At 34.2% G+C, this 139,970-nt stretch overlaps 17 protein-coding genes, 2 long non-coding RNA genes and 1 other non-coding gene across 30 annotated transcripts; 12 read left to right on the top strand and 8 right to left on the bottom strand.

Moving 5' to 3' along the window:
* Positions 1–5,047: 5,047 nt before the first annotated feature.
* On the top strand, positions 5,048–9,351 carry LOC108196797 (phosphate transporter PHO1 homolog 3). The gene is made up of 11 exons (XM_017364233.2): positions 5,048–5,805; positions 6,026–6,402; positions 6,494–6,565; positions 6,731–6,860; positions 6,955–7,075; positions 7,186–7,444; positions 7,517–7,621; positions 7,717–7,911; positions 8,015–8,293; positions 8,831–8,967; positions 9,065–9,351. The coding sequence occupies exons 1-11, from the start codon at positions 5,199–5,201 to the stop codon at positions 9,165–9,167; spliced, it is 2,385 nt and encodes a 794-aa protein (XP_017219722.1). The 5' UTR covers positions 5,048–5,198; the 3' UTR covers positions 9,168–9,351.
* A 6,817-nt stretch (positions 9,352–16,168) lies between these two features.
* LOC108193926 (phosphate transporter PHO1 homolog 3) lies at positions 16,169–20,704 on the top strand. The gene is made up of 12 exons (XM_017360779.2): positions 16,169–16,896; positions 17,717–17,981; positions 18,124–18,172; positions 18,317–18,388; positions 18,474–18,603; positions 18,689–18,809; positions 18,968–19,226; positions 19,318–19,422; positions 19,522–19,716; positions 19,819–20,097; positions 20,206–20,342; positions 20,428–20,704. The coding sequence occupies exons 1-12, from the start codon at positions 16,284–16,286 to the stop codon at positions 20,528–20,530; spliced, it is 2,328 nt and encodes a 775-aa protein (XP_017216268.1). The 5' UTR covers positions 16,169–16,283; the 3' UTR covers positions 20,531–20,704.
* A 608-nt stretch (positions 20,705–21,312) lies between these two features.
* LOC108196849 (U-box domain-containing protein 44) lies at positions 21,313–26,209 on the top strand. 2 transcript variants are annotated; one of them, XM_017364315.2, is made up of 4 exons: positions 21,313–21,476; positions 21,993–23,308; positions 23,389–23,707; positions 24,494–26,209. In XM_017364315.2, exons 2-4 carry the CDS (start codon positions 22,043–22,045, stop codon positions 26,002–26,004), a joined length of 3,096 nt encoding a protein of 1,031 aa, XP_017219804.1. In that variant the 5' UTR covers positions 21,313–21,476; positions 21,993–22,042; the 3' UTR covers positions 26,005–26,209. The 2 variants fall into 2 exon arrangements, with proteins under 2 accessions (XP_017219804.1, XP_017219806.1); XM_017364317.2 differs by having other exon boundaries at positions 21,357–21,476; positions 21,999–23,308.
* Positions 26,210–27,485: 1,276 nt separating this feature from the next.
* On the top strand, positions 27,486–31,992 carry LOC108193672 (GDP-mannose 3,5-epimerase 2). Its single transcript, XM_017360429.2, has 7 exons — positions 27,486–27,707; positions 28,395–28,805; positions 29,426–29,519; positions 29,616–29,745; positions 29,839–29,971; positions 31,286–31,493; positions 31,603–31,992. Exons 2-7 carry the CDS (start codon positions 28,396–28,398, stop codon positions 31,756–31,758), a joined length of 1,131 nt encoding a protein of 376 aa, XP_017215918.1. The 5' UTR covers positions 27,486–27,707; position 28,395; the 3' UTR covers positions 31,759–31,992.
* Positions 31,993–41,641: 9,649 nt separating this feature from the next.
* Positions 41,642–46,486, top strand: LOC108193445 (uncharacterized). The gene is made up of 3 exons (XM_017360101.2): positions 41,642–41,855; positions 41,990–42,197; positions 45,900–46,486. The coding sequence occupies exons 2-3, from the start codon at positions 42,006–42,008 to the stop codon at positions 46,257–46,259; spliced, it is 552 nt and encodes a 183-aa protein (XP_017215590.1). The 5' UTR covers positions 41,642–41,855; positions 41,990–42,005; the 3' UTR covers positions 46,260–46,486.
* On the bottom strand, positions 46,417–47,561 carry LOC108193446 (guanine nucleotide-binding protein subunit gamma 1). Its single transcript, XM_017360102.2, has 4 exons — positions 47,153–47,561; positions 46,906–46,958; positions 46,763–46,807; positions 46,417–46,682 (listed from the first exon to the last, which is right to left on the bottom strand). Exons 1-4 carry the CDS (start codon positions 47,267–47,269, stop codon positions 46,595–46,597), a joined length of 303 nt encoding a protein of 100 aa, XP_017215591.1. The 5' UTR covers positions 47,270–47,561; the 3' UTR covers positions 46,417–46,594.
* A 307-nt stretch (positions 47,562–47,868) lies between these two features.
* LOC108194619 (major strawberry allergen Fra a 1.07-like) lies at positions 47,869–48,672 on the bottom strand. The gene is made up of 2 exons (XM_017361574.2): positions 48,471–48,672; positions 47,869–48,364 (listed from the first exon to the last, which is right to left on the bottom strand). Exons 1-2 carry the CDS (start codon positions 48,652–48,654, stop codon positions 48,075–48,077), a joined length of 474 nt encoding a protein of 157 aa, XP_017217063.1. The 5' UTR covers positions 48,655–48,672; the 3' UTR covers positions 47,869–48,074.
* Positions 48,673–51,093: 2,421 nt separating this feature from the next.
* On the top strand, positions 51,094–54,030 carry LOC108195565 (uncharacterized). The gene is made up of 5 exons (XM_017362543.2): positions 51,094–51,290; positions 52,295–53,041; positions 53,139–53,306; positions 53,422–53,547; positions 53,704–54,030. The coding sequence occupies exons 1-5, from the start codon at positions 51,246–51,248 to the stop codon at positions 53,812–53,814; spliced, it is 1,197 nt and encodes a 398-aa protein (XP_017218032.1). The 5' UTR covers positions 51,094–51,245; the 3' UTR covers positions 53,815–54,030.
* A 9,789-nt stretch (positions 54,031–63,819) lies between these two features.
* On the top strand, positions 63,820–66,364 carry LOC108195172 (protein LIKE EARLY STARVATION, chloroplastic). The gene is made up of 4 exons (XM_017362125.2): positions 63,820–64,586; positions 64,743–65,395; positions 65,482–65,672; positions 65,855–66,364. Exons 1-4 carry the CDS (start codon positions 64,100–64,102, stop codon positions 66,222–66,224), a joined length of 1,701 nt encoding a protein of 566 aa, XP_017217614.1. The 5' UTR covers positions 63,820–64,099; the 3' UTR covers positions 66,225–66,364.
* Positions 66,365–66,717: 353 nt separating this feature from the next.
* On the top strand, positions 66,718–68,447 carry LOC108195174 (7-deoxyloganetic acid glucosyltransferase-like). Its single transcript, XM_017362127.2, has 2 exons — positions 66,718–67,332; positions 67,414–68,447. The coding sequence occupies exons 1-2, from the start codon at positions 66,801–66,803 to the stop codon at positions 68,361–68,363; spliced, it is 1,482 nt and encodes a 493-aa protein (XP_017217616.1). The 5' UTR covers positions 66,718–66,800; the 3' UTR covers positions 68,364–68,447.
* A 299-nt stretch (positions 68,448–68,746) lies between these two features.
* On the top strand, positions 68,747–70,667 carry LOC108195267 (calmodulin-like protein 8). Its single transcript, XM_017362226.2, has 5 exons — positions 68,747–68,812; positions 68,901–68,976; positions 69,187–69,344; positions 69,728–69,808; positions 70,283–70,667. Exons 2-5 carry the CDS (start codon positions 68,901–68,903, stop codon positions 70,415–70,417), a joined length of 450 nt encoding a protein of 149 aa, XP_017217715.1. The 5' UTR covers positions 68,747–68,812; the 3' UTR covers positions 70,418–70,667.
* Positions 70,668–74,443: 3,776 nt separating this feature from the next.
* Positions 74,444–77,859, top strand: LOC108193809 (calcium-transporting ATPase 12, plasma membrane-type). Its single transcript, XM_017360634.2, has one exon. It carries the CDS (start codon positions 74,633–74,635, stop codon positions 77,654–77,656), a length of 3,024 nt encoding a protein of 1,007 aa, XP_017216123.1. The 5' UTR covers positions 74,444–74,632; the 3' UTR covers positions 77,657–77,859.
* Positions 77,860–86,064: 8,205 nt separating this feature from the next.
* On the top strand, positions 86,065–95,558 carry LOC108196444 (protein argonaute 10). 3 transcript variants are annotated; one of them, XM_017363735.2, is made up of 22 exons: positions 86,065–86,220; positions 87,581–88,240; positions 88,712–88,920; positions 89,410–89,559; positions 89,651–89,784; positions 89,869–89,978; positions 90,052–90,158; positions 90,435–90,573; positions 90,674–90,790; positions 91,138–91,245; positions 91,330–91,401; positions 91,736–91,858; positions 91,995–92,154; positions 92,248–92,369; positions 92,537–92,674; positions 92,760–92,902; positions 93,028–93,090; positions 93,641–93,704; positions 93,797–93,932; positions 94,286–94,359; positions 94,555–94,681; positions 95,145–95,558. In XM_017363735.2, exons 2-22 carry the CDS (start codon positions 87,752–87,754, stop codon positions 95,315–95,317), a joined length of 2,958 nt encoding a protein of 985 aa, XP_017219224.1. In that variant the 5' UTR covers positions 86,065–86,220; positions 87,581–87,751; the 3' UTR covers positions 95,318–95,558. The 3 variants fall into 3 exon arrangements, with proteins under 3 accessions (XP_017219224.1, XP_017219222.1, XP_017219228.1); XM_017363733.2 differs by lacking the exon at positions 86,065–86,220 and adding an exon at positions 86,576–86,715; XM_017363739.2 differs by lacking the exon at positions 86,065–86,220 and having other exon boundaries at positions 87,603–88,240; positions 89,413–89,559.
* A 960-nt stretch (positions 95,559–96,518) lies between these two features.
* On the bottom strand, positions 96,519–107,192 carry LOC108196133 (uncharacterized). Its single transcript, XM_017363261.2, has 11 exons — positions 106,417–107,192; positions 103,421–103,685; positions 102,706–102,865; positions 101,854–102,595; positions 101,329–101,758; positions 101,039–101,220; positions 100,168–100,327; positions 99,211–99,438; positions 98,762–99,112; positions 97,957–98,058; positions 96,519–97,297 (listed from the first exon to the last, which is right to left on the bottom strand). The coding sequence occupies exons 1-11, from the start codon at positions 106,935–106,937 to the stop codon at positions 97,049–97,051; spliced, it is 3,390 nt and encodes a 1,129-aa protein (XP_017218750.1). The 5' UTR covers positions 106,938–107,192; the 3' UTR covers positions 96,519–97,048.
* A 1,664-nt stretch (positions 107,193–108,856) lies between these two features.
* On the bottom strand, positions 108,857–112,378 carry LOC108195467 (uncharacterized). Of its 2 annotated transcripts, XR_010285779.1 has the most exons (4): positions 112,083–112,374; positions 110,772–110,930; positions 109,731–109,792; positions 108,857–109,307 (listed from the first exon to the last, which is right to left on the bottom strand). It is a non-coding gene; the product is annotated as an uncharacterized LOC108195467 (long non-coding RNA). The 2 variants fall into 2 exon arrangements; XR_010285778.1 differs by having other exon boundaries at positions 109,731–110,930; positions 112,083–112,378.
* A 4,815-nt stretch (positions 112,379–117,193) lies between these two features.
* Positions 117,194–120,778, bottom strand: LOC108193992 (uncharacterized). 6 transcript variants are annotated; one of them, XM_017360866.2, is made up of 6 exons: positions 119,708–120,777; positions 118,932–119,039; positions 118,604–118,858; positions 118,380–118,499; positions 118,191–118,274; positions 117,194–117,624 (listed from the first exon to the last, which is right to left on the bottom strand). In XM_017360866.2, exons 3-6 carry the CDS (start codon positions 118,685–118,687, stop codon positions 117,526–117,528), a joined length of 387 nt encoding a protein of 128 aa, XP_017216355.2. In that variant the 5' UTR covers positions 118,688–118,858; positions 118,932–119,039; positions 119,708–120,777; the 3' UTR covers positions 117,194–117,525. The 6 variants fall into 6 exon arrangements, with proteins under 6 accessions (XP_017216355.2, XP_017216354.2, XP_017216352.2 ...); XM_017360865.2 differs by having other exon boundaries at positions 118,604–118,844; XM_017360863.2 differs by lacking the exons at positions 118,604–118,858; positions 118,932–119,039 and having other exon boundaries at positions 119,708–119,926; positions 120,495–120,778.
* Positions 120,779–125,581: 4,803 nt separating this feature from the next.
* Positions 125,582–128,472, bottom strand: LOC108193928 (transmembrane emp24 domain-containing protein p24beta3-like). The gene is made up of 4 exons (XM_017360781.2): positions 128,175–128,472; positions 127,060–127,246; positions 126,692–126,799; positions 125,582–125,943 (listed from the first exon to the last, which is right to left on the bottom strand). The coding sequence occupies exons 1-4, from the start codon at positions 128,388–128,390 to the stop codon at positions 125,810–125,812; spliced, it is 645 nt and encodes a 214-aa protein (XP_017216270.1). The 5' UTR covers positions 128,391–128,472; the 3' UTR covers positions 125,582–125,809.
* A 1,192-nt stretch (positions 128,473–129,664) lies between these two features.
* On the bottom strand, positions 129,665–132,725 carry LOC108193910 (perakine reductase-like). Its single transcript, XM_017360760.2, has 7 exons — positions 132,538–132,725; positions 131,934–132,104; positions 131,548–131,751; positions 131,251–131,423; positions 131,013–131,109; positions 130,689–130,842; positions 129,665–130,163 (listed from the first exon to the last, which is right to left on the bottom strand). Exons 1-7 carry the CDS (start codon positions 132,595–132,597, stop codon positions 129,982–129,984), a joined length of 1,041 nt encoding a protein of 346 aa, XP_017216249.1. The 5' UTR covers positions 132,598–132,725; the 3' UTR covers positions 129,665–129,981.
* A 2,066-nt stretch (positions 132,726–134,791) lies between these two features.
* Positions 134,792–136,699, bottom strand: LOC108194618 (uncharacterized). The gene is made up of 3 exons (XR_010285483.1): positions 136,549–136,699; positions 135,202–135,288; positions 134,792–135,109 (listed from the first exon to the last, which is right to left on the bottom strand). It is a non-coding gene; the product is annotated as an uncharacterized LOC108194618 (long non-coding RNA).
* A 2,158-nt stretch (positions 136,700–138,857) lies between these two features.
* On the top strand, positions 138,858–139,413 carry LOC108195589 (uncharacterized). 2 transcript variants are annotated; one of them, XR_010285927.1, is made up of 2 exons: positions 138,858–139,055; positions 139,142–139,413. It is a non-coding gene; the product is annotated as an uncharacterized LOC108195589 (transcript). The 2 variants fall into 2 exon arrangements; XR_010285926.1 differs by having other exon boundaries at positions 139,133–139,413.
* Positions 139,414–139,970: the final 557 nt, after the last annotated feature.

Genomic DNA, 139,970 nt, shown 5'->3' with positions numbered 1-139,970 from the left:
ACACTTATTGGGGAATTTGATAAGAGAATGAACTCAATTGGCATTCGATGTTGGGATATGGTGTGCCAAGGGCACACAATAGTCTCTAACTCCAACAAAAATAGCCTCTTTTGATTGATGGATGAACAATAAATGATAATGGGTTCCCTGCATTCACATCAACTTCACCAATTAAAATTGATTATTTTTATAGAATTTAGTGTTTATTGTGTACACTTGGGCACACATTAGAAAAACCGTTCAATATTTGTATCATCGTCTAAATACCAATCTTACAATTTCGCAGCACAATTTATTCATTCTCGACAGTAGAAGCATTATTATGCCACCTTGTACAGAAGCCACCAGAAAAGCGATACCAACAAATGAGATTAGGTGAAAGATGCATTCTTTGATGCTGAAAGAACGCAAGGCTCGCACGAAAGTCGGATATGGTGGATTGCATTTAAAGCTATTTTGAACTTTGGTAATATGGAATTATTCAATCGGAATGGCTAACCTGTGCCCTCAGGGCACAGGATAAGTCATATTAAATATCATGGACTATCATTAAACTTGCATGATTATCTGTGTATGTATATAAAACATTCAAATTTTATTAAAATATTAACACTATATCTACTATTGATTTATCTTTCAAGTTTATATTTATAATAAAATAATATTTAATTTCAAAAAAAAATGTGAGAATATAGAATAATATATTTGTCATATTTTATATGACAATTTTTAATTGATTTCATCCACAAATAATAATGAGGCCCCCCTGCATATACACTAATATTCTAACTAAAAACAGCCACTTTAATATTTAATAATAAATTTATAATTTTTTATTATTTAAATATTATTAAAAAAATATAAATGATTATAATTATAATACAACACATGAATAAACAAATATCAAATATACTTTTATAAATATGAGCATTTGAATTTACTGATAAGTAGTTAATGTGTGTCCAGCTGTAATGCATGATATACAAAAAACTAGAAGTAATAAATGCTCTTAACATGTGCCCTCAGGGCACACGTTAGCCAGGCCCTTATTCAATAACCGGAAAATAAGATTGTTCGGCATATAGGAGTAGTAGAATTTAATGTTGATATACCTCTACAAAACCATGTTTATAGCGGAATCAACCGGAAGGAAAAAAGATCTTGATGTTTGTCCAAAAATTCGTACCTAACATACTTGTGTATATATTCATCAGTCTCATGTAAAATCCATAATTTTTTGACATATTTTCTAAAAGTATAGTTTATAATATTTTTTCTGTTTCAGTATAAAATTTAATATTTAAATTTTTATTGAAAATATATTATAAAATTATATTCTATATAAGTCTCGAAATATGTGTAAAGTCAACGTATACATCCACATGTGACAAAGGGAGTAGCGAGGATCCAACGCGATCTTAAACATCTCTGAACCAAGAATCTAGAAAAATAAAATTTTTGTTTGAAAATAAAATAAAATATATATTATTTAATAATATAAAACTATATATTAATTCATATTTAAATCAATAATTATCGGTATCTTAAATTTTTAATGCTAATCAAGCCCGGCGTCCTGTACGTGAGTAATTTTGGAAACAATGGCCTGTGCATACCAGCACAAAGTTTTGTGCGTCAGATGACATGTTTATTTAACTCAGCCAACCTTTTTGAAATTCGCGCACGTACATTTGTGGTACTTGAACCGGGGACCGTGGTCTTCTTCAAACCGATCGTTCTAGAATAAATATCTTTGTCCGGAACAGTGTTCTAAAAATCCCCGATTAATCCCCTGCAAGGTCGGCTACCGATCCGATTTTTGAAATCCGATTAATCCTTATATATATTTCTTAATTGAAGTATATATGATAAATTATTAGAATTAAAATACTATATTACTTTAAATATGAGTAATTATAAAGTTTACAAATATAGTAAATATATTAGTTACTAAATAGCTAATATAATAATAACTAAATATTAAATAATATTTTAATATTAAAATAAATCCGATTTTCACATCGATTAATCCTTCCGATTAATCCCCGATTTCCGATTAATCCCTGAATCGGTAGTTCAACCGATTAGGTCCGATTTCCGATTTCTGTAACACTGGTCCGGAATGGTTAGATTTTTCTGTCTATTTGTCTAAAAATAAATAATGTATTTAATCAATTATTATTCTAAAGTATGTTCAGCTGAGTTTAAAATTATAATTTATAGCTTAAGATGAAAAATCGACAATTTAAAATGTCTGTTTTGACTTATTAATAATTAATACGCTATTATAAATAAAAGTAACTATATAAAAATTATGATTTAAAGATAACTTTAATAAAAAAAGTGTTTGAAAATTTAATCAATTAAAAAAATAATGCCATACTAACTTCGTCCACTGTAGATCACTTTCTATTTTACATGTAATTTTAAGTCAATTTTTGGTTTAATACACAAACAAATATTTTTTAATTTAAAAATTAAAAACAGAAAAACCTTTAATTTTAAATTTAGACAAACAAGCCCTGACATGTCTGAGAAAGGATAATTAGAGCATCTCCAACGATGTTGATTATATTCGTTGGCATCGTTGGTTATATTCGTTGGCTAAATTGAACCTGTAATACATTATGTAAAATTTGCTGAACACATTTTACTTCAATGGTATTGGCTATATTAATTGTCTATAATTTAAAAATAATATGTTATTAATATTTTAGATTGTTAAAATAGAAAATATTAGTTCAATATGGTAATAAATGATGTGCAATATTCCTACGAATTTCTTACAGACCTGTAGAGATTCGACAAATTTAGTCATCCACGGGAGGTTGGCTAAAATTATAAGACAACAAGTATGGTTGGAATATGAGTTTTTAGAGACATTGGTTAAATTTTTTATTTTTAGTATGTCAACTCATATTTTAGCTAGGGGTTTTTGATGATTGGAGATACTCTTGTATTCGAAAATTTATCTATTATTATTTAAAGAAATTCGAGATCCGGCCATCCCCCATCCTAAAAAAGAAATCAGGAATTATATTGTAATATAAGTTCAAAATAATCAAATTATCAGAAAATTTGTATATGGTAACATCTTGGCAGACTGCTTCAAATTAATCTATCACAAAATCAAGTTTGATTTAAATGGGGATTTAACAACTTGACTGATTGACTCTGATTCATCCCTCAGCCTAGGTAAAATATTACTCCCTCCGTCCCACCAGGTTCTTTACGCTACTTTTGGGCACGCATTTTGAGACTCCTATAAAGTATAGTTCCAGAATATATTTTTTTATAAAATAAATTCTGAAAAAAAATTTGACGTTTAAACTTTTATTCAGAAAAAAAATAAATTAAAAAAACGTTATTGAACTATACTTTATAAGAGCCTCAAAATGCGTGCAAACAGTGAACGTAAACATCCTGGCGGGACGGAGGGAGTACTAAGCTTTCAACATCTTATAGTTACATAAATCACAATCAGATAAGTTAATTTAGTTTAAAAACCGAAAACACAACACGTGCTGGAGGCCTGGAGCTCATAGATTTACATTCTTCCTCCTTCGAGGTTGCTTGAACTCGTAAAATGATTGAATAGGTTATGGGAGATGGACAGATAGTCCAGATAATCAAAAGCCCTATCACTATTTTATAAATATAATAATAATATAAATATTGTGACCACTGTCAAATTTGGCTACTTGAAGAATGGTAAAAAAGAAATAAAAAATAGTTGTATTAGGTTGCTGGTAATATTGACTCTCGTAGTAAATTAATAGTTGCCGTAGTCAGTTAAATTCCTGTGTTTCTAAACCATAATTTGAACTAAAGACTCGCTCAACGTCTCAACATTTACGGATTTGATAATTAGTTACGCAAACTTATTAATGTTTATAATTATTACAATTTGACAACCATAACATGTATAAAAATCAAAGGTTTTTTTTTTTTGGAAGACAAGTATAAAAATCAAAGTTATGAAAACCAGTTGACTCGCAAATTAAAATTTAATCAAATTAACTTAATACTGATCTGACGGGGGATTTTAAAATTGAATCGAACCAAATTTTAAATTTATAATAAACCATATTTTGGTACATATTTATGTGTTTTAATAGAATCTTCATGGTTTTAGGTATTACTTGTTGTCGATAATTTATACGGGACTGTTTTATCTTGAAAAAAGAAATCTTTTAAAATAGATATATAAATTACGGATGTGTTAAAAACCAATTTATCTAAAATTTTAATTTGTTAGAAAATTTGAGACCTCTGTCGAATTAAAACTCTCATACTATGTTGATAGCCGGTTTATCTAAAATAGATATTAGAGAAGGGTCTAAAATGAATCGGGATGAGTAAATATTATTTTATCTTTTATATATTTAGTGAATTAATTAATTATGATTTATATATACTAAAAAATTTAAAATATGTTTAGTATATTTTATACAATATTTATATGAAATGAAAATTACATTGAAATAGCTTTGAAATGTTATTATATTGAACACTTTTGAACTTATTTACTCAAATTAATGATGCTTCAAATATATAATAAAGATTATATTTGATAAAACTTGATTTCAAATACAATTTATAATTTTTTTTGTTATTTATTAAAAATTAATATATTATTACTAAATCAACTAAAAAACAAAATATTAATATATAAATTTGGACCAAAATTTAAGCGAAGCTGATAAAATAGAAAGGTCTCTCAGATTAAATTTAAACTGAAATTAGGACCAAAACAAGCTTTGGTCCAAAATATCCGACTCTTTATATATAATAATTGTGTTTTAAATACGACAATTTTAAATGAATGTTAGGATTCCGTCAAAAAAAAAAAAAAATGAATGTTAGGATTGTACGAACTAATATTTAAATTATAATCAGGATAAAAACAAATCGTGACTGCTCCCACCTAATCAAGTTTAAAAAAATAATTAAAAATCTAAGGTGCCCAACAATCATAAACAACGTTACGCGTTGAACTCTGCTCCCTGTCAGTTCTTCTCACTTTCCCTTTTTTCATCGAATCATGTCTGTACAACACTATAAATCTATCACAATATTTTCTTAACTAACATTGATCTCTTATCCCACACTCAATCACCATTGCCTTGAAAACCATAGAATTATACACTCAAAATAAATATCTGCAGCAGCAGTTTATGATAGTGAACAAGTGAAACATGAAGTTTGGAAAAGAATTGAAGTCACAAATGGTGCCAGAATGGGCAGAAGCTTACATGGATTATGAGTTTCTCAAGACCCTTTTGAAAGATATAAGCCATTTTCAAGAAAGAAACAGACCAGCTGCATCATTAGGCACTGATAATCCACATGGTTTAACAAGAAAGCTCACTCTTTACAGGGCTTTTAGTGGCTTAACTCAAAGGACTTTGTCTCCCAGAAGTCCAAGAAATCATGACATTGAGAGCCAGCCCATTTTGGTGAACTCTGTGAAGAGATCAAATGGTGAAGAAGGGTATGAAACTAGGTTCTTGATGGTGGCTGAAGCAGGGGGGGAGTATGAGCTTGTGTACTTTAAAAGGCTTGATGATGAGTTTAATAAAGTTGTTAAATTTTATAAGAGTAAAGTTGATGAGGTGATGAAGGAGGCTGATGTGTTGAACAAGCAGATGGATGCTTTGATTGCTTTTCGAATTAAAGTTGATAAGCCTAAACATGATTTTTTCGAAAGCCGTGTTGAGATGAGCAGACTTGCTTCTGCAGTTGAAGCTTCCTCTGAAGCAACTGTGTTAACTGCCTCAGCTTCTACTGCCATGAGGGCAAGCAGTAAGTATTTTGTTAAATTTATCGCATTTTCGCAGATTTAACAATGTAAATTGATTGCATTTGAGTTATTTATTTCTAGACAATTGTGTATTTATGTTAGATGAAGCATGTTATTAAGTTGATCAATATGTATTAAATGTAAGATGAGTATTTGTTGTGAGGGTTCATAATACTGTAAGCATTTGAAAAGAATTCTGAGGTTCTAAGTCTTGATTTACAGGAAAAGTTGCTCACATGGATGTAATAGATGAGGACAAATCAAATAGTGGAGTAAAATCAGATGATATATCAAGTGATGATAAAGATTCCGAAGGAAGCAGAAGGCCTAGAGGAATTAGTACTGTTAGGCCACCTCCGCTGGAGATCCTTGAGCGTGTTACAATTAATAAACCTATTGAGACGCCTCGCTCAACCATCAAAGGTGTGCTTAATGTCCCTGTTCAGACGGACTTGAAATTCACCAAGGAGAATCTGAATAAGGTTGAAGAACAACTTAAAAGGGCTTTTACTGAATTTTACCATAGGCTGCGACTTCTAAAGAGTTATAACTTTATGAACCTGCTGGCATTTTCAAAGATCATGAAGAAATACGATAAGGTGAGAATCAATATACAATTTTCTAGTGTGAAATTGTTTAGGTGTTCTGCTTGCTTAAAGTGTTAAGTTTGGTTTTGCTTGATTGCTGCAGATTACCTCAAGAAACGCTTCCAAGTCCTACTTGAAAATGGTTGACAACTCCTATCTAGGCAGCTCGGATGAGGTGAACCTGACACATGTTTTTACCTATCATTCACATTTTCTGTATGAGTGTCCATTGAATGTTAATAATATTGCTAATTTATTCACTTGATCAAAACATAATGCTTTTATCCGTCTTTAAAGTAGAAGTCCAATTCTGATGGGGCAAATTGTGACCTGTTTACAGGTTACGAAGCTTATGGAAAGGGTTGAAGTTGCATTTGTTAAGCATTTTGCCAACTCTAATCGGAAGAAAGGCCTGAGCACTCTAAGACCAACAGCCAAGAGACAAAGACACAGAATAACCGCCTCTTTAGGTACATGTTTCTAGTTTCCTTACATAAATAACTTACAATGTCTATGTTCTTACACTTCAGTTTCTTGCTCACCTTAGAAGTTTTTTTTCTTCAGGTTTCTTTGCTGGGTGCACAGTATCTCTCATTGTAGCCCTCATTTTAATCATCCGTGCACGTAAAATTTTAGACAAGAGTGGCAGACACCAATACATGAATACTATGTTTCCCTTGTATAGGTAACCTTTCAATTGATCTTAATTAAGATGGGAAACTTTCTACTTCCCTATCCTCGTGTTGGCATATAAAACCTAAAGTCCTTACATGACATGTTAAAACTTCCTTGCAGCCTGTTTGCGTTTATTGTCTTGCATATGGTCATGTATGCGGGAAACATATACTTCTGGAGGCGATATCGAGTGAATTATCCATTTATATTTGGATTTAATCAAAGAACTGCACTAGGATATCGAGAAGTTCTATTGCTTGCTTCTGGTCTTGCAGTTCTGGGAACAAGTTGTGTGCTAGCGAATCTTGATATGGAAATGGATCCCAAAACAGGCGACTACAAGGCAGTCACTGAGCTTCTGCCTCTTGGATTAGTAATTGTAAGTTCATTAAAGTTGTCTCAGTTCATCACAAACTGACTGTTCACTAACCTTAACCTTATTTCTCTGCAGCTTGTATTAGTCATAGTGATCCTCCCATTCAACATCATATATCGGTCAAGTCGGTACTTCTTGCTGACTTGCATCTTTCACTGTATATGTGCTCCTCTGTACAAGGTACACAAAAAAGAAAATTGATGGTGACTAATTACCCCAGTAGTTTCATTAGTTCAAAGTAACTCAGTTTTGCAAATTTAATTTTGTGAATGCAGGTTGTACTCTCAGACTTTTTCTTGGCTGATCAATTTACAAGCCAGGTTCAAGCTTTTAGAAGTCTTGAATTCTACATATGTTACTACAGTTCAGGTGACTACAAACGCAGAGAAAATGATTGCAATAAAAGTGACGTTTTCAATACTTTCAATTTCATTGTAGCCGCCATTCCATTTACATGGCGCCTTCTTCAGGTACTACTTTTTCATCCAACTCATGACCAACTCCTGCATCATCTTATTGTGTCTATTAGAAGTAAAACTTAAGTTCATTTTGTGTATTGTTGCCACTTGCCAGTGTCTCAGGCGATTCTTTGAAGAAAAGGACAACTGGCAAGGTCTGAATGGATTAAAATATTTTGCGACAATTGTTGCTGTTACTACCAGAACAGCTTACAGCCGCAGTCATAGTAATGGATGGAAAGCAGTCGCCTGGATTGCCTCAATCATCGCAGCAGTGTCCAGCACATATTGGGACCTTGTTCTGGACTGGGGACTACTTGATCGAAAATCCAAGAACCGCTGGTTGAGAGACAAACTAGTAATTCCACACAAAAGTGTCTACTTTATAGCAATGGTTAGCAGCCTATCCTTTTTAAAAGCACCTTAAAGCTGAATTCCAGTTCTAACAATCTTTATCACAAGAAATTTGAACTCATTTATATTTAGTCACTGTTATCTCAAACTTTCTTCTTTGTCCATAAAAATTCTACATAATTTTTATTCCATTCTCCCTTCATTTTATTCCATCCAAGTGAACACAGCCTAATAGTACTCCCTCCATCCCATTTTAAGTGTCCACTTTGCCGAAAAAAAAATTCCCAAAATATGTGTCATACTCTTTAATCCATGCAAATTTTTACTAGTTCCAATATAGTATTAAATACAACCAACTTTCTAATATGAAGAAAAGTCAAATACACAATAGGAGTGGTGCTATATGTAATTAATATTTATAAAAACCAAAGTGAATAGGTGTGTGAAGATAATGATAAAAACATTACATTAATTGTTTCTTAAGATGTGTGAAATTTGCAAAGTGGACACTTAAAATGGGATGGAGGGAGTAGTATAGTTAAAGAATCGCAATTCATTCTTTATGTGACAAATGCAGGTATTGAACGTTTTATTAAGACTAGCTTGGCTACAGACAGTATTGGATTTCAAAGTTTCTTTCCTGCATAGACAAACATTGATCACCATTGTGGCTAGTCTAGAAATCATTCGTCGTGGCATTTGGAACTTCTTCAGGTTATTAAATTGTTTTGACGACGCCTTCTTGCCTGCTAATAATATGTGATAGAATTGTTATGCTTAATAATGTAGAAGCTAATTTTTCTTTGTGAAGGTTGGAGAATGAACATTTGAACAATGTGGGAAAGTACCGTGCCTTCAAGTCTGTGCCCTTGCCATTCAACTACGATGAAAATGAAGATGCTGATGATGAGTAATTGATATCATAGGAAGAGTTGATAGATTACAGCCTGGTTTATATAGGAGATTTAGAAATCTACATATTTATATTAATTTTTGTTAGGAAATTTAAATTATAGCCAAATCTTGATCAGTTGTAAAATGTAGCTGTTTCTGTCTATGAATTCAAATTTGCTTCTTCGCAAAGAAAATTCGAGTGTGTAGTATTAAATGCCCGTGTGTACTGGCAGAAACAGCCAAGAGGAGTTGTCTGGAATCGAATATGAGACAGGACCCGTTTGTGGTCCATCCAAGTTTTAGAAATTGATCGTGCCCCGGTTAGCAAAAATTATGGTGACATTATTTAAAATTTAAATAAAAAGGGAAAATAGATTTTTTTTGCCACCCAACTTATTATTTGTTTAGAAACCTACCACTGAACTATAATTTTTTTCTTTTTTGTCACTAATGTTAGGTTCGGACTTTTTTTTGTCACTAACGTTAGGTTGGGATTTGATTATTAATACTATGTTATTTTTTTAGTATTATTAAAATATAGTGTTAGTCTGCAATATATTGTCGATCTGATATGTGTCTATATCTTTATGTTGTGTCCTAGGTAGTTTACCTTGGAGGACGAGAGTTGGACACCCATTTTGAGACTCCAAAAAATTTCAAAAATTATTTTATTTTATTTTTTCTGAATAAAATTTAATGTTGGTTTTTTTTTCCTTAAAAAAATGTTGGATTTTTTCTTGTCACTAACGTTATGTTTTAATTTGATTATTAACAATATGTTATTTTTTTAGCATTATAAAAATATAGTGGTAGTCTGCAATATTATGGTGATATGATATGTGTCTATAACATTATATACAGTCATCTATGTGTCCCTTAGCTAGTTTACCTTGAAGTATGAGAGTTTAACAGGTATTTTAAGAACCTAAAAATTTAGTTTTATGAATTATTTTAAGACTCCACAAATATATGGTATCACTTGACTTTATAGTTCTTTACCACTACTTGTCACGTATTTTAAGGTTCCCACTTTTTATAAATATAGTTCCATAAGTTAATTTTGAGATTTCCTTTATGAGTAAAAAAATCCGTACTCTCGTCCTCTAAGATAAACTACCTAGGACACATTTAGGGCATTTCCCAAAATGCCCCTTCAAAAGTTAATGGTAACGGCAGAAGATAACGGAAAGGGTGCAAAGTGTCTACGGGTTAAAAGTAAGGGGCTGCATAGTGTTTATTCCAAAACTATTAGGTGCAATGTGCAACATGCTGAAATTAAAGGGGTGTCAAATGCAATTAACTCTTAAAAGAATAACATAGTGTTAATAATCAAATCCGAACCTAACGTTAGTGACAAAAAAAAAATCCGAACCTAATATTAGTGGCAAAAAAGAAAAAAATTATAGTTCAGTGGTAGGTTTCTAAACAAATAATAAGTTGGGTGGCAAAAAAATCTATTTTCCCAAATAAAAAATGGTATCTAATGGACCTTTTCCTTTAGCAGAAAATAATAATCAATTGATATTTAATATATATATTTAGCCAATTTTTTGAGTTATATATCTACCAACATATTAAAATAATATATTTTATTTATAATAATTTATAGTAATAATAATATACTATTTTCAGAATATATCATCGAAATACAAGAGTTCGACAAATTTTATCTAACTAACACAGCTGGAACAATCAGAATAATTTTAGCGATTATAATACTCCATAAACCAAAAATCATAAATAATATTGTTAAACGTCAAAATATTCCTATTACTCTAATATTTTAAAATATATGCTGAACTAATTTTTAAACGAAATAATAAATTTAGCTATTATTAACAATTTTATCGTCTATAAACTATACTACATTATTTTATTTATTTTTAAAAAATATGACTATCTAAACGAGGACAAACTCTTGATCACTGGAACTACTCTCCATACTGCGTTATTAAATATAAACATGTACAAAATTCTAAACCCGATCGATGCTAAGCAATTAGGTTCACATATTTTATTCAGCATTACATCACCCATAGGCCATATCATGTGTACGTGTCAAGTCTGCTGTGAAATTTTATTTGTTTCAAAAATCAACATACTAGTAGTTTATAGTTTAATATATAGCGAGTGTTTGAAATAGGAGGGAGTCAGCGTTGAGATATTGGCACTGTTATGGTCATATAAGTAGGCATCACATGTTCTTTGGTTGGTCCCTCCGGACCTATGTTTTTCAACCAAAGCATTCGTTGTGTTTGAACCAGAGGTGTCTGTTTAGTTAGGTCTAGAGCTTGGATTCATGTGTTACATTTTCAACGATCTGAAAATCGATTATGAATTGTCAATGTCCTTTTCATTCTCAAACTATCGTTTTGGGTTTTGTCAACGGGTATAGGCCTGTCAATAGATCGGGTTCAGATCGGATCAGCCTAAATCCATATCCATATCCATTTATTTTATCGGATTCGGATTCGGATCGGATCGGGACCGGATTTTTTACAGGCCGATCCATATCCGAATCCATTAGGATCACGGATCGGATATCCGGATCCATTTAGTTTTTTTTACCTAGATTTAAAAATATTTTAAAAAAAATCATATCAGTGATTCTTAAAGAAAGGATAGGATGAAATGAGACGCCGTGATCGAAGTAGCTTGTTATATTTTTATTCTATTAAAAATCACAAATTAAGAGGCAAAATACACAAAATGATAGAATTTTCAAGATACCAATACTATTTGCTATAACTTTACAACTCATTCATACTAGTTAATTAAACGATTAATCAAACACAATCACAACCCACGGCTCACATAAATAATATCCAGGGACTGCTATAACTAAAAATAACTACTGCAACTAAAAAAATATAATATATTTATTTATTTATATTTATTATTTATATATATATATATATATTTATTTATTTATTTATATATATTCTACCGGATCGGGTCATTAACGGATCGGATCACCTTAAATCCATATCCGCTCCATTTATAATCGGATTTTTCTTATCGGATCAAATTTCGGATCGAATTTTTTTCCGATGAATCCATATCCGCTAAAAAGACCCCGGATCGGATCGGGTCGGGTCGGAGCTCCGCTCCATTGACAGGCCTAAACGGGTACACAAATATACACATGTACTGTAAGATGGACTTGTTTGTGTAAAATGTACAAATGATTTCCTTGGATTTTCCGGAGCCAAATTTGTGATTTTCGGTTTTTTGGTTTTTTTTTTACATCGTCTAACCGTAAATCGATTTGTTGACCGAATTTTTATATATTTATAAAATTTAAAATTTTAATTGATAATAAATATAATTGATCTGTGAGACATATTAGATTAAGCTCATATATACATCAAACAGGTGCGTAAAATGATGAACATAATTTTTCCAAAATATGGGCTTGGGAGCAGACGATTACAAAAAAATAAAAAATAATCTCTAGCAATATCAGGCACTATTTTGTTTCATGATTCACCAAAAAAGACTTTAGCTGTTAGAAAACTTTGCTCGGTTTGTGTAGAGAATTTGTTGTATTAATATCAGTCACAACTCATTTCCATCTTCCATGCTCATCTACTATTTACACATCGAAAATATTGACAAAGCTATGATGTGTATATGTATAAAGTGGTCTGAAAAATAGCCTTAAAAGTATGCAGATTTCAGACTTACGCACGGTATTTTCACATTTCCATTTTTTTTTCAATTTCGGTTTTTCGGTAATTATTGAAATAAAAATTTGGTTCGGTTCGAAATTAATTCGGCAAAGGATTTTGATAAATTTCGGTTTTGATTAATCCAAAAAGAAATTTGGTGTCGGTTTCGGTTGGATGCATAGCCTTAGATATCATGACATGTAACTAATTATTTATAAATTGAAATTTTTTTTGTATAGAAATTCAAAATTTGATTGCATAATAATAAATATTGATAACTTTAAGAGCTATTTTATACTAATTTTATATTTACTTAATTATAAAGTATTAATAGATTTAGAAATATTCCCCCTTTTTAATTTATATATAAAATTTATTTTTAATACGTCCCACTCAATTGTATGCATTCCTAAAATAGTGCTCCTTCCGTCCCACCCAATGTTCAATACTAGATAGTAGATATCCCAAATTATTTTTTTGAAAATGTTTTCTTTTAGGATGATTATATTGGTGAGACTGATGTAATTGCAGGGGGTCCATGTCTATTTAATGACTTGATATCTAATAAAAAAACGACACGTGGAATTTGGAAAACTTTTGGGAATTTTTTTTGGTGTATCTAGCATTTTCCCCACTCAATAGTATACATTAATGAGTTGTATTCTATTAGGATTTTAATGGATTGTTTTGGGTCTATGAATTTTAATAGATTGTATATGATTTTGATTTTGTGCATATTCTCGATAAGATGTCGTAAAATTGATATAAATTCTTTATGATTTAGGTACTTCAAAATCTCACGAATTTTGTTGGATTTCAAATAACTTAAAATATATTGGACAATCACAACATCCATCATTTTATAAAACTTCAAAAAAAAATTCGTTAGTATTTAAATACAATCAGATTTTAATGGATTTTAATTTTAAAAACTCAATTGAATACTATTCGATTTTAAAACATAATTTAAAATCTTGATTACACTCACTAGATTTTCTAACATAATTTAAAATCCTAATTAAATACCTCAGATTTCATGAATCTAAATTGAATACCCTCAGATTTCATGAATGAGAAAAAATACTTTAAAAACCCAATTGAATACGCTCTTATAGGTTTGAACACGGAGGTTCAGGAAAAATATAATTTAGCGGGAAAAAGTAGGAAGAACGGATAAAGTTGTGGAACCAATCAATATTAATATATAAAATGAGTGTAGTGGACGAAAATAGTGGATGTAAGCACATTTTTATAAATAAAACTTTACTATTTTTGATAACTTTTGGAATGTATAAAATTGAGTAGGACATTCATAAAAGGAAAGTGTATAAAAATGAATGGGACAGATTTTAACCACATTTACTACTTTCTTCAACTACACTCACTTTATACATTAATTCTTAAACGAAAGTGTATAAAAATGAATGACAGATTTTAACTACATTTACAACTTTCTTCAACTACACTCACTTTATACATTAAATATTAGTTGGTCCTATCACTTTACCTAATTTTTCTATATTTCTCGACTAAATTTTGTTAATCTCTATGCCCCATTTTTAGGATTGTTGAAAATTTTGATATCCGTCCAAAAAAATTCGTATTCATATCCTAGAAAAAGCGAATATTATGCGTATATGAAATAAAGTAGTTATTATCCATATCAGAATTTGTGATAGTAGAATCCTATAATATATAATTAGATATAGTTAAAAATTTATTCTTTGCTTGTGGTGTGTGTATATTCATCCCATAATATATTTATACAAATTTTATATAAATATACAAATATTATATGTGTGTATATATATATATATATATATATATATATATATATATATATATATGAAAATACCATTTGAACTTAGTTGTAAGAACATTGTTCTAATTTTCAAAATTTTCGTCAGTAGTCAACCCAACATCCGTCCGAAAATATCCACATTCATATAAAAAAATGGATATTATATGTATATAAAGTAAAGTGGATTTTATCTGTATCTAAATTCGATAATTACGAATATGAATACTGATATCAATTATCCATTTGACCGTCTTATTCATCTCATATGTATAGTATTTCATGAGACGGAGTGAGTCCTCCTATCATTATTATTTTTTAAGATTTTTTTGACGATGCAGGCTTATACGCCTTACAAATTAGTATCTGTTCTAATAAATCTCGGGGTGAGCCAGAGTCGAACCCGGGTGTCCCGGGACAACAGAGGATAAGCCCACCACTTGGGCTATCTAATATTTCACTTAAGATTTTAAGTGAAATATTAGATGTTATAATAAACCACAAAGTCCACACAAGTGCATGGCAGGTTTACAGGGTTAATGTCCCACATAATTGACCTAATTAACGTCCGGATCATCCGTTGAAGCAGTCACGAAACATGTAATTACATGCAGATTAGTCACAAATCTTCCCCATTATTCTCTCACTTTGTCTAGAAAAAAGACGAAATTACTTTTGACTCCACTCCAGACTCCGGTATTAAAAGAATAAGAAGAACCAGTAAAAATTTGGTTGAGAACTGTTAAATTCGGTCAAAAAATTCTCGTTCTCAGAATATTAGAAAGTGATTAGTTAAAGTTGAAAATGGCTTCGCCACTAAAGGAAATAAAATACTTCAAACAACAAATATGACAAATTCAGAATTATTGTTTTCCCATATAAATCCATATTTACATTATGTCCGTATCGGTCATCCACACACGCCATAAAACGGTTATTCTTATCTTCACTGTCGCTCGCCGTACACATCGTTTTATTTTGCAGAATCTCGCAAGTGCACATTATATAATGACATTTCATATTTACGGGGAAACTAGCCCGCGGTCTAATTAAAAAATTTAGAGTGAAATTAAAAATTTGAAAATCATTTTATTTCTATTATAATTAATTGAATATGGTTAAGGACTCCGAAATGAATATTAAATATCAAGTGACATGATTTAATTTGATACTTTTGCAGACTGAGAGTAAATTCAAGAACATTTTAGAATATTAGATAAGAAAAATGTTAAATAGACCAAAATTATTATTAAATTTTTCTTAAGAATCCACATTAATAATAATGAGATATATAAATCATGTAATTAAAATTAATTATTTATTTGCTACGTGACTTGAGAACAGATTTGTAATATATAACACTACCCATATAATAATTCGCTTATTAATTGTGAAAATTTTATAATGACGATCAAGTGAAATCATAATTTTCAAATTCGATATCTTGATGAACGTATATATAGAAATCATATCACAAAATATTAGAGTGCTGAATTTTCCGTGTCTGACCAAGTGCACTATCCCTCTCTATAAATTCGATTTTCGTATCGACATTCTATAACCACTCAACTTTACTCCTACTTTCCACCTTGCTACCTTTCCATACCATCTTTTCCTTCCATAATAGTAACACGTACATCTCGTAAGCCTAAAATTGATGCACCAAGATGAAGTTCGGCAAGGAATTAAGGTCCCAAATGGTCCCCGAATGGGAAGGAGCTTACGTTAATTACGAATATCTCAAGACATTACTCAAAGACATTCAACATTATCGACAGCTTCACGTTCCACCACCCCCTAATCCCCCGGGATTAACCCGTAGGCTCTCGCTATATCGAAACTTCAGTGGACTCACGGGACTCAAGGTCCCGAATAGCCCGACAACAAGCACTGACCGTACTGACCAGGATATCGAAAGACAGCCGATACTAGTGAATGCGGTGAAGAGGCCTAATGGCGAGGATGGGTTCGAGACCACGTTTTTGGCTGACAGAGAGGATGGTGGGGAGTATGAGCTTGTGTTTTTCAGGAGGCTTGATGATGAGTTTAATAAGGTTGTGAAATTTTATAAGGGTAAAGTTGAGGAGGTCTTGAAGGAGGCTGATGAGCTGAATAGACAAATGGATGCGTTGATTGCGTTCAGGATTAAAGTTGATGATCCGGAGCATTCGTGGTTTGAAACGAGTGCTGCTGTTGATATGAATCAGCTCGCTTCGGCTGCGGCGACTTCGGCTGCTGTGTTGTCCACTTCCCTCTCCTCTGGCAAGAAATCCGAAAGCAGTAAGTATCATAAACGAGTAATGCTAGGTATCTCAAATTTTGTTCTCAATTTTTTTTTTCAAATGGCTAATTTTAATTATTGGGGAACATTTTTTGGTATCTAGCATTTCACTTGGCGCACTTTTCTTGTCGTTTAATTACTACTCTCTACGTCTCATACTTTTCGACACTCCTGAATACGACTACATCAAAATATTTCTACTATCGAATCAACAAAATTTCAAGGTCTCGACATAAATGTTCATTTATCAAATTTTAACTAATTGCACACTGTAGTCTTAAATGTTATTAAATTCCACAAGTACCTAATTTTAAAGAAAAAAGATGTGATTTCAAAAGTAGGATGTACTGAATCACAACTCTCTGTCATGGTGTCATTATAGTGCAGAAAAAAGAAAACAATGCTTTGTCTCTACTTTCTGCCTCTCATTGTTAAAAGGTTCTTCACTAAAGATTCCGCGTTAAACAACAGAGATCTGTGCGGTGTGTGTTTGTGTATAAGATTCACATTTAGCTCTGCACTATTTCATGTCTGAAATTCTGAAAATCTTGCTTATAAATCAATGGTCAGCAGCTAGCTAGAATACACAAAATAACAGCTAATGGTGACTAATACCGACAGTACAAAAGATGTCGGTCTGTATTTGATTTGAGATCCTATCTACCATTAATAATAATAAAATTAATAAGCAGAGGTTGCTTTAATTTTTCGGTTAAATCAGAGCTAGCTTATTTATTTTTCTGTTCAGAAAATAGTTTGAAGCAGCGAAAATTAAAAGGCATTGATGTAGCATGTTTCTGATATTTTGAAAACGTGCAGAAAGGTCAGGTGATCACATGGAAATTATAGATGAGGACAGATCAAACGGAAGAAGCAATAATAGACCAGCACCGTTGGAGATACTGGACCGTGTCAAAATCAATAGTTCTGTTGATACTCCTCTTTCAACTATCAAAGTTGTTCTTCAAGTTCCTAGTCAGAATGAACTGAAATTCAGCAATGACAATCTCCAGAAAGTCGAAGGCCAACTTCGAACTGTTTTTATTGAATTTTACTACAAACTTAAACTTCTTAGAAGCTACAGGTAGATTAATCAGAACTCTGTCCCATCTCCCTCTCCTGTGGAACCTGCATGCATAACTAATTAATTATACGACGTCCTCTGCAAAGTATTCAAGTTCTTAAATTGATTGATGGAATTTTATGTTTGCTGCTACTTTTTGCAGCTTCTTGAATACTCTGGCAATTTCAAAGATCATGAAGAAGTATGATAAGGTACTTAACAAATCAATCATATATATAGGAAAAAAACAACCATGATAACTTATCAGTGTCACGAAACCTGTACTCTAAAATTTATCATGTATCGGCATTTGCATATTTAGGATTCTATGTTTAACACTGAAATAACTGTTACAGATCACTTCAAGAAGTGCTTCCAGGTCGTACATGAGAATGGTTGATAATTCATACCTAGGCAGCTCCGATGAGGTATGCCTTAACCATATTTTACGCAACCACATCCATGCTTTTGTTATAACTTTAATTAAGGCATTTGTGGATTTTACACATGCAGGTTAGGAGGATCATGGACAGGGTTGAAATTTCGTTCATTAAGCATTTTGCCAACTCCAACAGGAAGAAAGGGCTAAAAGCCCTCAAACCAAAAACTAAAAAACAGAAACATGGAGTCTCTGCCTCTTTAGGTACAAAATTTAGCTTCTTTCTTTCTACAGTATTGGCGATGTATTTTTTTAAAACCTTTTTCTCTCTGAATTTTTTTGAACTTAGGTTTCTTTGTTGGTTTCACGGCTGCTCTCATACTTGCGCTGATATTGATTATACGAAGCCGTCAAATTATAGAGAAGGAGGGCAGCAAAAAGTACATGGAAACAATGTTTCCCCTCTACAGGTAGGTCACAGATGCACCACAAATCGTTAGCTATGTAATGTACAAAAGCACCTGAATTGGCTTATAATGTTACATATAAGCTCTTAATTTTCCTATCTGATCACTAATTATTTTAAACTTTTATTCATAAATGTTAACTGTATATTATCTGCTTGCAGCTTGTTTGCGTTCATTGTCTTGCACATGCTCATGTATGCTGCAAATATATACTTTTGGAGAAGATATCGAATCAACTATTCATTCATATTTGGGTTCAAGGTAGGAACTGCACTAGGCTACCGCGAAGTTCTCTTGTTGAGCTTTGGTCTTGCGGTGCTGGCATTAGGCAGTGTCTTAGCAAATCTTGACATGGAAATGGATCCCAAAACAGGAGATTACAAAGCACTCACTGAGCTTCTTCCTGCAGGATTAGTAGTTGTAAGTGCATTATATCATTACCCCCTTTCCGTCTCCTAAATTTGATTAGCAACAGGTAAATATATTAATCAAAACTGGTATACCTCTGCAGCTTGTAATTGCCATAATGATCTGCCCATTCAACATCATATACCGGTCCAGCCGCTACTTCTTACTCACCTGCATATTTCACTGTGTTTGTGCTCCTCTATACAAGGTACTAATACGAGAAGAAAACTACCGAATAATAATTCAAATCATATTAGAATATTAGATATCAAATCAGCTGATGTAATTGTTATGTCTGTGCTTGCAGGTTTTACTTGCAGACTTTTTCTTGGCGGATCAATTTACTAGCCAGGTTCAAGCATTCCGAAGCATTGAGTTCTACATTTGTTATTACACTTCTGGTAATTACAGAGTCAGAGAAAACAATTGCAAGTCAAATGATGTTTACAATACATTCAACTTCATTGTAGCAGGGATTCCATACTGGTGGCGCCTTCTCCAGGTAAATTCGTGCTTATCCATGAAATATCACATTCAAAATTCGTATAAGATCTCTCTACAATATAAATAATGTGTTCTCTGTTTTTTTTTCTTGATGTTCCAGTGTCTTAGGCGTTTATTTGAGGAAAAAGATGCGATGCAAGGATGGAATGGAATGAAATATTTTGCGACAATAGTTGCTGTGACAACCAGAACAGCTTATACTCGCAACAACAGTACAGAATGGAAAGTCATAGCTTGGATCTCATCAGGAGTTGCAGCTGCATTTAGTACATACTGGGACCTTGTTCATGACTGGGGGCTTCTCAACCGTAAATCCAAGAACCGTTGGTTGCGAGACAAACTAATCATTCCACACCATTCTGTATACTTTGGGGTCATGGTTAGCAGCCAATATTACTAAACTTCCCTCTGGTTCAGACACAATTTGCATCTAATATGATTATTAATATTCAGTACCTAATAGACTCAACACATTATTGTAATGCAGGGCTTTAATGTGTTGTTGAGGCTTGCATGGCTTCAAACACTTTTAGACTTGAACTTTTCTTTCTTACATAAAGAAAGCTTAGTGACCATTATGGCTAGCCTCGAAATCATTCGCCGTGGTGTATGGAATTTCTTCAGGTAATTTTAGTGTTTAGTTTCTAAGACATGTAGTGTCTATGTTGATCACTCAAGTACTAAATCTTTGATATAATGTTGTTTGAAGGTTGGAGAACGAACACTTGAACAATGTTGGAAAGTTCCGTGCCTTTAAGTCTGTACCATTACCTTTCAACTATGATGAAGCCGAGGAGGAAGACGAAAATTAGAACTAATTTACAGGCTTGTGAAAATGCAAGAGAATCAACTGTAACATATAAAGTTTAGCTATAATGTAGAGAGGAATAAACTACACTATTGGAGTATTATACGATGTATATTCAAACTGCAAATATTCAATATTCAAGTTAATTCGATTATTGGAAGTGAAGTTTATTAGTCAATTTTTGGGTGCAAAAAGTGAAGTTAAGACTTATAAGTGATTAAAGTGTTTGAGAAAAAAGTAGAAGTCATTAAATTTATAAGTACATCTTGAATTTTTAGAGAAACAGTACAAATAAGTGCTTCAAACAAACCGAACTTTTATACCCGGCCAAACACCCCCATAATTAAAATTCGGAGCAGGCTAATTTATGACCGACCTGCTCAAATTATTTTGAGACTGTTTGAGTGAGTTTAAAATAAGTGCTTTTTGTTTAAAGTAAAAAAAGTGAAGTAGAAGTTAGAAATTAGTTAAGACTTATAACTGATTAAAGTATTTGGAAAAAAAATTGAAGCCATAAAACAAAAAATAGAAATCCTAACTTTTTACAAGTGCTTCTCGACTTTTTACACAAACGAAACGAATAAAGTGTCTCTAACTTAAAACTCCAGAAACGAGACTTGAAAGCCCCACCAAAACAAGTACTGTATAGACTCCGTCAAGACATAGCAGCTAAAAACAAAGAAGGGTGAAACTGAAATAACAAGTCCTAGATTCTTTATGTTGTAAATTGTCTGGGAATAGCACAGAAGTTTCACTGCACTTACATCTACCATTTATTTATTTAACTAAACAGACAGACAATGACACTTCTCATTTTTCTTTGGCCCCTCCAGCCATTGACTCTAAAGTCTAAAGTCTTGTCTTTCTCCTTCTTCTTAAATAAACTCCAACATGAACATGAAGCTCAACTTTCTATGCATTTCTCTGGAATCTGCTTTCACCCATTGGAGGTAACTTTTCATTTCACAACCCCATCTTTGTATTTGCTTTCAATCTTGGTTAACCAGCCCCATTCTTTCCCATATTTATTTTTCTAATCTTTTTTTTGCTGTTAATGAATTACAGTAGTTATGTTGAATTTGATGAATGCTTAGTTCCTTTTCAATTGTTTGTACTTTGTATGCATGTCTGTATGTATGAATTCTACTGCATATGTTGTGTTTGATTTATTCGAATATCCAGAGAAACACAAGTAGTATCTACTGAAATGAGCTTTGTTGTCCATTTATGTATCATAATTGAGCATTATTTGTTCAGGTACTTTTTATGTTTACATATGTCTGAAGCCCCTTTATGCAAGTGCTTTATAGGTGACATGTAAGAATAGTTATTTCTTCGGTTTTATGAGTGATTTGAAGCATTACTCTGAGATAGAGAGGAATTGATTTTATCGCTGAACAGTGTATAATTGTTTGTCAATGAAAGCATTTTACAAAATAGAAGTTGATGGTGACTGTTTTTTGCAGAAACAGAAAATGGTTGCTGGAGATTTTGTTGTTTGTGAGAGTTCACAAACATGAGCCACTGCCTTGGTACTATAGACAAGATTTCTCATTTTGTGACAATTATGGAGTTTGTGCCTATTGGTACGATACTGGCCGTGCTTACAGCTGAGGTCATTAAGACAGCTCAAGCAGCTCAGGATGTTGCTTTTGAGAAGGAGAGTTTCAAGGTCTTGTCGAAACACCTATATGACATTGAACCTGTATTGAAAGAGCTGCAGCTAAAAGAACTTAATGACTCATTAGCTGCAAGAAAAGCTTTGGAAGTCCTTGATGTCAATGTTAAAAGGGCTCGAAGCTTGGTTGACAAATACACTAATAGGGCCCGATTATACTTACTTCTCAAGTGTCGGTTTATTGTTAAAGAGGTACAAGATGTTACTAGAGACATTGGTAAGTCATTGGCTGACCTATCTCTTGCAAACACTGACATCTTATTGGGCATATCAAACCAAGTGAATAGGTTACACAATGAGATGCAAACAGCAGAATTTGAGAGTTCTCTCTCCCAACGCCAAATTGTTGATAAGCTAACACAAGGTCTCACGGACCAGAGGCTTGATCCAAATGAAATTTTAAAAGATATAGCGAAGGCGGTTGGGGTGCCAGTTGATCCTTCAGAGATAAGTAAAGAGCTTGAGAGCTTCAAGAAAGAAAAAGAAGAAGCTGAAATTAGGAAAGAAAGAGCTGAAGTTTTTTTCTTTGAGCAGGTTATTGCCCTACTCTCCCAAGCTGACGCTGCTAGAGATTATGAAGAAGTCAGGAAACAGTACTTTCAAAGGCTTCAGGTCGTAGAACGGTCATATGCAAACGTAAAATGTATTGAGCCGTATAGATCTTTTGAATGTTGTATTACTGGCTGTGTAATGGTTGATCCAGTTAGTCTCTGCACTGGTACTACATGTGAGAGAGAAGCCCTCGAAGCTTATTTTAGCTTAGGAAACAAAAGTGATCCTGAAACTGGTGAGCTTCTTGATGATTGCTCATATAGGTCCAACCTTCAACTTAGACAGTCAATACAAGAATGGAAAGAACAAATTTTTTGCCATAAAATCATGAATTGCAAATCAGACTTGCTAGCAACAGATGATTTAGTATTACAAGCCCTTGGCCATATGCAGGATCTTATCAGAGAGAACTCAATCAACAGATACTGGATTACTATTGGAGGGCTTACTGAAATTACAATCTCAGTCCTTGGAAAAACTGACAATGAAGATGTGAAAAGAAAAATACTAGTTACCTTAACAAATGCTATACAAGGGCACACAAAAAACAAGGTACTCCTTATGATTCTATAATCCGTTGTTCCCATAGTTACAAACTTCTTTCAAATCTAATCTTAATTTTAATTTAATAGGATTTCTTGATTGAAAATGAGGGTTTTGAACACGTCATTGCATGTCTAGAGTCTGATTCAAGTATATCAGAGACTGCTGTTCAGCTGCTGTACGAGTTATTGATGGAAGGGTCATGTTGGAATGTCTCTTATTGTAGGAAGCTCTCTCAGAAATATGGTGCAATCAATGGTCTTGTCAAACTTCGGCATCATATGGTGATAGAGTCGTCAGAGAAAGCGGCAGAAATTTTGATGAGTCTCTGTGAGGAAGATGAACTGAACATTATTAAGATTGCAGAGGCAGGCTGGTATGAACCACTTGCTAAAAGGGCTATCCAAGGTTAGAAAGTTTACTTAGTTTTGTAAATGTGAGAAAACATGTAAAGGTTTGAATTTATTATGTAAAGATAAATATCACTTGTTTATCTATATGACTTGTAGCTTATTATAACTTTCAGACCAGTTTGTGTTATATAGTCAATCTGAATTATACCCAGTTGTTAAAAACATGAAATAGGACAAAAATGCCTCCAGATTGTTCTGCGGTAGAGGCTTTTGCTTTCATATATCATTAAATCTGAATGCATTGAACGGTGGTAAAGCATCTTAAGTCTGCTACTTATACCTGAAGACAGAACTTGATACCTAGGATATCTTTAATACCCTTGATGAACGAGTATATATAAAAATCTTTGACTGATATTAAAAATTAAAAATTCAAGTAGGCCAATTTGTGCCAATAAAAAAAGTATGGCAGTGTACAAGTTCGCTTTGTTCTGCTTAGAGGAAAAAATAGCAACCTTAAGAGCCTGTGCAACAGTATTAACAGGTCAGACTTATCATATGCATGATTTACTTAAATTCTCAGTAAGTGCACCGTAGTTATATGTGACAGCCTTTTTAAAGTAGTCAGTTGTATGAACGCTGATAGATTATGTACAGAACTTCTTTAGAAAGGTATCCTTTTTAAGGTAGTCAGTTGTATGAACGCTGATAGATTATGTACAGAACTTCTTTAGAAAGGTATCATAAACATTAATAATTTAGCTGAAGCAGATTTCGTGCATTATTTTGTTGACTGGAAGTATAAATGGTAATACACTAAGGCCGTGTTAACATTCTTCAGGATCAGAATCTTCAAGGATGATGATGGTGAGAGCTCTTGTTAGTTTGAAAATGGATGAAGAGAATTCAAAGATTTTAGTTGAGGAAGGGCTAATACCGACTTTGCTTCAAATGGCATCGGGAAACCTCGAGTCTAAAGAACTATCATTGTCTCTGCTGGTTAAGCTGTCTTCATATCATGATAATAAAGGACATATTGCTGCGGCTGGTGGCATACCTATTGTGATATCACTTATATCTCCTGTAACACGGACAAGTATTATTGCTAAAAGCTCTGAAGTTCTTGAAAATCTTGCTTCTAATGGTGATGGAATCAAGTTCTTTGTTGATGAAAATGGAAATAACCTTGAGCTAGAGTCTGTTATCATTAACTTGTTGACTTTTCAGCAGAATCCGACTTTACCTCATACTACACGAAAACCTGCCTTGAGAGCTGTATTAGGATTGTGTCGGTTTGATGCTGGCCTTGTCAAAATGGCTGTTCTCAAAGCTAACGGTGTTTCTGCTGTTATTTCACTTCTTGATAATTCTGATTTGGAAGTACGAGAAACTGCAATATATCTTCTTTTCCTGTTCTCCCAGCATGAATCACAGGGAACTGTAGAATACCTTCTTAGACCAAGAAGGCTTGAGGCTTTTATTAAAATTTTGGAGAATCATGAAAAAGGTGAAGTACAAATGGCTTCAGCTGGTGTAATAGCCAACCTTCCCAAGTCAGAAATACTACTCACGGAGAAACTAATTGAATCAGATGGACTGAAAGCAATTATAGACATCTTGAGATCTGGAAGCATAGAAGCAAAAGAAAATGCTTTAAGTGCACTCTTCAGATTCACTGATCCCACAAATCTGGAGTCACAGAAGATTGTTGTTGAATTAGGGGCGTATCCATTGCTGGTAGATTTTCTCAAGGAAGGTTCAGTAACATCAAAGGCAAGAGCAGCTGCTCTCATTGGTGATCTTTCTATGCGCAGTGTAGAACTTACGGTTGTGTCCAAAGGAATTGGCTGCTGGTTTTTCTTTCCTGGAAGACGTAACCCTAGATGTCCGGCACATGGGGGTGTCTGCAGTGTGAACAAATCATTTTGTCTGTTGGCAGCAGATGCTTTGCCTCACCTGGTGAAACTATTACAAGAGGAAGTTCACGCAACTGCTTTTGAGGCAATTCAAACGCTCTCTACTCTTGTCAGCGAGGAAAGTCCCCAAAGAGGTGCCAGAGTCCTGCATGAGAGTGGTGCAATATCTTACATGCTTGCGGTTTTATCATGGGGGTCTCAGTCACTAAAGGAAGAGGTTTTGGGTCTGTTAGAAAAGGTTTTCATGTCAAAGGAAATGGTCGAAGCCTATGGATTGACAGCTCGAGCCAATATTGTTCGTCTGACAGGGCGTAGCATTCACGAAGATGGACATCTTCAGAGGAAAGCTGCTAGAGTATTGTTACTCATAGAACGTAACTCTAGTAACTCTAGGCCATTATCATCCTCAGCCGTCGTTAATGGAATAGGTGAGTGACTAAGGTTTTTCGTTACAAAATCAAACCATTCTAAGGACACTGAAATTCTTCCTGCATTGTGCACTCTCAGAATTCATAATACATGTAATAGTTAACCTCAGTAATATGTATATGTAATCCCACATTCTATTTACACTTAAGGGCATAATTTGTAGCTTGTTTGGTTTTTGATACAGTAATCATTAGCTTTTGCTGTGTTAATAAACTTTACTTTCAGTTACTGAACATCTCCAAGTGGCTACTTAAGCTCGTTATTTAAGATGATAGTGTAGACGAATTTTAAGGAGATCTATCTATGGATGAATGTGATATTAAATCAGTGAGCCGGAAAGCGTCATGCTTTTTTAATTCGTTCCTTGACTCTGGAAATATGACTGCGGGCAAGAGCCACGGTGAGTAAAAATGGGAACCGAGAAAATAATCGATAATATGAAAATGATAAATCAGTTTGAGAAAAATATCACAAAAAATTCGAAATAAGTTTAAAAAAAAAATAAATTTGAAATAGATGTGTTGATATATGATAAGTTAGGGAGTTTATAATATCTCATTGGAGATGCTCTTAGGATATTATGTAAAATTTATTAAATCAGTAAGATAGTATATTTCGATGATTTTGACTGTATTTTAAAAATAGTAAATTATTAATTTTTTAGGTTATGAATGATATATAAATCATTTCAATATATTAATAAATGACATGAATTTTTTTAATAAATTTTTATAGTTCAATAAAGGTTCGACAAATATAAGCGATAGTATGGGCATATGGGAGTTGGTTTTCTTCTGCATAATATCTATATTATTTTTTCGTCTGTAGCATGCATTAATGAGTATCTCCACTCATAGAATTTTTAGCTAAAAATCATTACTAATATAGTCAAGGCATAACTAGAATGTTTGCTTCCGGTCTTCAACCTCCCTCAGGCCTCAGTCACTACGAGCGCCTCTTCGATGCAATATGATGTGTCTATTTATCTATCATGCGAAGTGGTAATCAAATTGTTTAGAGTTGGCTCTTAACGCCTTTTTTCCCTTCTAATTGGAGGGTTAATTCTTCTAATCGGAGGGTTTCTTACGTCTTTTTTCTTATCATTAGAGTTCTTTCACAAGGAATTGTCATGATCAGAAAGAAAAGAGACCAAGCAAATTTAGAAAGTGCAGTATAACGGAGAGTTGTATGCTAGATTGGAAGGATGACTTGCTCCCGAAAAGGAATCTATTGATTCTTCGAATTGGTTGGGCCGTAAATGTGATAATTTACTTCATCAATGAGGTCTCTTATTTCTGATGCTAACTATATTTACTTGACCTTTAGAAACCTGTAATAAGATCATATTAAAATAATATATTTTATTTATCATAATTTAAAATAATAATAACATATTATTTTTAAACACAACTAATTAATATAATCAAAAATTTCAAAACTCTTCCCCAAATTTTACCTAAGTATCCAATTTAGCAAAACAATTTTAGAGAGCATGACATATGCTCTAAAATGATCTAATTTACGTTAGAGGGCCCTTGCTCTTTCGTTCTCTCAATATAAACACGAGTGGTGTTGCCTCGAACCTTACCAGAGATCTACAAAGATTATACATGTACACACACATTACACACCCATACATATAATCACACCACACCCCTTTTTATATTGCATCTCTCATTCTCAGACTCTCTGGATTACACTTTGTTAAAGGTAATTGATTTATTTACAGTATCTGCAATAAAAATCTAATCTTTACAATTTTTGTACTTGAAATCTGTGTATCCAGTACGTTTGTGAACACGGGCTCTGTTAATTTTCCTTTTTGATTATTGGGTTTCTTTATTTTGATGATTCTTTGCATGTTAAAGAGACACCTATCATTTGAATGTGGAGTTTAGTCACTTTATGTGTGTGTCTCTATTTAAAGCCTGTATGTGTAATCTTTAATGGGTTTTTGATATTTATAATTATGCATTACACACTGACAAAAAAAATTATGCATACCACTGTGACTATATAGCTTTGGGGTTTTGTTTATTGTTGTTTGTGGTTTAGCTAGGTGGAAGATTAAGATTCAGTTTTGTAATTGAAATTCCTGGACTTTATTTGAAAATTTTATATGGCAATGAAGGAGTATGAGGATATGAATATATAGAAAGTAAATGATGCAAGTTTTAGATATCAAATAATAGTAGAATGGAATGGTTTGGTTTTACATTTTTTAATCTTTTTGAATTCAGAATCGGTAGCTTGTTTGTATTGTTTTGTTAACATTTTTGTTTGATCCTGTTTCTATTTCTTCCATTTGTGTGTTTTTATGTTTTGTTAAACTTACTGCAAGTTAATATGTAACAAATGTTTGGATTAATATGCTCATTTCTTATCCTGGTTGTACAGTATGGGCAGCACTGAGCAAAACCTTTATATAGCGTACACCTATGAGAGCCTTGAGAGGGAACCTTACTGGCCATCTGAGAAACTCCGAATTTCTATTACCGGAGCAGGTGGGTTTATTGCCTCACACATTGCAAGGCGTTTGAAGAGCGAAGGGCATTACATCATTGCTTCTGACTGGAAGAGAAATGAGCACATGCCAGAAGAAATGTTTTGTCATGAATTTCATCTTGTTGACCTTAGAGTCATGGATAACTGTCTGAAAGTTTCTGAGAATGTTGATCATGTGTTCAATCTTGCTGCTGACATGGGTGGTATGGGCTTCATTCAGTCCAATCACTCAGTGATTATGTATAACAACACTATGATCAGTTTTAACATGCTTGAAGCTGCAAGGATCAATGGCATCAAGAGGTTGGTTGTCTCAACTCGGTGTTTTCTTGTTCAATAGTTGTTGTTTCCTAGTTGGTAATCTTGCACGCAACAGTGAGTATTGTCAGTGTTTGGCCTTTCGAGGCATGGTTTTTTTGTCTCGATTCAGAACGGAGGCATTAATTTTATTTGTCCTTTCAAAATAAAATCTTATAAAATCTGCGATTATTTAGATATTTTTCTCTGCACTTCATTTTTTAAGAGTATACTTTCTTTTGTGATCTCTTTCAATGATAAGGATATCCTGCCCGGTTTAGACAAAAATAAATGCAGAAAAGACTCTGGCATGCTGTGACTTAAAATTCTTTGTTATATCCAATTCAGGATTATTTGTTTCTTCTCCATGGGCCTCCCAATTTAATACTCCTATTCGAATGAGCAAAAACATGAATTTGGTGTGAACTAGAGCCTCTAATTTTTGAATTTGGTTATAGAGTTATTTGACGCTTAATTATTACTCTTCCGGGATATCCAAATTTTGCATCTGTAGAAGATTTTTGCCATAATTAGAAGCATTTTATTTTCTAATTTAATTGCTTTAATTCACAAACATGAAAGTTGTACTATAGATGCAGATCTCTGATATTTATTACGATGTGCAGGTTCTTTTATGCATCTAGCGCTTGTATCTACCCTGAATTTAAGCAATTGGAAACTAATGTCAGCTTAAAGGAGGCTGATGCTTGGCCTGCAGAGGTTTATTACCAGGAACCCGTCAAGATCAATTTTTATCTTTATATATTAAAATGCTCTTTCACATACTGAAGAGACTATATTATCCCTGCTTTGTAGCCTCAAGATGCATATGGCTTAGAAAAGCTGGCAACAGAAGAGTTATGCAAGCACTATACCAAGGATTTCGGAATTGAGTGCCGAATTGGTCGCTTCCACAACATCTACGGACCATTTGGAACTTGGAAAGGTATGGGAAGATACATATGCTCAGAATGTAGTGTTTTTTACTTTTGTATGCAAGTTGAATATAAATCATACAGTACTCATTTGATCTCTGCAGGTGGGAGAGAAAAGGCACCTGCTGCTTTCTGTAGGAAAGCCCTTACCTCTACTGATAAATTTGAGATGTGGGGAGATGGTCTGCAAACTAGATCATTCACATTCATTGACGAATGTGTCGAAGGTGTTCTTAGGTATGTGTCTTTCAATTTACTTGAGGTCTGATCTACTTATTTGCATTATAATGTCAATATGGCAACCATACTATTCATTTGGGTTAAATTTCAAGTAGGTGACTGACTGACTGTGTCCAAAAAACTCAAGCCACTCATTGCAAATATTAGGTCACTCATTGCAAATTTGACTCAAACTAATCATCAATTAACTTAATTTGATCATTCTGTTAAAGTCGAAATTGAAATTACCCAAAACTGAAAAATGATAACATAGGAGGGTAGAGCTCGTTCTGGGCTTCAATATGGTTACTAAAACTTGCTATTTGGCTCCCGGAATCATGATAAAATCTTGCTTTGATTCTTTCAAACCTTAAAAATAGGGAGAATCAAAGCCATATTTTTATCATGATTCCGTGAGCCAAATTACAAGTTTTAGTAACCATATTTAAGCCCAAAACGAGCTCTACCCTCCTATATTACCAATTTTCTATTTTAAGTAATTTCAATTTCTGACTTCAACAAAATAATCAAATTAAGTTAATTGATGATCTGTTTGATTCAAATTGCAATTAGTGTTTTTTGGACACAGTCAGTCACCTACTTGATATTTAACCCCCTATTCATTTTCATGAAAAATCTTGTGAATGAGTTAAACTGCGTGTTGCATATATATAGGCAAATTGCTCAAACACAAATTACTAAACTAAATACAAACCAAGATAAACCACTCCTATATGACATCATCCACCCTCTATATGTCATCACCACCCCATATATGATGTCACCCACCCGGGTCCACCTCCCAGCCCCACTGAATCTACCCCGGGACCAGGAGAGTCTCACCAAGGCTCCGAACAAGCTTTAGATAGCCCAAGAGCCCAAACTTGGCCCTATCGCAACCCTACTAGGCCTTACCAATGCCTATGTAAGCCCATATTTGGATTATTTTAGTGGTTTATATTGGAGTAGGACCGTACATACATACATATATATTAATGATTTGGTAATGCAAGATTAGTTTTCTTTGGAATATTTTAGATTGAATTACTTATGGAGGATATAAGAATTAGGGATGGAAACTTATTTTGAAGGATTTCATATGTGCTTGTAAATTATGTTAATGCTTGAGCTTGGTCTTAGGAAGAATTTTTTTGTTTGCCGGGTGCTTTCATACTACTGAGCTTATATATGTCTAAGAAATCCAATTATAGTTTTATTTAGTATAAACCCTGCAATTTAGACAAGATAAAGAAGGAAAATAGGTTTGTTAGGTAATGTTACTACATCATGCTTAATTACTCATACTGTCATACGTACATCTTGTGTCAACAGATTGACCAAGTCTGATTTCAGAGAGCCAGTAAATATTGGAAGTGATGAAATGGTAAGCATGAACGAAATGGCGGAGATCATCCTCAGCTTTGAGGACAAGAAACTTCCTATCCAACACATACCAGGTCCTGAGGGTGTTCGTGGACGGAATTCTGACAACACTTTAATCAAAGAGAAGCTTGATTGGGCCCCTACCATGAAGCTGAAGGTAGCTTTTGGTGTTATTTGGCCTTTTGTTACGCCTTTTTTTATGATGATGACCTTTTGATTAGGACATTTCTGATGCATCATTTTAATACACATCTTGATGTATACAGGATGGATTGAACATCACATACTTCTGGATAAAGGAGCAAATTGAGAAAGAGAAAGCCAAGGGTGGCGATCTGTCAGTTTATGGTTCATCAAAAGTTGTTGGCACACAGGCTCCTGTCCAGCTAGGTTCTCTTCGTGCAGCTGATGGCAAAGAATGAAGTAAATGATGCAAGCATGTGCATTAAACACCATATTTAAAACTGGGGATTCTTGGTATAAATTTATTTGAGATTGCAAGGGTTGGATTTGCTTTTGTCTTATCTGCCCTGCTACTATTCTATTTATAACTTAGCAGTTGTTCCATGTAATTCTTTCCGTCCAAGAAATTTGGATGTTCATGTATGATTTTATTACGCCATGAAGCATCAGTATCTGGTTCTATTTTGCCAATATTTTCTTCCATGTTCACATTTTCACTTGCTCCTGAAGTCATTTTCCCGGAAAATATCTGATTGTTTGATATCAATTTCTGGAGAAATGGACATATCTATTGTTAGGTTGAATTGGCACTCTAACCCGTGTGAGGCACGGATATGTTCTCGTACATGTGGATGAACATGTTCTTGTATGTGTGTATAGATTCTCGTACGCGTGGATAGATGTTGATATGATGGATCGTATGCGTGGACGGACATGTTCTCGTACGTGTGGATGAATTCTCGTACGTGTGTACGTGTGGATTGTTGTTTATTCTAATTATTGTTTGACAATGTAAATTCTCGTATGTGTTCGACAATGCAGAAATGATAGAAAATTTATTGTTGTGTTAGGTTGGGGTCTTTGGTGTTGTAATGTGGTGCAAATATTTCTTTTATTGTTTTAGCCTTGTACTAATTGTTAATTTGACTTAAAAATAGTTGTCCTCAAAATAATGCAAGTAATGTCATGTTTTATCTTGGTACTGAAACATATATATTTTGGTCAAATGTTATTGAAAATTGGGTATTTTGGCCCGATAGTCATTCAAGTACTAGGCTAGAGAACTAGCAAGTAGTCAGTCTCACTGTTACAAATCTGGCAAGTATTAGAAATGAGTCTTTTATGAGATATGAAATGTGGAGCAGTGTTCGTATGAGGAGGAGCCTTCCTTTCCCGTCCATCTTTAGCTCATTCAGATTGATATTTTCCATCTTTTTAACTATTTTTTTCAACTATCTTTATCATTATCTAGCTTCCTAATATGAGAAGGAAGGGGCTATGATTTCTCTTATATTCTATCCTATGCATTTCAAATTCTCATTTCTATCAAGATCGTTCTCCCCGTCAATGGAAAATATACTTTTATAATTATATTTTCTAGACGGGTTCATCTATACATATTGTCTCAAAGGAGTTTGGTTTTCCACAAGTTACCTAACTATGTTAGGGCTTTCAACAAGTCTATGATCTCAATCTATATTCAAATGAGACCTAGATTTAGATTCATAATTTTGCTAGCATTGAAAATTTTCACTTGAGAATATTAATAAACCAGATATTATTTTAAAATCAATGAGCAATTCTCATATTCCGTCATGAGCCTTGTTCACAGTATATGATACGCGATATGAGCTGGTTCTGCGATCGCCACCAGCTCAAGTTTTCCATGCAAGAGAATACAACCCCCACCTTCCATTTTGTAAATGAGATGTGAGCTGATGGGGAGTCTTGGTCCGCATCATATATTACTTTTTTTTTTTTTCACAAGATACTTTCTCTTATAATGAACTAGTTGAGAATCCGCGCGTTGCGGCGGCCTATAAAAATTATATTAATGATCCAATATTAATATTTATAGAATAAAATAATTTTATGACTGTCTATAAAAAGTATATTAATGTTTCAAGTTAATATTTGTACGATTAAATAAATTTATATTATAAAATTCTTGATGTAATACAAATACTAATATATAAAATTGCAAAATTGGACTATAATTCATGGTGAAAAAATGACAATAAATTTATACACGTAAACAACAATTTAAAGCGTGACGAATCTTAAAATTTTTTTTTTTTTGGAAAAGTAATCATGTTCTTACATTGTCACCTTCCTCTAATTTTTTTAGATTGATTGTGCACAAAAACATTTAACTTAAATATAACTACCCTCTTAAAAGTTGCTTGAACGGAGCAAACATATAATGCATAAATAATTTTTTCATGTATACAAAGTAAATAATATAAAAATTAACAACAACAAACATGCCCGATGAACAAAACAAATATTATAAAAAAATAACCAACAAACATACATCATTAATAGTTAATTAATTGACATCAACCATCGATATCCTATCAAGACTATATTCTTTCCCCGTGTTTGGATTTGTCGACTCCAATATAACGGTCTATAACTACATTTGCTTGCAACAACCTTCACTGTAACAGCCTTCACTTATCATTGCGGAATAACGACACCTCTGAGTTAAAAATCGAGCAAGAGAAAGGTATTTCTAATTTTTGATATTTTTCATCCAATAATTTCAGAAAATTAAAAAATAAAACGGAGCGATGTGAGAGGCACCACCTACACGCCCTTCGCTTCTCCTTTAAAAATCGAGTAAGAGAACTATCGGGTAGATTTGTGGTATTGAGAGAGGAGGTTGTGTTTTGATGATCCAAAATATTACGATCTATACGGGTATTTATAGGTGGAGAGAGACTTGTTTGCTACTCTTTCCCATAATTAAATAATCTGAACAAAATCAGATTAAAATTTTCAAGCTACTATATTCCATAAATAATCTGTCTTTCCCATAATTGAATAATCTGAAACAAAATCAGATTAAAACTTTCAAGATACTATATTCCATAAATAATCTGAAACAAAATTGAAACAAAATCAGATTCTGAAACTTGCTTCTAATATACCCGAAACTAAAAAAGGTAGTTCTAATTTTTAATATTTTTCATCCAAAAATTCCAGAAAATTAAAAAAATAAAACGGAGCGATGTGAGAGGCGCCAAGCTACTATATTCCATAAATAATCTGTCTTTCCCATAATTGAATAATCTGAAACAAAATCATATTAAAACTTTCAAGATACTATATTCCATAAATAATCTGAAACAAAATTGAAACAAAATCAGATTCTGAAACTTGCTTCTAATATACCCGAAACTAAAAAAGGTAGTTCTAATTTTTAATATTTTTCATCCAAAAATTTCAGAAAATTAGAAAAATAAAACGGAGCGATGTGAGAGGCGCCACCTACACGCCCCTCGTTTCTCCTTTATATAAGTATATTGATTTTTCATCCAAAAATTCCAGAAAATTAAAAAAATAAAACGGAGCGATGTGAGAGGCGCCAAGCTACTATATTCCATAAATAATATGTCTTTCCCATAATTGAATAATCTGAAACAAAATCATATTAAAACTTTCAAGATACTATATTCCATAAATAATCTGAAACAAAATTGAAACAAAATCAGATTCTGAAACTTGCTTCTAATATACCCGAAACTAAAAAAGGTAGTTCTAATTTTTAATATTTTTCATCCAAAAATTTCAGAAAATTAGAAAAATAAAACGGAGCGATGTGAGAGGCGCCACCTACACGCCCCCCGCTTCTCCTTTATATAAGTATATTGATGATTGTATCCGAATACAATAGCAGCTGCAAGGAGTTCCTTTCGTTCAAGAAAGTTTACCATCTAACCCTCAGACATGCAGAGATGACCAAGGACACTTAGATAATAAAATTTTAATGTTCGATAAGAAAACACTCATGAGAGGTCCCGCTATCAATATTTTTTCCACTCGCGTATCCTGAAAAAATACAATGCAAAAACAAATAATAAATTCATACAGAAAATAAAAATATCTAAAAAGAAAGAGGAAAAGAGTCACAGAGATCTTCTTGGTCTTACAACTGATGCAAGTAAGCCCGCATCATATTTAAAATATATTTTCCACATCATGCTATCGTATTTAAATTATTCTACCGGAACTGTTAAGTTGTGAATCTTAAATCTCTGGGACTAACGATGTACTACCTCCATATCAAATTAGATAAGCTAGTTGACTTTGGGCACGTAAATTTAAGGGCATTGATTGTCTACTTCCGAAATTTATTTTTTTATTTTTTCTTTTGTAAATGAAAATTTCATATTTTAATTTTTATTTGCAAAAATAAAATTTTAAAAATATGTCATGTAGCTATGCGGTCAATGAAACTTAAATTGTGTGCCCTAATACCATGTGTAAGGAGGGGTTGTGGGTGTTTGGGCCATCAACTTATGGACTTAAAAGCTTTAGAAGCTCAGTTCACTTAAAAGCCATGTGTTTGGCAACTTTGTACCAGCACTTAATTGAAGGCGAAGAAGCCAAAAAAAAAAGCTAGCAAACGGGACTCTTTAGGTGAACTTAAAATAAGTGTTTCTTGCTTAAAATAATAAAGTGGAGTAGAAGTTAGAACAAATGAAAACTTATAAGTGATTAAAGTGTTTGGGAAAATAGTAGAAATCCTGAAACAAAAGCTAGCATTCCTGCCTTTTTATAAGTGCTTCTCAACTTTTTATACAAACGGTACGATTAAGTGCTTCTGACTTATAAACCCAGAATCTCGGCTTTTAAGCCGTACACAAACACCCACGTAGTCTTTTTTTCTTGGGCTCCAGCATATTGCAACAGAAAACAAACCTTGCTTTTCCCCACCTCTCACGAAAAATTTATTGCTGGTATCTTTAAACGATATTAATTATGTTATTATGCCTGCACACTTTATCGTTAATATATTACCTTTCAGTACTGTGGTATCATTATTTAAATTCATAAGTTATTGTATTCGTTATCCAATTCATGTTACGAGAAAGGAATGAGATAACAAAGGTCTTGTATTGTTATAATTTATTTTTAAATATAACAAATTATAGGACAAAATTACGAGAATATACTAACTTATAATTTAAGTTATCCAAACACTCAATTAACTTAAAAGTCAGGATATCCAAACACTTGTAATAGTTTATAAGTCCAAACCAACTTATCACTTCTAATCCACTTCTTTACTTTAAGTAATAAGTCAATTCTTTTAAACTCAGCCAAACGGCCCAATATAATACACTGTACAGGGCCGTTAGATCTATATTTTAAGAGTTAAGATTCAATTTTTTTCTAATGGATCCAAACGAGAGTTCGCCTTTTAGCGGATAATATCCGCAGATCCATTAAAAAATAATATTGAATTTAAGCACTTAAAATATAAATCTAACTATAGTGTGTTAGATTAGCCCTCCTCGACAATTCCTCGATCTATTTAAGCAGCCTGGCACTAGGGGTGAGCATTCGGTTCGGGTATCCATATACCGAATGGATATGTCCAAAATATTTTGGTTCGGATATCGAACCGATAAAATATAATTCGGTATATGGAATGTTTTTAGATAATTTCGGAATTTCGGTTTTTTAAAACGGACTTTTGGATTTATCCGAATTAATCAAAAAATCCAAAATTTTGTAAAAAATATCTTTTATACTATTCTCATCTACTAATTTATATAGTTATGTTGTAACTTATCTTTTAGGTTTTTTTGAAACACGATAAACAATATCAAATTCCAAACATTATCTATGTGTATGTTTATCATTTGGTTGTCTCTAATAAGCTATGATTTATCAATTTATTTCTCTAAGATAAATTATGATTTGCACTTTGTTTTATTTAAATAAATGGTGCCTTATGTTCCTGTAGTTTGACTAGTTAATATGGTCTGAAATGAATATTATAATTTCAGTTTAAGAATTTCATTTTCTTTTTAATTTTGTTATACACATGCAGTTTGTGTTATATGCACAATTAAGGTTGTGTTATATGATACTTTTTGTTGTTTGGTTTTTTGGAAAGTTTGGAATCCGATCCGGATTAAGATTAATGGTTTGGTTTTCATCCGAAATTAATTCGGTTCGGTATTTGGAAATGAAATTTCACATTTTTGAAAATTTGGATATCCAAAATAATTCCGGTTCGGTAACCAAATTTCCGAATACTCACCCTTACCTGGCACCCGCAGAATGCTTTTTGAATCAGTACTTGAAAATAGGGGTGTAATCGAGCCGAGCCGAGTCAACACTGCCAGACTCGGCTCGAGCTCGATTGAAAAGTTAGGGGCTCGAGTTCGAGTTCGACCGAACCTTTAATTTTAAGTTCGAAATTCGGCTCGTAAATAGTTCGATAGGCTCGAGTTCGGCTCGAAAGCTCGAATCGAGTTATCAAATATTGACAAAAATTCGAAATATGATCGGTTCGACTCGAGTTCGATTCGATTTAATATATAAATTATAAATAAAATATTAAATATATTTGTAAAAATATATTTATAATAAAAATATTAAAAAATAATAGAGGCTCGATAAGGCTCGCGAACCTTACGGACCGAGTAATTTGAAGCTCGAGCTCGGCTCGGTAAAACATCTAAATAGCCGGAGTTCGAGCTCGGCTCGATTATTACCGAATCAAATTCGAATATTTTCCGAACCGAACTCGAGTAGCTCACGAACAGTTTGGTTTGTTTACGCCCGTACTTGAAAATATCTTGAGCCACTTAAGTCCTCCTGAAGCGTTATCATCACGGTGTTGTAATTTGTGAATGTATTTTTATTTTTGTATATAAGAATCCTATATACAATAAATGGTTGTATAATTCTAATAATTATAAATAAACAATAATATTTAAGAAATTTGAAATAAATAAATTAAAATAATACATAACTTATGAAATTTGAAAACTAAATAGTCATCCTCACGTTTAAAGTTAACAATATAATATGTACACGTATTGTAATATATTATGTTATGAGATTACTATAATTTTAGATTTTTAAAAGTAGTTTAAATATTAAAACAGAAATTACTTTTTAGATTATGAAAAATTTGTTTTGATTTGTCAATTATTTAGATTTAAACTTGAAATTGTTTCAATAATATAAATATTAAAATATAAATATTTTTTAAATTTTAATTTGCACAAAAGGCATCAATACCTCTTATTAATAAGCGAAACCACATTTCAGTGGAACATCGGTACCAAAAGTACCAAAGTTTGGTCATCGTATATCATATTTAATTATTATTATTATTATTATTATTATTATTATTATTATTATTATTATTATTATTATTATTATTATTATTATTATTATTATTATTATCCTATGAAAAGTATTATATTATCATTAGGAGACTTATATTCATCAGGAATTTATAATATTTTAAGATATTATAATTAAGGACGATTTCTATAGTTATTAGGATTTTATAATCAATATAAACTTTTTACTTAATAATGATAATCATTAAACTATTATGAAGAAAATATCGTATTGGTTAGGATTTTATAATTTTATTATATTATTATGAAAAGACTTTCATATTTATTATGATTTTATAAATAAAGACTTTAATATCGGTTAGGATTTTGTAATTATCAGACTTTGATATTGATTAGAATTTTCTAATTAAAGACAAATTCATTCCGTGCTCTTCAGAAGATTGCGATAATGATGAATAAGGCGGTGGTAACACTGACTTGACAAACAGAAACTCGAAGGGAATGAAGTCATTGTTCATTATATACTTATATATAATAAGCGTAAGGGAGATAATTTGGTCGCATGGTCCTCTGATACAAAAGCTTATCATCCGTTGGATCTTATATTGAACAAATAAGCACCGTTAGATTGGAAAATTAACTTTTGTTCTACAAGGCAACTGATATCACCTTGCATGTTTATAATTCCTTTTCTGAATCCAAAACAAATTCTGTGTTTCACGTGTATATGATTTTTTTAATACCAAATAAATATTTCCTACCAGTTTTATTCGTAGAATCATATAAATCGCACCGTCACAATTTTTTTATAATATATTCTAAAATTAATAAGCCGTATTTATGTGATTAGCAAATACAAAAACTTTTTCTTAATCCAAAATAGATTCTACCTTCTTATTGCATGTTTATGATTCTTTTTCTTAATTCAAAAACAAATTATGTTTATCAATTTTAATTTAGAACCATATAAATTTTTTGAAAAATATTTAAATCACATTATACTTTCTTATTTATTTTTTTAACCTAGGAACCCGCAGCCGCTACCCTTCGGGTGCGCAAGAGGATACATGTCCTCTCTTTAACCAGCTAAACCAACCCTTGCGGGCTATTTAAATCACACTATAATAATTCTAATATAAAATACATTTATAAATATAATCTAATAAGAGTTGGCAATAACGTATGCCACTCAAAATATATTAAAATTTGATAGAAAGAATTTAATACTTTGGGAGGGTACATACGAGAAAAGGAATGGCTTCATTACGATAGTTTATTTGAAGCCATTAATGGTTGTGATGATGTATTTACCACAGTTCTAACTTACAAACAAAGTATAATTTTGAATTTTATTTTATTGAAAATTTTAATTTATTATTTATAAATTAAATTTTTTCACACCATTTAAAATATATTTAAAAAATTTATATATAATTAAAAAGCTCCCGTGCCTTGCACGGGCTATAAGCTAGTATTACAAAATATAATTAAAGAATCGAAACAGAAGACATCCGTCAATTTGATATCAAATTAGTTTTGGAAAATTAATTAACTTTTTCAAACTACAATATTAGTTTGTCAAACAACTACAACACCACTGTAATATTTACGAGAACTCCAAATATGATTATAAATAACGTTTGCCTATTAGATTGAATATAACAATTAAGACTAAAAATTTTGAATTTTATTCGAGATTAAAGACGTTATAAACGAACTTAATTATATGTGTTGATCTTGAATATTATTTTCACAATTTAAAAATCATCAAACAATATAATGATTTTACTAAAATAAAACATATTTGTTAGAGTTAATTTCCATAAAATCCACATCTAAGCTGTAATAAGTGCCGGTCATAATCTTTTAGTTTAGTCGTAAATAATATTTTGTTTATTCAAATTTATATATAATTTATCATCTTTAAGTAGTTTTAAATATATAATTATCAATTAATCGTTAACATCTTTCAACTCCAACAATCATTATGATCATTATTCTCTAATGAGTTATATTTTAGAACATATATAGTGTTTAGTGATTTATAAAATTATTGTTTTATTTTTTGATGACAACGATATATCGTAGAATATAATATGCAGATTGTCGGATGTTTACAAATATTGTAGACTAAACATATTAAAATAAAAATGAATAGATTATTTTAAATAATTTTGGACTCCAATACTCCTTATTTCTGAACTCCATAGAACGGCGACCCATATTGTTATTAAATAGATTTAAAATAGGATCAAATTTTAATATATAGAAGGTCTTATTTTTAAATAACAATAATTTAAATATCATTTAAAAACAATAATTTAAATAATTATAATAAAAATATGATAATGTAATTAAAAAAACATTATCCTTCCAATAAATAATAAATTTTCAAAATTTATTTAAACCCGTGCTTGGTTTATTGTGAATTCTCTGGTTATAGTCATAAAAAGAGGTTTACAAGACTCTGTCAAAAAAAATTATAAATAAATTAATTTTAAATTTATTTAATTTATAATCTCTGTTATAGTTTTATATTAATTTGACAAATATCCATCAATATTAAATTTACAAGAATTTCAATTAACGTTACAGTTAATTATATTTATTAGACGTCTCAAAAACAATTATGAACTAAAAAAAATTAAGTTTTATTAAAAATTGAATACACTCTCAGTCAATTTATATATGCCGGTGTTGAATTTTTTTCCATCCATCTAGAATCAAAAACAACATAATGATTTTATTAAAATAAAACATACCATTTTAAAATAAATTCATATAATAACATGTATCTTGAGAATATTTATTTTGAAAAATAAAACTTAGACATAATTAAATATTAATATGTTAATGCATAATAAATTTTGTATCTTAACAATAATAATTTAAATAATTATATCAAAAATGTGATATTTTCAATAAATAACAAACTTAAAAAAATTCATATAATCTCGTGCTTGGCACGGGTTATAAACTAGTAAAGATATTAAATCGTATATAGCTTCAGCATTCCATCGTGGTCCAGACAGCAAAGAAGCCAATAACCTTCATCTTTTCTCCTTTAATCATTCATTTAATCCCCCTAACAAATCATCAAATCTTCCATCAACATCTTCATAAATTTCCCATCTCCGATCATTCATCAGATTTTGCTAAAATCCCAAAGTACAATTTCTCACCACGATCTAAACCCCAAAGAATCGATATTTGTCATAAAGGTCCGATTTTTTCACTGACCCATTCCAAGATATTGTCTTATTGATCAAACCCTTTTGTGTTTTGCAATATTATGTTGAATTTGTTTGGATCTTGCATCAGAAGTTTGATATATGTATGTGTGTTTTTTTAATAGGTGAAAGAGAAGGAAGATGGGGGCACTAATGTCAAGATTATGGTTCTTGATGTTCCCTGCAAAGGAATACAAGATTGTTGTGGTTGGACTTGATAATGCTGGCAAGACTACCACCCTTTATAAATTGCATCTTGGTGAAGTTGTCACTACTCATCCTACCATTGGTAGTAATGTTGAGGAGCTTGTTTATAAGAATATTCGATTCGAGGTCAGTCTCGAAACAACCAATCATCAAATGCTTATACTTCTATTATCAATAGCAGATTAATATACTTCTCTTATTTAGGGAACAAGAAATTTTGTGGATAAGTTTTCAGTTTTGTTTCATAGAGTGTTTTTTTTTTTTGGGTGGGGGGGATCCAAGTCCAACTGATTAATAAGAAAATGAAAAGTTGTTCGATTTTATATTCCAACAATATCTATTAATAGGAAAAAAGGGATTGAGATAGAGAAACAATTCACAAGTGTCATTTACTATGGAACAATCATTATGAATCAGTCTTGGGAGAAGATATAAGAATTTGATGGTTTTTGAGAGAGGGTTGTAGTCTTTGACACCATCTTAGTTGATTTTGATGTTATTACTTACTTTATGAACATAGTTCGAAATTGTGTTTAAGGAGCTTATTCATGTGCAATTGTTGAGCTACTATGTATCATATTATTGCCTACATTAATAAGAAACAGCTTCAGCTAACCTTTTCCGAGTGTTCTCAGATTGTTACATATAAAAGTAGCATATTATGAATATAGATATATGTAAATTTTGCAACCCCCACTTATAAAACCAAACCAAACCAAACATACTCAGTATATCCCGCTTAGAACAGGGTCTGAGGAGGGTAAGATGTACGCAGCCTTGCCCCTGCCCTTAAAGCAGAGAGGCTGTTTCCGTGAAGACCCCCGACTTAGTGCACAATAAATAATATAGTGTGTGATATAATATTAATATACCTTAGCTCATGGCCTTCTTCACATGGGACTTACCTACACAGTTCCCGTTTGTCGATGATGGGTGACAATGATCTGAAATGGAGATATTAAACTGGGACGTTTGGCAACAACCGTCAATACACTAACCGCCACCAATCCAACGGAGTCTCTTTCTTGCATTCCCCCACCCCCATGTAATACCATTGTAGACTATGACGACACGAATTCTGAACACCCCTACCATAAGAATACGGTTACCAGGCCAAAATCATTTAGAAACCGCGTGAAACCTTACCAAATCCTTCGACGAAACAACATCTGTGATGCCCCATTAGTATGCACTAAATCTTATCAAATCCTTCGACGAACCAACATCCGTGATGATCCATTAGTACGCACTAAACCTTATCAAATCCTTCAGCGACCAACATACTTAGCCCATAGCCTTATTCACACGGGACTTACCTAAATAGTGCCCGATTTTCGATGATGGTTGACGTAGTGAAGCCCGTGGATCTGAAGAGAGATATGAAACCGGATAACAACCGCCATTACACACTTTCTTTAATTTACTTAAGTTGTGCTTGTGTAATCCATCCATCGATTCTCCTTTATCTACACTTCCAAAGCAATAACCGCCAATACACTAACTGCTGTCTAAACTTTCATGCTGATTTTTTACCATCGATCCCGAGTACTGATGATTGAGAGTCACAGATTTTGGGTTTCGATGAAACAGAGAGATGGAAAAAGAAAAAGAAAGGGGAATGAAATGGGAAATAAAAACGAAGATTCGAGATCGAAACGAGAAGCAAAATGATAAAGCGAAAGGCAGATTTTCACCGGCAGGAGACCGATATATTTATGATACATGGTCGAAAACTCTGTATCAAACTGCATAACCAATAACCAGAAAAACTTGATCTCGCATTGCAGAAGGAATCCATGTGTAGTAACCCTTGCAACCCCCACTTATATGCAACTCAAAAAAGGTGAGTTTGGCTTTGTTGTGTCTCCTAAGCACAGTGCTTGAGTTGTCTGTAATTTCCTTTTGTAATTTTTTTAGATTCTCGAGTTCTATAAATTTGTCTATGATCATAATCAGATTGTAAGATTAGGACTTTATTGCTATATTGTATAGCATAATCCCCTCAACTAGACATTTAGATATAAAGGCATCATTTGAATTTATACTTTTATACTGGCATTTATAATATGCATGTGATATACTAATAAATATTCGGTAAAAGGCAGCTGAAACAAGAATGTGATATGAAACACTATTGTCCTTGTAATAGTAGTTTGCTTGTATTTGTTCATCCTGTTGAACGTGTATTTGTTTCTTAATACTAGTATCTAAGTAATCCCAGCATTTGAATTTGGAAATCAGTTGACCATCGATATACGATAAGCCATTAGATGTCTTTCTACCATGAGAACTTGCAAGACAGATATTTGTTTTGAGTTTCTTGGCTATTTGATTAAAATATTGTATACACGATTACACGAATGTATGGATTCTGGGTGTAAAGAAATACTGGTTATGCGATGTCAAAATTATCCTGCATAATTCTCATCTAACACGTTGTCAACCAGATGAAGATGTTTGGTCTTATTCTGCAGTAGGAGCAATGTTTTTATTATTTATATCTACCCATTAGCATTTAGCACTACCCTGTATATGTATCTGTATGTTAGTTTTGACTTGAGTTCCTCATTCTGTAAGGAATCATCTTAGATTGATGAATTAATTCATGAATCCTTTACTCAAGCATTACTTTGGCTTGTAAAGTTTTAAGAAAAAGTAAATAGAAAATATTATTCGGAATACTACAAGTGATTTGATATTTCTCAATGTTCGTGTAGTGTGGATAAATTTGTTAGTGAATTTGCTAGGATTTTTATCCAGTAATATGTATTGTCGTATTTGGTGTCAAATTTGAATACTTGTAAACACATCTATATCTTCTTTTCAAAATCCCTTTTTTGTGTGGGGGTATTATTGTATTGTATGGGACAAGAATGATAACGTCATGATTATTAGTTCCATACTTAAAAGAGAAGCGAAGCCACGTACTGGTGCTGGGTTTAAGTGTCACTTTTAACGACTAATATTAAAACACCTGCCATTTACGTTTATGGTGCGTGACATGCTTCTAAATGTCCCTTTTGGTGCCGTCCTGAATGTGTAATTACTCATGATGATCTCTATGTGTGAACATATCGGCATATTGCTTGATTGAAGTAGCTTGCTATTGTTAGACTTCACCATCGAAAACATGTACTTCCAGTATGAACTTGGTTTATGTTCCCTAAGATGGAAGTAGAATGGTGGGGAGACTGGAAAGAAATTTGATACTATTTCAACTTGATTGTGATGGATGTATTATGTATCATTGGCACACCAGTTGAGATTCACATAAGTGTAAGCTCTTTTATAAGATTTCTCAATCAGACAACTGTCATAAGGAGTTGCCAAGAATTTTTTTAGCAAGCCTTTCTTGTACCTATCAAATGTAGCAGTAAATTCTGGAGTGAGAGGGTAGTGTGCAATATACTATAATCTTTTCTGGCTTGTTTATAATTGAACGAGAACAATATAGTGAATGCATGAGGAGAATTCTTTTGAAAGCATATGTGAGATTTGCGGAAATTATGGGTTTTTTTAATGTATATCTGCGGAGAATATAGTTTTATAAAAAATACGAAGTATGATTAATCCTACAAGTCCATTAATCTCTTTTGTCATTTTAGTTAAGTTTCTTAGTAGTTAATTGACTTAAATTTGGGAACTTTCACTTCACTCTCAGTCTTGCAGTTCTGCATTGAGTGTCTTGCTGGCTTCTTTAATTTTATTATCTTTCTGTCATTTCCAAGCATTATATTTAGGTGGATGAGCTTTGTTCCTGTCATTTGATGTACAGGGTGGTAGGGCATTTAGTAACTTATATTTCTTCACTGCTATGGTCAATTTCAGGTATGGGATCTTGGTGGGCAAGATAGACTACGGACATCATGGGCAACATATTACCGTGGTACTCATGCTGTTATTGCCGTAATAGACAGTAGTGACAGAGCTAGGATCTCTATTATGAAAGATGAATTATTCAGGCTGCTGCCACATGATGATCTGCAGAGTGCAGTTATACTAGTCTATGCAAATAAGCAAGATCTTAAGGATGCTATGACCCCTGCAGAAATAACAGATGCCTTGTCTCTTCACAGTATTAAGAACCACGATTGGCACATTCAAGCCTGTTCAGCTCTCACTGGGGATGGGCTCTATGATGGTTTAGGGTGGATTGCCCAGAGAGTTGGTGGGAAAGCTACCAGCTAAGACTTAAACATCTTAAGAGGCCGTACACCGTCTTTTCCATGTTCTTTTTGTTGACCACTCATTTTATTTTTGTTAATTAAACTTGTAAGTTTGTATCAGGTTTCTGAAACAGTTGATCAATATACTTATTCTCCTAACAATGTATCAGTTTTGCTACTGGCAAAAATATACTTGATATTCACATATTAAAGAAAATGTCTTTTGGCACAAGCACATTGTGCATGATATATGATGTCGTGTGTAATAATATTACAGATTGCTCTATACTGATCACATGCAGAATTGATTAGCAAGGCCTTTTGACCTGTTGATGAAACTCTTGAAATCGAAGAGTGTCACCATATGCAGCAGCAATTGCAGCCGGATGGATCCTGTGACCTTTCAAACCATCTATCCCAGGTTTGAACTGCAGGGCCATTTGTTCTGCAAAACAAGTTAATGATGAGCAATGGTTATGTTGCAGAGACATTACACTGCAGTAGATACACACAAGTTGGTATTACATTGCGAGCAGCGGATCTGGTCTTGATTCAACATTTACAAGCAGTCTGATGGCCACAAGAACAGAGAATCAGCAAATCAGTATGATTTATGTTCATAATTCTTAGTAAGAGGAAATGCACTGCAGCAATGTTCTCATACTTACTCCTTGCATGCAGGGGAGGCCTTTTCCATTTTCTCAATCTGATCTAGCTCTTCCTGAGTACAGGATTAGCAGCAGTGCAAGTACAATTAAATTCAAAGGAAAAAACAAGATAATTGAAGTTGACAATCACATAATTAACATGAATATGGAGCTGATAACATTCACATTAAAGGAAAAAAATAACAATTATTAGTCAAACAGCAAAATTCAAGAATATCAAACAGCAAAATTCAAGAATATGAAATGCCTCAAGTATTCGAGCTTCCTGCTCAAGTCGCCTTAATTCAGCTATAATCCGATGCTTCCCTCTCGTATCAGCTGATGCAACCAACGACACGGTATGCCCTGAATCTTGTGATTCCATGTATATCTGTACCAACAGAAACTTTGCATATACAAACTACTGGAAAAAAATTCCCAACTAGATAAGATAGCCTAAAGACACGACAAGCCTGCGAATTTTTCAAGAATGATATGAAGTGTTGTCCATGTTATATCATATATGCTTGTGCTGTGATACTATGTAACTGGGCTGTGTGTATCTGTTCTGCTTGGCAGAAACTTTGGGAGCCAAAGAGAGAGTCTTTTGTTTTGTCTTGTGGAGTATACCTGGTTTTTGTTTGGATGTGTATAAAGAAAGATTGATAAAAAAGTGGTGGTTGCTTTCTAACCTTTTTCCTTTCTTCCCACTAGCATAGAATATCATAATTTGTAAGAGTTTGATTAGAATTTTATATTTGAAAAGATAGAATTAATATATAAGATATGAGGTGTGTCAAGTATATTAGTGGGGATAGATTTGTTGGTTAAGAGATGCATATTTGAAAAAAGGCGATTCTTTTACTTATAATCATAAAACGAATGCAAGCAGACATGCATGCTGTTTGAGAGCTGATCACTTAACATGGTAACATCAATATTCTCGTATTTTGAATTGTGACAGTACTATGATACAACAAGTATGATGACAACTGAATCATGTAAAATCATTTGGATGTCGAATATTATATCAGTGTAGCAACTATTTCATCCAACATTTTGAAACTGAACATGGATGAACAATGCAGCTATGCAGGTATCTTTATTACAATCTCAGACCGCATAAGGCCAGCAGATACAAGCAAGTTTCCTCAGAAAAACGTAGGTTGGAGAATTACAACACTAATTAACTAAGCATATGCATCTTTATTTTGAACGAGGTAGTTCTCCACAGCCTTGTACAACCCCAGGACCTTATCTTTCGCGGCTTTGCAGTTGTCTTCATTGAGCTCAGCGCCACCCTTGGGAAAACACTTGGTATTCATGGTACATTTTGATCCTCCATCTGATGAGGGCTCAAACTTAATCTCAAATTGCATCTTTTCAATCTTATCTGTTAAGGCCTCTCCCTCAAATATGCTATAGGTGTAGGTGAATGAACTCTCGTCTAGCGCCTCCACCTTAAGTTTCAGATAACCACCTGCAAATAATAATTTCATTCTATTCACATTTCGTGTTGCACAAAATAAACACGCATATTTTACTCTGACTTGTGATTTTGCTAGTATGCTTGGTGATTTTGCTACCTTGAACTAAGTTGATTTGCTTGACACTTCCAGCGCCTCCACTGCCTTCAATGGTGTCTATGCTCTTGACATGCTCTGGCACGATTTTAGGCATCGAGTTCTTAGAGTCAGTAATGGAAGCCTTGAATAATCTTGCTGGTGCAATTGGAGAATCATGATTGCCGCTGAAGGTGACCACACTCATGATTGTAGTTATGTTTATGTACTAATGATATGTTTGATCCATATATAGGAAACTTTACCCTTTAAATAGAAAGCTTAATTTAAAGAGTGTTTCTTTGAAAAATTCAAACTGCAAGAACATGATCTTCTGAATAGGAATGAGCTTTGATCCCCGAGTAACTCTCCCTGGATCACTTGATACTTGGACAAATGTCTTCAACAAGATTGTAATTTAATAATTTATCAAGTAAAGTTACAACTACTGAATGCAATCAACATATTCCTACAAGATTGTAGTCTAAATTTAGTTGTTTCCAGAATCCAGTATATATATTCATTACTACTGCTGTTATTTGGATTAATTTTGCAGCCATTTCCAATCATTTTTAGGTCTCGGCCAACAGGCCAACCATCTTCCTCCTGGGTTAAGACCGATCGTTCAGATAAACGGGGTGCCCTCGAAGTAATAGTGAGTTATCGCAGCATATGGATGAAGTTTTGTATAAAATCATCATTACCGGATATTTAGAACTGAGAGTGAACATAATTTTAACAAGTGTTGATCTCGATAGATTTGTCGTGAAAGTTTTCTTGATCAAGTAAGAACAAAACAAGACTGTCAGATTTACTCTGCTGATAAGTGGGATCAGAAACCCGATTCCATTGTAGTGATTTCCAGAATTGTCTGCCTTCCTGTTTTGTCACCGAATTTTAAACTAAGAGGTGTATGACGCGTATATAACTGGGATTTTAAAAAATGTACGCATAATTGGTATTCAAAATGCTGATAGAGTTTTTTAGATTTTACAAAATGATGAACTTTCTGGGATTTGTTCGGGGTATTCCATGCTTTTTGAAATCCTCGTCCTTAAATCCTAAAGACTCTACATCAACTCTAGGATATTTTATCTAGAACCCCGTAAAATCAAAATTGAATACAATTTATTAAAATCTATACATTATATATAATTTTTTTTTGAAAGCATACATTATACTCCCTCTGTTTTTTTATGTCACTTTTGACTTGGGCACGTACCTTTGGGTGTGTTGACCGACTAGTAAAAAAATGTTATTTTTAATTGAATTTTTTTGTGAATTAAAATTTTGATTACATATTTTTATTCAGAAAAAGAAAATTTTAAAAATAATATTTTTAACTACCCGGTCAAAGCACCTAAAAGTGTGTGCCAAAAAATCAAACGTCATATATTAAAAAACATTAAAATCCCAGTTGAATAACTATGTTTTAATCTGTGGTAATTTGCTTCCCATGTTTAGTCTACCAGAAACGAGCACATGAAAACAAGAATAACTATGTTTTAATCTGCGTTAATTTGCTTCCCATGGTAGAGTCTACCAGAAACGAGTACATGAAAACAAGCACATATCCAATACCTTATGGATGATAGTTACTGCAGCCAATTCATTTGGATATTATATTGATGAATGTTAGTGTATGATGTTAGGCCTCATGACCAGATTCTTGGTCATATGTACCACAATGTGATTTATCATATATGTATTCTCTTATCAGCACTCAAAGCTAAAACCACAGTATAGCATAACGCAATCTTTATTCGTTTTCAATCCATTTTTCACGGCCCCTCTGACAAAAGAATTTATCAGTCATCCCACAGTCTCGAAGCCTACGGATATTTTTTTCATAGATGTCAAATCTTTAAGCTTAAGGAGAGTCATGATCCCAAATATCATGAAAACGGTTGCAGCCAAACCATCTTTTCTACTGAAAAAGAAATAATCTGACACTGAGAAAGAACAGGTTCATGTTTATCGAATTTTGCCACAGTCCAGAAGAACCTTTCGGAGAAAATGAAGTGGATATGAGAAGCACGCAAGCATTTGGCAGAAAACTACTCCAGGCCTTTGGCAAGTATGTTAGGCCAAGGTTCTGTGTTTAATTATTTGACAAAGCCAAAGCTTGATGTCATTGTCAGAGTGAATAAAGAAAATGTAAAAGGAATACCTTAACATACTGCTATAGTCATTTCACATAATCTTGTTCTATCAGTACTGGGCCTGATCTGCAATTCTGATAATAATCAGATAAACTTGCGGTTATTCTTTTTATCTTGAAAGGTCGTAAAAATAATAAGGTGCTTTAGTGTGTGACCACGTGAGAACAATTCTAATTTCGGTCTGGGTGAGAACTGTTCTCACCTAAGCTCGAGCCTATGCATAAAGATACATGGCTCTGACCCTCTTAGAGAGAGAGGGAGAGGGTAAATGAGAGGCAATGCGGGAGAATAGGTGGCTGACCAGAACACAAGTAGCTCGAAATATGCCTCATATAACTAACTTTCTCTATTTAGCGCCAAATTACCGTCCTGCAACTCCTAAATATAGTCATTTTGTTTTCTCCTATCTCTCTCTGTTGAACTATCAATTTGGAAAAACTATCTATTTATACTTAATTCTTTATTAATTTTGTTTTCTTTTTATTAAATTCGCAAATAGCTTCTCTTCCTCCGGTGGTTCCACTCATATAATTACACTGAACCTCACTATCAGAACAAAGTGTAACAGCAACACCTAGAGATTGTAACATTTATATACTGGATTTATCTGTTTATATTTTTGAAGGGCAGGGGAAAAATGTTGCAGGAGGACCCAATGCATCCTCGCGGACAATCACAAAATGTAATGCTCTCAACTTTATTGATGGCGCGCCTGTGTGTCTGATTTCTGAACTTGATGTTCACTGGGGTGATAGGCCTTTTTTTAATTTTTTTTAATTTTTACATCATTGATTATACAGACAGAAAATTGGAAGAGATCATTATTATGCATGTTCAGTAATTCTTTCTGATCCACTTATTCCTAGCTTGTAGATAATCTGCTGAATGTTGATCCTTAATTGCTTAGAACTTCTCTGAAATTTTTTACAATTTCCTATCTTTTACAGGGGGTTAAACTCTTACAGGGGGTTAAACTCATACATTCCTCTTTGCTTGTGAATGGTTTTTTTTTTATCTGAGCTTAAATATTCCTGCAACTTTAATTTTCCAGATGGTCACTTTTGGAAAGTTCAGTAACCCTCTCAAAATATCTTCAAATTCTGTAATGTACCATGCGTAAACTGATATAAGATTCTTGAAGGACATACCTAAAGGCAATTTCCTTTTCGGAGTTATAATGCATCTCATAATTATCTTTTCACTTGACTTGTACATGGCTCATACAAGATTTAGCTTCAAGAAAATATATTACATTCATGTAAAAGTTCCCCACCAAGTGGTCCTTTTCTGGGTACAAATTCATCTCATGAATGTCACACTCTTCTATGGCAATCTATCTTCTGTACTTTACCGTCGTGATCAGTACAGAATTTTTTTATCTTTTGCTCATCACGCATACTGCTTACATTCTTCTAATCTTGATTCTTTTATTCAGTTAGAACTATCACAACAATAGACTCTTAATGCCTAATGCTTGTAAAGCTGGGCCACTTTTTTTAAGTCTTAAACTATTCCCTAGCCTATATAAAGACCAGTTGGAAACTAAACCAGTGGAAGCATAACTCTTTGTTATACTAAATCACTATCTTATAAAAAGTGTGCTGTGCATATTTCACCTTATCTTATAGTTTTGATATATCAAAGTTTAGAGAGCTTAACGCTTTAGTTCTTCTTCTCCTGATGCAGGAAGAGATTTCAAGTCCGCTAACTGCTCAAATCATGGAGTTCTGTGAATCTGGATTATTCCCAGAAACCTTACAAAACTCTGAAGTTGTTTCTACTTCAAACACCTACTATGAGGACCAGTCTTCTTATACCAGTAATCTTTCCTATAATACTCCTGAAGTAAACAAACTTTCTAGTGGCATAGTTACTAATGACAGCATAAAAACAACTGAACCTCTACCTTCAAACACTAGTAGCAACCTCTCTATGATCTTTTCTTCTGCAGAAGAGCTAGACAAAGATGTCTCAGGCTCAACAGACCTCTTTTCTACCCCGTTCTCTGTTCCTAATTTTGAAGATGGCCAACAGGAGCAGTATGATCTCTCGTTGCTGCAAAAGCACGTTGGAGTAACAGAATATGGTTTTGAAACAGCAACATATCAAAATGCACCTGATACTGCTGTCCCTCCTCCTCTGATGGGGCCTCCACTAGGACCACTACCCTCACTTCATGTAGAAAATTGCTTGTCCTCTCTTCCTTCTTACATGCCTTTGAATCCTTTGCCGGCCCCTACCTGTTCTGTCCTTGATCCCGAACTTCTCTCAAGCAATCTCAATGCTGCTTTACCTAATCGAAAGTCTGAAAATTTTAGGGGAAATTTTTTCATGAACAATAATCTGCAACTTCAAGAGCAAGATGACGAGGTAGATATTGGTGGAATCTTCGGTTCAGATCCTCTTCCACAGCTTTATAACACTGACCTTCAGGTACTACAATTTAGTATAGCATATTCCATGATTAAGGATTCAACATGGCATATTGGGACACTATCTACATTTCTTTCTTTTCTTTGTAAAAAAGCAGAATAATATGGTAGATGGGAGCGTGAACTTTACTCCTCTTCCAACTGAGATCACTAGCTTGGAGGATCCTACATACAAGGCCAGCAAACTCTCAGCTGAAGAAAAGAAAGAAAAAATTCATAGGTACTTGAAGAAAAGGAATGAAAGAAACTTCAGCAAGAAAATTAAGGTCTCTATAACATATTCTTGGCATAAACTTAATTTTCTCAGTCCTGGCTTCTTTATAAAAAATCAATGTTTACATTTTATAACTTGCAAACTAACAGTGAACTTTTAACTTGTAGTATGCATGTCGGAAAAGTCTAGCAGATAGCAGGCTCAGAGTTAGAGGAAGGTTTGTAAGAAATGGTAATTTTGGAGATGGCGCTAGAACAACTTGTAGCAGCCATGAAGAGGACACTTATAATGATGTAAGGCCTATTCGAGTATGCCCTGTACTGACGGACAATCAAGAATTACAATAAAACTAGTCTATTTTAAATAACATGCTGCATAAAAACGAAGCCACTTGAAGAGTTGAAAGATATATTTGTTCCAGATTATGATATTCACTTATTTCATTACAGGGTATGGTGAAGGATGAAGAAGACATTGTTGATTCTTCGGACATCTTTGCTCAAGTTAGCAGTGTCAACACTTATACATGCAACTACTCAACAATAGAATCTTGGATTTGATAATTGGAACCAGATGAAGAATTTTAATTATATTGCTCAGGGCCCCTTATATAGCAGGATAAGGATAAATAACAGGGGTGATACTATAGTTCTTTGTGATTCATAATCTGCGGAATTACTTCCATAACAGTCTATCATTGTAACTACTACTAGCAAATGAATAACAATGTAGTTCAGGTATATACAACTATCTATCATCTGTTTAATCTTTTGACTTCAATATCCTGTAAAGACCCTTTGAGGATCCAAAAAAACCATCTTAAGGCAAAGATTGTATTCTTAGCCAGTTCAAATCGAAACAAACATGCCAAGTGAAATTAAGGGAAAGATTGTAATCTTAGCCGGTTCAGATCGAACGCACATGCCATCTTAAGGCAAAGATTGTAATCTGAGCCACTTCAAATCAAAACACACATGCCAAGTGAAATTAGTTTCACAATCTGATGTCTTCGTAGTCCCATATTGTCTTTTGTCCTTTTTTGGTTTCTTGAGTGCATAGAAAATTTGCCTTTGGTCTGAGAATAAGATACCTTCACTGTGCTTCTTACTGTGGCATTGCTTCTTGATTATGCATTGGAGATTCTTCCTTTTCCTAATTTAATAAAATGAAAATATGTTCCAATTGTCTTTCTGAACCAAAATCGTAATCTTGTTCGTACAATGTTCCACAGGATGCACTGCATTTATTAATATAAATAGAAGGAAAAGGATACTTTAGTACTAGTTATTTACTGAAGTGAAATTCAAAGTCTTAACTCCCCCTTTTTAATGATGAACACTTTTTACTGTTCAACCAAATAATTATTTGTAATCTTTGCAACAAGTCAACAACTATGTAATATCAATGAGGATGAGGAAGTATTTAGCCTATCTGGAAAAATGAGCAGAACGGAGAGCAAGACGGAGGCGTTGGCGAAGTCGGAGAAGACGGAGAGGGGTGTCAGACATAAATCATCAAATCGAGCTCCCAATGGGGACCACCATCCTCGAACATCTGAGGTCAACTGTGGAGCGAAAGGTGGAGAGCAAACTAAGAGTGTTACTGGGACCTCTCCTTTGAAATCTGAAATGGAGAAAGTCCTCTCTCACTGGTTCTTGCTTGAATCGGATTGGATTGAAGCCATTCAAAAAGGTAATCACGAGCTCCTTCCGGCGGCTTCCGCGCGAGTGGATTTCTTGATAAAGCAGGTACATCCCGATCTACTAGTTGAAGGTTTAAAAGGGGACGAAGATGCCCTATGGAGCATCCTCCAGTCTCTCTATAATAATGGGAGCTGGGAACGAGCTCGAAATCTGGTAATCTCTGGTACGCACCGATCTTCTAATAAAGATTCGGATCTACTAGCTTTCATTGAAAACAATAAGCATCTGGTCCATCCCAACACCTATCCCAGAGCTAGGGAGGGAGATCTTGAGAGCACTAGGATGGCTCTTAATCAAATCCACTATGGATCCCTCAGTCTCATCAATAAGAAAGCCAACAAAGATCCTAAGATGCAAGATCAAGAGCGTATTATTGCCTCCTTCCTTAAAAATCAGTCGAAGCTTGTAGAACCCTCGGTGTTAAGAGATGCGCTAGCTGGAGATGACAAGGCTGTCTCCATGGCTTTGGGTCAAATTCACCATCATTCCCTTTCACTGAACTCGGATAGACCCAAATCTCCTTATAAGGAGGCGCTTCTTCAGAGCCCTAAGGCTCATTCAGGGAATCTTGAAACAGCTAGGAAGGAGTATGCTCCTGAAGGTTACAAGGATAGAGTTTCGAAAGTGAGTCCTCCCCCAAGGACTAGTCCCCCCAGGTCTGGTAATTCGGCGAACAGAGGGGTTGGTCATAAATACGCAAATTCAATATTCTTCACTGGGATGAGTTCTGAGACTCGGGTTGTTGATATATGGCAGCATTTCAAGAAGGCAGGTAGAATAAGAGACATTATTCTTCCCAGAAAGAGGGACAGGTTTGGGAACCGTATAGGTTTTGCTATCACCCACAGCGAGTCCGAGGCGGAAGGCATTATTCGTTCCCTGCAGGGCAGCAAAATTGGCTCCAACAAACTTTATCTAGCTTTGGCAAAAAATTCGAGATCTGTTAGTCCTACTAAAAAGGGTGGTTCTCGCCCTCCTAAGATTGAGGAAGTAGTGCGGCTAGAGTCCCCTGTTAAAGAGGAGCAGTTCCGTGGTGAGGCTAAGCCCAAATCAATCTCCTCAAACGGTCACACCCCGGTCAGGTCAACGGTACTCAGCCTTGAAATGAATGTGGACCTAAAGGACGAGCTTAAGGATTGTCTATGTCTTATAACAGCCAAGCCAGAGACGGTCAACACAGTGGAATTTATAGTAGCGGGGTTAGGCTTCAGAGATGCTATTATCAGAGGGGTGTCAACAACAAAGTTTCTTGCCTTTTTTGACTCATTGGCACTATTTGATAAGGAGGATATCGATTTCTTGAACATTGGATTCATGGAAGTCAGGAAAGTGCAAGATGCTGATCTTGTACCTCCAAGAAAGGTTTGGTTGGAACTACGGGGGCTGCCAATTACGGGATGGACTGAGGATAATCTAGTTAAATTGGTCAAGAAATGGGGTTCTGTTACGTCCTTCGGACAAGTTCTTGATAATGGGGATTGCTATTGTACTCCTAGGATTCAGATAGAATCCGATATCATTTCTTCCATAGAGGAAGATGTGGAGGTTGATATCATGGGGACAATCTGGTATGTAAAAGTTATAGAAACGTTGGCGCAAGAAGTTCATTATGATGTCAACTCCAACTTGCATCCGGATACTATAGAGGATGAGGTGGAAGGGGTTGTGTCAAAGGACCAAAATGATGATACTTTAAGTGGCAGATTTTCTCATCACTCAGAGTTGGTAAGCGATCGGGTAAGTGAGATAAATGATGTCTCTGATGTAGAAGTAGAAGACTCGCTACTAAATCCCCCCACCCCCAGGCCCATCGCCGCATCGCCTCAAAAACCTCAGGGCTGTGAGGTCATGGAGGAGGATATTGTTTTTCAGACAGCAAATTGGAAACCAAGAGAAAAGGATTCGTCCTTATCAGTAGATCACCAATCTATTGATCAGGGCAGGTCAGAATCGGATTACAATCCTCACGATGACTTATCAGAGCTTTGCAACTCAAACCCAAGTATTCTAAAGGATCTGAAAAACTTGAAAGTGCAGCCAAAGCGAGGACGTCCCAGGAAAAACAACCCAAAGCATCTTAACAAGCATTTTAAACTGCCCCGGAAAAAGAAAGCCAAAGGGGAAGGCCTTCAGCAATCGTCTCATTTCTTCCTCAATTCAGCTCTCGATGAATCCGAGGCGATATTTGATACAGGTGTTTTGATGGGTCTACTTCCACTACAGGATAGGGAGGAATCCATTAGGAAAATCAAAGCAAATCTGCTGTAAGTTCCATTCTCCCCCAGTACTCATTTAGTATTTTCTTTATGTTAGCACAAAAATATTTGTCTTGGAATATTAGGGGTGCCTCAAGTTCAACAAGTAGGTTCTTGATTAGGCAAACGACTACTAAGGTAAAACCATCAATGATTTTCATCCAAGAAACCAAATGTTCGGGGTGGAATATTCAGTCAGTTACTAGTCTGGGTTTGGGTCCAAATGTCAGTTGGTTGGAGGTTCCTCCAACGGGTCTTTCAGGTGGAATTCTAACTGTTTGGCAGGATGAGGTGTTTCGGTTAATTGCGTATCAAACCTCAAGGAATTGGATTATGATACGGGGTTCCTCACCTTTTATGTCTGGGGGGGTGGCAGTGATAAATGTGTATGCTCCACAAACAATTTTGGCTAAGAAGGAGTTATGGGAGGTTTTAACCGCCCTAATAAACAGTCTAGAGGAAAAGTACATTCTTTTGGTGGGTGACTTCAATGCGGTCAGGGTTAAGGAAGAAAGGCTTAATTGTATTTTTAAGCAAGCAGATGCGGATGCTTTCAATTCCTTCATTTCTTCATCTGGCTTGATAGAAGTGGAAATATCAAATTCAGAGTTTACGTGGTATGGTCCGGAGGCTAGATCCAGTAAATTAGATCGGTTCTTCCTTTCTTCTGAATGGTTCTTAGAGGGCGATTGGAGAGTTCAGACAGAACACAGGAGAACATCAGATCATAAACCTCTGATCTTGAAATGCTCTGGAGTTGATTGGGGCCCAAAACCTTTCAAATTCTTCAATTATGGCTTGAAGGAGGTGGAATTGGTTGATTCGTTGAAACACTCCTGGTCTCAGTCGAAGGCCTCTAATCTAATAGACAAATTTCGAGATTTAAGGGAAACGGCAAGGTCTTGGACCATCCGCAATTATGGGGATATAAATGGCATGATTGAGTTACTTGAGAGAGATCAAAGTTTTATGGATGAAGGGGGTGAGGTGTCTCGGGGGAGAAATGACATTAAGGAAAGGCTGGAAAAACTTTACACCATTAAATCTAGTATGCTCTGCCAAAAAGCTCGAGTTGATTGGCAACTTCATGGCGAAAGAAATTCCAGGTTTTTCCACAAAGTCATCGCCAGGAGGAGGAAATCAAACAATATCCTTAGTATTTGTGAAGGGGACACGGTCGTCACCTCAATCCAGGGGATTAAAAAGGTCTTCTTCCATCATTTCAGTTCTCTTCTAGCCCCTCCTCGTTCCCAGGCAATCTTTGCACTCCCTCAGGGCTTTCTCCCCTCTCTATCTCAGTCCAATCGAAGCTTGTTAGTGACTCCGTTCTCTGAAACGGAAATCTATGATGCATTGGAAGACACAAATCCTAACAAAGCTCCCGGCCCCGATGGAATGAATGCGGGGGTTTTAAAGGTTCTCTGGCATACTATTAAAAAGGATGTGATGAAGTTCTTTCATGACTTTTACATGCTCAAGCCGGTTCCTCAGGGTTACAACTCTTCATTCATTGTGTTGATTCCAAAAAAGATAAATGCAGCCGCGCCTGGGGATTATCGGCCTATAAGCCTCATGAATTCAGTAATGAAACTTCTAACAAAAGTGTTATCTAGGCGACTAAAATTGGTCATGGATTCGCTGGTGAGCCCAGTGCAGACTGCCTTCATAAAAGGTCGGCAAATCAGCGATAGCATAATGCTTGCAAATGAGGTGACCTCCGCTCTAAAGGATGGCAAGTCTAAAGGGGTAGTTCTAAAGATTGATTTTGAGAAGGCATTTGATAGAGTAAAGTGGGACTTCGTATATGAGGTGTTACGAATCATGCAGTTTGAGGAAAGATGGATAAATTGGGTCAAAGAAATATTCCATTCCTCAAAAATCTCGGTGTTAATAAATGGTTGTCCGGGAGAAGAATTTTCCCCAACAAGGGGCTTACGACAGGGGGATCCGCTGTCTCCCTTGTTATTTAATCTTGTGGGAGAGTCTTTATCTGCGCTACTAGAGAAGGCTTCTCAACATAACATATTCGAGGGAATTCTTCTTCCAAATTCCTCGAATCCCATCACCCTTTTACAATTCGCAGACGACGTAATTATCTTCTTAAAAGATGACTCCAGTTCAATCTCGGGCATTAAGCGAGTCTTGCAGTGCTTTCAGCTCTTATCGGGATTCAAAGTCAACTTTCAAAAAAGCTCCCTATATGCCTTCGGTCACTCGAAATTGCACCTGCAGGGTTGGGCCAATTTCTTGGGTTGTATGGTGGGTTCGGGACCAATCAACTACTTAGGGGCTGTCTTAGGTGCAAATCCTCGAGCAGTCCGGTTCTGGGATCCTCTGGTCAAAAAATTCGCTAATAAAATAAATTCTTACGAGGCAGACAAGATCTCATTAGCAGGGAAGTTGGTTCTGTTACGTGCCGCAATTGATAGTACGCCCCTCTATTGGTTCTCTCTGTTCAAAATTCCAGTGACGGTAGCGAACAAATTGGAGCAAATGCGTAGAGCTTTTCTGTGGGGCCTTAACAAGACTGGGGGACAAAAGCTACACCTAATTTGCTGGGACAAAATCTGCGCTCCGAAAGAGATGGGTGGACTGGGTCTGCCCTCTATTCGCCTAAAGAACTTGTCCATCTTAGCAAAATGGATTTGGAAAGCTTATGCAGATAGAGGTAGTTTACTAAACAAATTTTTCACAATGCGTTATGGTGAAGCCTGGAACTATGACTTGGCTCAGTTGGACGTGAAAAAATGTTCCTCAGTGGTACGACAGATTATCAGCCTGATCTCAGATCAAACACTAGGGAGATACCTCTCTAGAGATAATTTTAAATGGTATGTAAGTGACGGTTCCTCTGTTTTCTTCTGGGAGGATTGGTGGGTGGGTGGTGGAACGCTAAAATCTCTAATGCCTGCCCTTTACGCAAATGTCAAATGGAAGCATATGGTAGTGAAGAACTTTGTGAACACATGGAGAGAAAACAGGTATAATGAAAATTTATGGATTGATAGTCGAAACCTGCATTCCCAGGAAGAGTTCAAGGAGCTAAGCCAGCTATTGGATTCGGTTTCTTTGTCTGCGTCCCCAGACATCTTGATTTGGTTGCCCGGAAAAGCTGCGTATTCCTCAAAAGAATGCCAAAAGATATTTTTATCTTCTAACTCCCAATTTGGTATTCATAGTTTCATTTGGAGATCAATATGGAAAATCAAGGCTCCTCCGAAGATTTTGGCATTTCTATGGAAGGTCCAATGGCGCATTCTCCCCACTAGGCAGTTCATCAGCTCTCGGATTCCTGGAGTCCTTAATATCTGCCCTTGGTGTGAAAAGTCTCCAGAATCAATCTCCCATTTATTCTGGGAATGTACTCTGGCGGACTGGGGATGGAATTTTCTGGGAAAATGGTGGAATATTTCAGTCCTTACTCATCGTAGTGGGCTGTTCTCCCTTTCCTCCCTATTTAATATGTTCTCCCAGGCGAGTACGAAAGAAATCTGGAAAATCGTAGTGGCCGCAGTTCTATGGTCAATTTGGTTAGCTCGTAATGAACTAACGTTTGCTCATCAGAAAATTCGACAAAAGTGCTTTGTCAATATTATCGCTATCCGAATTAATAAATGGGGTTGTGCCTCGGGGCTTATGGATTTCGGAGCAGATCCACTCTGGAAAGTTAATCCTCAAGGTGCAATTGCTATAAGACACCATCAAATTCTCAATTCTTACTGGAAATTTAAGAGAGAAAATTTCGACTATGTGGCTGCAGTTGATGGTGCATGGGGCATGGTGGATGAATATAATTATAATGGTGGTATTGGGGGATATGTAAAGGATGCGTCGGGCAAACTTATCCTGATGTTTTCAGGACCGGTAAAATCGTCTAGTGCTCTCGAGTCAGAGGTTGAAGCCATCATTTTCGTCATAAATTGGATGCTTTCTTTGAAGATGTTATTCAGAAGATTGGTCATTTGTTCTGATTCTTCTGTAGCGGTCAATTCTCTTAATGAAGGAATTTCTATTAAATTCCCTGTAAGAGCATTGAATTTTTTTCATCAGGGACTTATCAACTCTTCAATTTTTGTCCAATTTGTCCCCAGATATCTTAATGAGCAGGCTGATGAATTAGCAAAAAAAGGTCTTCACAGATTTTCAATGTTTCAAAAGGTTATGGGGCCTATCAGACCTAATGGAGACCTCTCTGTTCCCTCTCCTGCAGCTTGTAGCACACTAGGAGATCTTTAAAAAATCTTTTCAGTGGACCGTTGCTTATCTTTTGCTTTGGAAATTTCATTTCCTCTGCACTATTTCAGTAAGCTTCTGGTTTTGGGTTTTATATGATGGATACAAGGCTTTTCTGTGGGGTTTTTCTCTTACCAGGATTGTTTTTGAATTCTCGATCTCTGTTGTTAATCATCACACCTAGGATCAGATTATGGAGATCCTGTGTAATATTTTCTCAAAATCTTTCAGTGGATTGTACATTATATTGCCTCTGGAAGTCCGGTTCCCTCTGTTTTTTAGTCTGGTTAAAGCTCTTATCTGGAGGACTATAAGCTTACATAGTTTTAGGGCTTATACCTGAGTGGAGGCTGTCACAGTTGATTGATTTTACTACCTATCATCCTCAGCTGTAATCTTTCTCAGCTACATTTCTATAGGGGCTGGGCTCCTTTTTATACCTCCCTTTATATTCTGTTCCCCTCAGCTCACTTCATTCATCCTCTATTTTCTCTCTAGTTTCTTCTTCGCTATGGAATACTTTTGGGAGGTGGCTGATAAGGATTACATCAAAATTAATGTTCACTGTGTAGTTTCAGAGGTGCCTTTGCCTAATGGCAACACCTTGGCTGTTGCAGCAATCATCAGAGATGATAACGGAGACATGCTGTGGGGAGTCCTGGGTGTCCTTCCAGGGCTTAATGAGGAGCAAGCCATTCTAGCGGCTGTCCAAGCTGCTTGCATTCATGCCAATGAAAAAGAGCTTCACAAGATTCACATTGAAACTGACAATGAACGTGTGTACGACACCCTTCGTTTGCAGGAACAAATCCTCCTAGAGGAAGAGCAGCTCGATGCCTACAGGGCTTTTAACACCCTCCATGCAAACAACTACAAGGTGGGTACTACAAAGAAGAGCATCTTACATGTTCCTCTTCACATGAACTCCTCAGCTGAGTACATGGCTCGTTATGCTCTTGAGAATCTTAAGGTGTTTGTCGAAACCTCGAAGCCGTTCGGAAATCTGGACTTCTTTCTCCAGAGGGATATGGGAAAGGTCCTTCCTCACCCTATCTATGAGTTCTTGGGAGATGGTGAGGTGATAGATGGTCCTCCTCCTCCTCCTGTCAAGAAACGGAGGCTCTCTCCTTTTCAGAATCTCCACTTTGGTCACTCTCTGGACTTCTCTGGCTCGTCTGTTTTTGACGGCTTCTCTCCCTTCCAGGGCCTGGAGAGATGTGTACGTCTCGCTAAGAAACAAGAGGGGTGGGAAAGGGAGAAGCAGCGTAAAGGAAAAGGAAAACTGCTCGAGGACTACAGTTTCAACAAAAATGGTCTTCTCTCCAAGGAGGCCATCAGTTTGCTAAATGACCAAAAACTGAGTGCGCTAGACAGCATCTTCAGGGGCTCCGAGGTAGACATGGAATCTGTTGTGTTCGGAGGGGTGGCTGTGAAAGAAATTCTGCACAAAGCACTCACTGGGTCTCTAGCTGACTTGCTCCCCTTGTGGAGCATCTCTAGGACAGAATTGGAACAAGCTTCAGGGATTGTAGACTTTATAGCCGTCTACAATGTGATGAAAGTAATGGGATTTGGAAATCAGGAGGCTGAGTTCCGCTACAATGCTTCCCAACCGTCCACCTCTTCTCAGCACTTTGATTAGCACTACTTAGCGATCTAGTTCAGTCATTCAAAGTCTCAGGCGCTCTTTCATAGTAGGGTTTTATGTAAGGTTTTAATGTTTCCAGTCTGGATCTCTCTTTTGCTTGTATGTCATGGTAGGTTGATGGATCATGGTTTCATTCCATGCCCATCCTTTTGGATCCCCTGTAAGAATCTCTGAGACTTTATTGAAATATAATTTGCTTTTCAAAAAAAATGAGGATGAGGAAGTAGTACTATGACAGTGAATATTGCTTAATGAGAGACAATGTAGAAGTTTATCTTCAAAAATCACTTCAAAAAACTATCAAGCTGGGAAAACTATCAAGCTCTAATTAGCCTTTGAAAAAGAGTAGAATATTTCATACAAATATAAATTTAAAGGGCTCAATATGATAAACATATGTTGCAGCATAAAATATCGAGTCCAACAATTTTGTTAAAGTTGAACCGTTATTATGATATATGAAAGTTACATATTCGTCTTGTATGCCGCCACATACGCATGTTATGAACTTGGCTGTAATCTGTGTTTCCAAACATATGTAAACGCATGTTATGAACTTGACCCGTCGTAATCTGTGTTTCCAAACATATGTAAAAATTTGTTCCAGTCTAGTATACATATACACCCATGCAGATGCAGTATATAAAACCAAGCCAAGCTTCTGGCTTCCTGACAAATTTCTCAAAGATATATTTGTGCAGCACAACTATTCAGCTTTGTAGTTAATTATGAGTGTGCTCAGTTGGCACAAATTTCAATATGTCTCTTCCTTAAAAATGGAACATCATAGTATATACTTGTACACTTCTCAACTGAAGTATTTGTAAACTTCTTAATATATATTGGAGGAATCACTACCTTGCTTCACTATCAAGAAAATCTTACTAGTTTCCTTTACCCCAAAAGCAAGAAAGTGAGACCATCCCACGTTCTTCACAAGAGCCCAAAAGGCCATTGTTTCCCTCCCTTCAAATCCCCACCAGACAGCAGCTCTTCAAACTCAAAAATGGCTACCCAGTTGAGCATTTTCACAGGCGCCACCCCACGAGCATTCTCCATGCAACCCAAATGCAGGTACCTACATGGTGCATTCAGCGTCGAGCCACAGTTAAAACCAATGAAAGCCTGGAGAATTAAGGTCTCGGATGGCAGGGACTCGTATCTTGATATGTGGAAGAAGGCTGTGGAAAGGGAGAAGCAGGAGACTGATTTTCAAAAGATTTCAGAGAATGTTGTTGAGAACAATGTGGAGACAGAGGAGGTGTTGGAGAAGAAGAGTGGTGAGTTTCAGAAGCTTTTGGAAGTTTCTTCTGAGGAGAGAGATAGAGTCCAGAGAATGCAGGTCATTGATCGGGCTGCAGCTGCCATCGCTGCAGCCCGAGCAATTCTCAAGGAGGAGAAGGTGGAGGAGAGTTCTTTAGAGGTTGGACTTAAGGGAGATGGTGATGACCAGGGATCTTTGGTTCCACTGGATTTCGAACAAGAACTAGAAGGTACAGTTACTAATTGGACTTGTTTTCTTTAACTTATAAGAGTGATTTTATTTCACTAAATCTTTATGATTAGTTTGATTATACTCAGAAGAGTGATAGAAATGTAGAGGTCCAATTTTAAATTTAAGAGCTTATGAATGCTTTATTTGTTGTCAGCTAAACAGAGGGAAGTATCTGTCCCTGTGTCTGGAAATGAAAGGAAATTTTCACCAGGTCCGAATTTCTGGTCCTGGACACCTCCTGAAAATAATGTTATGATCTCCGGTTATGAAGGCGAATTAGAGTCAAGTAGAGTAACTTCTCCATCCATCAGTCATACCAGCCCTGTAATGGAGTTGGAGAGAGATGAAAGTATTTTGTCAATCCCGTTTGAAAGCAAACTTGAAGATGTTCACAATCCTCCTCTACCACCTCTCCAGTCACTTACAAGACACGAAAAAGTAGAAATGTCTAGCTCAAGTCCAGAGACAAGTCCAGTGGAAGTGGAACAAGAAATTGATATTATGTTTTCGGATAATGCAGTAGAAGCAGCTAATGCTCTCACTGAAATTAAAATTGAATCACCTGAAGGAAATTATGCAGATGGATCAAGGTGGTGGAAGGAGACTGGAACCGAAGTAAGGCCAGATGGGGTGGTGTGCAGATGGACAATAAAAAGGGGGGTCAGTGCTGACAAGGCTGTTGAATGGGAAGAAAAGTATTGGGAGGCTGCTGATGAATTTGATTATAAGGAACTTGGTTCAGAGAAATCAGGACGTGATTCTGCTGGAAATGTTTGGCTTGAATTTTGGAAAGAGTCCATGTACCAGGTAAGTCACATTTCATGCATGTGCTTAACGGTTAAGCCGATGTAGGTTTCTTAAAGTCGATGCAATTATGTTCTGTTTTCCTACAGAAAGATGGATCTGTGCATTTTGAAAAAAGTGCAGACAAATGGGGAAAGAATGGTGAGGGGAGTGAATGGCAGGAGAAATGGTGGGAATCCTATGGTGCCTCTGGCCAAGCTGAGAAATGTGCGCATAAGTGGTGCAGCATCGACCCAAACACATCCCTTGAGGCTGGACATGCGCATGTCTGGCATGAAAGGTACCAAATTATGAGATATTAAATTCAGGTTGTCAGTTCTGTAGAGATGATCTTAGTGCTTGTAATTGTATTGTTATGTCGCGAAGAGCCTAAGGATGCACTTTTTACAATGTTGATTCAGACTACTCAATCTAATGCAGCGTCAATGATTTTAAAGTAAGTGTATCGACATGATTTGGCAGGTGGGGCGAGCAGTATGATGGGCAAGGCGGCAGCACAAAATACACTGATAAATGGGCTGAGCGTTGTGAGGGCGAGAGCTGGGCTAAATGGGGTGACAAATGGGACGAACATTTTGATACAAAGGGTCACGGGATAAAACAGGGAGAGACATGGTGGGAAGGCAAACACGGAGAACGTTGGAACAAGACATGGGGTGAAGGTCACAATGGCTCAGGATGGGTGCACAAGTACGGAAAGAGCAGCAGTGGGGAGCACTGGGATACTCACGAAGAGCAAGACACGTGGTACGAAAAATTCCCACATTATGGATTTTACCATTGCTTTGAGAATTCTGTCCAACTCCGCGATGTTAAGAAGCCATCTGAATAATTACCAAGGTTCAGATAACCATAGAGTCACCAACTCCTCCTGTACAATTTTTGCATCCAAATCCAAATTAGCACCAGCCTTTATGCTTTGGAATAAACTAATATACTCAGTTCTCTGTTCTCAACAACAATGGTTTAGCATATGCCATTTTTATACGACAGCAGGCAATAATATTCCCTGAATACATAGAAACCTTAAGTTAATCAAATCATGCAAACCTCTAAATGCTGAAGTTGAATAAGCTCAATTAAGGCTTTTTAAACTGCAATTTGCTATGCTAATATGGTAGATCATGTTACACCAGACAAACGAAGTACTTTTATAAACCTCAAGGGTCACAAACTGGGCTAGTTGATGATAAACAAGCCACCAAGAAAAATGTATTATGTTAGCTGAAGGTGACAAAATTATTATGTAAATCAACAAATTGCATTACCTACCTTTCAAAACTACACCAACTGGGTATTTTAGAATTATAGAGAATAAGATAGAAAAATTTGGCTTCATACATATTCCTTTGAAGGACCTTCTATAAAATGATCATGGTAAACTATGCATTCATAACAATCTGGATTAATGGGGCATCAAGCAGATGAATTCCTCTCGCCCCATGTTCTATTCATGCCGATACCATTACAAAGCCCCGTAAATTGTATGCTTAAGCTGGCTGAGCTTCTTTGCATGGCTGATATTCATGTCACATTTCTTAACATTGACCATTTCCACTCCCGTCTCCTCCAGTACACTGACGTCGAATCTCGGTTTTCCAAATATCCGGGCTTTTGTTTCCAGACTATCTCTGATGGCCTGCCTAAAGATCACCCTCGCTGCGCCGATAAATTTTACGAGATGATGGATGCTATGGAAAACGTAGTGCAGCCACTTTTAATGAAGAAGCTGAGAAGTGGAAGCTTGAGCAGCAAGTCCTCTGGCAATAAGGCTCTACCAATTACATGCATTATTTCAGAAGCCATTATAGGATGTGCTCTTGATATATCACAACAAATCAATGTTTCACTCTTATATTTCGATACAATTAGTCCTTGTGCTGTTTGGACTTATTTATGCCTTCCTAAACTCATCGAAGCAGGGGAGGTTCCTTTTAAAGGTTAGTCATACTTCTCCAATTATCAGCTTGCATCATATAATTTAGCTCTGTTCCAGTAAAAAAACATTTACCATTGTGCAGATAATGACATGGACGCTAGCATAGGATGTGTACCAGGCATGGAAAGTTTTCTCAGGCGTCGTGATCTCCCTCATTTTTGTCGAGTCCATGACATCTCAGATCAGAGCATTCAATTGGCATTGAAGGAGGCACGCCAATTGCCCAAAGCACAAGGCATCATACTGAACACGTTTGAACACCTTGACAAAGCCATACTCTCTCTAATTGGAAATCTTTGTCCGAACCTCTATGCTATAGGTCCACTACATTCACTCTACAATACAAAGGTTGCAGCATGCATTAAACCTCCAGAGCCTAATTCCACCAATAGTCTCTGGAAAGAAGACAGAAGCTGCTTAACTTGGCTCAATGCACAAGCACCAAAAAGTGTATTATATGTTAGCATTGGAAGTCAAGTGCCTATGACAATAAACCAAAAGATGGAGCTATGGCATGGCCTAGTGAATAGTGAATCAAGATTCTTGTGGATCATTAGGCCTGGATCCATAATCGGAGAAACAAGTGAGGACGTGGAAGTTTTGGAGAGGCATACCAAAGAGAGGGGGTGTATTGTGAGTTGGGCACCTCAAGAAGAGGTGCTAGCACATGAAGCCATTGGGGGATTTTTCACACATAGTGGATGGAATTCAACTCTGGAGAGTATCGTTGCGGGTGTGCCAATGATCTGTTGGCCATGCTATGTAGACCAACAAGTAGTTAGTAGGTACACTAGTATGGTCTGGAAAATTGGACTTGACATGAAAGATGTTTTGGATCGAGTCATGGTTGAGAAGATGGTAAGGGAACTTATGGTATCGAGGAGGAATGAGTTCCTGAAATCAGCTACTGAGACTGCAAAACTGGCAAAAGTGAGCGTAAGTGAAGGTGGGAGTTCAAGTTGCAGTTTAGACAGGCTGATTGAGGACATTAGATTCATGAGCTTACCAGCACCAAAGCTGTCTGGAACCTAAACGATTTTTCAATGAATGAAATTTCTAAGATATGTTTACAGTTGCAAGTACACAGCACAATCTAAATAAAAACTTGCTTTCTCACTTGAATTAGCAGCTCAAGTCCATCCATTATTGCAATGCACTAGATTGATAATATCAATTAGTGAAATTTAAAAAGAGAAACATGCTTAACATAATATCACATCAGTTGTTAAAGAAAATTCTGTCAAGAAAAAGATGTTAACAAAATTTAAATCTCTGATAACTCGCTATTAAAACACGCCAAATGTATCTGTAATGCAAATGCAGAACAGGTCATGACTTGATTTAAATTAACCTATCTTTTTCGGCCTTGAAGAGATCCTGATTTGACTCGACGTTGTTTTTATATACTAATTAATATAATAAATAATAACAATTGGAAGCACAAGGCCTCTCCAGAATACATAAAGCAACCGACGATCAAGGTTTAGTCCCCAGCAACTTGCTTTTTTATTTCCTCACCTATCCCTCTCTCACACTGAATTTTTATTTTTTTCGCTGTTCTGAAAACAGATGGCAGAAATATTGAATGATGAACAGATAGTTGAGTTTCAGGAAGCTTTTGGTCTCTTGGAAAAAAATGGAGATGGTTAGTACCTATCTTTACTTCATTTTCAGACTTTCACTTGCATCTTCTTCAATTCTATTTACTTACAGTACCTTCGCATGCACATAACAATTTGAGTTCTCCTCTTGGCATTTCAAAGATTTATTACTTCTAGTCATAATGAAATGTGTACTTCACTCAGTTTAGTCTGAATGTGTTACTAATCCTAATGTTCCGATGGAACGAAAACAGGTTGCATAACTGTGGAAGAACTAGCAACGGTGATAAGGTCACTAGATCAAAATCCATCTGAGGAAGAACTTCAAGACATCATTACTGAAGTTGATGCTGATGGTAATGGCACTATCGAATTCGTCGAGTTCTTTAACCTTATGTCCAACAAAATAAAGGTACATACTGAAATACTCCCTACATCCAAAATTAGATGAGCTAGTCCTTACATCCCAAATTCGATGAGCTAGTTGACTTTCGAAGGTGCATTGAACGTCTAGTTCCGAAATTTATTATTTCTTTTGTAAATGAAAATTTCATATTTCAAATTTTATTTGCAAAAATAAAATTTCAAAAATAAATAATGTAAGCTATGCGGTCAATAGACCTTAAATTGTGTGCTCAAAGTCAACGAGCTCATCTAATTCGGGACGGGGGAGTAAACAGTAACACATAAATTGTGTCAGTTTCAAATATACAAGCATAAATTTGTAGTAAAATTTAGCATAAACTGTATCTCTCTGATCTTATGACATATATTTCCACTGCTTATTTTGATCAGGAAATTGATGTAGAAGAGGAACTAAAAGAAGCTTTCAAAGTGTTTGACAAGGATCAAAATGGTTTCATATCAGCTTCTGAGGTAAAATTTAATTCTTCCTGTCCAAAGCTATAAAGATGTTCGTATGGAATACAGTTCAACTTTGATTAAGTAATAATCGATAAAGTAATAAGGGGAATAATTTTCCTCTAACATAACGTAGATAGTGTAATTTTACTCGATAAACTTAGTTACTTATCTTTTGTACAACAAAATACTTAAATTGTTTAGTCACATTGTATGCATGGCTGCTAATTAATTATATGGTGTTCTGTTTTAAAGGATTCAAACTGTAATGGATCTGTAGTGAGATTATGGCACCCTTTACATGTGTATTAACAGCTGTTTCACATAGTTTATTATGGTATAATTATACATAATTAATCCCTTTCGTTTCTCATGCACTGAACTTTAACTGAGATAACTTTAAATTATAAGTTGCTAAGATTTAAGAAATGTTAGAAAGATTCTGCAAAATCTTACACAGTTACTGAAAAAAAATCTTATCCTATGCAGCTGAGGCACGTGATGATTGATCTAGGTGAAAAATTAAGTGAGGAAGAAGTGGAGCAGATGATTAGTGAAGCTGATTTAGATGGAGATGGCCAAGTCAACTATGATGAATTTGTGAAGATGATGATGAGCGTTTGATAGAGTCTGAGTTTGCTGGACTATGATTTTTTGATTCAGATTTACAACCCTGTTAAAAGCTATAAATTATCCATTACATTAGTATCGGTCATTCTCCCATGAGTTTAAAATTTTATAAATTTTGCCCCCATCAATTCCAAATCCTAGATACGTCTCTGGTCAATTCTGTTTAGCCGTTTGGTCTGATTTTTTGCATTAGATCAAAAAAGATACTTCTATATATTAAATTTATAGAACAAAGTTTCATGTAGTTCACATATTTACTGTAGTACCGTAGACCACGTATGTTCTGTAACTATAGAATGGCATAAAAACATTGCAAAATGTGTTATTTTGCAAATCATGTTCTATAAACATCATTATTTTATTAAAAATTTTGACAATCCTAAACATTCTACAAATTAAATAGTGAAAAACGCATTATTCTGCAAAACATGTTAAGTTTGCAGAACATATTTACATATTACTGAACATATGTGTTCTACTTGTCGAACATAAATGATTTTCAATATTTTTCATGAAATAGTGATATTTATAGAATGTATTTCACAAAATAACAAGTTTCATACATTTTGCAATGTTTTTATGCCATTCTATAGTTGCAGAACATACGTGGTCTACGGTACTACAGTAAATATGTGGATTACATGGAACTTAACTCTAAATTTATAAATATATTTCAACTAAAATATGAATTATAATTTTTAATATAGAAATGAAAATTTTAAAAATAATAAATGAAAATATTTCTTAAATCACAATAAATTATGTGCAGAAAGTTTCCTGAATTTCAAATCAAAGCCAAGCTCAACTTTTTTTTATGTATAAATATACAGTTTGATGAAATTCAAGATTTTAAATGGACTCTAATTTTTGTTTCTAATTGTACTAGCCTTTAACCCGTGCGGGCGGGTATATAATTCGTAATTTATAATTTAAATTTTAACATCATTTTATTACTATATTAATATTAATAAATTGAATTTTAATTAAAAAATGATTATATTTTCTCACGAAAATTTTGTTTTTATAATTTATTATCTATATATAAATATTGTTTTGTTATTAATATGTGATAATTTATTATTCAATTAATTATAAATCATATTTTTCATATTTCGTATATCTTAACATATTAGAGTTAGAAAAAGTTATGTAATGGTTCACGTTTATATTGAAATAGAACACGTTAGAATTGAAAGAGTTAAATGAAGGTTCTTATTAAAAAAAATATTCAAAATTGAATATTTATAATTTTCATTTTAACATCATTATAATTTTTTTTTATAAAATATTATATTATAATATATTGTCATGAATGTTTTTAGTATTTCAAACTGTTTTTATAAAATATTATTTGATAATGCATTGTAATGAGTGTTTTTAGTATTTGAAACTGTTAAACAATGTAAGACTAATAGACTCAACAACATGTAGACTTTTAGTCCCAAAAGGTGAGTACCAAACCAAAAAATGTGAACAAAAAGTAGGACTACAAATTATACCCATGTTGGTCCATTCCAAATTAGATGAGCTAGTTGACTTTGGGCATGTAACTTAAGGTACATTGACCGTCTAGTTCTTAAATTTATTTTTTTAATTTTTCTTTTGCAAACGAAAATTTCATACTTAAATTTTTATTCACAAAAATAAAATTTTAAAAATAAGTAATATAATTATGCGATAAATGGATTTTAAATTACGTGCCTGAAGTCCACGAGCTCATCTAATTTGGGACGTCATCTAATTTGGGACCGAGGGAGTATAGATTTAGCTTCTTACAAGAGTCAAAGACTACAGCGGCTCCTGACTTGTCTGTTCTGTTCGATGGTTCGCCTTATCAGCATTATCGAAATTTTCCTCACTTTTACGGTGACATTCCAACTCATTTAAGAGAGTCTTTTCGCCTAAATTGCGAAAAGAAAAAAAGTCTTCTCCAAGTCAACTTCGTTCAGCGACCGGAAAAAAGAAAACAAAAGCCAATATATTTGGATAAATTAAACACCTGTAATAAATATGAAGTAAAATATTGGTTTCGGATTAAAAACCTTTTAAGAAATCATATACTCCCTCTTTCCCATTTAATTCTATACGTTTTTTTTCAATGCTCGACATTTTTCAATGCTCTTCTAAAACATAGTTTTATAATTTATTTTTAAAATTTTCTTTTCTGAATAAAATATAACATTCAAACTTTTATACAGAAAAGAAAAATCTTCAAAATAAATTATAGAACTATACTTTACGGAAGTATTAAAGTTCGTGGCGCGTCCACGTCCCTCAATGTATATAACTCAGCGGACGGAGAGATAGACCCGACTCAATCAAAAAGAGGCCCTGTGCTAAATTTATATTTGAGGTCTTTTTATTAAAAAAAAAGTACACTAAATAAAAATTTAACTACATTCTGCGTGTCTATTCTGTTTTTCTATTTTGTGTGCGTGTGTGTTTTTTTTTCTGCTAAATAAATTTATATTTTATCTGATACATATAACTAGGCCTGCTGAATTAATCTGGGACCTTAAAATTTTTTGGGTCTAAGTGCAGTTGTGTTGACTGGACCGGTTGATCACCGGCCCTGCGGAGAGAGTACATGTTATGTTAGATTATAGTTTACTTTTACCTAAAAAGTATCATATATGTACAATTTTCATATTTTTGTAAATTTAAATTTTTTTAGTTAATAAATGTGACTAGATTTTAAATTTCCGAAATTAATTATTTCATGTATCAGCCAATCTACAATTATGAGTGTATAACATCCTTGATGATCTTTGAGATCATTTAACAGCATCAGCTCTGAAACTCAGCATATAATTTACTCCCTTGTCCCAAAACAAGTGTTGCTTTGACTTTTTTCACGTGATTTGAGATGCAAAAAAACATACTTTTATATATGATTTTTAAAATTTTATTTTTTTTTGAATAAAAGTTTAACATCTATATTTTTATTTAAAAAAAAAAGAATTCTCAGAAAAATGTTTTTCGTGCACCTTAAATTACATGCAGACAAAGTGATATTTATTTTGGGAGGAATATGATTCCACACAATGTTTATCAAGAAAAGCTTGGAATAAGATAATATAATAACATGACTATATGAAAGGTAAATGCCAATCAACTCAAAGGAAACTACATGTACTATATTCTTGCCCGTAAACAAATTTTAGAATCCGACCAAAATTTTAGCTTTGTGAATTGTGCCTGCTTCCTTGAAATCTCAGTCCCTAACAAACTATCAAAATTATATTGAATTTTCTACGTTGTGCCTATCGGCACACAATAGTCACTAACTTCTATAAAAATACTAGTTTTTGATTGGTGGATGGATAATAAATGTTGATGACGCCCCTGCATTTACACCAATTCCACCAATCAAATAAAACTATTTTTCCGAGAGTTGGTGCTTATTGTGTGCCCTTGGACACACATTAGAAAGACCGAAATTATATATGCTAATAGCACATACATAAATTTCTAATTAATATGATTTTTAAAATTCATATATTAATCCATAGATATAATGAAATTTTATGCAAATCTCTCCGATTCAATCAAACAACCATTCTTTTCATATGAACACGAATCTATAAACTTCACTAGAATATTTAGATATATTTAATACTGTATCTTAAATAATTAAATAATTAATAATTCATATTTAAATAATTGTGTAGATTCCAATATGAAAAGGGAAACTTAGCAGCAATTACCACAAAGTTGCAGGTGAGAAACAAGTGCCCAGCCCAAACACACGTTAAATATGCGGCGGCACGTCGGTAAAGCCCATACACGGCAAGCCCATACCGCCAACGCAAGCATCCGTGTGTCATGAATTACAGTGAATCAGATCCTACAAGACAACGTGTCTGAAACTTTGACTTTCAACCTTAAATTCTGTTTCCTTAAGAACAACTCCTTTCCCGTATTTACTTGTAATTAACACTTCAGTATCTTATTACTAAAAAAAAAAATTTAACAACTTTACACGTTCAAAAATCCGGAGATTTCTAAGAAACCATCAGTACCTTCTCGCTATACTCTATATAAATGGATTTTCGATCGATCTGAAATATATATTCACTTGTCATTCTTTCCCTTGTTTTTCATTCCAGAAATCTTGCCTCTTGTTTTAATATAATATAGTTCTGCCAATAAGTGATTCTACTCTGTTGTTGAAATTGTTTAAGTTGTCACTAAACACAAATCAATTGCATGTCTGCTATACTTGATTTGAGTCTTGGTTGCATGGACTCTATTAGTAGAAAAAGATGGCACCTGGCTTTTGCAACCATCTATTCTTCCCGAGCATTCTCTCATTTCTACCCACCATCAAATACCTACAAGAAAGTTGTGCCTGAGAATTGCATTATTGATGTTGCTCTTGCTCCCCATCTGTTTCCAGATGTCGAAAATTCGAGCCTGACACGGCTCGTTAAGGACAAAAGTTTAGACCAGCTGGTGAAGCTCGGGGGTGTGGAAGGTCTGGTGTCTGCTCTCAAGACTAATGCTGAGCATGGCATACACGCAGATGCTGGTGATGTTTCGCGGCGCCAGGAGGCCTTTGGGATGAACACGTATCGTAGGCCGCCTACAAAGGGCTTCTTTAGCTTTGTGATGGAGGCATTCAAAGATCCCACCATTCTCATTCTGCTTGTTTGTGCTGGCCTTTCGCTTGGTTTTGGTATGAAAGAGGATGGGCCTAAAGAAGGATGGTATGATGGTGGAAGTATATTCGTCGCGGTCTTTCTTGTGATTTCTGTCTCAGCAATTAGTAATTTCAGGCAGGGCAGGCAATTTGATAAGTTATCTAAGGTGAGTAACAATATTCAGGTGGAGGTTGTGAGAAACAGAAAGCGTCAGCATATTTCTGTTTTCGAGATTGTTGTTGGAGATGTTGTTTGCTTGAAAATTGGTGATCAAGTGCCTGCTGATGGATTGTTCTTGGAGGGTCATTCATTACAGATTGATGAATCAAGTATGACTGGAGAAAGTGATTATGTAGAAGTTGATCATGAAAAGAATCCATTTTTGTTTTCTGGCACAAAAGTTGCAGATGGATATGCCAAGTTTCTGGTCATTTCTGTTGGTATGAACACGACATGGGGCGAGATGATGAGTTCAATCAGTCAAGATTCTGGTGAAGAAACGCCTCTTCAGGTTCGTCTCAACAAACTAACCTCATCAATAGGTAAGATTGGTCTGGCAGTCGCGTTTCTAGTACTTGTCGTCTTGTTGGTGAGGTTTTTCACAGGAAATACCAAGGATGAGGATGGAAAGACTGAGTACACTGGAAGCAAGACTAAAGTTGATGATATAATTAATGGTGTGGTAGGAATTATTGCGGCTGCAGTTACAATTGTGGTTGTCGCGATTCCTGAGGGATTGCCATTGGCAGTCACTCTTACACTTGCTTACTCAATGAAAAGAATGATGGCAGATCAGGCTATGGTGAGAAAGCTTTCTGCTTGTGAGACTATGGGCTCTGCCACAACCATCTGTACAGACAAAACGGGTACTCTCACAATGAACAAGATGAAGGTGACAAAGTTTTGTCTTGGACATGAAACAGTGGAAGAAAGAAATTTTGCTTCAATAGCTTCTAGTATTATTGAACTCTTCCACCAGGCAGTTGGTTTAAACACAACTGGCAGTGTTTACAAGCCTGATTCAGGGTCTGAACTGGAATTTTCAGGCAGTCCTACTGAAAAGGCCATTCTTTCTTGGGCTGTCTTGGAGTTAAATATGGACATGGATGAACTGAAGAGGAGTTCTAAACTTCTGAATGTAGAAGCATTCAATTCAGAGAAAAAGAGAAGTGGAATCCTGATGAAGAAAAATGGAGACAACAGTATGCATGTTCACTGGAAAGGAGCTGCAGAGATGATAATCGCGATGTGCTCTCACTATTATGACTCACTTGGAAACATGAATGCTTTGGATGATACTGAAAGGGAGAAATTAAATCAGCTTGTTCAAGGTATGGCTGCAAGTAGTCTCCGGTGCATTGCATTTGCTCATAAACAGGTGTCTGAACATGAATTTGATGACGAGAAGGCAAAATTAAAAGACAACAGCTTGACACTATTGGGTATAGTTGGCATAAAGGATCCATGCCGGCCTGGTGTGAGGAAAGCTGTCCAAGATTGTCAACATGCTGGAGTGAAAGTAAAGATGATCACCGGAGACAATATTTTCACTGCAAAAGCAATAGCTACCGAGTGTGGGATACTAAGGATTGACCAGGACATGGATGGAGCAGTGGTTGAGGGTGTGGAATTCAGGAACTACACCCCAGAGGAGCGAATGGAGAAAGTTGATAAAATCTGTGTGATGGCAAGATCATCTCCTTTCGACAAGCTTCTCATGGTACAATGCCTCAAGCAGAAAGGGCATGTTGTTGCGGTGACAGGTGATGGGACTAATGATGCACCTGCACTAAAGGAGGCGGATATTGGACTCTCAATGGGGATCCAGGGAACTGAAGTTGCCAAAGAGAGCTCAGACATTGTTATATTGGATGATAATTTTGCATCTGTGGCCACTGTACTCAAATGGGGAAGATGTGTTTACAACAACATCCAGAAATTCATTCAATTCCAGCTGACAGTCAATGTGGCAGCTCTTGTGATCAACTTTGTGGCAGCCATATCAGCTGGAGAAGTACCCTTAACAGCAGTCCAGCTACTTTGGGTGAACCTCATTATGGACACGCTTGGCGCTCTTGCCCTTGCCACTGAGCAGCCAACCGCAGAGCTCATGGACAAACGGCCCGTGGGGCGTACAGAGCCACTTATATCAAACATTATGTGGAGGAACCTCATAGCTCAAGCCCTCTATCAGATTGTAGTGCTCTTGACATTACAGTTTAGAGGAGAAGCCATCTTCAATGTCGATGAGAAGTTAAAAGATACTCTGATCTTCAATACTTTCGTTCTTTGCCAGGTTTTCAATGAGTTCAACGCGAGGAAGCTGGAAAAGAAAAATGTCTTCGAAGGGATTCATAAAAACAAGCTGTTTCTTGGAATTATAGGAGTTACTATAATTCTTCAAGTTGTGATGGTAGAATTTTTGAAGAAGTTTGCAGATACAGAAAGGTTGAATTGGGGACAATGGGGAGCATGTGTTGGTATTGCTGTTCTGTCTTGGCCTATTGGCTTTGTGGTGAAGTACATACCTGTTCCAGAGAAGCCATTGTTCAGCATTCTCAAGTGGCAGAACTTGAAGAACATCATTTGAGACCAAATGTCAACTTAGATACTAGAGGTTGCATGTATTTATATTTTAAAAGAAAAATAGTCTTCTACTCTAGAATTCTGTTAGTTCGCATTTGTAATTAAGTGTTGGTTACATATTTAAAATGTTATGTCGACAGCTTTAGAGAACATATATATGAAATAAATCATGCACATACAGACATACTGCATGGTTTAATTTCTTTATTTTGGGCATTCTGAGAATCAAATTGCTCTGAAGCAATTGACTTCACCAACGAAACAAAAGCGTAATCCGCAGACTAGGAGGCGTTTGGCTTGGTTTATGACTTATGACTTAACGTGACTTATGCTTATCTGATCTGGGAGTTTAAAATGTCTGTTTGAATAATTTTGATTTATTAACGATTTATGGATTATTAAAAATATAATAATAAAAATAAAAGTGTTTTATGAGTAATTTATAACTTATGTGTAATTTTTATCAAAAAAAAAGCTCAAAAAAATTAAGTCACTGAAAAAGGTACCTCAAACTAACTTCTGGTTTTAAGTTTTTAAGCCGACTTCTGATTTATTACATAAACAGACATTTTTCAGCTTAAAGTTGGAAACTGTTTTAAGCCCCAGCTTAAAGCTACCACAAACAGGCTCTAGGCTCTATTAAAATATCTCCATGATATCAATAGTTTTAAAAACTATAATAGTAAAGTTTTTAATTATGCAATTTGAATCACTAACATTATTTTTTAGATTATTATTGGACAATAATAATATATATAAAATTTATCTAACAGGTTAATTTGTAATCTTGATAGACAATATATCTATTTATCAATCAGACTACTTTTAAATTTCTATGACTAATAAAACCAAACTCAAGCAGCCGCCCAGATTTTCAACGGATCTCTACCAGTGGAAAGTCCCAAATTTTTTTTATTTCATTTTTGTTTTCTTTTTTCAATAAAACTTGTTTTAAGGTTTTAATTTCCCCAAAAATCTTCCTTGTTAGTTAAGAATTAAGATTAGTGTATTTTTCTCTTAAGTTTGACATTAGTTTGCTTTTTCCGGATCTAAAGATTTAAGGCATTTTCCAATTCGGCCTTCTTTTTTTTAGTTCTCAATTTCATGGAGTTACAAATTTCTCGTTCTTTTCGGTGATTCTATTATCCAAAGTGGTCCGATTATCATATTTTTGTGGGTTTGTTCCCCAGATATAAGGATTGCTTTGGTTTGCCTAGTATTTCATCTACGCATTTGAGTGCTAGTTTGTCACGTTTGGTTTTGATTTTTTGTTATCTCACTGTTTGTGTGGGTTTTGTTATGTTCACACCGTTTGTGTGACTATGTTGCTTGGTTTAGTAATAAAAGTTGTTAGGGATTACATTCTCAGTGATTATGATGGAACGTGACTAAACATGTGTATATATCATATTCAACAAATCGTGTGATTTTTTCTTGAAGAATAATGGATTAATCAGTTATTGTTTGTCTATGTTGTGTTTGTTCATCGTGACCATGTATGTAGATGCCGTATGGTTTTTTATTACTAAATTAACACATTTATCAAAAAAAAAACTAAGCTCAGTTTTGATAAGGGGAGTTTAAAACATCTAAAATAAGTAAAATTATTACTTTTTTAAGTTCACTGCAAAATGAATCAAAAAAATATATGTATGGTACAAAATATCCGTGCATAATAAATATTTCATGTAATATCATTTGAGCATATTGCCAGATTAGTAAAACACTCAATAATAGTATGCAACTTCTTTTATCTTTTTGAAAGTCGGTGTACATTATCTAGGGGAAATTTTTTACGACAACAGAGTATGAACGAGTTCCGGGACTGTTTACGTGACTCAATTTATTTATATGTTTAAGATGCAGTAAAAACTGTGAATTAGTATAAACTGAAGAATGAAATGAATGGCTCCCCGAAAACACCTTTACAGTTCCTCTTTTGGACGCCTCATTTATTTCTTTACGTTACAAAATTTTCCTAAAATAGTTAATGCGTCCCACCACTTTCTTACTTTTTCTTACTTTTCATATTACTTTTATCGGTTTTTCTAGTGTGTGCCCATGAGCACATGCTAAGCGCGGAATTTTACAAGATTCAGAGATTTTGATTGGCTCTCATTTCTTAATAATGGTGGATCCCCCTGCAAATGCAACAACCACACCAATCAAAACCCCTCAAACATATCAAATTCCGCGCTTAACATGTGCCCATAAGCACACACTAGACAAACCCTACTTTTATTACACTATCTCTCTTGTATAGTATTAAAAACCAATGGGTCACACCACTTCACCCACTTTTCTTTTTCTTTTCCACACTTTATACATATTTCCTAACTTTTGTGCCCAAACTCAATGTAAAAAATTGAGATTCTCTTCTCCCCACTTTATATATATTTCTTAAGCTCTATGCCCAAACTCAATGTAAAGAATCGAGAGATACGGAGTGAGTATACAGTTCTAAGTTGTAATGTGTTGAGACGCTCAGGGCTCTTTGTTAATCATTGCGTTAAATAGCTAATTCATCACTAACCCGACTGAAAACTTGCAACTGAGTAATGTTGTTAAAAAAACTTTCAAACGCATCACCAAGTAATTAAAAACTTTCAAAATCATCATTCTCCGTCAGTTCCGTTAAGTAGTTAACGAAAAGTTCGAAAAAGAAATTAAAAAAAACCGAAAAAATTAAAAAAATATTGGAAAAAAATCATGAAAAAATTCAACAAAACCTGATTATTTTTTTGAAAAATGTGAATAAAATAAAAGAAAATCAAAAAATTAAAAAAGCGGAAAACAAAAAGTTTCAAACCTTTTTTTTATTCTTTTCAATTTTTCTAAAACCCGAAAAAAAACTTGCCACCTAATTATTTTCAATTTTTTTAAATTCTTTTAAGATTTTTGAATTTTTTCAGAATATTTTTGAACTTTAGAATTTTTTTTCAGAATTTTTAAAATTTATTATGAATTTTTTGTTTTTTCTCCAAATTTTTCTGAATTTTTTAAGGTTTTTTCAGATTTTTTTTCATTTTTTTTAAAAAAAGTTTTTGAACTTTCCGCTAATTTCTTAACGGAACTGATGGAGAATGATGTTTTTGAAAGTTTTTAAATACTTGATGATGCGTTTGAAAGTTTTTTCAACAACATGACTCAGTTGCAAGTTTCTAGTCAGGTTAGTGATGAATTAGCTATTTAACCCGTTAATCATTTTGGAATTTCAGTAGCTGCTGGCGAGTCAAATCGTAAATCCCATCAATATATTATCAATTTATCATGCTTTAGCTTATATGAAAATGAAACCATGTTACGTGGTCGCGATTTTCACTTTGAGTATAATGATATACAAGACGGAATATAATGATTCTCATATGATTTTCCTGGCTTTCATTCTCTATTATTGGTACTTTGTTTAAACTTTTTTCTTTTCAGCTTTTCGATATATCCATACTACTTTTTATTATTGATAAGACCATAGAAAGTGACTTTTTTCGTTTTTAAATTTCCCTTTTTCTTTTCTTAAGTGCGATTATCGTCTTTATTGTGCAGCATTTGTTATCATACCACAATCTGTGACTTTCATGTAATGCAACGATTCCTCATAATTCACAATCACGTTCTCGACTAAAATCGAAAACTATCTCCATATTTAGGTGATATCATATCACCCTTTTTTTTTAACAGGTCATGTTAAAGATGAAATGGGTGCATGAAATTTATTTTATAAAAATTCTAAGAGGAAAACTTCATGCACCCCTTTGTAATGGATTTTTAAATGATTAACTAATCACCATCTAATCATTTCTTTTTCATATTCTACAGAACAAGAGCATCATAAAATGGTGAATCAAGCATCTATTAGTACAACTGATCTTGTTCGTAGCCCCAAGAGTTAATCTCAGTCATACTCCAAATAATTTGCATAATCCACTGAAAAATCTAAGTTCGACATAAGTTGTCCAAGACCTCCGATCGCAGTTCGGAAGAGCCTCCTCTCACATCACACAACTACAGCCTGCAATTCTAGGATCAATTTCTTAACCCGTTCTGATACCATTTGTTACGTCATGTGACATCCATTAATTCCGTATTAGTATATGATATTGTCCGTTCTGGGTCATGACCAAGCCCGCATGGATTGTTTACGGACCCCTCCCAAAGGCCTCATATTAATAGAGTTCTTTGACTGCTTATATCAAATACAAATCTTTTTTATGTTTCTGGCCAACAAATCAGTGTGACTTATGAGGTACAACAATTACTAGGGATATGAAAAAGAGCCTTCCAGAATGGTTTGGATGCCGTTCTCTTATCCGCTTGAATAGAGAGAATATCCCAATCAAGTTAGAGTCGTGGTTATGAGTGCTACAGATGGTCTAACGAGAGAAATGGAAGTAATGGATACAGGAGCTCCGTGTTCTAGTCGGTGAAACGATTTTTGAACGAATTTTTAGCGTACTTGAAGAGCCCGTTGATAATCTAAGATGTGAGACTTGAGTTGATACCCACTCAACATGAATCATCTCATTTATTAGTGATTATATCGTTCGAACGCCTTCTTAGTTTATATAACTTCTAAACGATTGTTTTTAACTTCTAACAACCGTGTGCTTAAATAAAATCATCCTTTTTAAAAAATATATCCGATCTTCTCTTTTATCAGTGTTTTAAGTATTTGGCTCTTAAAAGAGACGAAAATCATCTAAATAATACATGTGCAAGCCTTAGTATACATTTCCACGACAAAAGAATAACCCTTTTTTAGCTAATATAACACCAGAATAATCTTAATTTAAAAGAGAAACAGGCATAGCTTGTGCATGCTCGTAGCAATGAAGTCCACCGCTTCTAACAACCGGGAGAAGATATTATAAAGGTGTGTCTAGATGCATATACAATAATCACATCGGTCAAAATGTCCCAAATAATACCTTAGCATGAGCTTATGAGCATGCATTATAAAAATCATACTCCCTCCGTCCCAAAATACATGTCACATTTGATTTTTAACTAGTTAAATTGACTATAATTTGACTGCAATTTATATGTATTATATAATTGAAAAAAATAAACAAAAATATCATTAGAAAATATATCTAGTTTATTTTAAGATATAACTTTTTATATTTAAAAATAATAAATAAATAATTTTTTATGTATAGTCAAAGATGAGTCAATTTGACATGTATTTTGAGACGGAAAGAGTATTATAAATGATAAGTAGAGTGGTACTCCCTCTGTTTTTTTAATATGACACATTTGACTTGGGCACGTATGTTTAGGTGGGTTGACCGGGTAGTAAAAAATATTATTTTTAGTTGATTTTTTTTGTGAATTAAAATTATGATTACATATTTTTATTCAGAAAAAAAAATTCAAAAATAATAATTTTTACTACCCAATCAAAGCATTTAAAAATATATATCAAAAAATCAAACGTGATATATTAAAAGACAGAGGGAGTATAGTTTTAGACAAGAACGCAATGTCGGGGGCACGAAAATATGTGCATGAATCCAGTCAAAGCACAGTCTCATGTCTCTCTCAAATGCCATGGCCCAACAAAACATACTTTCTTGATACTCCCTCCGTCCCTTTTTACATGTCTCTTTTGAAAAAAAAATTTGTCCCAAATTACTTGTCCACTTCTCTTTTCAAAGCAACTTTTTGCATGTTTTTTCAAAATGTAACAACTTCCAATGTTTGACTAGCATATATATATACACAACTCTATCTAATTCATTACATTTATTAGGGATATGTATGGAAACAAGATATCCACCTAACATTTTCTTAAGATGCGTTATTTTTTCAAAAGAGACAAGTAAAAAGGGACGGAGGGAGTATTCAATAAAAAATACTACTCCCTATGTCCCATTTTAACTGATGTTTGACTTTTTAACACGTATATTGAGGTGTAAAAAAACAATATCTACACTCAATAAAAAATTTCAATTCTTATATCAAATAAAAGTTTAGACTCTAAATTTTTATTTGATATAAATTTTATAAAAAATAATTATGTTTAGATGTAATTTTTTTAACATCTTAAAATACGTGTAAAAAAGTCAAAAGCAGTTAAAATGGGACGGAGGGAGTACGGTAGTAAGAAAAAAGTTAAAGCAAAATCAAATCCCTCCCTTGGTGAAGCTTGAGTTTTGGTCTTTTTATGCCTCCAACAAAACATCCTTTTGTCATCTCCAATGAATTTATAAAGTGAAAGTGAAAGCTGATTCTTACTCCCTTTCGTTCAATCTTCACTTCCACTTTTCACGATTATATGATCCAACTATGTCCCTTTATTAACATGATTCATTTGGAATCAACTCATCCACCAATCAAGCCGCTTTGTTACTGCTCCAGCTCTCCAACGACCCAAATTCGAGTAATATAAAAATCGATATAATGTGCTTAGTGTATTCAGGTTCGTAGAGATTAAAAGATGTTACTGATAAAAGTATAAGGGAGTTTTCTTGCATTACTGTATAGATGAGAATTGGTTGATTCAGGTCTATGACACAAAGATGTTGGGCCCAATTATCACAACATCTAGCCTTAATGATCAAAATATCATGATCAAAAAAAATATCATGAATATCAATTATTAACACTGAATATCAGTTATTAATGCTACATCGAGTAGCGTTTTAGATATTTATAAAAAACACTACATCATTTAACCTTCTGTTAGAGTTAAAAGAACATAACGTTATTTCATATAATATCTTTTTATGTACACAGAACGTTACTTCGTGTAGTATTTTGTTGGGGTTAAAATAACAAAATACTACACGATCTTCTAAACGCTATATTATCCCATAATTGATATTTGGACCTGTTTTATGAAACTATATCAACTTGGACATTAATCATGTGTTTTGTGAGATTTTAGGCCTTTCATTATTGGACAACATAGGTTTTTAAGAAAAATATGTTACAGGTAATGTTAGGTATTTTTGAGAAATTATCCCAAACTTTCCTCCTAAATGATGTGTTAGAAGTCTGATCCGATAATAATATGACCTATTATATATATATATATATATATATATATATATATATATATATATATATATATATACACTTGTCTGCCATATCGTTTGATAAATAAATTTGAGAAAATTTCTTTGGACACATAAATTTGAGGGAATTTCTTGGGACACATAACAATCCATGCATATCAACAACTGTTCAATTATTTTTCACTTTACGACAGATTGATTTTTTTTATGTGAGACTCGATCATTATTTTTACAATTGGAATGAATAAAGATATAGTACCTGACTAAAAAATGATTAATAAGCGCACTCATGGACACACTAGAAATTCATATCACATGTATAAAACATTATAAATATTGTATTATTTATATAATGTGGATGTTTGGGAGTGGAACTTCTGGACTTAAAAGCCCAGAAGCCCACATCCTCTTTTCACCCCATCTGTTTGGCAAGTGCCCAGAAGCGCTTAAAAAAGGTAAAAGAAGTCCATAAAAAGAAGTTACGAAACAGAACTTTTTTTTAGATTATGCTTAAACTTCTTTCAGCTATATATCAGTTTCCTCCTCTTCAAGTTCCTGCTGTTTTTGTTTGTTTTATTCCTGCTATCTACTTCATGCTATCTCCATCGAAATATGAGATACTTTATTATAAAGATTTTTTTATTTAAGTTTTTGTATTCAATTTTATGAAATACTCAAATATATTAATATCATATATTATTATTTATATAAATTTTTAAACACACTTGTAGATCACTTAAATGTGAGACAAAGCAAACCGAAAATTATTTTTTTATATAATATAAATATTAACTTTAATCTAATATATTCATCAACTTTTCTCAATTTACTTCATAAATATCAAAAAAATTATATTATAAACTACGAAACTATACCAACTTATAAGTTAAGTTATCCAAACACTTAAAAACTTATAATTCATGGTATCCAAACACTTCTAATAACTTATAAGTCCAAATCAACTTCTCACTTGTAACTCATTTCTTTATTTTAAGCAATAAGTCATTTCTTTTAAGTCCAGCCAAAGGGCTCCAATGTTATTTTTCCAAAATGATGAATTCAACCGAATACTTGCTAAATTCTCAAATGTGTCAAGGGCATAGCGGTCTTCCTGAACTAACCTCAATGGTCAAAAAGATACAAAGTTGCATGTACTCATACAAATGTTACAAATCACCGTAATCATAACATAAATCCATCTCACTCGATGGTCTTTTGGAAGCATGCACTTTCATAGCTCACATGAGATAAAATCAACCGTTACAGCTTACCACTGTCTAACAAGATTGAAAAAACCACCATATTACATGGACATACATACACATGTACCATGTATCTAGTTTTCCTACCCTACTACCTACCTACATTAACATAGGTTCAAGTATAAAGAAGAGAGTTGCAAGTACTCTAATGTCTATATCCCCCTATATCTAAAACTACTTTATCTAATCTAATATTCACAGGAGAGAGAGACTGGGAGAGAGATCTGGGGAGAGAGAATTAAAGGGGTCTGCAGAGAGAGGACTGCAAGTTCGAATTATTCTTCTTCTGTGTATGCTTGCTTTTTAATCCCTAGTGCTTCTTTTGGACTCTGCCCCCTGTTTCTTGTTCCAAGACTGTGTTTTTATTTTTTTATATTATTCATTTATTCTTAGATTATTATCATGTCTTTTCCCAAGGCTGAGCTGCCACCATTACAGAACTCAAAAGCATGAATGGTGTGAAGAGAGAGAGAGAGAAGCACCATTGCTTACAAATACTGTGTGTATAATTAGGCCTGGCACTTATTATGCATAATACTCATTGCAAAGTAAAAGGTTCAAGAGAGGAGGGCCTTGCTGAGGCTTTTACATGTGATAAAAGAACTCCATAAAAGCACTTGCATGCGTCTATAAAGATTCATCATCATCATCAATTCATCCCCATATATATCTGAATCTCCAAAAGAAACCATCTTTTTATCTCCACTTGCCAACCCTTGTGCATCTTCATCATTACAAACCCAACTCCTCTGTATCTTCAAAAATCACCATTTTAGTCCATTGTGGTGAGTTTTAGTCATCTGGGTCATTTGGTAATATCTTCTTGGCTGTGTTTGTTTTTGTGTGTTTTTGAGGTCTTTCTGTTACAGTAAACTACACTGTGTCTTCTTACTTGGATTGATTTTCAAACAAGGTGAAAAAACTAGTTTATCTTCTCAGTAGTTGTACTATTTCATTAACTGTTGATATTTCAACACATGTAGCTAGCATATCTAGTTATCTACCTCTATACACAAGCGTGTATATATAAGCATACCCAAATATGCACACTTGTCTCTTGTTCCCCTCTTGCCCCAACCACAGACACTCATGTATGTATGAATATAGTTCCTTACCCTTTCTTGGTCACTGGGTTTTTGGGATAATGCCTAGTTTTGTCTCTACATTTTTGTTTTTTCTCTACCAAGATTTGATTTTGTGCTGCAAATTTTATATGGGTTTTTCTTGAAACTATGTTTTCCTTGGTCTGAGATGTTAAAACTAGATATACTGATATACTAATAATGAACAGGAGAATATTATGGGTTTTTTATTTTAATAGTGAGGCCTGTTATGATTTTAGTTTTTTATTTTTTGGTATCTTTTTCCATTTTCTTGTATCAGAATAGTCTTGTATTTTAATATGAAAAAGTAAGTGTATTCTGCTTCTGCTTGTTGAATTTTAGTTGTTGTAAAATATGGAAAGGACCAGGATCTGTGCCTTCTAGGTGAATATTAATGGCAATGGTGTAAAAACAATTTGATGTATGCTATTTACTTTGCGTGTGGTAAATGTATTTAATCATCTGAATTTCCAAAAATGATAGTAGCTTTATGCTAGTAGTAATTAATTTGGGTACTGGTGCTGACATAATTTCTGATATTTTCCAGGTATTTCAGTACTGAACTGCCATAAAGTTGTTTGGTGTAATGAGTAAAAACTAGAAAGCTCAAGATTTTGAATGCTGAATCTGTTGGAGGATCTTTGCTTTGCACTGCTTTAGATTACCTGAATATTTTAGTGGAGACTGGAGAGGATAGATATATTCATATATTGTCATTATGCCTATTAGGCAACTTAAAGAAGGCTCAGAGCAACACCTTGTGATCAAGCCTCAATTGCAAAATACCATGAATCCAGTTCATAAGCAGCTCAAAGTTGCTCAGAATGGGAAAGGCTCGACCGGGAAAGAAACTCAAAATGTGAAACTTCAAAATCAGTCTTCGCCCCCATCCAAAAGTCGGGGAAGGAGAAGAGGAAGAGGCGGCCGGAAATCTGATCAAGGCGAGGCCTTTATGCGCCCGAGCACACGGCCTTGCACTGCTGAGTATACAGTGTCTCCTCCTGTAACAACTCGGTCTGTTACAGCTGTTGAAGTTGATAATAACAATGGAGGCAAATTGTGTGAAATAGTTAAGGCTTTTCCTTCCTCCAGCAAGACGCTGAGTTTTGCCCAAAGACCTGGTTATGGACAGATTGGGACAAGATGTGTTGTCAAGGCAAACCATTTTCTTGCAGAATTACCAGAGAAAGAATTGAATCACTATGATGTAAGTTGTTTTATGTCTAGTGATTATTTTCAGTTGTCAATCTCATTAGTTGATTGAAATTAAAAAACCAATGAGCTACAGTATTGTTCTTTATGTCGAAAACAATATTAAGGCCCTTCGATGAGATTCATTCAAGTAACTTTCTCACCGCATTGTGACAGTTGGTCACTGATTATGGTATTATGCACGTTTGCCGAGAGGCCTCTTGTTTGAGCCTCGGTGCCTTTAGCTTTCAAAATTTTATTGGACACAAGTTGAATATTAATTCCCAAATGGGCTCCCCATGAACAATCTCAGAAATTGGGGGCTTTGGTTGTTGTGCATATTGCAGATTAAAATGAATGGCCTTCTGCTTTCTCTTTGTCCTTTCCTCATTATTAATGGAGATTTAAATTCGGTCATTAATGTTGTTCTTTTTGCTGTGTCCCCAGTCTGTGACATTCTCTCACCTTATTGTCCTGTATATTGCAGGTTACTATAATGCCTGAGGTGTCATCGCGTAATGTGAACAGAGCTATAATGGCAGAACTGGTAAAATTATATAAAGAATCTGACTTGGGGATGAGGTTGCCTGCTTATGATGGCAGGAAGAGTCTGTACACGGCTGGTGAGCTTCCATTTGCATGGAGGGAGTTCAATATTAAGCTTACTGTGGAAGATGACGGAGTCAATGGTCCCAAGTATGAATTATTGTGTTTTCTTCTTTGATCTGATTCTTTGCTTTGACATAATTTTCATTGTCAAGATACATATTACTAATTATACATTGACGCATGCATGTTACATCTGCTGGGGGAGAACTTTGTAGCAAAATGTTAATATTTATAATTACAAACTTTATGTTACATAAATCTCAAAAGTGGCAGTCTGGATAGAGATACAAGAGCATAAAAGACTTTTTCTCGACTTTTTCTATTTGCCATAAATTTGTGTCGGAAATGAGACATCATACAAAATCAAAGCTCTCCAAATCTTAGAGGAAGCCGGGCTAGGTTAAAGTATGTCATAAGAGGCATCGTCGGAACATCGATTATTACTTTCCATATAAAGAAAAAAAAGTAATACGTAAGCTAATATGGAGGAAATATAGCCGTTCTCAATGTACTTCTTAAGTATTAAATGGCCGCCTCTCTTTTCCTTTTTATCTAAATTCTATATATATGCTTCAGAAGAGTGAGGGAGTACAAAGTGGTAATTAAATTTGTGGCGAGGGCAAACTTGCATCATCTGGGACAATTTTTGGCTGGCAAGCATGCAGATGCTCCGCAGGAAGCTCTTCAGATACTTGATATTGTATTAAGAGAACTTTCTAATAAGAGGTAGGAAAATAGACCTCAGTTAGTTTTCCGAAAATTTATTATGAACATAAAAGCTAATATTTTCATTTGTCTGGCAATGCAACCACAACAGGTACTGCCCCGTAGGAAGATCTTTCTTTTCACCAGACATTAGGAAACCCCAACGGCTTGGCGAGGGATTAGAGTCATGGTGTGGGTTCTATCAAAGTCTAAGGCCTACCCAAATGGGCTTGTCCCTGAATATAGGTATGGACTTGAAACATGTCAAGCTTATTCTTTCGGATCACATTGTTATGGTCTCCTTAACCTTTTTTATATTCAACCCAACAGATATGGCATCAGCTGCATTTATTGAGCCTCTCCCCGTGATAGAGTTTGTTGCACAGCTTCTTGGCAAAGATGTGGTATCAAGAACATTGTCAGATTCTGATCGTATAAAGGTTAGTGCTTTATGTTTTGGTATTCTTAAATGTATATAAATGTTTGTTACTCAAGTTGTTTACAATTTTCCAGATAAAAAAGGCCTTAAGAGGCGTGAAAGTTGAAGTAACGCACAGGGGTAGTGTACGAAGAAAGTATCGGGTTTCAGGATTAACATCTCAACCCACTAGAGAGCTAGTGTAAGATTATTTCTCATAAACTTCCACTTCTTAAATTGACATCAACCGGAGTTAATGCATGGATAAGCTTTAGTTAAAATGCCTTTGGTAATAAGTTTCATTGTTCAATGAGTGCCAATCATGTTTACCTTCCTGCAGCTTGAACTATTCTTGAGTTTATGTTCTTTTTCTTAATGCTCGACTTCAGTGAGGTTGCTCCCCTCTACTTCCTGTTATATAAAGTTCATTGGGTCTGCTTTATTTGAAGTATAAAGTCTACCCTGTTTTTATGTGCAGGTTTCCTGTTGATGACGACTTGAATATGAAGTCAGTTGTTGAATACTTTCAAGAGATGTATGACTTCACAATTCAGCATACTCATCTTCCTTGTCTTCAAGTAGGAAACCAGAGAAAAGCAAATTATTTGCCATTGGAGGTCAGTGTAGTTATAGAACATAGTTTTCTTGGTTCCTACCAGTAAAATTGTTTGCATTCTCCAAGATCATAATTCCTTGCTAAGACTATAGAACTTTTAGGCTTGCAAGATTGTTGAAGGTCAAAGATACACAAAAAGGTTGAATGACAAGCAAATTACTGCTCTTTTGAAAGTAACATGCCAAAGACCAAGAGATAGAGAGAATGATATTTTGCAGGTATTATAATGCTGTAAACTTTACAGGTTTGATGTTTAAGTTGTCTGCTCCTGACTCTGCCCCTCATGTTCTCTTATTATAAAAAAATAAAAATAATTGTAATTTCTCTCTATCTTTTAGATATTTATAACTGGTATTTATGTCATATAAATCATAACTGCGTATCGGTATCTATTGTATATAACACCACAATGATATGAGATCTTACTTCTATGTTGTCTAAGTAGACTCTTGAGCTCTTCTTATTACCTGGCCTCAGCAAGTTGTCGTAATTCAATTTAGCAGCAAATAAAAGTAGACAAATTCATTGAGCTGCTAGAAGACTGATTCAAATTTCTAAACTACAGACGGTGAAACACAATGCTTATGATCAAGATCTGTATGCTAAGGAATTTGGCATGAGAATCAGTGAAAAGCTTGCCTCTGTGGAGGCTAGAGTTCTCCCTGCTCCATGGGTAAAAATTTCCCTCCAATTTCATGTTCATTATTGTCACATATGCTATCCGTTTATCCACTCTCTGATTGCATTATATATTCAGCTAAAGTATCATGAAAATGGCAAGGAGAAGGATTGTTTGCCACAAATTGGTCAGTGGAATATGATGAACAAGGTATTTCCCTTTTTCTAAGAGATAGGTAGATCAATATTTTGTTCTTGTGGCGTTAAACCCGATACTCTGTTAGTCAGTATCAAACTAGAGGAACTTGTCTTAACTTCCTATTTAAAAGTCAAATATATAAAAACTCATCTACATGATCCTTTTCGTAAAAAACTGTGCTGATTGTTCATTTGATTTTTGTGTTCAATAGTTCATTCATCGTCAATGTTTCTATGATTGTAAAAATAATTATACTGTTAACTGATTATTTAACTACTTTAGAGAATAGTATTAAGCAAACAATATTTAGAATGAGCTTATATGTTGGTCATTGTGTATATCACAGAAAATGATCAATGGTATGACTGTTAGTCGTTGGGCATGCATTAACTTCTCAAGGAGTGTGCAAGAAAATGTTGCTCGTGGATTCTGTAGTGAACTGGCTCGTATGTGCCAAGTATCTGGAATGGTAAGTTGTTAATTTTATCCTTCTATGTGTTGTCTAATAATGTGATGTCCACATTGGTTGTTGCCTTTTCTTTTTGATCTTTGCTTTAGCATATTGGAGGAGTTAAGTTCATTATTCTGAATTCTTTTTCCTGTAGGAATTCAACCCTGAACCTGTAATTCCAATCTATACAGCCTGGCCTGATGATGTAGAGAAAGCTTTGAAGCATGTTTATCATGCTAGTGTGAACAAATTAAAGGGAAAAGACTTGGAGCTTTTGTTAGCCATTCTTCCAGACAACAATGGGTCATTGTACGGTATGTCATTTATAAATAAGTGCTGTTCTGTTTATATGTGTAAGTGGAATTATTGTTGAACCTAACATTTTATTATCTGTCAATCCTTCTTAGGAGATCTGAAAAGAATATGCGAAACCGATCTGGGTTTAATTTCTCAATGTTGTCTGACAAAGTATGTCTTCAAGATTAGCAAGCAATACCTGGCAAATGTGTCATTGAAGATTAATGTTAAGGTACCACGTTTTCATCTTGCAGGCATGAAATTTTATGCGAACATATGTTTACAGTGACAAAAATTAACATGTTAAATCTTTCTGATGCATCTGTATATAGAGTTCTGTATATAGCGCTAGTATGGGCTTATATAATGGATGTTATAAGTATTTTCATTTTGGTGCAGATGGGCGGTAGAAATACTGTTCTTCTGGATGCAATTAGCTGCAGAATACCTCTAGTTAGTGACATACCCACAATAATATTTGGAGCAGACGTGACCCACCCAGAGAATGGAGAAGATTCTAGCCCCTCCATAGCAGCGGTAGTTTCTAGAGTGATGCTTTCATACATTATGACTGCAAGGAGCATTAAGGAACTACTTTTCTGATATATCATTTTGATTGCAGGTAGTGGCTTCCCAGGATTGGCCTGAAGTCACAAAATATGCAGGTTTGGTTTGTGCTCAAGCTCATAGACAAGAACTTATACAAGATTTGTACAAAACATGGCAAGATCCTGCACGGGGTACCATTAGTGGTGGCATGATCCGGTATATATTCATTTGTATTTGTTTTTAATTTGACCTTATTATGTTTTTCTTCCATTTCTACTTTTGTGTCAGCAATTGGTGGCATGTATATATGGAATATAAATATCTTAGTATTTCTTGCACAGGGATCTTTTGGTTTCCTTCAGAAAGGCAACTGGGCAGAAGCCATTACGGATTATATTTTACAGGTTAATTTGAATGTTTCTCTTCAATGTCAATTCATGTCATAAACTAGTTCATTCTGCTACTTCTACTTTTTCTTGCAAGATGTAGCAATGCTGGAATCTGAAATGGAGGTTTTTCTGCATATAGTATCTCATAAATAGTTTAATATAAAATATGACATAGCAAAGTTGATATGCCAGCTATCTATTAATGCATTGTCTTTTACTGAACTCCTGTGGTACAATATTGTAGATGTGAACTTTCTACTAATTTATGCGCTAGTATACTATAAGGTCAGAAGAAGCATTACCGTGGATGATTTTTGTTTTAAACTTCTTTGTAGTGGTTAAAAATGTTTGAGACTCAGTTATTTTATGCACATAATATTCAATATTGCAGACTCATATGTAATTGTACATCAACCATTGTAACTCTGTTTGAATATTCAAATATGTATAATCATACGGTTTCATACCAAAAATGTTAATTGAGCTTTTATATTATATTTGCTTGAACGTATATAATTAGTTATGCATCTTGAATTCCTTGATTCTTATGCTGAATTTTATTCAGGGATGGTGTAAGTGAAGGCCAGTTTTATCAAGTCCTACTTTACGAGCTGGATGCAATACGGAAGGTTTGTGATCTAATTAGTTTTTCATTCTCTTTCGACATATAAAGTTGACAAAAACCCTTGGAAAAGGTTACCAATTCATAAATCCTGCGTAGGCATGTGCGTCATTAGAACCCAATTACCAACCCCCTGTGACTTTCATTGTGGTGCAAAAACGACATCACACAAGGTTATTTGCTAACAACCATAGGGATCGAAGCAGCACCGACAAAAGTGGAAATATTTTGCCAGGTATTACACTCCAACGCATGTCAAAATCAGGAATTTTGTTTATAAATGATACTCCCTCCGTCCCAACAGATTGTTTACGTTCACTGTTTGCACGCATTTTGAGGCTCTTATAAAGTATAATTCGATAACGTTTTTTTAAAATTTTTTTTTTTTGAATTTAAGTTTAAACATCTAACTTTTTTTCAGGATTTTTTTAAAAAAAAAATATAGTATGGAACTATACTTTATAATGGTCTTAAAATGTGTGCCCAAAAGTAACGTAAAGAACCTGGTGGGACGGAGGGAGTAATATCAAAACTAGTTTGCAGCATGCTCAATTGTTACTTATAGGATGCCATTAATTGCATTTTCAGGAACTGTAGTGGATACCAAGATCTGTCATCCAACAGAATTTGATTTCTATCTATGTAGCCATGCTGGTATTCAGGTGAAAATCCCAAGTCTTATGTCAGATATGCAATTAGATATGAAGTGCTCTATAAAAGATGATGTTTTTGGTTTCACAATTGTCGAATTAACTGGTTGATAAATTGTTCAATAAGTGTGTTTGTGACAAGCTCAACATATTCTATGACTAGTCAAAACATCACCACATTTTATTTTGTTTTGCATTTTATAACAGGGTACAAGTCGGCCGGCACATTACCATGTTCTTTGGGATGAAAACAATTTTACAGCAGATGGAATTCAATCATTGACAAATAACCTCTGTTACACATACGCGAGGTGCACCCGATCAGTGTCTGTTGGTAAGCTGCTCTTCTTGTTTGTTGATTCTTTTAATGGATTGCGTAACATCTATAGTCCACCTCCACCCACAACATCCCCTGCATTGCCTGGGGATCTTACAATAAACCAGAAAGTAAATAGTATATGATTTTGGGTTGAATACTGAATCTAGCAAGAAAATGCTTTGCCCCAAATTGTCATGTCTTACTATCCCCAGTTTGTCTTAACACACATACTCAAAGTGCTATTAGAGTACAAAAATTGGACTTTTGTCCGCCACATGCAGGGTCTTAAATGATGATATGAACTTCTGGCATGCCTCTTTCTAAAATTCTCACATGCCACTTTCTTAAAAATAAACTATTTTTCTAATAATCATTTATACCAAGTTGTTCAATGTCCCAACCCCCGTCTCTGGATAAAACTCTAGCATTTAAAGAAATGCAGATACAGCCCCAAACATTAATATTTTTACTCATGCAGTTCCTCCAGCATATTATGCACATTTAGCTGCATTTCGAGCCAGATTCTATTTAGAACCCGAACTGCAGGAGAACGGTCAAGGTAATAAGAACACTCGAGGCATCGGAGAGTCGGGGGTGCGTCCATTACCAGCCCTCAAGGAGAACGTGAAAAGAGTAATGTTCTATTGTTAGTACTAGTGATAAGGTAAAGCAGGACTAGCTTTCTGCATATATATGTTTGCATGTATACAGTTTTAGATGGTTGGCAGGTTACAGGCCAAAGCAGAAGCAGTAGATGTAATGTTTGTAAAATAATTTCTAGAGTTGTAACCATTCTAGTATATACCATTTGCTTAGCTCGCTTTACTTGGCAATCAGAGGAGCTACTTCAACAGTGTGCTTTTAAATAAAGAGAATATGAACTTCAACTGCAGTACAGCAGTCCCCATGGAAATATTTTTATCCGCTTCCATAAAATGGAAAAGGAAAGGGGAATGGAAATTTGAAGTAAATGGCGAATAAATGTATTGTTGGAGGGACAAGTTGACAAAAATATTGGAGCCAAAGTTTGTAATAAATCCAAGTTTCTACTTGAAAATGGGAGGACTGAGACTTCGATTGCTAATTGCATATGAGTTAATCCTATAATCCCATTAGATGAACATAATTTATTTTAAAACTTTTATTTTGGTAAAAAATAAATTTTAGAACTATCCAGTCTTTTTGCGTGTATAAAGTCAATTAATTCATCAAATTTGGTATTGAAGTACATTACATTGTGATAATTCATCTAATTTGGTATAAAAGCACATTATATTGTATTATGATCGAATGAAGTGTTAGAGCTTATTAATGCCGGACACGCAGTTCAAAATGCGTTGATCTCATAATTACATAATTTATTTTTAAAACTTTTATTCTTGCAAATAAAATTTGAATTTGAAATTTTAAAAATATATTTCAAAATCAGACGGTCAATACCGTTACAACAAGTTGCGTCTGAATTCAATTATCTCATCTAATTTCATATAAGAGTGCATTCCATTACGTGAGATCGAATGAAATGTTTTAACTCTTTGCAAAAATAATACAGTACCATCCATGCATGCAGTTCCGTCAAAAATCTGTGAAGACCAAGAAGACCAGGAGAATGTTTGGCCACGCTTAAAGCTGGGTTAAAAGTATTTTTGACTTTAAGCGAAAAAATATACGTTTGCATCAAAAATTGGCTTCAAATCAAAAGTTATTTTGAAATATTTTTTCAGTAACATATTCTGTTTTTTAATATAAAAATCACTCACAAATCACAAATTATTTATAAATCACTTTTATTTTTATTATTATATTTTTAATAACCTATAAGTTACTCAGTAGCTCAAAATTACCCAAAGTCAGTCATAAATTTAGGTCTGCCAAAACAGCCTCCAATACATTAAAGCTACTGGAAATCATTTATACAAAGACTTTAAAAGTTACACCTTTCAAGGTTACAGAAACAAATTACAATACAACATTTTAGCTCCCGTTCGATTTAGCGCCACTGCAGAAATAAGAATCTCTCTCTGATGACTGATTTAAGCCGAATTCAGTGCATAAGGGATACATAGCGGATACATGATCTGACTAGGTATATAAAACTAATACACTGAGAAATGGAACTTGGATAACCCGCTGACTAATGGGTATCTCTCTAACAAATTGTCCAGATGAGGTATGACCTTGAGGTTAGAGGGGTGGCTTAGTTTATTTTAAGAAAAAAAAAAGTCTGAGGTTACAAGAGGGTTACATTGACTCGAACGAAAACACGACACATGCACATGACTACAAGGTTAATCTACACGATGCTAAATATGACTCAAAAAACATTCTTTCTAGGACTACAAAACTAGATAACCGTGAAAGAAGTGCTATTTGAGGATAAAACTACTCCTGTGAACTTCTCGAACTAGTTAGGGAGCTTGTTCTTGCACATATCATATTGTAGAGGTTCTCGGCAGTGGGACGGTCAGTCGGATCCTCTTCCGTACATTGTCGATACAAGCCAACTAGGAATTTCAGACTTTCAAAGTCAGGATCTGAACTATCCAGCTCAGTGCCAGAGTGAGCCATAGTAGGATCTTCCTGTGAACACAAAGCTTCTAGTTCATCTGTCAATGGCGGTCTCTTTCCCATCTGCTTGGGTCAAATGCAATATTATTGATGTTAATGAATGGCAAGGGTCAAATGAAAAAACCTCTTATAAATTCAGTGTTATTAGAGTACTAGACAATTTTAAAGTTAGATATATATGCTACAATTTCATTGATGCTTCTACTCACAATTTTTGCCCAGAGCTTAGGTAAGTAAGCCAAAAAAAAACTTTAATGTTGTGTTTGGTTGGGGAAAATGGAACGAAATGAGTAAAACTTGAAACTAATAGAGATAGAAGGAAAGTTTTGAAAAAAAGTTAAATGAGTGCAAAATTGCTATGATGAGATTTGAGAAGCAATTGGGGGTAGGAGAGAATGGAGCATTCCATCTCAAATTGAAGGTGTGATCTCTAGCACATGATGTAAGCAATGGAATGGAGGAAGCAATGAAATTTCTTAACAACTGTTCATAACAGTTCATTGTTCATTCCATTCCGTCCAGAATTATTCACACCAACCAAACACAACATAAAAATTTAGTGTATCTAGAGCATTATCAAATTTTCAGATTTCTAGCATGTAAAGTTTGAAGAACTATTGTAATATGATAGTAGTACGCCTAGATACTGAAAAAACCTGGACATTATCAAAACATTGTTTGAGCCTAGTTAACGCATGTCTAGGAGAGAGGGGAAGACAAACCTTGAGAAATTCGTGAATATCTGATTCTGGAAGCCCTGAATAAGGGACTTGCAAAGTCAACAACTCCAAGAGTACACATCCAAATGACCAGATGTCCACTTCCTACAGCAGAAAAAGGAAAAAACGATTGAAAAAGTTATTATTAGGACAAGTAAAGCATGCAATGGTGAAATCATATCCATTATAAAGAGGTCAGCTCACTCAGCATTAATTATTTGTCTGTTTAAAATTATGGTTTGATAACTAAAGAAAGATAGCTGTATAATTTAAACCAACTTCATAATGCATATTCTTCCTCCAACGTCAGTGATATATAGCAAAGGAAAGTAACGAGAACGTGAGTTGCAAGCTAACTAAATTGCATATCAAACAGAAAGTCGTTCCGTATTCCACTTTTACTATTTTACATTGTAATAAAACAATATATACACAGAGATTATACATGCCCACACAGTATTCATTCATTTACATTTCAGACAGCTACAGAAAAATAATGCTCAAGCAGGACGTTATTACTTTTTATTTATCAGACTGATAACAAATCATCTATCAGACCTAATTGGCCAGCTTTTCTGAATTCTAATATTTCATCCAGAAAGACCATTGAACAATGAAAAACATGCCGCCAGTACAAAAAAACCATGACAGGGCACTAATATATCAATATCAGCAATATAACACCTTATATGGTTTATTATAGATCAGCTAGTAGAATAAAGTTGTCATAAAGAAAAGTTTTAAGACTATCAAACATTAGCTTAACAACCAATTTAAAGCTACAAATCTCACTGGAGGATCAACTTACCAGCCCATACAGTCTACATTCATGCATTGTACGAAAAACCTCAGGGGCCATCCAACGAGGCGTCCCAACACAGATATCAGCAGGAGGTATTCCATTATGAGAAATACAGCAGGAATGCAAGAACGAGCGGAGAGGTATTGCTCTATCAAAATCACATAGCTTGACGATAGGAGATCCATCAGATTTTCTCCTATTAAAATCCATTAAAATATTTTCACTTTTTATATCACGATGGATGATATCTTTAGAGTGCAGCTCCAACAGGGCTTGTGCAACATCCCTAGCAATATGCAACGCTAGCTCCACCTGAACATTTGTCTTACCATCTCTACATAGCTTCAGCAAATAATCCTGTTACAAAAATAAACAGGAAAGATTCTGAGTATGATACAAGTTAAACAAGCAATTAATGAGATACATCTAATCGGCAAAATTTGAGGGAATTTTACATTTAAGGATCCCCCTTCCATATACTCCAACAATATATTAGACTGTAATATACGATGCTCTGAACTTTTATCTGATGACTGGATCCACTTTGAAGATATCTGATGACCATAGAGTTTTACAATGCAAGAACTTTCCAGAGCACTTAGAATTCTTACTTCCCCTAGACAAGTGAGCTCAAAGTTTTTAATTTCATCAGCAGAGGCCCCACGGGTTTCTAGTGTACGAACCTACAAAACAATCACATAATGACACCATCAGTCACATTCTGACTCCTTAATATAAATACGATAATGTATTCTATAATGTACCCGTACTAACATATAGAGATCTTATTTAGTCCAATAAAGTAAGTTGTTCTATCAAAAAATAGTTCGCTAGCGAATTTCACAAGGAGTCGCATCTTTCTGGCCACTTGCATGGGTAAATAAGATGAAATTACATAAATTAACTCAAAAGGACTAATTGCAGTATTGTTCTTACTCGGTGGTCAAAATTGATTTTACACCGTCAAATGTCAATTTTTTGTCAAGAGTACTAACAAAAATTTCAGACAATTCAGGGTAAAATTCTTTAATGGATTGTGATTACAGTGAACAGAAAAAGAATTACTGAAGTAAGAATGCTATTTGCTAGGAAGGGTTGAGTTGCATATACAACCAACTAAAATTTTTTTGTACTTGATGAAGTGCAACTACTCTCAAGCATACGCTGAGCTATACAAATACAGATCATGACAGAAAATGCTTCATAAGGGCTTCATCCTCTACCCAATGAATGGACGACATGAAATTTCAGGACATTATCATATTTTATAAAAAAAATCACGAAGGTGCCAAGAAGAAAAGTGATCCACACAACTATCAGTTTCTGGCTTTATACAGAAGTCAAAACAAAATTAGTCACAGTAAATTGCACTATAAAAAGGAAGTTATAAGTGTAGTAAGACATCACCACACCTTAGCAGCAGCCTCGACTGATCCTAATTTGGAGCGAACAATTTCAGTTGAACCCACTTTAACAACTTCTTCAGATGATGACAGAGAGGGAAATGAAATTCTGTGACCAAGACTGTTCCCTTCCATGAGAGAACCATCAACTCGACTTAGGGGTATATATCTGAATGGATGGTAAACACTGATTAGGTATTTACCTAGGTAAGAACATATAATAAGAGTAGAGAGTTGCAGCATTTGGTCAGGCAAAACTGAAATCACCATTGAAGAATGATACATTACAATTAGACAAACAAAGTCAATAATTTGATGTGCCCACACCCACACACGTAGAGTAGTCCCTCATACAGAGTACATATTATTGATTCGTTAGCAAACTACGTTATGAAGTCCGCACATCTAATTCGTTACTGAAGATTTTACTTCATTACTGCAGATCTTTACATGGCAGGGAGCCATGCTTGATCAGCACAAAGTAACTGTTGTCGTCTTTTAACCTTTAGATAATAGCATACACAACAAATATATACTTAATACTTTTATAAAACTTTGACACACACTGACTGATTGACAGGTCTTCACTGCCACAACGGAGCTATTTCCCGATGATGTCCATATACCAGCAAAATGATACTCCCATAAAATGTAGTTTCGCAAATTATTTTTAACTTCTTTTCTTCTGAACAAAAATTTAATGTTTACATATTTTATAAAAAAGGAAAATTTTAAAAAACAAGTTATGAAACCATATTTTATATGCGTCTTGAAATGTGTGCCAAACGATGCAAAAATACTGTAAAGAAATGAGAGGGACGGAGTGAGTAATACATTACATGATAAAGTTAACTTCAAGAGAAGAATCAAAGAAAATAACCTGTAAAAATATTCTGGGTCTGTCTCGGCCCTAATATCATGTGGACGACATGCATCCACAATCATTCGAGTATATGAGTCACCCCTCTTGGTAATAATCACATTCCAGGCATGGGGAGAGAAATCCAAATAGCCCCTAACTAGTTCACAGGGTACTCGAGGTTCTACCCTGTCACATAGGTACTATAGTAAAGGAAGATAATATGTTAGGAACATAGTAACTGAAAGAAATGTAACGAGTAAAATCTATCACAGCAAGAAAGTGAAAAACATGTTCAGTAGAATAACAACCTTTAGTAGCAATGATCTATGCCTACAGACACCAAATCGCAGTCTCCCAATAGGAACAATGATGGAGTTCTGTTTAGTTTTAACAGATTGTAGTGACCTCTCACAAAGATCTTGCATTACTATATCTTCAGGGTAGTCCAAGCCCTGTTTCATTGATTTCCTGATACTCTCACCATTTCCAGTTGGGCAAGTGCAAACGAAAGGCTTCACATAGTTTGAACCGGAAACAGCTTTCCGTGTTCTTTCAATAATTGAACTTTTGTCACTGCCTCCAAAGTGATCAGATACAAAAAGGGCAAGCAATGAAGCAATTTGCAAGTTTTCAATAGCAACCTGCTGCCCTTCCTCTGCAGAACCATTCATCTCTTTAAACTGACACACCAATGCTTGAGCACAAAGAGTGATAGCATCTAACTCCTCGTCAGTTTCCCTAAACACAATCAGATAAAATTCAACAACTCGCCCATTAGGACTGTACAAACATTATCAATTTCAATATTTAGATCCAGGAGATAAAGATGACACCTATCCAGAAGAATAACTTCACGTGCGCCAATATGCAAATTCTCCTCATAACTTCTTAGCGGCATAAAAGGACGATCTCGTCCTGCATCATAAAATCCATCTGGTAGATGGTCCTCGGTGCTGCAAAATGATTCTGTGCTGTATTTGAGGCACAAATTCAAGTGTCTGTCAAATGGCCTCCGAGATTTTCTAGGCTTAGGACTGTCAAGATCCTTCTCGGGATGCCTTTTCGACTTCAAATTAGAACTAGATATTTCCAGAACAGTTTCTTCATCCTGCACAACAGTATCTAAAAGAGGATTCAGAGATGAGCTATTCTTTACGAATTCGTCTTTACCCTTCCGTTTCTCAGCAGACGACATGTCAAATGAACAGCTTTCCTCAAAACAGTCATTATGTGAACTAATAACATCATCCTCCAACCTAATAACTGTTTTTTCAGTTTCAGCTTCTCCAGAATTTAATTCTTTCTCGCTAATCTCAGGATATACAATGTCTGATGGAGCATCTTCGAGAGAGTCAGAAGCAAGATCAGTAAGTTTGTGATTATCAGTAGCTTTTAGTGTCAAATACTCGGCAGAATCTTCAACTTTGCACTTTCTGCTGCTGTTGAGACGCTCTTGCCGTGCTCTCTGTTGTAGATAATACCGTCTTTTCCAACCCTTGCCTGACTTTCGCGCAGCAGAATTCCGGTTGCTTGATGATGACCCACTAAAATGGCTTGCCAAGGCAGTAGAGGAGCCTGAACCAGCAAAAGAGTACACAAGCTACATTAAGTCCCTGTAAGTCAAAATGAAAAAGGGATTTACAGAAAAACACACAAAATATATAGACAGTGTGTTTCAGCCTCACCTTTCCTGGGACTGCCATAAATTTCTGGAACTGTACTTTCTAGTACATCCATTTCTACAGAGGAGCTGACAGGTTCATCAGCAATCATATCTCTGTCATTTCCTTCCATGTTGCAGCAAATCCATGAGGGAATTTGACATGGGTCACGAATCTTATTGTACTAAAACAAGGTGAAGATATAGTAACAAAATCAGCTTTTAATATCTGCGTCATATGTTGACTTTACCAAAGCAGAGACTAAAAGCTGAAGACTAACTAAAAATAGAATAATAACAGAACTAAAACCCATATATTATTCCATATTTAAACCACGAAGACAAATCACCTGCCTTATACGTTAAATGTAAGAATCTGTGTCAAGATTTGATAGTTCTAGATATTGTAATTGAGATAAAAAAGAGTATATACAAATAGGTAACAGGAATACTTGATGAATGGCAATAAACATGAGAGTTAAGCAGGTGTGAGAGGGTCGCTTGATAATATAGAGTGAAATCAAACTGTTTTCTGTGTTGAATACTTATCTCCAAGTTTGGAACCAAAATCATATTATGATTAACCTGTATGCATATCTATGAGGTAAAAGAGTCCGCTTTTTCCAAAAAAGAAGTTACGGTGATAAAACCCCAGATAATGATCTTAAGTTTCAAAGGACAACCTATCAGGTATGTCTTGCTGAAAAAAAAGAAAGATCTATCAATAAAACAATACATACCTGAAGATTTAAACTCTGAAGGTTATGCATCAAGCCAAGGTCGAGACAGTGCAAGGACGTCAATCGATTATTTGAGAGATCCAAGTCATTTAATCTATTCAGAGAACACAACTCCGAAGGTAACTCAACCAATTTATTATTAGTTATTTTGAGAGATATTAAGTTATTCAAGTAAGTTATCTCAATTGGCAGAGTCCTCATTTTGTTAAATGAAAGATCCAAATATTCCAGCTTATTAAGACAACCAATTTCTGGGGGCAGATATCTGCAAGAAAAAAAAGAAGAGGGAACAGCGAGTCAGGAAACAGATAAATAAAAAGTCCATTACCTCTTTCAAGGCTCAATATTTAATGTATTAAAAGGAGGCTGGTGATTAACAGCTAGAATTAATATTTAGTACTCCACAAATTTAATCAAAAATATACAACACTTAAAGTTGGAACTCAGAACCCATACTTTACCATCATTATAGTGAAAGGAGCAATATAACCAACAAGGTCATGGCTGATGGGACCATCAAAATATTATGCAGCACAATATGTATATATAAATTAAACAAAATACTAAATGCAATCTACATGAGTTATTAAAGAGCTTATGATTTGTGGTTAATTATATATTTCCATAAGATGTAAATTACTGATAAATAAACATAATAAGTCTAGTAGTAACTAACTTACATCATGCAGTTCAAAAATTTGTTCATGAGCAACAGTTCTGTATCACTCAACTTCTCAGCCTATTTTATAATTCTATAAGTTTGACAATCAAAAAGACCTACAGACTCCCAAAACCTAGTGAGGAAAATCAAGAATTGCCGATACATATCATTCTGCAATATCATATGCCAGTATAGTCTACCAAATACAGATAATTTTAAGCTACAATAGATTGTACAGTATAATTTAACAGTTCCCACACATATTATATTCATGTTCTGTTCTTTACTAATTACAGATTATATAATCATAAATAATTATGTGGCTATTAAGACAAAAAAAATGAGGAAAGAGAAAAACACTAAAATGATAACGACAAGAAGATAAATAAGAAAAACGTGAATTTGTCGGAGAGAAAAGCTACACTGTTTGAAGTGTTAAAGAGTCATGCTAACTTACAGATTGTGATAGGCCTTGTAACATTAACTGGTTTAAGATAAAATGATCAAAGCCACATTCAAGCTGTTAAAAGAAATATAGGCTTAATATCATGGTGATCAGAAATCAGAAGTGCCTTTACATCTGGGAAGCAAGGACTGAGATAGGGCGACACAGGACACAGGGATTGGCCAATCTTGAAGAGTCTTGGATATAGGACTCGGCAAATAAAATAATATTAAAATATATATATATATTCGTGATAGTTACATTGGCACCTTACATTCCCTCACTTCTTTTCCACTTATCCTGTAACTGTTACATCCCTCCACAAAGGATAATTAATATCATTTTCTTCAGCATTGACACTTTTGTATCTGTTAGCACTTGAGCTCATTGAACCAATAATTGGAAACAAATCTCAAATACACAGAGAGATGGGTACGGGTGTGTGTGGGTAAGGCATGTGTCTATATATGGGTGTGAGAATGGGTTTTAGAGAATGAGATTGAGAAATTGGTGTTACAGAGATCAAAAAAGATGTGTGTATCTATATAGGTGGCTGCCTTAAAATTAGGTTGAAAAGTTAATGTGTTGGGCTTTTTCTAGTGGGGCCGAGTCCGATCCATATCGCCCCCGTGCCGAGGCCAAGTCTGATGCAGTTTTTATGCCGACTCTCCACCTGGCGAGTCTGTAACGTACTCAGGCAAGTAGCTGAGTCGGGCAAGTCGGACTCGCATAAGGCAGCCAGATTGAAGAGTCCGTGCTTCCTAGATTTACGCCATGGTACAACAGGCTAGATTCTGTCAAGAGTGGCAGTCCATCTATCTTTAGATCTTACTTGTTTACGTTGGATCACTTCATTTCATGCATAGATTTTCATTTCGACATACTCGACATTTGTTATAATTATGTTACGCTAAAAGAAAAGGGTATAAGATCAAAAATTAGACAGCCCTGAAGAGATAAAACAATCCATCCATGGGAAAATAGGTGTACATCAAAAAAAATTCTCCATTTTTGCATACATAACACACAGTTTTCTTTATTTCGAGTATCCATGAGATTAAACAATTTGACATGAGAAATAATATCAAGTATATGAGGAATGTAGATCGTCTCAGCTAATAAAAGGTTAAAGTTTCTACAATAACAATATATATTACTTATTAGATTCTTAACTTTCAAACATAGCTGAGAATGTTTTATATAACAAAATGATCAATAATAAAACATAAATCAACAATGTTCACTAATTCAAAAGCTTTAGAGTCATTTAGTTCGATTTCAGTCCTAAAAATTCTCGTTCTTCCTCTTCCCCTTCATTTATTAAAGTTGAAGAAGAAGAAGGTCTTTCAGTTGCATTTGGAGGTAGATGCTCCTCTTGTCAAGCGCCTCATACGATAAAGAGGTTCCTCGTCACTAGAAGTAATACACACATCATTCCATTAAAGCCTTAACCTTCATGGGCAAACACCAAACTTGAGCGCTTCTTTGCACTTTTAGCTTTTTAGTGCTTTTAAGCGCGCGCTTTTTGAGCGCTTTTTTGCTGATTTCAAAATTACATTAAATCGCTAATATCTGAATCTCACAACTTGCGCCTGAGCGCAAAGCGCAATTAATCGCACAATTAGCGCGCTTTTAGTAACACCGACAGGAGGGGATGGCTAGATAACAAAAAGGTCCAATGCATATACAATTACTCTACATAAACTACAACAAAAAGAATTATACACAAAGTTAGTGTTAAATAACCAACCCTTCCACAATCCTTAATGTACTATAAGGAGGCCTTAATTGAATCATATACAAGCCAGTCGGTAAAACAAAGTAAATTATAGTTAATTCATGCTCCATCCACATAATAAACAGAATAATAACACTAGTTAGCAAATATACCTGATGGAATAGTGACAGACGGAGAGCCTAGTCAACAAATTAAGCCCTGCAATTTCCCTCAGAATCAGAAAAGCATTCGACCTAGGAGGCACTTTACTCAACTCCAGCTCTTTCAAAGCCTTAAGCTTCTGCAGAGGCAATCCATTCAACCCCGGCGACGAAATCTTGACTTGCACGCTCTCCAACTGAGCCAAATAACTAAACTCCGGTGGAAACAAATTAATCTCATTCGCGAAAAACTTCAAAGTCTTCAACTTGCCAAGACTCCCCACAGTCTTCGGAATCAAATTAAACACATTCTTATACACGTAATAACTCTCTATCGCATCTCCCCCGCCATTACGTATCTCAGGGTACTCCAAATCCAACGTCTTCCCCGAAACATCGAGCACAGAATCACAATTGGAGTCACAATTGGGGCTCGAATCAGTGTCTTGACCGTCCAAGACTTCATTTTCATCGCTTTTTTCGCTGTTATTCGAGGTTTCTACGGCTAATTGATCCGAATTAGTGACCTGCATCTTGGCAATTGGTGTGTAATTGAAGAATGGAGATAAATTAGGGGAGATTCAATTAGGGTTTGGGAATGGGCGGAGATATACATATAAATATTGTGTGTATTGTTGAAAATTTCTAGAGAGAGACTGGTAGAGAGAGAAGGCTCCAGGAACCTCCGGGGGAAGAAGGAAGAGTAAAGCAGGAAACCCTAAAATCTAGAGAGACGCTTTGTTTATGTGTATACATAGACACGTAGGAGGAGAAAATCATGATTCAACGGGCATCTATCGCATCTAATTCATGTCAGTCAAGATTTTTAGTTTGGATTTGGTTTATTTTTAAATTTTAATAGAGAAATATAAAAATTAAAAATATCAAAAATTATCAAATTAATCATTTGTTATGTAATTTTTTTATGAATTAATTGATTAAAAAATACTTTTATTAAATTATAATGATTAATATTTTTAAATTTTATTAATTATAAATACATTTATGGTTGAAACAATGTCTCATGCCGATTGAATTCATAAATAAAAATTAATGTTTTATAATTTTATAATTCATTATTCATCACTTTTAATTTTCTTGTAAGTTTTGCTGATATTAAAAATATTAAATATACATTTAATTTGTGTACAATTACGAGTCTTATGAATATAACATTTCATTATATTCACAAAAATTACTGAATAAAAATTAGAATGATAAAAACACGTTACAGTATCATTTTCATAATACAAACTAATAAAATCCATTATTTAAGTTGTACCGACTTAAATATCACAAACATTTTTGCATAATACAATTACAAACCCCGACTAGAAATCAAGAAACCACATCGTATACATACATACATCCCAGCAAATATACATACAAATCAACTGGGTTTGTTCGCAAATGAAAAAAAAATCATACCTTAAAAGACTTAGTGAGTCGAGCTTGCAGAGGGAGAAAGAGAAAGAGATTTGTAATGAGATGGTATTTGAATGCACCAGTAGCGTAATTTTCGATATTTTGTGTCGTAAATTGAATTATAAATAGGTTCGGTCCATTTGTTGAGTTTGATAGTCCATTAAGGATTAACGAGAGAATATTATTATTATTTTTGTTTAACTTTATCTAAACCTCTCAATTTTATTCTTCAGTTTGATTTATTGTTTCAGTTACTTAGAAAAATTAGTTACATATTTATATATTTTTTTGTCGATTTGCTATTCACTTGCACAATTTCATTATTGCCATTATTTATCTTGTTTTTCTTACTTTCACGAAATTTCGTGTGTATATGTATGGATTATTGATCGAATATATGTTGCATATTTTACTGTGACTAATCTGTAAGGTCAACATATGTCATTTTGTCATACACATCCTAAAAATATATCTCTTCGGTTCAATTTTTGTAAATTCCAAAGTTTTCGTCAATTCTTAAAATGGAAATATTAAGGATCATAAAAATATAGTCAATATGTACACTACACCATAAAAGGCTTATAGCAACGCGGAGAAACCATTGCCCAAAGTGCTATATATGTTGCAATAGGTTCTATAGCAACAAAAGGGCCAAATTTTGGCGTTGCATCTGACCGCGTTGCAATTGGTGGATTTAGCAACAAATATATCCCCATACAACAATGAAATTATTTTATTGCAATAAATCGATATTGCAACAAATGTTTGTCTACAGCAACGCATTCCTTGTATTGCATTAGCTTAATTTTGTTTCATTTGTATGACTTTAAGGCAACAAATATTAGACCAATTGCAATTAATTTTAACCAAGATATAGCAATGATTTCACCCATGTTGCAATATTTTTATACATTTTTTGCAACAGATTTCGATGCAATAGCAACAATTTATTTTAAAAAAATGAAAAGGTCTTGCTGCAAATACAAATAGCCAGGCATATAGCCACAAATTTCAATTGTCAACAAATTTTAACTGTCAATTCAGAATTCTAATTAGCATCAAGTAGCCAACAATCCAAAAGCGGTACCATGACCGTGACAATATAGTCTTACAAATTCGTTCCAAATTTGAGTCGCATACATAAATTAGCCATTAAGTCAAGGCATAATTTATACAAAAGAGTTAATCTAGTTAGACGTAGGTAATTAAAATTATTAAGTTAAAAGAAGGCATTATGGAATCGACTTGGTGGTGCTTGAATAGTTGACTCCGAAGCCACCGCTTTCCTGGCACTGGGGATCCTCCCACTCATTTTCTTCTTCCTTCATTGTCTCTGTACTATAAGAAGGTCGCCATGGTTCCTATGAACATGTGATTCCAATTCATCTATTTTAAACATTGGGGAGCAACATATATCAAAATTCCTGCAGCCCTTTTATCTGTCTCGATCTTCTGAACACGTTCTTCCTAAAAGTATCCTAAAACACAAAAGAAACATAAAAGCAAGTCAGTGTTTTCTTATAAAATTATATAAAAGAATTAGAGAAGTGGTTCAATAAAAAGCTGTGATTATCTATATGAGATTTAGAGTCATCACTCTTATTTGTTCACCCATCTTCAATATTGCTGAAACCGCAAACCATATTACAATATGTACTGATTTCTGAGTTCCATTAAGCCTGTGGTTGGACCTTTATAAACAACTCGGCTATGTAGCCCAATCAATGTGTTTGTACTGAAAGTAAAATCTTCCAAATGTACGAGTAAAAGAAAATATGTCACAAGAATTAATCAGTATGTTTTTCCACGGATACAGAACATGGAGAAGCTGGCGGCAATTAAAAGATAAAAAAGACAATACTTTTTACCATGGCCAACTTAAAAGAGAAAAGTAGTCTTACTTGTTCAAGTGTATGTTGAGCAAGATCAGTTGTTGCTATCATCACTCCAGCAGCGAATGAACCTAGCTCAAAAATTAAACCCAGCTTATCACTACACTGAAATGACACCAGGAACGAATAATTTATACTAGTTTAAACATTTATCTGAAAAGAACGAATATGCTAAAGATGCAATTTGACATATTACACTATCATGTTGGTGTGCTGCTATGCAACAGGTGCTAAAGGAGCTTTACATATAAAAGTTTAAAGCAAGAAAGTTGTACATCATGGTCAGTTAAATACCATTGAACTAAATACAACATGGTCAGTTATATTCCATTGAACCAAATACTGCTACAACATTTAATTTTTCAACTTTTGAGGAAGCTTCACGCGTTTCCACTAATTCTATAGAAAAGATTCTACGATTTTCATTTCACCCCCACAAAACTTTAGTAGATTAACTTTTCTGTGCACATACATGTAAGATCAGAAGACTTAAATTCCTACAAAATTACTTGGTACTTAATTTCATGTGTAAAAATGCTCCTCAGATCATGCAAGAATTCCATCATGAAACATAATTGCGAACAAGAGAAAATCAAGTAGCATCCGATTAAAGGAGAGTATAATCAGCAGGAAACTAAGAGAAGGAAATTTAGTAGAAAAACGAACCCATGCTACAAGCAAGCAAAAAGCAACTGCTGCCAGCTGATATAGTTTGAGTAGAGGTACCTAATCCGAGCTATATTCACAACAAGTATAGATACTTATAGCACACTCTGCTACGAAGGCTTACATTACGTTATTCACCTTGTAAGTGATTTACCAAACACAGACTTTCATATTTAAAAACTAAATGCAATTTTAACACCAAGACCATAATGATAGTTTTTCCTGTGGCGAGTCGCTGTCCATTCTGCGCAGACAAACTAAATGCAAAGTAATTAGCACTCTTGCTTTTGTTTTAACATATAATAACATTTAAATGGTATTTCATATATGCACCTCAGAAGTATAGAATCATTAATGAATAACTCATGTCTACTTGTCTAGCACCTCAAAAGTATAATCAATAGCCTGCTCTGCACCAGCTGCCAAAAGCAGATCAATACTTTCAACACCACATCATGTTGACACATGACAGCCTGCGGCCACAGCAAGTTGAACTGCAACAAAACCTACTATTCTTCCTCCACCTATCACTAGTACCCTTGCCTGAGGAGAAAAAATTAAAAACAACCCATGTAAGTACATATGTTTCCATCAGGAAAGAAGCATAAAAGATCTATGCACATTTTCACAAACATTTTACTCAACAATTCCATAGTCCATATTAGTAACCGGTGTCCTAGTTTATATTTCATTTCCTACTCTTATTTACTCTCATTTTCTGCATATTTTTCGGTAGAAAAAGTTGTGATCATCACTATGTAATTATCACCATGATATTGTAATTTATGAATTTTCGTTCTAAACTAACTCTTGGGTTAAAATTGAACCCCACCAGACTTTCATGAAAGTTAAAAACGAAATATACATATAGCCACAGATAATTTTTTACCACACCTCTTTGAGAGCATCAGTCATGTACGAAATATTAAGATTAGTTTCTATAGCTGAAATGACAGGCACTGCAGAATAAATTAGAGGAGGCCAGGTTTTAATGGTTGGATATAATTACAGGATTAGAAACATTTAAAAGGTACATCCTTGGATAATGTGAGCCCTAATAAAAGTTGGTTCTTACTGTGGGGAAAGACTCAGAGATCAAATAAAAGAAGTGCAGATTCACATAGCTCTGTTATGACCCAAGTATTTCATCTATTATGACCTTTTTCAAGAGAAGGGAACTTAAACAACTACAATATGGAGTACTGACTTTTGAACACAGAGCAATATACATCAATTCTTTACTCGGAGTACCAGTTGCAGGAATAAACAGTTAAATTCTAGGCCAACATTGAAAAAGCCAGGTAGCCCTTGAATCTCACAAATGCTCTTCTTTCTATACCAATTCTACATGGTGCATGCAAATTAGTTGTAGCTGCAATACTTTCTTAGGCAAAATTCTAAACAGTGCAAAATAAAGTGCAAGTCAAAGATTACACAAGAAAAGCATACCAAATATCACCAACTGAAAATGGGAACAAAGTTAGACATGATGATGCAACCCTGAATCGAAATTCATATCGACATAAAACCCTAAATCACCTTAAAAAACCCAAATCAGTAATACATATCTAAAACTAAAGGATGATATCCCAAACCTAAATAGAAACACAATTGAAACACCCAGTTAGATTACTAACAAACAAGAAGCGAATGGGGGAATAAAATCAACTATAAAGTTCAGTTATTACTTTTGACCTTGAATATTGTCCGACCAATTTAATGGTTTTTGGAGCTTGAAATCTGGGAGCTCGAGAGTTTCTCTATAGCTTTAATCTCTCTTGGATCCCGTCTTTCTCGCCTCAGTGGTAGTCGATCGCGCTGAGCTTCGATCTTTAGAAAAAACTGTATGTGATAATATTATAAGTCGTAATATTAGTAATAATAATGTATGTGTGTTGATTGGGGTCGGAAGCCCGGCAAAAAGAAAAAAAGAAAAGAAAAAGGAAAGCCCGCTTGTTTTCAGAACCCGGGAAACTTTTGGGCCCAAAATTTTGAACTCTATTGCAACAATTATAGAAACTTGTTGCAGTTGTTATCATTTTTTCACAAAATTACGCTCTTTTGTAACATTTTTTAAAAATATTGCAACAGCTATAGATCTGTGAAAATTTGTTAAGAAATAGCAACAATTTATAAGCAAAATTCAGACTTGGCGTTGCAATAGCCCTTTTATGGTGTAGTGGTAGTTAGTTTTGGGGGGCTCCGAGAAGATTCAATACAACGTCAAACTTCCTAAACCAATAATGGACAGTGACAAATCTTCTGATTTATTGCATTTGACCGAAAATATGAGACAAGTGAAATTGATTAATGAAAAAGTCTTTAAAAACAGAAAGACTAGTGGAAAAATAAAGCTCTTATTTTTCAAACTTATGGATATTTACCCTTTAAGTAGTAGCCATCTCTGGAAAAACAAGTTGCTTAGAAACTGGCCAGGTATGTGGGATGGGAAGGCGCGAGCAAAATTTATTGTAGATTTCTACTACAATTGGAGTTCCGACTCACTGAAAAACATGAACCTCAGAAGTGCATTTCGTTCAGTTAATTGTCTCATACCATTTCCTGGTTTTGAATAAGTATTTGGTAGGTGGTGATATTATTGAAAAAATGAACATGGATGTAAGAGTAGGAGGAGAAATTGGAGGTATGTCTCATACACCAGCTGTGAACCATAATATTTTCAGCTTTTCATATTACGAATACAACGCTAATGTTAAGGAGTACACACAACCTTTTTCACTTCTAGATTGGTTCGTTGCGCATAGGATTACCAGCTCGTGATATTTGCCTAACGTTTCTAACAAATAGAAATGGTGTGTCGAGAATCGGAGTGGGGATAGGCTGAAGAGAAGACCTCTTGGTATAATTTCATTCAGTGTTGTTATCTGATATGGATTATCATGAGAAGAATGGCTCAAATGTAAATATTAAAGACCCTAAAAATATAGTACTCCACCAATATGTAGTTAGTTTTGGGGGGTCCGAGAGGATTCAATACAACGTCAAACTTCCTAAACCAATAATAGACAGCGATAGATCTTCTGATTTATTGGTTTTGGCCGAAGATATGAGACAAGTGAAATTGATTTTTAAAAAACGTCCTTGAAGGCAGAAAGATTAGTGAAGAAATGAATCTCCTATTATCCAAACTTATGGATATTTACCCTTTTAGTAGTAACCATTCCTAGAATAATAAGTTGCTTAGTAACTGGCCAGGTATGTGTGATGGGAAGGCGTGAGCAAATTTTATTGCGGATTTTTACTACAAGTGGACTTCCGACTTATAGAAAAATATGAACATCTAAAGTGCACTTCGTTCAGTTAATTGTCTCATACCACTTCCTCGTTTCCCTGAACGAAGTGCATTTCTGAGGTTCATGTTTTTTCAAGAGTCGGAAGTCCAGTTGTAGTAGAAACCCACAATAAAATTTGCTCACGCCTTCCCATCCCACATACCTAGTCAGTTTCTAATCAACTTATTTGTCCAGAGATGGTTACTACTAAAAGGGTAAATGTCCATAAGTTTGAAAAATAAAAGATTCATTTCTTCATTAATCTTTCTGCCTTAAAGGATTTTTTCAAAAATCAATTTAACTTGTCTCATATCTTCGGCCAAACCCAACAAATCTAAAGATTTGTCACTGTCTATTGTTGGTTTAGGATGTTTGACGTTGTATTGAATCCTTTCGGACGCCCAAAACTAACTAAAATACTACATACTGGTGGAGTACTATATTTTTATGGTCTTTAATATTTCCATTTGAGCTATTCTTCTCATGATAATCAATAACAAATGACAACACTGAATGAATTATACCAAGAGGTTCTCTCTTCAGCCAATCCTCACTCCCATTCTCGACACTCCATTTCTCTTTGTTAGAATCGTTAGGCAAATATCGCGAGCTAGTACTCCTATGTGCAGCGAACCAATCTAAAATTGAAAAACGTTGTGTGTACTCCTTCACATTAACGTTGACTTCGTAATGTGGAAAGCTGGACATATTATGGCTCAGAGCTCGTGTATGAGGCATACCTCCAATTTCTTCTGCTTTTCTCACATCCATGTTCATTTTTTCAATAATAACCACCTACCAAATACTTACTCAACTTTTCAATACTCTCTTGCTTCATATCTAGTTCATTCATAGTAACATTAGCATTAACTAAGGGTGGGCATTTGGTTAACCGAAATCGAAATTTTTTTTGGTTAATCAAAACCGAAATTTATTAAAAATCTCTACCGAATATCGAACCGAATTAATTTTGATTTTATAAACGAACCGAAATTTAAAATTTGGTTAATACCGAAAACTGAATTTATAAATCGAAATTCTTAAAAAATATTTGAAAAATGTGAAAATAGTTTAAAATAAAACAACAAAATAATTGGGATCATTTGTTTATTACAAGTTACAACTGCAATGAGTCGCTGAGTTTTTTTTACCGACGCACAATTTAAGTTACATTTCAGATTAATGAAAACATAAGTCTCGGTCAATCCCGGAAATGATCCTGCTGCTGGTTGTGATTTAATGTGTTACATGTATATCATATATGTATACTATATATATTAATTTCGCATTCCTATGTTCACTTGCGATAACCATTGATGATCATTGATCCTTACGCCCACTCTTGACGGTAAGATAGGTGACGATCGTTTGTAGCCGCAAACCTCTGAAGAAATCGATTGAGTAACACTCTCGCTACATCAATGGAAACACACACGGTGGAAGGGTTTTGGGGTTTGAGATAAAGAATTGGGAAAATAGGTAGAATTGGGGGAAATTGAGTTTAAGGGTTTTGAGATAAAAAAAAATATGCAACGACGTCGTTGTTTAAGGTGGGGTCCGGTGAAAAAAAATGAAAACGATATCGGAAGCTTGGATACATTAAGTATGCTATCATCTTAATTATTGTATGGGATTGCTTATTATTGTATGGGATTGTTTGGAATGAACATTCTTCTTCGTGTAGTCTTTTCTACATCTTAACTCTAAAATTTTATTTTATTTTTATTTTTCTTTTAGTTTTTATAATATAATTTATATTAATATTGCAATAGAAATATAATATATTATTTAAATGTAATTGTAGATATGTATAAAATATATAATTTAGTAAAATATAGAAATGATGAATTTTGAAGGTCGAATATTACTTTGCAATTTTTTGTGAAGATAATAGGATAAAATTTAAGTCAATTATTTGAAATAATTTTGAACTTAAAAATTATGTATTAATAAATTATGATTTAAAATTAAAAATATATTTTAAAGACAAAATTTGATATAAATATGGCGATAGCACTTGAAAATTTTAAATTAATATTAATATTATATTATAGCCACTTTAAAAATAAATAAAATTTAAGAGATTGATTTTTAAATTTGGAGTCATTTTATTTTAGCTAACATAAGCATGTTAGCTAAAATTATGGTCCCCGTTGATATTCCAACGTAACCTCGAGTAGATCGTGGATTGAAAAATAATATATAGATTACGCACATGTGGTCTAATATTTATATAATTTTTTGGTGAAATAGAAAATAGTGCACTTGTTTATACTAGCAATATGAAAGGCATATGACTTAGGCTATTTGTAGTTCGAGAATCCTAATCAACTTAAACTAGATTGTAATAAGTAAATAATAGTTTTTGTTGTTATAGGAATCTCAGATAGTTCTATCTATCAGAAGAAGGAAGAAATGTTAATCTGTAATTTTGATGGTCAACACTGAAAGAAGACTCATTTATCTGATCAAGCCTTAGTGCACTACGCCATATATGGCCTTCAACAACATCAAAAAAATGATGCAATAACCCCAAAATATGTTGCCATAGCCCGAAAATAGGCTATTGCAACATAAAATTTAAGTTGCTTTTTTCGATGTTGCCCTAGGCTTCTATTGCAACATTATGGTTACCTACTGCAACACGGGCTTTTCTGTCACAATAGACCGCTATTGCAACATCTGACTAACTTATAGCAACAAATATTTTATGTTACGTTAGACCTTATTTAAAAAAAAACGGGACCCATTTGTGGGTCCCACCGGTGGGTCCAACATAGCTAGTGCAACATTAAAGAGAACTTTTTAACAATTTATTACATCAAGCTGCAACATTGTATGAATCGATGGCAACATTTTTTCATAAAACTAATTGAAAATATATTGTTCAAATATTAAAATTCCCAATAAATCCAAGCAATTCAACATAGCTACAAACCAAATTAGCTACACAAGTTCAACCAAATCCAAGCAGCTAACAAATCAGTTTAGTCGCCTCACAACCAGTGTTGTGAAACACGCAAAATAAAAAAAAAGCGCAAGATCCAATTTTGAAGCGCAACTCGCGAAGCGCGATTACTCGCACGATTTTTGGACAAAAATGAAATTATCTATATAATTATAAAATTTCGAGAATGTTACTTCTAATATTAGTTTCAAACAAAAATAATAGTTTCAACATAGTGGAAATATCACATAACTATCATATTATCAATCAATAACATTTAGTAACATGAACTGGATTCCCAAATTTCCACCCAATATCAACATTTTGAGTCATCTTTAACTATGGCTCAAGTGATCAGTAACTTTTAGAAGAGTAATTTCTAAGGGGAATTTAATCGAACACTTGACAAACACTGTGAATAGTATATAAAATTTAGCATATATGCCATATATTTAAGGCCAGGATATCAAAGAAATATAGAGAGATGAAGAGAGAAGGTCGAGAGAAACAGAGATGTGAAGATGAAGAGAGATCGATAGAGTAGACAGAGAGAGATAGGACATACCTGAGTGAAAATGACGGCTGATATATAATAAGTTGTGAGGAAGTAGTTTATAACTGATGAAGATATAAGTAGTTTTTTTTTAACCTAAGGGTATTTCAGTCCTCCTATACTTTTGCGAGTTTTTGCGCTTTTTATTGCGAGTTTTGGCGAGTTTTTGCGAGTAATCGCGAGTTAAACGCGATTTTTGGACAATTTCAAAATCGCGCTAAATCGCTCATACGCAACTCGCGGAACCATCGCTTACTCGCGAAGCGCAATTAATCGCGCGATTAAGCGCGATTTTCACAACACTGCTCACAACTTTAGCCACTCACAGCTTTGCGCAGCACAACTTCATTTTGCTTTCAATAAACAAAATATCTTCACTCTTCCACTAACACGTGAAGAATAGGTGGCGCCTTGAATGTAATGATGTCCGAAACTTCTAGATTGCTGAAAAGATATGAAACATGAAATGCCATATTTAAGTGATATGTGTTATAAACATAATCATATAAATCTAATCTTTAAGACAAGATAGAAATATAAACAAACACCAGATGCCTTGTAGAGATATAAACAAATAAAACTATAAGTTGCTAAGGAAGTCTCTGTTAGTTTATATTGATAATGCAGCTTCCTAAGTCCTGACTATAGTAAGAGTACTGCATTAATAGAAGTATGTGTTTGATATTTTATTTTTTATTCAATTCTCAAAGCTCGTGTTCGATTTATAACTGCATGGCTGTATCAATTAAGGTGCTGTAGTTTGAGAACTTGCTAAGCGCCTGAAGTGATGCAAGTCTCTGTAGGATAGAAAAGAAACTGACCACACGTAACTCTATATCTCCAGTAAAATTCTCAAGAGTATTTTGCATTACTAATAACTAGTTCATCAGGTTGTGGATTTTCATCACAGATAAATTAATTCAATATTAGCTGCATGCTTTTTAACTCCGAAAAAGGACAAAGGGACAACACTTACAAATGTAATCATTTTCTAGATAACAGGTTCTTACCTGCAACGAGTTGAATACAAAACTGAGAAGCGGATGAGCTGGCAATGAAAGAGCTGAAATTTCAGACAAGCAACCAGCTTGAACCTGCGTCTCAAAAGACAAGACAAAGGATATAATTTAAACCACAAAAAGTTGTAAATATTCAACTAGAAATGCATTTTATATATGTAAGAACGAATCCTGACTCACCCAACTCAGTAAGCATCGCAGAAGCTTCCTATTCCTTTCGTGTAGTTGGACAACACCATCAATATATTTCTCAGATTCATTTAGTAGGAACTCAATAACCATCGGTGTATGTGACAAAAGCTGCATACGAAAAGAAAATTTATGTTAGAAATAAAAGTAATATAATACATAAATAAATGTCATAAAAGCATAATAAGAATTTATTCTAGTTTGAATTCCTTGACCTCTTGGCCATACAAGCATCGCCTAATATATGTACTTTGGTCTTGGATATCCAACACGCTAAAAATGCACATTCCAATGTACATGACAGTTGATCACTGGATTAAATCAATCAACAGAAGCAGCACTACTACTGAAATATTTTCATAACAGAAAGAGCATTCTTTTCTAGTACAACAATGACCAAAAGAGCCTGCCAAGTAAGTTGAAGAATCTGTGGGGGACCTGAGCTGAATTTTTTAGCTGCAACAAGAAGGCTATTAAGAAGAGCATATTTAGCTCCTAATCGCAAATGATTTCCTTCATTTTGGATCTGTAAAGAGACATTACCCCTATATTAGTTTTGGATGCAAAATCTAATATTTGTGATCATATCAGCTCAAATACTGTAAGATCGTGCGTTTCTGCAAGAGTTATGATCCCAGCACCCTGTAGGTCCTGTAGGATTTGAACTCATATTAAGATACTTAACCCTTTAATAAATTGATTGTATTCTATAAAATTTATCCCATGTAAATAAGCAACATCTTATTTTTGCAAGTATCTCACAATTCTAGATAACAGGTTCCTACCTTAATACTTAGCAATGCAGTTCCTACTTTAGTACTTGACATAATTTAGTCAGAACCTACTATAATCCTGTTAAACACATTATCAAACACAATTCTTAAGCAAATCAGTAGGCATTTATCAATTCACAATCTCATGCAACTTTACATTACTCCAAGACAGATTCACATTGATATCCACAAAACTTATGCTAATAACTCAAGTTAGATGCTCAATTGGTGTCCTGAAGCAAGATCTGTAGTAAGTTACATGTGTTTTAGTCAAGCAACTTAATCAATGACTGCAGATGCTTACTCTCTACTGAAAGTTTGATGACACAGAAGGAGGTTAGTGACTCTCGTCCCTATTAGTTAACACCCCTCTCTCTAATCTAGCAATTAATATAAATTCTTGTTGCTATTATTTTATATACAACATAGTTAATTAACAGGCATCCTAAATTAATGAAACAATTTTAGAAATTCATCTGCAGAAATGTCCTTTTTGTTTGCTTTTTATTAGATCAGAAAAGTACAGTTCTTCTAAGTTATACTCACACACATAAGGCTTTCTCTGTTACTGAAATTAGAGACAATATGCTCAGCTCCGCTGTCAGGCAAGACAAAAGCAAGTTCATTCATCCTCAGCTCCTGAAGCTCTTTTAGACATAAGAAAGCCAACCCATTCATCCTCAGCTCCAGAACACACCTGAACAAGTTCCTACTATCGGCTCGCTCCCTCTGCAGCTGTTTCAACCCTTACCATTACCTGAACAACTTCACCAAAACACAAAAAACTAGAAAAAGTGAAGTACACAGTGATAAAATTGACCGTACCCAACGGTTTCTAAAGCGAGTCATATTTGTGGATTTGAGAGAATGCATCTCGCAACATTAATGGATCGGATATGGTTCTATATAGTACTTTGTATTTTAAGTTAGAAAGAGACCTTAACAAGAGCTCAACCAACAGAATACATCACATTTTTATCCAACATGGTTCCCATACATTCCCGGAAACATAACTGATTCCACTCAACAGAACACAACATACATGTAATAAATACACAATCACATAACAACAGAGACAGAAAAAGAGTTCCAAGCAATACCTTTAAAATTCCAAAAGTTATTTCACCAAAAACTAAATATCACATGCACTAGAATAAGCACTCAAATAAGCCTTAATTTGAACTATAGGACAAGCACTCAAATTGAACCCCAAATAAGCACACAGAACACTCAAATAATCATAGAGAGCATTGGACAAGCACCCAAATAAGTAATATATAGAGAGGGGGGAATTTCCTTAACACATATTGAATCCCAATAACTCAAATCGTACCTACAAACAAAGAAAGAGAGCGATTAGTCGAAGAAGTTTGAGTTAATAAGTCTTAATTTGAACTCAGAACTGAAAACCCCCAAATTCGACAGCCCTAATTCGCAATTGAGATGTAATTGAAACAATTAAACGTATGTTCTAAACAGAAGTGCCTTGCGTGAGAGACAAAGAAGATTAAGAGGGTGGTGCGAGAGAGAAATAAGAGAGGCGTGAGAGAGAGAGGGGTGAGAGAGAGGTGCGTGAGATGAGATAGAGAGACGGAGTTGTTTTGAGAGTTGAGTGAAAATTTTAGGCGGGATTTAGTAAAAGGAAAAGCCGCTCGTTTGTCACACTACAGTGTCAAATTTTTTCAAATTTTTGTTTTCTTTTTACTTTTCATAAATTAATATTTTAATATATATTTAAATATAAATTAATATCTTAATATATCTAAATATATATTAAAAAAAATTAATAAAGTTTATTTGTTAGTATATTTTAAATAATTAAATTAAAATAATTAATTGATTTGAAGGTCATTTTTTAATATATGTTATTTAAAAAAAATATAAAATGCAATTGCAGCATTATTATTTTATACATAATTAATTAGTTTCAATTTTATTATATTTATTATAGTTAATTATTTTAAAGAGGTAATATAAAAAATAATATATTATTTCAAATTTAGTCTTTTCATGTTTAGTATATTATATTTTATTAACTAATCATTTAAAAGTATACTAATTTTATTTTAAGTAAATTTTATTATCATATTACAAATATTTATTTTACTAATACTCTATGCAACACATAATTTTTGCTATTGCAACATATAATTAACATGAATGGTTATCGTTGCGGTAGGTATGGATGAGAGCCTCTAATGCAACATAATTTTGCAATACTCACGTTCACACCATTGCGATAGGCCATATATGGCGTAGTGATGTGTCGTTCAAGTCAGCATATTTTTTTTAGTGACAGAGATTTCTGAATGGACAGTGTCCGTACGAAGAAATTATGATAGTAATTTGAGATGAGTAAAAGACCACATGATTAATATCATATGAAGAACTGTAAGTGGAGTTAGTCGTTCATGAACGAGACCGTGCATCAAGCGTCAACAATACTCACTGCAAACTTTTCATTACTTACAGTGGTTTACCAAGAGGAATTTATTGATCAAAAGTTTTTAATTAATTTGGGGTTTGGGGTTTTGGGGGTTTGGGGTTTTGAGTTGGGGTTTAGGGTTTAGCACCTATAGGTACATAAGAAATGTATTGAATCGATTCTTTTTAATGAATAGATCCGATCGCAACTTCGAATATGGAATTCAAAGGGATCAAATGGGAAAGGATACTCTGAATCATAGGACTAGAATGAAATATATGATCAACCAACATTTATCGAATTTGAAAAAGAGTCAGAAGAGATGGTTCGATCCTCTTATTTTGATTTCTCGAACCGAGAGATCCATGAATATGCATATAGATATAGTCTCTTCCTTACTCCGAACAACATTAACCACTACAGCCACGGGCTTCATCCTCCTCTTACCCTCCTCTCCTCTAGAATCCTCCTCAATCCTAGCATCACTTCCATCCTCCTCAATCCACTCATCATCCCATTTTTCCTCCCAACTCAATGCAACAATCTTTTCAAGAACATACTTGTATTTTTTTTCCAGTTTAAACTCCTTATAGAGTTTCTAAAATCTTCTAACATTTTGTGTATGTGCATGTTTTGCTCTTCTTCAGACGAGAAACCAATGCCTAGCTCTTTATCTTTACTAATTAATAATGTTGACCATGCAGTGGCCCATTCTCTTGTAGTCAGATTTCAACTCAAATACTCGAGAGTAGGCGGGTTAACAATGATATTAGGAAAATTAAGATTGTCCAACTCCTCAGTTTGAATTTCACACCTAAAATTTTGAACTTCAATATTACTTTCACATTTTATTAACCCATCAATATCTTCGTCTACTTTTCATTTTTTCTTGTTGTTAATAAAGAAGGTTGACGAGGAAAGATTACTACCATTTAACTATGATTGCCGCCGCTTGGTTGCATGGAGACATGTTAGAGACCCGTCTTTACAAGCCCAAGTGTCTAGGCCATTGGGTCAAAACCCGCTCGGATGAAGCCCATTCAAGCAAAAACCCATGATTTGAATTTGCCAAGACTGAGTATCCAGAGTCGTGGATGAGACGTTGTGTACCAACGTCCTCACCCTTGGTTTTGTGAAACCACCTTCCCATGTTTGTCCTTTTCAGCCATGAAAGAAAGAGATGTAAGTAATTCAAATATAATAAATGGTACATGTTCGCATCCATTCATTCACATTCTAAGTATTTTCGGTCACTCATCTACCAAGACCAAGTTAACTTATTCTCAATGCTTATATTTTTCGGTCATTCATCCACCAAGACCAGTTAACTTATTCCCACATTCTTCTCTTATGCAAGTCGTTGCTAATCGTTATTCTAGCAGAAATCTGGTTTCAACTGGCTGAACTACTTAATACACCATGTTGAAATATAAGAAGACTACATGTTAAATGGGCTATTAAATTTTGATCCAGGCTAGAGCCAACCTCAGCCCAGCCGAAGTCCGGCACCGTAAAATCTAGTTCCCTCAATCATGGAAGCCCAATATTGTTTTGATTTTGTTTATTCATCCTGTGTTTTGGTTGTGCTGGACAACAAAGTGATAAAGAAAAAGTCAGTGGAAGAGTTAAAAGAGTTAAAACCTGAATGTTATCTTTTAACAACGATCAACCGTCTCTTTTGGGTGTTTCTCCTCGTTTCAACAGCTTTTGGCATTGGCTTTGTTATGCACCTTGCTACTTATCTCATCATCAAAGACAATAAACAAAGGGCATGTTTCTTGTTCCTTTGTATAAGAATGAGTGTAGAACTCACGCCATTTCATGTTGCGCTGATAAACACCTTTAATGTACTTTGCTGCCTCATCAATGCCTTGTTCTTACGAACCTTCGGGTAATTTAAGATATCATTATTCTCAGCAATACACAATGCAATTTACAATTTTCACTTTCTGGGACTAGTAAATCAAGTACAGCATGTAGATTTCACGTGATATATATTTATGAGATATTCTCCGTGCTACACTCTAAAATTGGCTTTTCTCGATTGTATCATCACATATTTGACTTCTATCTCTTGTAACCTTGTACTTATGCTTTTCCACATAAAATACCCTCATTTTATGTAAAATTTTATAAAATTGATTTCAGATTGTAAAATAAACTATATATTTGAAATCTTTATAAAAATATACATGAAATAGACTTTTAAATCATATAAACCGGAGTCAAACCAGTTGAGATATAATTGATCAATGTTCGATTATGAAGTTTAAATATATCTTACTCAATTTAACTCAGTTTACATGATTTAAAGGTATGTGTCATATATTTTTTAATAAAGATTTCAAATATACAATTTATTTTATATTCAGAAATCAATTCTAATACATTTTAAATAACATGACAGTATTATATTTGAAAAATCATAATTACAGGGTTACTAGCGTGAGAAGTCAAAAATGTGATGATATCATCGGGAAAAGCCAATTCCATGAGTGTGCCACAGAGCATATCCCTATATTTATTTTGTCCTAAGTTCTAAGAACATTTCCAAGGCGCTCTCTAAACAAACTCTTAACTTGAAATTTAGATAGCAACATAAAAATTAGAGCTCCGATGGACTCCTGGAAGCTCTATAAAAATTTAAGAGCTCATCATTTCTCCTCTCTTTTAAAGAGCATCTAGTAGCTCTTAACTTTTTATTTATAAATATAATATAAGTTTCCCTCCAACTTTACCTCCTATTTTTTTCTCTTTTTACTTTTTTCTCCCATTTATATAAATAAAATATGAATAAGGAGCAAATATAAAGAAGAGTATTGGAATAATCCTCTTTTTCAATGTCTTGACTTGACTCGCTAGAAGTCACATATTATATTATATTTTAAATAGTGATTTAAGAGCACCATTGGAGATGCTCTTAGTACATAATTTCGTCTCTTTCTGTAGTTCTCATCTTTTGGTGGATTTTGTTATGGATTGCTACAACTTTTAAAATGGTGGTTCCAACAATACTACTCCAAATTTCGGTGATTATGGGAAGCATGCAACAAGTTAACTGAGGCACAGCTCTAAGGAATTACTATAGAAGTTGTTTAAACAGCAACTCGCAGGTGCTGATGTATCGCCATGAACTTAACACAGGTGATGATAAGAAGCTAGCCATGTCTGAGGTGCAGTGCCAGGGAAAAGCTGACCACAATTAGGATACATCTACCTCATCTAAGATGATGTTTACTTAAAGAAACCTTAAAGTAAAAGCTATATTCTTGGGTTGTATATACCATTGGCTATTTGGTGCTCTTTATTTTCTCCTCGTCTTGAATCTTGATGCTTCCTTCTAAACTAGAAAAGATGCCTGAACTGATGTGTTATATGTTACTTTTTGTTGAGTGACTTTGTTTTCTACTACCTACTAATTAAATGGATATCCTGGAAGCTTCAGTATAAGTAGTTACATGTCTGAAGCATGAGATGTAGTCCTGCAGAGCTAGGTTTCACAAATTTTAGTACTGATCACTGAAGGAAGTTTCTTCATAATTACCTATAAGTAGGAACCTCGTTTAATTTCTTAGCCACAGATGAACTGCAGACTCTTAAAAGTCTCATCGTACCTATTTTATCATCAAATCAACAGGAAACATGTAACCACAAAAAGCGAGAGTGAAGTTTATCTAAACTAGGCTGCGCAAAAACACTGGGACTACGACTACCCTGTAGTGTTGTGACCATTTACCAGAGCTTTCACTCCCAGGTTTCTGGTTTCTTTCTAGAATTATACATCTCACTTAAAGGTTGCACAGAAACCTCCCTGAAGTCCACAGCTGTCCACTGTAAGTTCACTAAGCCCAAAGAATCCTTTGGGCTGCTTCAAAGAAAAGAAAAAGAAAGTAGGAGAGGAAGATTAGAATCAACAGGGAAAAGGGCACATAGTAACTAGTAGATTAGATTTTAACTTACAAATCGTAACACTCCCTGTTCTGCTACTTGTGCACTTAAACAAAATTGAATTATCATATCATCCAGTACAACCGTGAATAATATTCTTTTCAAAGTTTGATACAAAGAAAAGAAAATGACAAGTTTTATAAGAACATATCATTCTGTTTCATAGTACACAAAACTAAAAAAGATTTCAGTGAACTTCTCTTCATGGCACTACAGACACCAGGACAGAAACTTCCTATGGTGTTACATAACTAGTTGTATAGCTTCATTACACCCTATACACGATTATACGCAACTGACTTGCTGAACAGTCGTCGTATATACGCAACCTGGAGTCCACTTGCAATAGCTAGCAAGATGTACTCTCCAATTGTATAATAAATCACCCGTTTTCTAGTGCTCTCGTTAGCTACAACAGCAGAAATCAACAAGTTGGTTAGTAAACTGTAACATCTAACGAAAACAAAGCATCCTCTTTCAAGTAAAAATAAAGGACATGAATAATACACAAAGCCATTGTCTTGTATTATTAGGTTGTCAAAAAACCTTCTATAAAATCAGCTATATACATGTAACCAAGCATACCACTTTTAACTAATTATACTCGTTACTTCTTTTATAAATGAACCATTTTACTATTTTTAAAGATAAACAGGGTGCGTAAAAAGTGGATTAGTTTTCTGCCATGTGTTCCAACATATATAAACCTCTTGTTGGTTTATACTTTTGGCTAGCAAATTATTACAAGTTGCTCATCAGTAATCCCTGTATTCAAAATATGACATATTGCATAACTAGGTACATGTAAATATGTATACTGGTGCCCCGTAATTTTCTGATATCTATAAACTCTGAGGACAAAATATACACCTTACTCAAAAGAACAAGTTAAAAATTTATATATCTTGCCATCTCAAGCAGTCCGGCCACAGTAACATTCTATTAATTCTCAGTTTCTTAGAATTTATTTGAGTAAATCTAGAAGAGAGTGATGACATGATGCTGGTTTATCCTTTTATACAGTATTCATGTGTCTGCCTTATACCCTACCCTGCTAGCTGTTTTTCACACTTGGTAGCCATGCTGTAAAGAAGGACTTCCCCAAAAAATGTGAAACTCTGATTGCCAACTTCGTTTGAGGAAGAAAAAAGACTTACTGTGACGATGACGAGCATCACGTGCTTTCAAGTACTTCTGCTCTGCTGTAACTGATTCGAGTGCCTCCCTCAACTCAGCAATTTTTACGTTAATAGGGTCTAAATGCTCTGAAAGAAACAAAAAAAATGTAAAGGACTAATGAGATATCATCATTCTACATTCGTTGGTATTGTGTCCTCAAGTGACAGGAAACAGTTGCATTAGTCTTTCTGTAGCTTACCATCTCAACTTAAATAGAAATTCATACCAATGAATAAATTCATTATAGGCCCTCATTAGATAACAATAACTAATAACTATTGAAGTAAATTAAAAGAGTAACCAAGGTTATGTTCACATGATGTGAGGCATAAGTTTCGGCACAAACCATCTTTAGCGAGGTCATGCTCGTTGGGAATATGGCCAACATGTATGTAGAAAGAGACAGTCTCTGGTGTTGAGTACGAATTGTGAAAGCAAAATTTGTACATTCCACTCCGTGGGGCCTTCAGTTCGAATTTGTCTCCAGATGTACCCTTCACTGAATGAACTGTATTACCCCCGGGAGATGTCACCTGTACAGATAGTCACATATAAGATATAAATGACAAATATGAAAACTCTAAGCAATAGACATATGATTTGACAATTGAATTGCAGTTCTTATGTTGACTGGAAATTTTATTGTTCAAAAGAGATTCAAGCTCGACGTTTCCATGAATTTATATATATATATGTGTAAAACTAAATTCTTGGCTAAGTTTTCAAATTTCAATGCCAACATACTTATTGTTGTTTGCATAAGAGAAAGGTAATTCTACAGTAAGGTTTGCATGGTCGACTACATTAAACAGAACACCTGGATTTAGCCATTGGGAATTATGTGTCCCCATTCTACTAAAGCATTCAGTATAATCACTGATCCAGAAACACATCTAAAAAGTTCAAATATTTGAATTAACTACTAATTGCAGTCATACATAAACCACACACAGCACCCAACACTCAAATCTGATGGCAAATTTCCAAATTCTATAAATTATTCATCTCACACCAGTTACCTTAATTGTTTATTCTGATTCTAGTTGCAGTCATATCAATGATTTCTGGGAAAAGGGGATAAGTTTAGCCCTAACTAAAACAAGATTTTAACACAAAAGGTCAAAATTTTCCATTTTGATTTCATTTTGCAACCTAATCAGCAATCAAGATCACAACCTAAAATACTCAAATCAAACACATCCACACCCTAAACTAATTAAATCATCAAAACCATCATATTCGAAAAATTCCACACACCCACATAGTAAAAATCCAACCTTTCTATCACCAAGATAAAAAAATCCCAACTTTCATCATAATAATCATACCCAAAAGAACCCCAAGATCAGAAAAGCAATCACACACAGAAACCCATTACATTAACAACTAGAGAACCACCCAAATTTGATAAATCAATCCAATTAAAATGAGAAGTATATAAAAGACGGGGAGCTTGCTTACAACTAAGTCAATGCCAGGATGGTCAGAGCTCCAAAAGATATCATGATCAACAACAACAAAGTTGCCTGAAATAGTATCCCCTTCATACATAACATACTCATAAACACACTCGACATCAGTTACTGTTATTGATAAAGCTGATATGTCTCGGACCAAAGTGAGAAAAAGTACAAGAAACACAGGTACTATGTTTGACCATCTTTGTCTCTCCTCCATTGTAGATGTAGAGATGCACCAGTTACAACTAAACTATAGTTGACTCATATATAGACACAGGAATACTGTATACAGACTGAGATGCTGAAATACGATAGCTTTAACAAAAAAATATTTATTGCAAAAAGATCTGGCGTGATATGAAAAATCTTGTCGTTAATTACCTGGTCCTATTGTTTCATTTGTTTAGCTTATTTTTGACGTGAGTTTTGAGATTATTTATAAATTATAATTTCATAAAATTTTTGTGTGAAAAAATTTAAAAAATGTTATAAATTTATTATTCAAAATACGTTGCAAACAGTGAATGCAATCTACACAAATGGAGTATTATTTTACAAGCTCAAAGATAGAATTTTATTTATCTTTAAAATGTATTACTCCTTCCGTTTTAAATTAGACGTCCACTTTCAAAAAATCACTTAATTTAAAAAAAATGAATATTCACAAATTAATTATATTTATATCTTTTTACATTACATAAAGAAAAATGATATTAATGTTATTGATATGGAGAAGATACCGGTATAGATCTCAAAATATATTAATTATTTTGGTAGATTATATATATAATAAATCTATTTGATATATTATTATAACAAAAGAATGTGCATCCCGAGTTAGGTGAGTGTAATAGGATTTTGGTTAAATTTGAAAAAGAAATTATTTATTATTTTAAAATAGACAAGTGGAGAATGATTTATAAGTTCTTAGAGTGATTGAATAATGAACTATTTACGTGTTTCAATAATTTTATTTAAAATATTTGATAATTTAAAAAGACAAAGTGTTATTTAAAAAATATAGAAAATAAAAAGTTGTAGAAAATGTTAGTTTTCTCGGCTTCTAATTTTCTCTCCAAAATTTTTTTAAATTTATTTCTACTTTATGTGTATAAAGTATAAACTCCTAATTTTATCATGTCAAACAAAATTTTAGGCTCAAAGTATGGAGCATAAATAATAAATAAAGAGTAAATAACCAAAAACACTAATGGTATGCCTGGTAGGTGTGAGATCACCGGAGCATATCACTAAATAATATGACACTTTGTCAAAAAAAAATAATAATAATAATATGACACAAATCATATGAACAAATCTTAAGGGTCAGTTGTATCTGGACAACTTTGAAAACTGGAAAGGGATCCTGCAACATACCACAATTGCAACACTTAAATATACCTACTACTAGCTGCAGATGATCAACTTCATATATAGCCAAAGCCATTAAAATTCTTCGCGAAAGTCATAAACTCAAAGCCATTGTACACATTTAAAGAAATCTTCAAATTTTCTATTGACAATTTTGGGCACAATGCATCTTGCAAGGACCATCTATTCATAAACTAAATAACATCTATTTTTTTACCAATGTCCTGATTACTGGATACTCATTTCCATTGATACCCAGACATGATCAAACTATTCTCCAACCATGAGCTAGTGATTTAATTTATATCATAACAAGTTCAATGCTCTTACAGTTTTTTGTTATTATGGTTTTGTTCTCCCAACTGGAAAAAGAAAGCTGAAGTGCTCCTGGCACTGATAGTAAATTAGTAACACCCACAACTCACAAGGATAAGAAATTACAGGTTACATTTTGGGGTATTAACTACTTTGTAACAGTAGCCAGAAAGAATAGACATCTCTCTTTCTCCAGTTACTTCATCAGGAGGGATGGCATTGCTGATTTCTTTCACATCTTCACGACTAAGCTTTACTCGTAGAGATCCTATATTTGCATCAAGGTTCTTCGTTTTTGTTGTTCCTGTGAATCATTGAAAAGACCATTAGAATTTTTAAGAATTCCTCCGAAAACCTTAAAAAATTCAAACTTATATTCCTTTGTTTTAAAGTATATGAGCGGTAGAGTAAAGATCCCAGCATGCATGGAGGACAGAAGAAGCCTTCTCACAAGGCCACCGACGAATCCTCCAAGATGGCCTCAGGCCTTTAATGCTTATAAAAGTCATCTGGGAATGAAACTATTAACATTTCTTGTGATTTATGGAAAGCACACTATAATAATTGTATTCAAGCTCCAAAAAGTATATAAAATACACATGTTATAATTTCCCCGGAGAAGTACCAGATGCAACTGAGCGATTATGTGACTAGCAAACAGACTTGTACACCAGAAAAAATGAAAGCACAATTTCTAAGAGTGAGGATCTAGAAATAGACAGTTTCATAATAGCAAGTTCAAGAAATATTGCTACAAATTCAGCTTGTAAAATTAATGTAAGCTATTCCATCATTAATTGCGAACACATGAATGAAGTAATTTGCATACCAGGGATCGGTACAACCCTGTCTTCTTGATGATGAAGCCATGCCAGAGCCAGTTGAGGAGGAGTGCAGGAATGCTTTGCAGCCAGGTCGGCGAATCTGTTGTATAAAAGTTTGTTCTTCTCTAGGTTATCCCCGATGAACCTTGGATGCCTATTCTGAACCCAAAAGTTCAATAATATGCGTAAATGTTCCAGTCTCAATGTAATTCTTTTTGTTTTATTAAATCAAAAGTGTCCTTGAAGAATCGCAACAAAAAAAATGATTTTATACATTCAATTAAAATTTCTCAGAGCAGTGATCTTTATTTCAACTAAATTAAGCATACCATAGCACTATTTTTAGGCAAACTCTCTACCGCTGCCTTCCCCCCAAAGAACCCATGGCCAAGAGGTCCATATGAAACTATTCCAATACCGAGCTCCCTATATTTGAAAACAGATAAATTGAAATGATCAAATTACTAATACTCCATAAAACAAATCTTAAAGCCATAGTTTTGCCTACTAAAACTTATCGGATCAGTTTGATTAACAACAGGACAACAAGCAGAGCTATAACACTACCGACAGAGTGGAATAATATCATCTTCAATTTCACGAGTCCACAAAGAATACTCCATCTGCACTGCTGTAATAGGATGAATCGCATGAGCTCTCCTTACTGTGTCCACACTAGCTTCAGATAATCCTATGTACTTTATCTTTCCCTCCTCAACTAGCTTCTTGAGCTCCCCTATCTTAAATGCCAAAAAAATTTCAAATACATGAGTTTAAGAACTTTATACATTGTAGCACCAAGGTGCATGAGCATATGTAGTTTTTTCGTTGCATCAGCCATCAAGTATTAATGACAGAGCTTACTGTGTCCTCTATTGGCACTGAAGTATCCACTCGATGTTGATAGTAAAGATCAATGTAGTCCACACCAAGCCTCTTGAGACTCGACTCACAACATTCACGTACATATTCAGGAGTTCCACTGATAATAACTTTCATATCAGGTGTGAACCTAACTCCAAATTTTGTTGCTAATTGAACTTTTTCACGCGGAAGCTGCTTCAGTGCCTGACAATTAGTGAGAAATACGAACTTTAACTATAATAGATGATTAATTGGTAGTTCATGTCTCTTAGGCAGTAGAATAGTAATTTGAACTATACAGACTTAAGTAGTAAACTAGATCCTACTTGTGTTCCTTGGATCATCTAAAGTTAGTTGGTCTGTAGCTAAGAACTTCTATTTTTTACCTTTCCAATCATGATTTCATTATCATGCTTGTATCCATAGACATCAGATGTATCGAAGAACGTAACGCCCTTGGAGAATGCTTCCTTTATAATTGAACATCCATCTTCATGTGAAAGTGGAGTATTTAGCATCCCACTCAGCCCTGCACATCCAAATCCCAATCTTGAAACCTGTATAACAGAATAAACACATCATATTTTAGATGCTTTTATGCAGAGAAGGCAAGTATGAAATTCGCCATAGTAAAATCATTTTCAATTCACTAGATTATTAAGTACATGCAGCAGAGGACATCCGAATTCGAACTCATTCCTTACAGTCATGTGGAGGGGCACGGAGGCATGTCACTAGGCTATCAACGAATTCTCAATCACGAGACATTTTTTAACTGTAGCCTCCATATTAAAACCGTACTAGAAATCAGAATAAACCTATACAAAACCTCTATGCTAAGCAAGAAGGATCAATCAAACTGAAAAAATTAAAGTGGTTAAAGGGGCGACACGGAAAGTCATTTTTTACTATTCTAGTGAAAGTCCCTATCCGTTTAGCGAAATTTAGAAATAACATCTAAGACTAAAACTGTTGAAAAACATGATGTACCTCTAATCCCTGATTACCCAGCTTCACTTTCTGGACTTGAATGTTGGATGTCTGCTCCATTTCATTTCAGAAAACTATTATAATTATCTGCAATGGAATGTAAAATAATAAGTGTGCTACTAGCATAGTGGAACAAGTAGATATATTTATATAATGAGTGTGTGGATCATATGACAGCAAACCAAACTTGACTATAAAGCTTAAGCTCCATGCATCTGTTTAATGTTTTCCTTGTCTGTTATATTTGAAAAAAATATCATGGCCTGGTACTTTATATTAATATGTCAAAAGTATTTTTCTTTCTTTAGCAAGCAAGTTCTTGATATAAATCTTGATTCCGGGAGGAATAAGCCGGCCACTTGCACAAGGAGGGAGTAGTTCTTGTACAAGCTCAAAATGTATCTAAAGACTGGTCAATAATGCTGATGCTAGATAACATGACTACTACACCATACATACTAAAATTTATATATAAATAAATCCTTTTTTTGTGGATTTATATTCACTGTTTCTGCATGAATAAAACGAAATATGGTATGTATTTTTAGGAATGGGAATGGATCATATATATTTTATGATTTGGAAGATTATTATGGACATTATGTTACAAGATTCAAAACTATGCCTGTATTATATAGGTTCACATTTTAAATTATTAGAGGAAACTAATATAATAATGAACCACATGCAAGAACGCACAAATAACTTTTTTATTCTTATAATTTTTTATTTTTGACGATAGCTCATTAATATTTTGGTAAATACATTTTTTTTCTTTCATATAAATATACTTAATTGCTTATGATAAAAGGTGAATCCGAGTTGCTAGCAGAATGGTCGGATAGATTGAGGCTAGGGTTGCTTCCTCGCTACTGCGGGAAAAGTTCAAAATTTTAAAATTAACAGTAAAATTTTCAGTTTTTTGACCGATGAGTTAAATTATCATTGTTTAAACAAAATATTATATTTTGTGTATTAAGATGAAATAAATTAATATATTGTCGCTAAATATAAGTTAAATAGATTAAAATGCGACCTAACTATAAATTTGGACCATTTATATCAAAATGCATGTTGAAGAATCATATTATGTGGAATGTTGAGTGGGTGTCAACCCAAGTGACACGCGGAAAAGATAAAAAAAATTTGTCTTGAATATACTCGGCTAAACAAGAAATCGGAAAACAAATTTGTGCGGATTTGATCTGTTTAGAACAGATTATATAATACTATTGTGGAGTTAGACTTGTCTAGCTGGCCTCATGTAGCCACTAGCTAATAACATTATGTAAATTAGTCAGTTTAAAATAGTATATGATATAAGAATATATATTAAAAACGTAAAAATTGTTTTTTTTAAAATATAGTTAATAATTATATTTCAAATATAATATTTATTATTATAATAATTAAATAAAATGAGTTGGACATATAATAAATGTAAGACATTAATATAAATTAGGAAAGAAATAAGTTATAAAATTTATAAATGTTGACAATTTATACAATTCATATTCGGGGTAAAATTTGGACGTACCTTTTAACCCTTAAAGTATACATCTCGTTGGCTTTAACCCCCAAAGAATACATTAAAATACATTAGATGTTCCTTTTAACCCTTAATGTTTAATGCACCTTTTAACTCTCACGTGTGAAATGTCAACTTTGTCCACCCTGTTATATACCAGTATACGTCATAAGGGCTAAATGGTACGACAAAGATACTTTCAAGGTTGAAAGGTATATTTTTAAACTTCGAGGCCGTATTGGAACTTTCACCCAAACTTCAAGGACTAAAAGGTCATTAAGTCAATATATAATTATATACACTTATGTGAATGTTTCTGATAATATGAATAATTTTTTAATTTATTTGTCCAGACTCGATGCTTAATGAACCACATAAATCGTATGCAATACTGTGATTTTATATTATAATTATTGTGATCAAAAAACATTATTTAAACAAATTTTAATTTAAACAGGAATTCCTGAACCTTTGCGAACATCCTGTTCCGTTCTAGACCCAGCGAAATGTGTGATTGGTTTGGATTTGGTTCTAACAATATAGTTTTAGTTTGGTTCTTGAACTACAACCATTTTTAAACCATATTTTCTTGAATACAGTTATGGATCTAGTTCGGTTTTACCGGTTTTGGTTCTAAATATGGATCAACCATTTTTTATAAAATTAATAATTTTCATGCATTTTTTCCAATGGAAAACAAAATATAAAATAATTGAGAAGCCACGATACGAACATTTCCGTCCTAAGTAAATATAACACTTGCAGTAATAAACAAAAGTCACAAACCAAGCAGTAGCCTGTACGTCCATCTAATCTTATACAAAGAAAATGAAACAAAGACCCAAGACAGATGGATCAAGTCTAATACTAATAATATGGAAACTTGCACCAGTCAGTGAACACAAGATTACTAGAATTGTCAGGCTTTGCAAGAGCTTCTGTCAACACATGGATCATGGATCATGGAGCATATTATCTGCAAAATTGTTCCATATTATCTGCAAAATTCTGGTTTAGATGGAACATCTGGAATCCCAGATCAGCCTACAAAAAAATAAAAAGAAGTATGTTGTGTGTCATATGCAACTACAAAAAATAAATAACTTTAAAATAAGCCAGTGAATCAACAATATTACTTCAAGAAAGTCAGTTTTCAATATTCTGCAATCCAAGTACAAACTTCTCAACATCACCCATGGAATCATCTTCCTCATCTTCAATACCTACATTTAACAAGTTTATCCAAATAAGTAATTCACAATACATACTAAACAATACAGGTTTATCCAAATAAGTAAATCACAATACATACTAAACAATACAGAGACTATATTCGAATTTATCTTCAGTGCCGTGCAACCAACTGCGAGTACATAATAATGCCTCAGCATTTTCAGGAGTAATAGAGCTACAATACTTACTAATAATTTGACTTCCGGTACTAAAAGAAGACTCAGAAGCAACAGTAGTTATCGGCATACTCTTCCAGATAAAGACTCTAATTCATGTTTCATTTTTCTCTTCTCAACTCTATATATATCCAAGATATCAGCTTTTATGGTGTTCCTTGAAATGTCTTGTACATTAGGATTTAAATATTTATGCATATCCCGAATACCAGCATACTCAACAAAAGTAAAGGGTAAGTTATGTTGTATTATTGTCTTTCCCATTAGCTCACGATAAACATTTTGCTCAAAAGGAACAATTCCAAGCTCATCATTAGGTACAACTTCCCCATGCTTTAACATTGTATGTTTTCGCATATTTGAGGTACCATAATCACATATATATACTTGACCACATTCTTTACACCTAGATTTTGTTTTTCCATCTTCCTCAAATTTTTCATATAATTCCCAAATTTTTGACGTAGTTTTCTTATATCTTTTTGAAGGTCTACTAGTAGTTGAGCTTTCTTCTTCCATTACAACCTCAAATATCTATAAAATCAACACAAAAATACAAGAATGATCACACATATCAATTACAAGTACATAATTACTTGAGCAAAATCTACGAACAAACAAAAGCATAAAACATAAACATAAATAATTTCATATTAATACCAAGTAAATTACTCGGCATAAATAATTTTAGATTAATACATCAGTTAGTTATAGTATCAATGTCTCTGCCAATTCTCACAAGTACACTCAATATTGGATACTCTAAATACACATAGTTTCAACATAAAACAAATTCAGCAAATATCGCAAAATCATAAAATATGGGTATACAAGAAGAAATTAACAAACTTTTAACCAATGCCCAAGTCTTAAGAATCAAATTGCACGGATAAACAATACACAAAAACACAACTAAACATGGGTAGCAATTGATATGTACGGATTGATATCTAAGAGAGAGAGGGAGAGAGAGAGAGGGGGGGGGGGGGCGAGAGGGGGACAAGGAGAGAGAGGGAGGGAGGGAGAGAGAGAGGGCGAGAGTGGGAGAGGGAGGGAGAGAGAGAGAGGTGTTACCTGTGAATCGAGAGAAGAAGAGAAGTCTCGGCGCAATCGCAGTCTCGCAATCCCCAATTTCAGTCGTGGAGTGAGAGTCCGAGAGAGTGTCGACTGTCGAGTGAGATCGTATAATTGGACTTGATAATCGAGGCTTTTTTTTTTTTAATTTGGGTATCACACATTTGAAACTATATTTAGATTTAGATTTTGGACTGAAAATGTGATTTGTAACTAAACTATGTCCATATAAAATATGTGATTATTTGTTAGCCCAGATTTTGAAATCTAGTTTAGTTTGGTTTGGATAACTAGTTTCGGGCCCATATTGCCAGGCCTAGACCAGGCTCACCAGGGACAGAAAAAAAATTAGAGGCCGTTTGGTTGGGGGTAACTGACAAAGGAAAAGGGAAACAATCCGTTTCATTCCCTTTGTTGTTGTTTGTTTTATAAAATATGTCATTCTATTTCCCTTGTTTTGATTTTAGGTTTACCCCAAATCCCTCCTGATCCATTCCCCAGCCCCCACCAGGTATTTCTTTTCCCTTTCTTGATTCTTATTTTATTTTCAATTATAATTTATTTCAAAAATCATTAACATTAAAAAATAATATGTAAAATATTTTTGAAGATCAAAAATAAATTTTAATTTAGATTTTACATATTAAAAATAATTTTAATATAATTTATAAGTCAAGATATATATTAAATTAATGAAATTTTTAAATAATAAAATATATCAAATTTTAAACGTAAATATATTTGACTCTTTTGATATTATTTAATATTTAAAAATCAAATATAAAAATAATTATATAATTTTTCATTCCGTTTCCGGATCAAAACCAAACAGGTAATATAATTCAGCATCATTCCTTTTCTTTCTTTTCATTTCCCTTTCTGAATTCCATTCCGTTTCCTTAACTCGAACCAAACGGCCCGTTATATAATCCCAATACAGTCAGATCGAGGACGAGGATTGAATTTGAATTTAAAAATTAATATCCCGATTTCGAAGCGACTTTGTATTCATCACTCCATACTTATATATATCCATGTAAATGAGCCGATATTTGATCCGATTCAACTTGATCCGTGGTTAAATAAAAGAATATAGATTTTTATTATTAAGATTCGATCTGATAATAATCCAATCCGATAAAAGAATCAATATGGATATAGTCAAATCCGATCAATTAATGATCCGATCCGAATAACGCTTAACTGTATTATACATTTTATATTATATTGTATTATAATATATTATATTATATTATTATATGCAAAATAAAATTTTCTAAAAATATAAGACAAAACCCTAAATCATATTTTCTTATAACCGAGAATATCATAATAAGCTTCCTCCAGAAGTATCAAGCAACTTATTTGTTATTTTTCCATTCATTTGATTCTTTCTACGTCGAAGATTTTATAGCAACAATCAACAAAATTTGTCATGTATTTTTGTTTATAACATGAAGGTACGACTTTACTACTTTCTTAGTTCTTTTTTATGCTTGTTAAGTTAAAATTCATGAATTAATATAGTTATAAAATATCACTTTTTTTTTATGAAAGGTTAATACATGATGCAAAAATATATTTCATAATTTGTAATGGATCGGATCTGATCCGATTATCTACAATCCGAATATATCGGATATGAATTGACTTGTAAATATCTAATCCGTTCCGATAAAATTAAATAAATTATGATATAAATTAAAGTAGATCTGATACAAATCCGATCTGTTTATGTTTACGGGCCTACTTGTATAACTCGTCAATTAAAATATTAGTCGGGTGGAAGATGCTGTTGCACCGTGCACGTACGCAGTAAAAACACAAAGAAAGATAAAAGCTTCCGCCTTGAAATACAATACTGTAGCTTGTATTCCCACTCCATCGATCATCTTCATATTCTATAATTGCACCACAAGACTCCGCTTCTCACATCTTTTAATGCAACTAGTCTCTTTGACTTTGACTCTCCACGTCACATTAGTAATCTAATACTCATTCCATTTTAAATTAGATATCCATTTTTTTTCAAAAAAAAATGACACAGTTTAAGAAAAGTGGATGTTCACAAATTAATTGTATTAAATGATCAAATATGTGTAGCGAGATTGATCTAGAAAATAAAAATACTAAGAGATATATGGAATAAATGACTTTAGAAATATGATTTTGCATTGAAAATTGAAGTGGAGAAGATTTGAAATAATTTTTTTTTTTTTTTTAAATGAACATGTAAATTGAAACGGAGCAGTATCCATAGCAGTAATAAAGCAATAAAAGATAAATTTATTTATTTACCTCCACGCTTACACAATACACATAGCTCCTCACTCTCACACTGACTAGTGACTACAACAACTATATCACTTATAAATCCCGTCTCTCTAGCACACATTTCTCTTCCATGGCCTTCTTACACCGCCGTCTTATATCTTCGGCTGCTCTCCTTTTCCTCATTTTCGCCTCCTCCGCCGCCGCAACACGGACCCCAACTCACCGTAAACTCGGTACGTACCTCAATTCCAACTCTCTGTTCTAGCTATGCAACTCTCTCATAATCCTCTTTTTTTCTAAAAAACCTCAGGCGGACAAGATTCGAGCGGGTCACTCGAGATTCTGGAACGAGTGATGATAACTCGACGGCGACTCAGTGGACTAGGATCATGGCCACCTTCTTGTAGATCCAAATGCGAAAGCTGCTCGCCATGTAATCCGGTCCATGTACCGGTTCACCCCGGTTTTACTATCCCATTAGAGTATTATCCCGAAGCTTGGCGTTGCAAGTGTAGAAATAAAACGTACAAGCCTTAAATTAATTTGTATTTCGAAATGAAATTAATTTATATATATGTGTAGTTCAGCTAAGTAGAATATACTCCAAGATTCCTGGTTTGCATTTAGTTCACTAGCTGCATAATCATTAGTCATTACAGCTTCTTCAATAACTGTGCTTTAAGTACTGCAATGTTTATAATTTCGTGAGTTTTATATTTTACAGTTTTGTTGAATGAGATGAAGGCTTAAACAGGGAATGAAGTTGTTGAGAAAGCCAATGCATTTATTTGATGCATTCTTAATGTTACCGTGAATATATACATCGGTAGTTTAGGTATTTTAGTGTAGGAGTTGTGGTACTTTTTTATCTCTCTGCTCTGCCTGTGCCTCTGTTTTCATCATGTTTTATATTACTTTCTCTTTCTTCTGTGTTTGGAACATGGGGTGTTGGTTGAGAAGATGAGAAAATGGGGGATGTATTCTTCAAAACTAAGATTTGATGCTTCACATGTGAGTCAGTCTCACAGATTATTTTGCTTTCGAATCAACAGTTTCGTGTTTGATAATTTTACTTCAGGACTCAGGAGGGTTCATATTTGGCTGTAATTCGAGTTGGATATTAAGGTCTTATTCGAGCCGAGTTTAAT

This window comes from Daucus carota, chromosome 7 (genome assembly GCF_001625215.2).
Source record: "Daucus carota subsp. sativus chromosome 7, DH1 v3.0, whole genome shotgun sequence".
NCBI classification, from domain to species: Eukaryota; Viridiplantae; Streptophyta; class Magnoliopsida; order Apiales; family Apiaceae; genus Daucus; species Daucus carota.
The sequence above is the reverse complement of the archived record's forward strand: the minus strand, read 5'-3'. Positions and strand labels throughout refer to the sequence as shown.

What these genes read in the sequence shown, in the direction of transcription:
- LOC108196797 (XM_017364233.2), top strand. Translation starts at nt 5,199, where the DNA reads ATGAAGTTTGGAAAAGAATTGAAGTCACAAATGGTGCCAGAATGGGCA. An exon ending in TACTGCCATGAGGGCAAGCA is followed by an intron (nt 5,806 to 6,025) that starts GTAAGTATTTTG and finishes CTTGATTTACAG; the next exon opens with GAAAAGTTGCTCACATGGAT. An exon ending in GGCATTTGGAACTTCTTCAG is followed by an intron (nt 8,968 to 9,064) that starts GTTATTAAATTG and finishes TTCTTTGTGAAG; the next exon opens with GTTGGAGAATGAACATTTGA.
- LOC108193926 (XM_017360779.2), top strand. Translation starts at nt 16,284, where the DNA reads ATGAAGTTCGGCAAGGAATTAAGGTCCCAAATGGTCCCCGAATGGGAA. An exon ending in TCATGAAGAAGTATGATAAG is followed by an intron (nt 18,173 to 18,316) that starts GTACTTAACAAA and finishes TAACTGTTACAG; the next exon opens with ATCACTTCAAGAAGTGCTTC. An exon ending in CTGTATACTTTGGGGTCATG is followed by an intron (nt 20,098 to 20,205) that starts GTTAGCAGCCAA and finishes ATTGTAATGCAG; the next exon opens with GGCTTTAATGTGTTGTTGAG.
- LOC108196849 (XM_017364315.2), top strand. Translation starts at nt 22,043, where the DNA reads ATGAGCCACTGCCTTGGTACTATAGACAAGATTTCTCATTTTGTGACA. An exon ending in AAGGGCACACAAAAAACAAG is followed by an intron (nt 23,309 to 23,388) that starts GTACTCCTTATG and finishes TTAATTTAATAG; the next exon opens with GATTTCTTGATTGAAAATGA. An exon ending in TGCTAAAAGGGCTATCCAAG is followed by an intron (nt 23,708 to 24,493) that starts GTTAGAAAGTTT and finishes AACATTCTTCAG; the next exon opens with GATCAGAATCTTCAAGGATG.
- LOC108193672 (XM_017360429.2), top strand. Translation starts at nt 28,396, where the DNA reads ATGGGCAGCACTGAGCAAAACCTTTATATAGCGTACACCTATGAGAGC. An exon ending in ACCATTTGGAACTTGGAAAG is followed by an intron (nt 29,746 to 29,838) that starts GTATGGGAAGAT and finishes TGATCTCTGCAG; the next exon opens with GTGGGAGAGAAAAGGCACCT. An exon ending in TGTGTCGAAGGTGTTCTTAG is followed by an intron (nt 29,972 to 31,285) that starts GTATGTGTCTTT and finishes TTGTGTCAACAG; the next exon opens with ATTGACCAAGTCTGATTTCA.
- LOC108193445 (XM_017360101.2), top strand. Translation starts at nt 42,006, where the DNA reads ATGGGGGCACTAATGTCAAGATTATGGTTCTTGATGTTCCCTGCAAAG. An exon ending in ATAAGAATATTCGATTCGAG is followed by an intron (nt 42,198 to 45,899) that starts GTCAGTCTCGAA and finishes GGTCAATTTCAG; the next exon opens with GTATGGGATCTTGGTGGGCA.
- LOC108193446 (XM_017360102.2), bottom strand. Translation starts at nt 47,269, where the DNA reads ATGGAATCACAAGATTCAGGGCATACCGTGTCGTTGGTTGCATCAGCT. An exon ending in AGGAAGCTCGAATACTTGAG is followed by an intron (nt 46,959 to 47,152) that starts GCATTTCATATT and finishes TCCTGTACTCAG; the next exon opens with GAAGAGCTAGATCAGATTGA. An exon ending in GCCTCCCCTGCATGCAAGGA is followed by an intron (nt 46,808 to 46,905) that starts GTAAGTATGAGA and finishes TGTGGCCATCAG; the next exon opens with ACTGCTTGTAAATGTTGAAT.
- LOC108194619 (XM_017361574.2), bottom strand. Translation starts at nt 48,654, where the DNA reads ATGAGTGTGGTCACCTTCAGCGGCAATCATGATTCTCCAATTGCACCA. An exon ending in GCAAATCAACTTAGTTCAAG is followed by an intron (nt 48,365 to 48,470) that starts GTAGCAAAATCA and finishes TATTATTTGCAG; the next exon opens with GTGGTTATCTGAAACTTAAG.
- LOC108195565 (XM_017362543.2), top strand. Translation starts at nt 51,246, where the DNA reads ATGTTGCAGGAGGACCCAATGCATCCTCGCGGACAATCACAAAAT. An exon ending in CTCGCGGACAATCACAAAAT is followed by an intron (nt 51,291 to 52,294) that starts GTAATGCTCTCA and finishes CTCCTGATGCAG; the next exon opens with GAAGAGATTTCAAGTCCGCT. An exon ending in TTTATAACACTGACCTTCAG is followed by an intron (nt 53,042 to 53,138) that starts GTACTACAATTT and finishes GTAAAAAAGCAG; the next exon opens with AATAATATGGTAGATGGGAG.
- LOC108195172 (XM_017362125.2), top strand. Translation starts at nt 64,100, where the DNA reads ATGGCTACCCAGTTGAGCATTTTCACAGGCGCCACCCCACGAGCATTC. An exon ending in GGAAAGAGTCCATGTACCAG is followed by an intron (nt 65,396 to 65,481) that starts GTAAGTCACATT and finishes GTTTTCCTACAG; the next exon opens with AAAGATGGATCTGTGCATTT. An exon ending in GCGCATGTCTGGCATGAAAG is followed by an intron (nt 65,673 to 65,854) that starts GTACCAAATTAT and finishes ATGATTTGGCAG; the next exon opens with GTGGGGCGAGCAGTATGATG.
- LOC108195174 (XM_017362127.2), top strand. Translation starts at nt 66,801, where the DNA reads ATGGGGCATCAAGCAGATGAATTCCTCTCGCCCCATGTTCTATTCATG. An exon ending in AGGGGAGGTTCCTTTTAAAG is followed by an intron (nt 67,333 to 67,413) that starts GTTAGTCATACT and finishes ACCATTGTGCAG; the next exon opens with ATAATGACATGGACGCTAGC.
- LOC108195267 (XM_017362226.2), top strand. Translation starts at nt 68,901, where the DNA reads ATGGCAGAAATATTGAATGATGAACAGATAGTTGAGTTTCAGGAAGCT. An exon ending in CTTGGAAAAAAATGGAGATG is followed by an intron (nt 68,977 to 69,186) that starts GTTAGTACCTAT and finishes GAACGAAAACAG; the next exon opens with GTTGCATAACTGTGGAAGAA. An exon ending in TTATGTCCAACAAAATAAAG is followed by an intron (nt 69,345 to 69,727) that starts GTACATACTGAA and finishes TATTTTGATCAG; the next exon opens with GAAATTGATGTAGAAGAGGA.
- LOC108193809 (XM_017360634.2), top strand. Translation starts at nt 74,633, where the DNA reads ATGTCTGCTATACTTGATTTGAGTCTTGGTTGCATGGACTCTATTAGT.
- LOC108196444 (XM_017363735.2), top strand. Translation starts at nt 87,752, where the DNA reads ATGCCTATTAGGCAACTTAAAGAAGGCTCAGAGCAACACCTTGTGATC. An exon ending in CATTGAAGATTAATGTTAAG is followed by an intron (nt 92,370 to 92,536) that starts GTACCACGTTTT and finishes ATTTTGGTGCAG; the next exon opens with ATGGGCGGTAGAAATACTGT. An exon ending in ATTAGTGGTGGCATGATCCG is followed by an intron (nt 92,903 to 93,027) that starts GTATATATTCAT and finishes TTTCTTGCACAG; the next exon opens with GGATCTTTTGGTTTCCTTCA.
- LOC108196133 (XM_017363261.2), bottom strand. Translation starts at nt 106,937, where the DNA reads ATGCAGGTCACTAATTCGGATCAATTAGCCGTAGAAACCTCGAATAAC. An exon ending in TTCAGAGTTTAAATCTTCAG is followed by an intron (nt 102,866 to 103,420) that starts GTATGTATTGTT and finishes ACCTTGTTTTAG; the next exon opens with TACAATAAGATTCGTGACCC. An exon ending in ATAGATCATTGCTACTAAAG is followed by an intron (nt 101,221 to 101,328) that starts GTTGTTATTCTA and finishes CCTTTACTATAG; the next exon opens with TACCTATGTGACAGGGTAGA.
- LOC108193992 (XM_017360863.2), bottom strand. Translation starts at nt 119,839, where the DNA reads ATGAATGGGTTGGCTTTCTTATGTCTAAAAGAGCTTCAGGAGCTGAGG. An exon ending in ACAGAGAAAGCCTTATGTGT is followed by an intron (nt 118,500 to 119,707) that starts GTGAGTATAACT and finishes TTTCGTATGCAG; the next exon opens with CTTTTGTCACATACACCGAT. An exon ending in TGCGATGCTTACTGAGTTGG is followed by an intron (nt 118,275 to 118,379) that starts GTGAGTCAGGAT and finishes TTTGAGACGCAG; the next exon opens with GTTCAAGCTGGTTGCTTGTC.
- LOC108193928 (XM_017360781.2), bottom strand. Translation starts at nt 128,390, where the DNA reads ATGGAGGAGAGACAAAGATGGTCAAACATAGTACCTGTGTTTCTTGTA. An exon ending in GCATGACCTCGCTAAAGATG is followed by an intron (nt 126,800 to 127,059) that starts GTTTGTGCCGAA and finishes TGTTTCTTTCAG; the next exon opens with AGCATTTAGACCCTATTAAC. An exon ending in TGATGCTCGTCATCGTCACA is followed by an intron (nt 125,944 to 126,691) that starts GTAAGTCTTTTT and finishes CTGCTGTTGTAG; the next exon opens with CTAACGAGAGCACTAGAAAA.
- LOC108193910 (XM_017360760.2), bottom strand. Translation starts at nt 132,597, where the DNA reads ATGGAGCAGACATCCAACATTCAAGTCCAGAAAGTGAAGCTGGGTAAT. An exon ending in ATGAAATCATGATTGGAAAG is followed by an intron (nt 131,752 to 131,933) that starts GTAAAAAATAGA and finishes ACTAATTGTCAG; the next exon opens with GCACTGAAGCAGCTTCCGCG. An exon ending in GATATTATTCCACTCTGTCG is followed by an intron (nt 131,110 to 131,250) that starts GTAGTGTTATAG and finishes TTTCAAATATAG; the next exon opens with GGAGCTCGGTATTGGAATAG.